General features: G+C 37.3%; 1 protein-coding gene across 3 annotated transcripts; it reads left to right on the top strand.

The window, feature by feature from the left end:
- The first annotated feature begins 4,984 nt into the window (after nt 1-4,984).
- ATF2 (activating transcription factor 2) lies at nt 4,985-98,517 on the top strand. Of its 3 annotated transcripts, XR_002731649.2 has the most exons (15): nt 5,018-5,176; nt 22,053-22,152; nt 36,394-36,468; nt 43,172-43,241; nt 52,510-52,606; nt 55,671-55,789; nt 55,920-56,048; nt 59,426-59,604; nt 60,182-60,296; nt 62,632-62,718; nt 75,284-75,433; nt 79,588-79,794; nt 80,237-80,310; nt 90,552-90,657; nt 95,932-98,517. XR_002731649.2 is itself a non-coding variant. In XM_023212305.2 (14 exons), the coding sequence occupies exons 3-14, from the start codon at nt 36,437-36,439 to the stop codon at nt 96,156-96,158; spliced, it is 1,518 nt and encodes a 505-aa protein (XP_023068073.1). In that variant the 5' UTR covers nt 5,018-5,176; nt 22,053-22,152; nt 36,394-36,436; the 3' UTR covers nt 96,159-98,517. The 3 variants fall into 3 exon arrangements, 2 of the variants coding, with proteins under 2 accessions (XP_023068074.1, XP_023068073.1); XM_023212305.2 differs by lacking the exon at nt 80,237-80,310; XM_023212306.1 differs by lacking the exons at nt 52,510-52,606; nt 80,237-80,310 and having other exon boundaries at nt 4,985-5,176.
- The last annotated feature ends 25,746 nt before the right edge of the window (nt 98,518-124,263 follow it).

Below are 124,263 nucleotides of genomic sequence, written 5' to 3'. Positions count from 1 at the left end.
TATCACACAAAAAAAGTGATCTTTTGCAATTTTTGCCTTTTTTTTTTTTCCTGAGATGAAGTTTCGCTCTTGTCTCCCAGGTTGGAATGCAGTGGCGGCTTACTGCCAACTTCTGCCTCCCGGATTCAAGCAATTCTCCTGCCTCAGCCTCCTGAGTAGCTGGGATTACAGGCACCTGCCACTACACCCAGCTAATTTTTGTATTTTTAGCAGAGATGGGGTTTCACCATGTTGGTCAGGCTGGTCTCGAACTCCTTACCTCAGGTGATCTGCCTGCCGCAGCCTCCCAAAGTGCTGGGATTACAGGCGTGAGCCACCGCACCCAGCCAGTTCTTGCATATTTTTCACTGGGTTAGTGCAATATTATAAATCTTGAATAACACCATGGAACCTATACTGAGTACTACTAGTGACGCTAGAAGCGGTCCCACGACGCGAAGTCATGACATTGCAAGAAGTTGAATGGCTTGATATGCACCATAGATAGAAGAGGTCCGCAGCTGCAACTGTCACCATTTCAGACAATTCATCTTGTAAACAGATGGTGGAAACTTGTAAACTTAATGATATCGATATAGTACTAGAAATGTATTTTCTCTTACGATTTTCTTAACATTTTCTTTTCTCCACCTTTATTGTAAGAATACAGTATGTAATGTATATAAAGTACAAAATTTGTTTATCAACTATGTAATCAGTAAGGCTTCTGGTCAACAGTAGGCTGTAGTTTGGAGGAACTCAAAAGCTATATGCAAATTTTTTATTGCATGGGAGACTGGTGGGGGGAATCAATGCCCCGGACCCCCAACCTTATTCAAGGATCAACTATATTTTAAAAACAATGCAAAGGTAATATCAGTAGGATTTAATGCCTAGATCTCAGGAACCAATTGGGAGAAGAGAGGGTGTGTGCATCTAGTAAGTGCTAGCTATACTGTTATTTAACCCTGATAACAACCTGTAAACTTGGGAATAATTTCCAAGATGCAAAGGAAAATAGGCTCAGAGGTTAAACAGTTCCCAAAATCACACAGCCATTAAGTGGCAAAGTCGGGATCCAAATTCAGATCTTCCTTAAAACCCATGCTCTGATTTTTTTTTTTTTTTTTTTTTATGTGACTGTTAGCAACGACAAGGAAAAAGCTGATTTGGGGAAATGATGAACTTTGTTTTTTATATGCTTTTAAATACAAGAGGTATAATTTTACAGATCTGGGCTTGAAAAGAGAAGAAAGGTATATATGGCACAGACTAGATGTGCATAAAAGAAATGCAGAGCAGCAGTAGGGACCCAGCTCCAGACAGGTAACAAATTGGTAGTGAACATCATTCACCTAGTTTTGTGACACTCCAGCAATTTTGGGAAGCTTGTTAATACAAACTGATGTAAAGAGCAGTGAGGGTTATCAGGGTTGTGCACTGGAAAGAAGAGATGATGGAAGGTCAAAGTGGCTCTAGGCAGACAGCAAACAAGCATACTGTTCAACAAGATGACCTATGCATTTTAGACTGAGTAAGGAACAAGGGAAGACACAATAAAGGTGATAAATTGAAATAACACAGAGGGGTCATTTATGGGAAGCCATGAAAGGTAGGAGTGGTACTATTTTTATTAATAACCTAATATTGTATAAAGAGCAGAATATAATGACAGCAATCCCTCTTTCTGGTGAGTCAGATGAGAGAGAGGGCATTAGCATCAAGAAAAAAAACCAAGGCCCTTAAATTCCATTCTCCCTCTCTCTGGACTGGTTTTGTTGAAGCTAGTATAAGCTAACTGGTATGATGTGAAGATAAACATAGACTTTTTTCCCCATAATGCCACACCCCAATAATTATAAATTATTTTGGGAAACCCAAGATTTGGGTTGGAGGGTAGACATCCCTGCACTTAGAATTTCCATAATGAGGACAAGTGCTGAGAGGTAACTTGAACATAGGCCATTTCAGCAATGTGCAGGAAGACCCTGAACTGGCAGAGAGAGGAAAAGATCTGCCATGAGATAGAAGCTACCAAAATGTCTGTACAATGTCTGGGCCCACATTATCCTATTTCATCTCAGATATCAGTGGGGTAATCATGTCCTGTGTCCCCCACCCCTTTCACATCACACACACACACACACCCCTACCTTGATTCCACTGATAAAATCCCAGCTAATCCACTGTACTAGGCTGTATCCTGAGAATATCGTGAAAATGTACAGGCTCTTTCCCTAAGCCTAGGATTAGTTGTACCAAGCAGACGTAAGGGGTGCCCTGTAGTCTTCTATGTTTTGGTTAGCTGCAGACAAACAGAAACTGTGTTCTGTAAATTAATTATTAGCGAGAGAGAGAAGGAGGAGAAGTTGAAAGGGAAGATGGAGAGAGATGGTTTGGCTGGGTCCCCACCCCAAATCTCATCTTGAATTGTAGTTCCCATAATCCCCACCCACATCATGGGAGGGACCAGGTGGAGATAACTGAATCATGGGGGTGGTTTCCCCATCCTATTCTCATGATAGTGACTTAGTTCTCAGAGATCTGATGGTTTTATAAGGGACTTCTCCGTTTGCTGGGCACTCATTCTTTTTGCTGCCGCCAGGTGAAGAGGGATATGTTTGCTTCCCCTTCCGCCATGATTGTGAGTTTCCTGAAGCCTCCCCAGCCATGCTGAACTGTGAATCAATTAAACCTCCTTCCTTTATAAATTACCCAGTTTCGGGTATATCTTTATTTGCAGCATGAGAATGTGTATATATATATACACACACAGATTAGTTTTAGAATTTTTGTGAGCAGTTTTAACAGATTATGGATTAACAGCCCTATCATACTAAGGTGGAAATACCACATTTATGTGGCATTTGGAAGATTTTGAGGGCGTTTAGAGACCATCATTGATTCTTATGGTATTTATTAACACTTCCATAACAGAAATGCATTTTCTTCAAATAGCCTCATTTTGTATCTAAGGAATATTGGTTTTATTTAGCAGTCATGCTGGGTTCTTAAAGGGGATTCACTAGACCCTCACTAATTCTCTTAGAACTAAGTTTTGGGTAGGTGCATTATTGAACAAGACAGGTAAAGAAGAGGTCTACAAGAAGTTTCCTGCATTTGTAAAGAGAAGACTGTAAAGAATTTTAGGACCCTTGGGGATATTGAGGAATGCAGAAGTGAGAACAAAAATGGAAAAGGATGGCATTTTATGAGGATATGAATAAGTAGTGAGACAAGTTCATGGAATCAGACCTGAATATGGTAACTACATTCATTTTGACAATGCTGAATGTCTTCCCCACTTGTAGAAAAACTATAGTAAACAAACTGCTGTGGAACTAGAAATTTCATGTGGATAAAGTGAGACCCTTTGTTAAACGCCAGGCTGCCAAAATGCATATATAACAGACTGGCATAGTTTCCACCTATTTCCCGCCCCCTATCTTGTTTATTTTTTTTCTCACTTTAGGTATACCTTCTCTTTAGAAAATTAGCTGAAACTGAATTATCAAAACAGATCAGAGTACTGTTCATATCACTAGTTCTTCTCTTGTCTAAAAAGAACTGAAAGACTTTCTTCAAAATGTGTTCCTCGAATGCATCATGTAGATAATTAACTGCTTGACAACAGAGCGGAGAAGTAGAAATAAGAAATTTAAAACCAAAGCTATTGCCCAATTGAATCAACACTGAAAAAAATAATTTCAAATTTTAATACACGTGAATGGAAAAATAATTTTTTAAAAAGTCTATTCTAATTGACCCAAACTTCTTTTGAAACGTTGTAACATTTCTAGTTCTTTTTCTCACATTAGTTGTTTTGAGAGATGGAGAGAGAAGCATCATTTTAATCAATGTTTTCTAGACCTAACAATTGTGATGTCAATCAAACATTTTGTCCACCATTTCCATCATGAGTAATCTGAACTGTGAGGTTTTGCTGACATAGTGTTACACTACAATGACACTACTACATTACTGTTACTATATGGGGACAACACCTTCATTTTAAGTAGGAAAGTGTTAATAATTTGGCTTAATGTTTTTTAACTAAAATTAGTTTTAAAAGAGGACTGAGTTGGCTTATATACATGTATGCAGTCCAGAGACCTACCTGTGAAAATGTCAATGCCATTACAATTTCACTTTTATGCCAGATATCATTCTTGAACTTCAGGCTCATTAACTCTCATAATATCCCCTAAAACCTTTAAACAATTTTGAGAGTGTATTTTATGTTAATATATAAACTAGTTCATAATTTTGTTACAGACTAGAAATCAGTATTTAATAAATGGAAAAATAAAAGACTGAAAAACTTTTATTGAGTAAATTTTCAGATGCCTCTGATCATACTTTTCAACTTGTGCCTATTTATTGAATAACCAACATCCCTACAGTTAATATTAAAATCTTTAAGTTGTGTGGGATTTATTGGAGGGGAGGGATGGGGAATTACCAGCAAACTCTGCCTCCCCCAAACCTCTCCTAACCCGAAGCTCCCCGTCCAGACTCCCGGGGAGCCAGGGGATGGGCTGAGGAACGCAGCCTACCTTTACCCACCTCCCTACCTAGTGCTGGGAAGCGACGGCAACGGAGACACCCGGCTCCTGGGGCTGGGCTCGGAAGACCCATCCTGCTTCCCCCTACCAGCCTTTCTGGAGCTCACCTTCCTCACCTCACACCGCCAACACCCTGCCGAGCCCTCCTCCGCTGCCTGCACCCGCCCCCTCCTCCAGCCGACAGCCAATCACAGCCTTCCACAGCCTTGGGTTTACAGAGGTAACGCTCCTTGGGCCCTCTGGTTCCCACCCTTCGGGCTCCTTGCCCAATCATGAGCGCCCGAGTGCTCTTTGGTGCCCGTCCCCTCTACGCGCCCTGCGGAAGACCCGCCTTCTTCTCCTTAAGCCGGACGGCATCACCTGACTCGGAGGCTCTCCCTCAGAAGGAAGGCAAGAAGGGGCGTGTGCATGGAGGGGAGGGGCGCGAGAAGGAAGGGGGGGATGCCGGGAGCGGGGCGGGTCGGCGGCGGGGAGGGTTGTCAGTCCGATCTCGCGAGAGAGGACGGAAGCCTGTGGGAGTCCGTGGCCTTTAAAGTGCCGTTCAGCCTTTTCGTCCAGGGGTGGTTTGTAAACACGGCTGTGCTCGGGGCTCGCAGGTGACCGAAAGGATCATGAACTATTGACCTGGAAAGGTGAGTAATGATGGGCAGAGGTCAGCAGGGCTGGAGACTGTAGGGATACGGAGAAAGAAGGTGCTAACATGGCGACGTCGCTCAGCACAGTCCCCACCCCCCGTTTCCCATCACCTCGGGTGCTCCTGACGTGCTTCCTAGCCCTTGGGGCGATTGTGGCTCTGCTGCTACCTTAGCCGCCCGCGCGGTGTGGGCTTTGGGAGCCTGACTGGCTGGGCCGGACCGTTAGGTAACCAGCGTTCGTTGTTCCGGCCCCTCCCTCTCGCGCGCTTTCCTAAGGCAGAGGAAAAAGGAATAACGGCTCCTCTTAGACCCCTCCCTCCGAATTATCTTCCCCCTGCTTGGGTCAGTTCAGAGGTCCTCAGGGCGCGCGTCGAGTCAGCCGTGTGCGCAGGCAGACCTCTCCCACCCACAGTCCTTGGGTTGGGCGGGGAGAGGGCCCACTCTAGTCTCCCCACCCAGTGTTCAAGCGATTGAGGACCGTGTATTTGTGATGGTGGCGGGGAGCAGGATCGGGAGGCGCGGCTGAAAATAGAATCAGGGTCCCTGGCTGCGGTGCAGCCTGAAGGAAAGAATGGTGTGGAGAACCTGGGAGCTGGAAGTCTCGGCCTTTTCCGTCCTTTCCGCCACCCTCACGGTCCCGCTACCCCCCACTTTTTCCCGGTGGGGCGGGGCTTAGGTGTGGGTGCAGACTGATTCTGGTATTTTCCCCTATTTTTTTTTAATCTCTTTGGGTGGATAGCAGACCTTATGTAAAGAAATAATTTGCTTTTCATCAGTGCCCTAGGTCCAGGGCCGAAACGGAGTGTGTGTACGTGTTTTCCATGTTCGCTCGTTTAACCGAACCTAGGAGGAAAAAGAGAGGAGGAGCTGGGGACTATTTTTGTGCCCCTAGGTAGTATAAAATTGGCTTTACTTAATGGAGAGTCTTAAAACTGGTGAGGCCAAGAGCAAAACTACTGTGAATATCATGTAGTAAAAGAGATTACTCCTGATGGACCTTAGGCATCAGAAATTTTACTGAAAGAAATGTTTCTCTTAAAATTCAACACCTATTTTAAGTAGTGATGTAAAGCATTTCTTTACATGTACCTTCAGGTTTTCTAATGCTTTCCTGGCTATTACTTAACCTGGTACTAAGGGATTGACTAATCCCTAAATTATAATGTGAAAGTTTAAATTTCTTAGAGGTTTTAAATTATGGAGACGTCACAATGCATGCATTTTACGATATACATTTAAAATCAGAACAAAAACTTCCTCTGAGCACACTTTTTGTCCTATTTGAAGAAACATGACCACTGGCGTTATCATTGTCAGTAACAGCCGTTCTAATCTTTAAATAGCCATATAGCTTTTGTCTCATGAATCAAAATTATGAAGGTAAAGCTTTATAAAAGCTTGTTAAAAAGTAACACCTACAGATTTAAGTGCCTTGAAGTACAAACACAGAAACAGTTTTATCATGTATTAATTTTTTTTTTCTTACTTGAGGAATCCACCGTAAAAACTTTGTTTCAAAATGATAGGAACATCCTTGTAAAATACGTTTTAAAAATACAGATACCCCTCTGCAGATTAAGAAAGTTCATGGATCTTTAAGGCCGTCAATAGTTGCGTAATAGTTAAGAATCCTCGTCTTTGTAAAATAATTTCTAGGAATCTTCCAGATTTACTGTGATGTGTAAAAGAATTTCTGAGAATCTTCCAAATTTGCCGTGATGTGTATGTTGCCTTTCCAAGACGTTTAATCTTGCTTTGAGAGAATGCTACTGCCATTAAGTTTTAAGAAATGATTTAAAATGTAATATCGTGGAAATTTAGAACTTAGATGTTATGTATTTTAATTGTCAGTAAGGAAGGAGCTTTCAGGGACCTTTTGTGTGTGTGTAGGATACATAATACCTTCTGTAGCTCCGGGTGCGTTTCCTGAAAATCCTTTTTAAAATACCTTATCCGAATGTTTATTTCGTATTTGGGGCACTGTATTATTATTAGTTAAATATGTAACCCAGGAATTCCTGCACTTTTTTCTTTGGCGTTTTTTATTTTTAAGCTGAGATAATAGAGGCTGGGCGCGCGCTGTGGCTCATTCCTGTAATCCCAGCACTTTGGGAGGCGGCGTATCATGAGGTGAGGAGACCTTCCTAGCTAACACGGTGAAACCCCGTCTCTACTAAAAGTGCAAAATACTAGCCTGCCGTGGTGGCGCCTGTAGTCCCAGCCACTCAGGAGGCTGAGGCGGGAGAATCCCTTGAACCCGGGAGGCGGAGGCTGCAGTGAGCCAGAGGTTGCAGTGAGCCGAAGGTTGCAGTGAGCCAAGATCGCTCCACTGCACTCCAGCCTGGGCGACAGAGCGAGATTCCGTCTCAAATAAATAAATAAATAAATAAATAGAAATGGTTGTCAGCATTTTAACAAATAATAGGGGTGGAGGTGCTTTTTATTGGTATTCAGGATCTGAAAGCTCTATGAGTATGGTTGAAAAATATTCCATACATCAAACATCTATCTATAAGTAGCATTAACTCTTCAAAGAATAATGTACATTTTTTTCTACCCAACTTTTTGTATTTTGGAAAACTTGGGTTTTAATGATAACATACATTCTTGTCTGGTAAATTGTTAGATCATGTTAGATCAGGTAAACAGTCTCACCAATGTGTGCTGTTTCTACTTATTTTGTCTTCAAGCTCGTCCTTCCAATATGAAATATGTCTATAGGTAGGCATTTCTTTATCGTTTTTATTCTTACTAAAATGTCATTGGAGAAGATAAAGTAGTTGAAGTCTCCCTTATTAAAACCAGATTTTCACCAGAACCTCTTTTTTAAAATTCAGTGAATAACAATAATTAATATTCAACTGATTTTTATAAAAGTCAATGCATATAGCACTTGTTGGTTTATTTTGTATAATTAAAATGTACCCTAAAAAAATCCCACCTTAGGCAGATGTGGTGGCTTACGCCTGTAATCCCAGCACTTTGGGAACGTGAGGCAGGCAGATCAACTGAGGTCAGGAGTTCAAGACCAGCCTAGCCAACACGGTGAAACCACGTTGGTGGGCGCCTCCAGTCCCAGCTACTGGGGAGGCTGAAGCCGGAGAATCTCTTGAATCCAGGAGCAGGAGGTTGCAGTGAGCCGAAATCGTGCCACTGCACTCTAGCCTGGGCAACAGAGTGCGACTGCATCTCAAAACAAAACAAAAACAAAAAACTCACTTGGTATTGTTATAATCTGGATTTTAATTTAGTATTTCTGTGTTTATGTTATACTCACACCAATTCCTCAAGGCTAAGAACTTGTCTAAAATGCTGCATGTTCTCTTTATGTAAGTTTTAATGTTGAAGTAGTAGGATAGTAATCGCCTATTTATGTTTGAAGGAACACCCCATGGAACATTTTATTTTCTTTGTTATGTTTCTCAAGGTTAAAAGGTTATATAGTAAGGTAAAAGATAGTTTCATAGAAAATCAAGGAAATTTGTGGATCTTTAAGGCCATCAGTAAGTGTGTTTTATTTTATTTTATTTTTGAGACAGAGTCTCCCTCTGTTTCTCACGCTGGAGTGCAATGGTGCAATCTTGGCTCACTGCAATCTCCACCTCCCAGGTTCAAGAGGTTCTCCTGTCTGAGCCTCCGGAACAGCTAGGGGTGCTATTCCTAGGGGTGCACCACCATACTCTGCTAATTTTTGTATTTTTAGTAGAGATGGAGTTTCACCATGTTGGCCAGGCTTATCTTGAATTCCTGGCCTCTGGTGATCCACCCACCTTGGCCTCTCAGAGTGTTGGGATTACAGGTGTGAGCCACCACACCAGGCCTGTTTTTACACACTATTTTTATCTTATAAATATATTTAATGTTACATATTATATAATTATAAATAAATATGTATTCCTTATATATGTCTTTTCAATTTGTTGAGACTTTTTGACAACCTTGCTGACAACCTTGAAACTAGTGTATTCATTTTCACTTTTAAGGGATTACAGGCATGAGCCACTGCATCTGGCCTATTTTTATACATTATTTTATGTTACAGGTGTATTTAATGTTACATATTATATGATTATAAATATATATGTATTCATTATATATAGTTTTTCAATTATTGTTGGCAACCTTGAAACTAGTGTATTCATTTTCACTTTTTTTTTTTTTTTGAGATGGAGTCGCTATGTCACCTAGGCTGGAGTGCAGTGCCGCTCTCAGCTCGTTGTAACCTCCGCCTCCTGGGTTCAAGTGATTCTCCTGCCTCAGCCTCCTGAGTAGCTGGGATTACAGGTGCCTGCCACCATGCCTGGCTAATTTTGTATTTTTAGTAGAATTGGGGTTTCACCGTGTTGGCGAGGTTGGTCTCGAACCCGCCTCGGCCTCCCAAAGTGTTGGAATTACTACAGGCACGAGCCACCACACCCATCTTCATTTTCACTTTGAAGTATGTTTACTGATGGTTTTTTTCCTTGGCATTTTGACATTGACAGTAAAGAAGAGATGTAAATAAAATGTTTTGGGGGCTTTGCCTGTTCACCCATATTTGCATTCTGTATCTTAACAAAGATAGTGGTTCTCAACCACTCTTTTGCCTTTCTACCCAAGGAATAGAAAATACTTCCAACAGTAGTAGTGGCTTATTATAGTAGAGATTCTCAACAAGCTTGGTAGGGAAAGACAGGGAGAAATAATTGTAATTGGCAAAATAACCGACTTTGGTTATTTTTGTAATATATAGTATTTTTATCTATAATATTGACCATAAATTTATAAATATATTCCCTAAATATTCTTTAGTTTGCTAGCAGAACTGAAACCTTTGTCATTCCAATTTTTTAGCTTTGTTCCAATTTTATAGTTTTGGTTTTTCTAATTTTACTGTTTGGGCTAGTATGTTTGCTTTTATTTATTAAACATGTGTTGGAACAATTATTTATGTATCAACTTGTTTTGCGATACTAACATAATTGTGTTCATTATTTTTGTTTTCTTCTAGTTTGTGCATATATATTACAGTTTTTACAGAATTATATCAAACAAGTTTTTATTTTACTTTTATTTTTATTTTACTTTTATAGCATTGTATTTTTCCATGTTGTATAACCTTTATGGTATTTGTTACTTGATAGTTAAAAAATAAGTATTAAATTTGTACTAAATGCCTGACAGGAAAATAATAGTTTTCAGTTTATGCCTATTTTGACATTGAATTGAACATCTCTGTGCATTTATCTTTTTCTTTTATGAATTGTTTCTGTAGGATACTAATCTCAAATGAATTACTAGTCAAAAGATATAAATGTTTCTGTGGTTGCCAGATTTTTGCCTCCCCAAAGACTTGAGCAAGTTTACACTGTCAGCAGAGCATGAATGCGTTTGCTTTGCCATAATTTTGTGAACTTTGGAGTTATGATTAATAAAGTGTTATTACCTAATAGGGAATTATTGCTGGGAATAAGTTGTATTTTTTAGCAGTTTTAAAATTATTTAGTAGGCCATATCGTACTATAGTTATTTATCTACCAGTGATCTATGTGATGCGACAAATATTGGGTATTTCATATTTTCTGACATTTTACTGTCTTTGTTTCTCTTAAAGTTTATCAAAACTTTTGACAGCCTAGTAACAATAATTCTTAGTTTTCATGCAGTTTTATGTGGTTTGTATATTGAATATTTTAATGCTAGTTTATAAGAGTTAATTTCTGGGCTGGGCATGGTGGCTCACGCCTATAATCCCAGCATTTTGGGAGGCCGAGACGGGTGGATAACCTGAGATCAGGAGTTCAAGACCAGCCTGGCAAACATGAGAAAACCCCATCTCTACTAAAAATACAAAAATTAGGTGGGAGTGATGGCAGGTGCCTGTAATCTCAGCTACTCAGGAGACTGAGGCAGGAGAATTGCTTGAATCTGGGAGGCAGAGGTTACAGTGAGCCAAGATCGCGCCAATGCACTCTAGCCTAGGCAACAGAGCAAGACTCTGTCTCAAAAAAAAAAGAGTTACTTTCTGAACTATACATTTCATAGGAGTTCTGTCTTATGAATGTGTCATTATGATTAAGATTTATAATGACAAATTCATTACCATGTAGGAAACACTTGGAATAAAAGTACATATGAGTATATGATAGTCAAATTGACTTGAGTTTTGTCTCTGGCACATAGTAAGTATGTACTCAGTATTTTAGGATAGTTATTAAAAGCCAGATTGTCATGGTCTACCACTTACTAACTGTGTTACTGTGGGTGAATTATATAACCGCTCTCTGCCTCAGTTTCCTTCTCTTTAAGGAGAATAATTTAACTCATAGTCTTGCCGTGAGCATTCTTGTAATATATATACAATACTTAATACAGTGTCAAGAACTTAATGAGACTCAGGATATGTTGTGGGAATTATTACTGAAGTTCATTCAGAAATAATCTAGCCTAGCCCTCCCGGCATGCTTGTGCTGTAGCTTGAAAGTAGTACAGCAGCCATCTATTTGGTAGCTTTGGCAACAAAGTTGTTTTTCCCTAGGAATTTATAATTTGTGAAGGAACATACCACCTTAGAATTTTCATAAATTCATTTGAGAGAATGTCTCATATTTTTTTGTTCCATATGTACCCCGTCTCAGACTTTTTCTGTATCAAATTCGTGCAGTATAGCATATTCTTATTTTGAGATGATAAAATTATGATATTATGATTTTCATAAGATCCAATTATCTTTGTATTTTTGAGACAAAGTCTTACTCCGTCATCCAGGTTGGAGTGCAGTGATGCGAATAAGTCTCACTGCGGCCTCCACCTCTTGGGTTCGAGAGATCTTCCTACCTCAGCCTCCCAAATAGCTGGTACCGCACTTGCATGCCACCACACTCAGCTAGTTTTTAAATTTTTGTAGAGATGGGGTCTTGCTGTTGCCCAGGCTGGTCTCAAACTCTCAGGCTCAAGCAATCCTCCCATCTCAGTGTCGCAAAGTGCTGGGATTACAGGCTGCTCCCCGCCCCAGCTATCCTTTTCTTCTACTCCACCAATCCCATTATAAACATTCCAGTGAAACTTTTCATTTCTCCTTCCCCCTAGGGGAATTGAGATTATGATTAATATACTACAGTCCTAAAGTTGTTTTGAAGTCTCTGCTAATTATACAATTATAACTGCACTATCAGTTTTTGGCCACAAAGTTGAGAATCAGTGAAATCTTTTATCATTTGTAAGGTAGGTTTTAATGATTGTTGATATATAGATGTTGGATTGAGGGTTATTTTTTGTAGTAATATCAGTTAACTTATTTGAATTTTGACATACTTTGAAAACAGAAGAAAGAGGTGAACTTGTCATTGTTTTAATGGGTATAGTACATAACCCATAGTCTTATTTTATTTCATTTTTAGAGACAGGGTCTCTGTCACCCAGGCTGGAGTGTGGTGGTGCAGTCATAGCTCACTGCTGCCTCGAACACCTGGGCTTCAGCGATCCTCCCACCTCAACCTCCTGAGTAGTGGGGACTACAGGCGTGTGCTACTATACCCAGCTAAATTTTATTTTTTGTGGAGTTGGAGTCTCACTATGTTATCCAGGTTGGTCTTGAATTCTTGGCCTCAAGTAATCCTCCCATTTCAGCTTCACAAAGCGCTGGGGTTACAGGCATGAGCCACCATACCAAGTCTGTAGTGTATTTTATTTGTGCCCTCTTCATAATGAGAAATTTTTATTGATGTAGTTTTAATAATGGTGATGACTATGAATTACTGTAATTCTTGGAGAGCTGTGAATTTCTATTTCTATTTTCTTTTTGCTTTTACAAAAAATAAGTTTCTCAGGAGAAAAAAAGCAATGAAAGGTATTTTATCACCTACCTTGAGCAAAAATAATGCTATGGACCTTAGACCACATAATTGTGTTACCAAATCTAAAGTGATGTTATTAGTACAACTTGTGCTAGCATTGTTTATATTCATAATTATTACTCTGTAAATTTTTTTGTATTTATGTATTTGTTATTCTATTATAATTTTAAACTGTAAAACAACTTGCTTTCTTTACATTGTCTAGGAGTAATCAAGACTCACTTTTAAAATGTTTAATTTAAAAATTGGACTACTGATTTTTTTTTTTTTTTTTTTTTTTTTTTTTTTGAGAGGGAGTCTCGCTCTGTCGCCCAGGCTGGAGTGCAGTGGCTGGATCTCAGCTCACTGCAAGCTCCGTCTCCCGGGTTTACGCCATTCTCCTGCCTCAGCCTCCCGAGTAGCTGGGACTACAGGCGCCCGCCACCTCGCCCAGCTAGTTTTTTGTATTTTTTAGTAGAGACGGGGTTTCACCGTGTTAGCCAGGATGGTCTCGATCTCCTGACCTCGTGATCCGCCCGTCTCGGCCTCCCAAAGTGCTGGGATTACAGGCTTGAGCCACCGCACCCGGCCGGACTACTGATATTTTTATTGAAGAATATTTTTGAGATATTGAACTGATTTCACTATTCACATACCCATAATACAGTCTGGAGAAGTTTGTGATACGTTTTACATGTACTATCGACTTTGTGAAATTTCATCAAAATTTTAGTATACTCTTGGGAATTGTGTGAAGGACGTCTCTCATGTCTGCTACGAGTGGGGGAAAAATACTGCTGCTTTCCTTGTTAACATTGGGTTTATATTTTTCTCTCAGGTGATGAATTTGATTTCCCTAAATTGATGAACTAAACATTATATATCAAATAAACTTACAGATAACATCAAAATCATGGGTTAAAGATTAATGTAAAATTTTGTTTGTTTTTGAGACAGAGTCTTGCTCTGTGGCTCAGGCTGGTGTGCAGTGGTGGGATCTCAGCTCACTGCAACCTCCACCTCCCAGGCTCAAGCAATTCTCGTGCCTCAGCCTTTCGAGCAGCTGGGACTACAAGCGGTCAGCTGATTTTCTTGTACTTTTAGTAGAGATGAGGTTTCTCCATGTTGACCAGGCTGCTCTTGAACTCCTGACCTCAAGCAGTCTGCCTGTCTTGGCCTCCCAAAGTGCTGGAATTACAGGGTTGAGCTACCATGCCCGGCCAAAACTCTTATGTCTAAAAGTTAAACTGAATATGTAGTTCAGTTTCTGGCCTTAAAAATAAAGAAGATAGTAAGATTAGGTATTTATTAGGCATTAGGAAAATGTACATTTAAAGTCAGTAAGATTAGGTATTTATTAGGCATTAGGAAAATGTACATTTAAAGTCAAAGTAAAATGCAGTAAAATTTATGAACTTAATAAATACTATTTTAGTGTCATGCACTATACTATGTATTTTACATATTTTATTTTTATTTATTTTGACAGCCCTGAAATGTATATTGTTTTTTACTGTAGAGGATCATAGTGTAATCACACAATGTAAAATTGTCCTGGCCAGGGCAGTGGCTCACACCTGTAATCCCAGCACTTTGGGAGGCTAATACAGGAGAATCATTGCCTTGATTAGTGGAGGCTTTAAGGTACTCTTATTTTAAATTACCCACTTAAAATATCCACTTGAGTTCCTGTTGAGATGGCCTCAGTTTCCAATGTTCCCACCAGACGTTTGCTTCTTGCCCTAGGATCTGGAAGCTTTAAGGCACTCTTATTTAAATTATCCATTTAAAATATCCATTTTAAGTTATCCATTTTAAAATTATCCATGGATCATTTAAAATAAGAGTTTGAGCTCCAGGAATTCAAGACCAGCCTGGGCAACATTGTGAGACCTGGTCTTTCCCAAAAAAAAAACTTAGCTGGGCATGGTGGCATGTGCACCTGTGGTCCCACCTACTCGGGAGGTTGAGGTGGGAGGATCACTAGAGCCCAAGAGATCAAGGTTGCAGTGAGCCATGTTTGTGCCACTGCACTTCAGCCTGAGTGACAGCAAAACCCTGTCTCAAAAAAAAAAAAAAAATCCTGAATTCAAAATACTTTAGTCTTGAGAGGCAAATGAAGTCCTACTAGGTCATAGCTACAGGTTTTCAAACTCCTTGATATAAATTTGTTATCATGACCGCATTGCTATTCCCCAGGTGATCTCTAGGATCATTTTAAAAATGTATGAAGATAGTCATGAATGTACCGAGTGTTCGTATCCTGCTTCAGTTCACCTTGGCTTCATCACAAAAAAATTGTGATGACAATTTTTTTTTTTTTTGAGACGGAGTCTCGCTCTGTTGCCCAGGCTGGAGTGCAGTGGTGTGATCTCGGCTCACTGCCACCTCTGCCTCCTGGATTCAAGAAGTTCTCTGCCTCAGCCTTTGAGTAGCTGGGATTACAGGCACTTACCACCACGCTCAGCTAATTTTTCTATTTTTAGTAGAAAAGGGGTTTCACCATCTTGGCCAGGCTGGTCTTAAACTCCTGATCTCGTGATCCACCCACCTTGGCCTCCCAAAGTGCTGGGATTACAGGCGTAAGCCACCGTGCCCGGCCCATGATAACAGATGTTTGACAGGGAATAAAGTCATGTCTACTGTCATTTATGCTAGCATGCCCCTCCCCCTGCAGTGTTGTCCCCAAATCTTCCCTTTATTTTTTTATGTTTGTGGGAAGGGGCCGCATCAGCAGCAATCATCATCCAATAAGTAGGATCTGTTTAGTGGTGAACTCATTGGCTGTTTAATTGGTAAGAGTCACTGGCCTGACCACACCACAGCATGGCCACTTGGGTTCCTGTAGAGATGGCCTCAGTTTCCAGTGTTCCCCCCAGACATTTGCTTCCCAATCGAGAGGGGATCTCAAGACTCCTGACTGGTCGTTGTGAGCTCTCACCCTGCCTGGCTCTGTAGATAGACTGCATAGATACATGAAGTGGGGATGGGGGCCAAGGGCCTATTACTACTGTTTGGAAATACTTGCCTCTTATAGATCCAGCCTTAATGTTTTTCTGACATCCTAGTAATAGCAGATCCGGCACAAAGTGGATATCAGAGTTAATACTCTGAGGAGACAAAATAATGAGAATAGTTTTACCAAAGACAATGAAATATCGCATAATGTCTGCATTTTATCATTGATTTGAGTGCATCTTTAGAAAACTGAATTTAACAGAAACCCAGGACTTCGCTGGAAATTGTATGCCCTTTAGAAACTTTGTGTGAATTTTTATACAAATGCTGTTTTATGAAAATGTTTTATATAAAATGTTGCAAAAGTAGAAAAAAAATACCCTGTGTCTATAAGATGGTGCTGCTCTTGAAGTCGTGGGGCACAAGTCCATCTTCCTGGTACCTTACAACTCTTCTTACTGTATTAATTTTCTGTTCCAGCCTCATACATTACCACCAAAGATTTATTGTCTCACAGTTTTTGTAGGTCAGAAGTCGAGGAGAACTCAACTGAATCCTCAGCTTAGCGTCTTACAAAGCCAAGATCAGTGTGTTGGCAGAACTGCATTCCTTTTTGGAGTCTCTAGGGAAGAATCCACTTCCAAGTTACTTCAGGTGGTTTGCTGAATTCAGTAGGTCTTTCCTTTCTTTTCGTCCCTCTTTCTTTCCTGGCTATGAGCCAAGGCCTGGTCTTTTCTCCCAGGAGCTGAAGTGCTTTCCATGTGGCCTCCTCTCGTAATGGCAGGTCAAATCCTTCTCATGCTTCTAACCTGTCTGACTTCTTTTTCTGGCTGAATCTGTGACTCCAGGTGAAGAAAGTTCTCTGCTCTTGAGGTCTCTTGATTAGATTCCAGATAACCCAGGAATCTATCTTATTTGGATCTGTAATCTTTTTTTTTCTTTTTTTTTTTTTTTGAGACAGAGTCTTACTCTGTCACCCAGGCTGGAGTGCAATGGCGTGATCTCGGCTCACTGCAACCTCTGCCTCCCTGGTTAAAGTGATTTTCCTGCCTCAGCCTCCCGAGTAGCTGGGATTACAGGCACCCGCCACCATGCCCGGCTGATTTTTGTATTTTTAGTAGAGACAGGATTTCACCATGTTGGCCAGGCTGGTCTCAAACTCCTGACCTCAGGTGATCTTCCTGCCTCGGCCTCCCAAAGTGCTGGGATTACAGGTGTGAGCCACCACGCCCAGCAAGAATCTGTGTAGTCTTTTTACATCTGCAGAATTCCTTTTGTGGTGGAAAGTAACCTATTAACAGGTTCCAGGGATTAGGGTATGGATGTCTTTGGAGGGCCATTCTGCCTAATATGCTCATATACTCCTGTAAAGGAACTTGATAAATTCTTTACCCTTGCACATTTCGAAGTTGATTCCTACAATTTTTCATCATAGATTGAAATTGTTGAAAAAATATAATTTCTGTTTTTTCCAGATCCACCACTTTTATAAGTACCTAAATACTATAGTGATTTGATGCTGTCATTGGTTTTAAAAAACCAGCTTGAATTAACTCATCTAACAGAAGTTTTCAGTATCCCTTTTTCTTATTAAATTGTTTATTTTCTTTTGACTTCTCCAATATAATTTTATTTGAATCCAATATATTTTAATGTTTTAAAATACTTTATTAACGACTCTATCATACTTGTTTGTAGCAAATATACATTTAATTTTTCAAAATTTTTTACTGATTTCTTCATTCGGAACTCCCTCTCTGGACAATGCATTTTTGTATGGTATTTCCACAATGGAAGAGGTAATCATTAAATGAAAATTGTTATTCTTTCTGTCATTACATTATACAGTAAAGTATATCTGGATTCCTAAACACAAGGCAGAACACCGATTCTTAAAGCCATGCTTTGCCTTTAATAGAAATATTTGTAAGACAGGGAAAGCCAGAAGCTTGAGGGTTAGTGATGCCTTGATTAATGGAGGTTTTAAGGCACGCTTATTTTAAGTTGTCCGTTTGTTTTGTTCCATGGAAGCTTCTACAACCTAGGGCAACTCATTCTAATAAGATTTGGGTTGGGGATAGGTATGGATTTCTTGTGAAAAGTGGGAGAATGAGGACTCTGGGAAAGCAGACAGATCATCTTTGGGAAAGCAAACAAAGGGAAGATGAAGATACAAAAGTTGAGTTTCTTAAAACTTGTCTTGCTCACATATCCCTTGGAAAGCCTTAGTGTGTACCTTTAGTAAAACATTCCCCACTTTGTCTGTATGCCATAATGCCTCCTTGAAAGACTGTTCCCCTCCTGCCTACCTCCTGTCCTCCCACAAGGACAGAAGCCAACTTCTCTCCACCACCCAGGATTGCCGTTGCATCTGTTACACTCTTTTAAGTCCATGCCCAAGAGAGGATTAATTTTTTTCTCATACTAATGCCTACCTTTTGGGCCCTGTTTCTTGGCGCAATATTTGGCTCTTACCAGGAAATTTGCCATTAGCAGTGTTTGCACCTTTCAGCAGAGATTCTGCCCACAGGTTAGTGATTTCTAAATACAGCCATTTGCTGCATAACAACATTTTGAGTCAGCAGACCACATATAAGATGTGGTAGCCATCATGATATAGTATAACACATTACTCATATTTGTAGTGATGTTGGTGTAAACAAACCTATTGTGCTACCAGTTGTATGAAAGTATAGCATTTGTCTTAAGAAAAAGAAATAGCACAATTACGTACAGTCTATAATATTTGATCAACAATGATGTTACTGGTTTATGTATTTAAATATACTTTTTCATCATGATTTTGGAGTGTACGTTTACTTTTAAATAAAAAAGTTTATTTTAAAACAGCCTCAGGCAGGTCCTTCAGGAGGTATTCCTCAAGAAGGCATTGTTATCATTGGTGATCACAGCTCCATGTTTGTTATTGCCCCTGAAGACCTTCTAGTGGGACAAGATGTGGAGGTGGAAGACAGTGACACTGAAGATCCTCACCCTGTATAGGCCTAGGCCAATGTGTGTGTCTGTGTTTTAGTTCTTAACAAAATAATTTTAAAGTGAAAGTAATTTGTTTTGTTTTGTTTTGTTTTTTGAGATAGAGTTTCGCTCTTGTTGCCTAGGCTGGAGTGTAATGGTGCAGTCTCGGCTCACTGCAACCATCGCCTCCCAGATTCAAGCGGTTCTCCTGCCTCAGCCTGCTGAGTAGCTGGGATTACAGGCATGCGCCACCACGCCTGGCTAATTTTGTATTTTTAGTAGAGATGAGGTTTCTTCATGTTGGTCAGGCTGGTCTCAAACTCCTGACCTCGTGTGATCCTCCCGCCTCGGCTTCCCAAAGTGGTAGGATTACAGATGTGAGTCACCATGCCCAGCCTAAAAATTTTTAAGATAGAAAAAAGCTTATTAGAATAAAAATGAAAATATTTTTGTATAGCTGTACAGTGGTTTGTTTGTTTTTGAAATGGAGTCTTGCTCTGTTGCCCAGGCTGGAGTGCAATGGTGTGATCTCGACTCACTGCAACCTCTGCCTCCTGGGTTCAAGTGATTCTCCTCTGCCTCGGCCTCCTGAGTAGCTGGGACTGCAGGCGTCCACCACCACACCCAGCTAATTTTTTGTGTTTTTAGTAGAGATGGGATTTCACCATATTGGCCAGGCTGGTCTCAAACTCCTGACCTTGTGATCCACCATCCTCGGCCTCCTAAAGTGTTGGGATTACGGGTGTGAGCCACAGCACCCGGCCTAAAATATTTTATACTGTATTTTTACTGTACTGTTTCTGTGTTTAGATACACAAATACCATTTTGTTACAAATGGTAACAGTATTCATTACCGTAACATCCTGTACAGGTTTGTAGCCTAGGAGCAGTAGGCTATATCATCAAGGTTTGTGTGAGTATAGTCTGAAGTTTGCACAATGATGTTTTGGTTTACCTTCACATTTCTCAGAATGTATCCCTGTTCTTAGTGATGCATGATTATATAAGAAATACTTGTACAATAAGTCGGGTAGTGGGGGTAAAGGAGAGGCTCCTTATATCTGTGCCTTTCAAGTTACAAAAAAACGATGTTATTTTTAATGTTGTTCAAAGTCTGGGTGATTATTTTAACATTGCATGTATTAAGACATAAGCTATACAGGCCAGTTACAACTGGCTATCTTACTTCTTTTTGCTTGAAATGACAGTACCAGTTTGTCTTCTAGTTTTTTAGGGTATTATTAATGGCAAAAACCGCAAATACTTTTGCACCTGATCTTTTGTGAGCAACTGCTGAAATAAGAACACAAATATCTCTATACAAATAGGAAAACCTAAAGCCATACTTTAAAAATAAACATTTCTCTGAAAGAAACAATTTGCAGAAACTTATCTCTACCAAGAAGATGTGGTCCTTTGCAGTATCCCACAGAGCCATTTATCCTTTGAATTGCTGCTCCATTTTTGCAGTCCCTATTTTACATTTATATGGCTAAATATCCTATTTGGGTCCTTTTTCCCTTAAGGAACAGCCTGTATATAAAACAATTTTGTTGCCAGCGTTGACATGAGTTTCTAGTTTCTGATACAACAGTGTTTTAAACATATTAAACATTTAAACATGTTTCAAGCAATCTTGAAAGTGTCAGGAAATTCAAAGTTAAGTGCAACCCTTCTTTCCAACATTCTGCACAATAGGGAAATCTCCCAATACCTATATGACCTGGTAATGGAAACTCAGCACTGAGATAACGTAGAGCAAAGTGTCTTTCTCTTTGAATATTGTGCCTTTTCTTAATGCGGTTGGTAACTGAGCTTTCTGCCAGGTTCTTACTCATTCTCACCTTGACCACACCATTACTTACATAATGATTCTGAGCAGTCATTTTTGAGTTTTGTAGACTGAGTATGTGAGTTTACCTTTCCAAACGACAACAATTTAGGTAATTTCTTTGCTCTTACATTGCCATTCTAGTCTTCATATTTTTCCTTTCTTCTTTTGTCACCTATAGATTGGCCTTACATATTAAAGAAGTCTTTATGAATGTTAGTCTTGGCTCCTGACAGGACTTCTGCTTTCGAAAACTCTCTTTAGTAGATTGCCAAGCCATCTCCCTGAGAGATCCGGACATCTTACATTTTAGAATGAAATAAGTATAAGGACAGAAACAACTAATTGTCTACCAATATTCCTTCTCTTCTTTTTTCTTATTGGTAGATGATCCAGTTCTTAAGCATATGGTGAAATAAAAGACATATTTCGTAGCCCCCTGATAGCTATGGTCATATGACTAAGTTCTAAACCATGAAATGTAAATAAAAGTTTCCTGTGAGATTTCTGAAAATTTTCCTTAAAGGGAGGCTATTGCTTATCTCCTTTTTCTCATCTTGCTGTCTGATCAGCAGATGTGATGGCTAGAATTTGAACCGTATTTTTAAAACCATGAAGGAGAAGCCACATGTTGAGGATGTCAGACCAACAAAATATAAGGACCCTTGGTTCCAAATGATCATGGTTCTGGATTGCCTATGTTTTTTTGTGAAAGAAGTAAACTTCTGAATCATTTAAGCCATTGTTATTTTGAGTTTTCTGTCATTAATAGCTGAATCTAATCCTAACTGATACACATATTTTTAAAAGTCAAGCTTTTTCCAAATAAGCACATAGACTGGGTCCCCTGGATTTTATTGTGCAGCAGTGACACAAGAAAAACTGTTAATCTCTACTCTAAAAATTTTGATGCTCAAATGCAGCACTGACATTTCGTCTGTTATCTATGACTCCTCCTCTTTCATTTTTCTACTTTCACCAAGGTTTCATTACCCTACTTCCATCCTCGAAACTTAATACCTCTAATAGGTGGTAATACCTCTAATAGGTGGTAATATGCCAGGAGTTACGGGAGGCTACAGGATAAACATCTTCCTGGAGCATTGACGATTTGGAGGGAGAACCTTAAGTTTTATATTGAAGAACATGTAGTGGGATGCAAAGTTTATATGCATTTTTGAAATATTAAGAAAACATTTTTTAAAATTTTATGGAATTGAAATAAAAGAGGCTATTAATTTAGGTCCCACATGGTAATAAGTTCACTCTTTTCTGCCTCTCTTTTTCCCTAAGGATACTAGATGGAAACTTGAGAAAGGACTGCTTACTTGATTAGACCTAAGGCATTCCTGGAAGCAGAGTAAATAAAACTCATGGCCCACCAGCTAGAAAGGTAAGAGATTTAAGCTTTTAACATAAAAGTATTCCTTTCATTTTGTGATTATCTTTCAAATATTAACAAATTTAGTAGATGTTTCCAGACAGTTGTCTTCAGAATGCTAGTGTCCTACCACATTGATAGTGTTTAGTAAAAAAAGATTCTGAGATTTAGCAAATTTGGAAATGTCTTTTTGGAGATAGAATGAATGTCAGCATATAAAAGCACAATGAAGACTTAGGTTAAATATTTAATTTTGTTTAACATATAGAGATTCCTAAATTTATCTGACCAGGGACCCCTCTTTAGTAAAGGGTTCCAATATGAAGGTCTCAATTCTCCTAAGAATAATAATAGAAATTAATCTGAGGTATTTTCTATCTTTCAAAAATATTTTGGGCAGAAAGTTTACCCACTCTAAGGCTGTATAAGCTAACTAAAATGTCAAATTCATTTGCTTTCTAATTGAATTATATCAACTAAGTTTGTTACCACAGTTGTCTCATGCTGATCAGAAACATTAATTGGAAGTTATACAATCCCTCCCACATACCTTTATTGATTATCTACTATGTGCAAGCTACAGAATGGTGATATTAGAGGGTAAAGTAGAATTTTTTTTTTTTTTAATCTCAAGCCATTTACAGTTTGGGGATGTAGCTTCTACATATGGAAGGAAAATACCAATTTAATAAATGTGGTCTGGTGTACAAAATCTTTCGAAACATGGTAATAGACTTTGTTAGATATATCAGAATACGCAAGCAGATTGGCTTTTTTATCACACCTGTATCTGGAGGTTCACATCAAAAGAAAAACTATGCATAAAAGTATAGTTATTCTAATTTTGACAAAAATTCAGAAAATAATTTAAGTCTATTAATACATTTGTATATTTGAAAAGCAAAAAATTTTAAAGCAAGTATAAAGTGGAATGGGTGATAACACTTGATAATTTTTTCTTACTCTCTGATACCTGCATTAAATAATTTTAAGCTGCTTGACTAACTTAAATGATCAAGTTTACTAGAAGCAGTCATCATAAATATAAGCTCCATGAGGTCAGGAACTGTGTCTGTGTCATCGTACCCTGAAGTCTAGCACATTCCTACCCTATTGCATGTGCTCAATAATGTTTATTGACTGAACGATGGGGTAAATGAGAGATCCAAATTTGAGGGTAGCAGAGTAGTAGATGGAAGGAGCTCAGAAGTTAGTGGTGTTGACTAAGAAAGGGATGAATGAATGGAAAATGGATGATATAAGGGAGGAGACTGATTAGAAGCCTGCATAGCTAGAGCCAGAGATTAAGGGAAAGCCTAAGACTGGTTAGGAGGCAGTGGTCAGTCCATGCAAGGGTCTGGAAACAATGTTAAGCATTTGAGACTATTCTGTGAGCTATTTTTTTTTTCCATAACTGATCCTTTACTCTCATTTTGATAGTACTGCTTTAGTTCAGACCAATATTCTCCCTTGAACTTAGCAGTAGCTTGTGCCAGTTTTCTTTCTGTTTTTTCTTCTTAATTGTTGTTTAGATTTACCTCTTATTTTTTGCCAGTTTTCTTATGCATAGTGTGCTGCTCTCTTTAATCCATCCTCTACACTTTTATTAGTGATCTTGCAAAAATCCTCCTCTTGATTTAGTTCACCTACTTAAAATGTTTCAATTTCTTACAACAGAGTTGGACAAACTTTTTCTTTAACGGGAGAGTGGGAGACTGATTGTACATATTTTAGGCCTTGTGGGAACCACATATGATCTCTGTTGCATAGTCTTCTTTGTCCCCACCCCCACCTTTAACAATTTTAAAGTGTGAAAAACTCAGCAGTTTGACCCAAGGCCATAGTTTATATAACCTTGGGGCAATGGGAAGGGAAAGAAGGATGGTGGAAGGGCAGGTAAGGGTGGAATCCAAACATTTTATCATGATATTAAAGGCCTTTCAAGATTTCGATATCTCTCTGGTCTTACTCTCTTAATCTTCTATCCTGTTGATGAGAAGAGTGAAACTCTATAAAATATTTGAAGAGATTTATTTGGAGCCAAATATGAGTGGCCAGTGGCTGATGACACAGCCCAGGACACCCTGAGAATATATGCCCAGGATGGTTGGGCTACAGTTTGGTTTTATACATTTCAGGGAGACGTAAGACATCAATCAATACATTTAAAATGTACATTGGTTGGGTCCAGAAAGGTAGGACAACTGAAAGTTTGCGGGGTGGGGTGCTGTGCTCCAGTTCATAGGATTCAAAGATTTTCTGATTGGCAGTTGGTTGAAAAAGTTACTGCCTAAAGACCTGGAATCAATAGAAAGGAATGTCTGGGTTAAGATAAGGGGTTGTAGAGAGTAAGGTTTTATCATGCAAGAGAATAGATTGTAAATGCTTCTTATCAGACTTAAAGAGTCCATTCTATCAATCTTAAGGTCTCCGTGTTGATATTAATGTTGGGTGCCTGAATTTCAAAGGGAGGAGGGTATAGTGAGTCATCTAGGACCTCCACTTCCCATGATGGCCTTAACTAGTTTTTTGGGTTAACTTTGGAATGCCCTGGCCCAAGGGTAGGGTCTGTTGGTTGCGGGGCTTAAAATTTTATTTTTGATTTACAATCCCACGCTTCAGCTATCAGAGGGTCTCAGAGACTCCTCAGTGGACTCTGCTTTATTGTGCCTCAACATGCTGTCTCCTCTTTATGAAATATCCCAGAATGACTGATGCCTCTTGCTTTGAGAAAACTCAACTCAGGCATTACTTCCTTTGGTAGCATTTCAGGGCCCTCTCCAGGATAGACTAGGTATTTAGGGAATAGAAACTCAATCAGATAAATTCAAGTAAAAAGAGGGGTGAGACTCATACTAATGGTACTGAAGACTCTCAGATCCAATCACAAAACATAGTTGGGTGTCACAGAAACTATTTTCCTTCTTCTTCGCTACATGATTTCTCACCTCTGTTTTTCTGTGCCTGCTCCATTCTGGCTTTTATTAGTTTTTTTATCAGTAAGAACATGACAGAAAATGTCTACCAGTCCTAAAATACAATCTTGAATCTCTGATGCTTACCTCTGTGTCACTGATTTTTTGCTTTCTGCAGATTTCCTGAAGAGGTAATCTGATTGGCTTAACTTGATCAGTATCTACCCTAGTTTACCTGAGGCAGGTATGTCAGGATCATGGATATATAGGATTACCCGCTACTGCACTGTTGGCAAATCAAGCTCTCTAAGAGGGGAATATGAATGCTTTGGAGAGATGACCAGCTCCAGTTTATTCTTTATGTTCCCATAGCATGTCTTTATTATTATATATATCACTGAATTACTATTTTCACTTTTTTTCTTCCTTACTAGTCTGATTTTAAGGGCAGGGACTATATCTTATTTTTTTTTTTTTTAAGTTATGTATTTTCATAAAAACCATGGTAACATCAAGCAACTTTTATTCTTAATATGATATTAGATACAAAATAGGCAGTGAATTATTTTCCAAATAAATTTTATGAAGTAAATGATTTGTGTTGGAAATGCTCGGAGTGCTATATATTATCTATAACATTTAGTATTACCTGTGTTTTAGAAACTTGTTTGGAAACTTGAGTACATGCTTAACAGGTTAAGAGTTTGCAACATTTATAGTTCTATAACCAACTAAATAGAAGATCAGTCAAATTCACATTTTAGAATCCGGATATTTCTAAAGTCAGTCACCAGAAATGTGCTTGCTCCCTCCTGTTTTTGTAGATTGATTTAATAGCACTATTTTCTATGAAGTGAATTGCTTTCCTCATTTGTTTTTGATAGGGATGTAGGAAAATAAAATATTTTATCGTGTGAATAACTTCAGTGATATAATTTAAAATGATGTGGGAATATTGATACTACAGCCTAAAGCATCTTCCTCTTCCTTAGCAGACTTAACCTACATGTCATATTTTAAAAAGGGAACAAGACGCTAACAGAGTAAATGATTATATAATATCACCCTTTGAGTCTTCAGATTTGTAAATGGTTCTACTATAGTATGATTTTACTTGCTCTTAACCTTGCAGTGCAGAATGTAGTTTTTCTATTCTTTGATATATGTCATAGCATGAAAATTATAAACAAAAAGCAAGCAGAGAGTTCTTAGAGAATAAATATATCTTGTAGTGTTTTTTTCATGACTACTGCTACAAACTACATGATGTTAATTATATAATAGTTATACAGTACTCCCCCCTTATCTGTGGAGGATAAGTTCCAAGAGCCCCAGTGGATGCCTGAGACTGTTGATAGTACTGAGCCCTATACATGCTATATTTTTTCCTATGTAGTAATGAGCAGGTAGCATATATAGCCTGGATGTGCTTGACAAAGCGACGATTCACATCTCGGGTGGGATGGAGCAAGAAGATGCAATTTCATCACTCTATTTAAAACAGCACACAGTTTAAAACCTATGAATTGTTTATTTCTGGAGTTTTCCATTTAATATTTTTGGACTGCTATTGACTGTGGGTAACTGAAACCATGGAAAGGGAAGCTGCAGGTAAGTGGAGGACTGCTGTATAATGAATTATTACAGCGCATATTATTTACATACAACTTAAACTCCTTCTATAAGTTTTTTCCTTTTTCATTTTTTACTTCAAAACTCTTTAAGGGTTCTACAATAAGACATTCTCTTACAAAATCACAATATATCCATGAAAGTCAGGAAGTTAACATTGATATATTGCTACTATCTAATCTGCAGGTCACATTTAAGTTCTTCCAGTTGTTCTGGCCTAATTGTACTTTATAGGAAAAGGATTCAGTCTAGAATCTCAGGTTGCAATTATTTGTTATGTTGCATTGGTCTTTTAAAATCAGAAACAGTTCCTTAATGTTTCCTTGAATTTAATGACTTTGGTGCTTTTGGAGATTAGTATGCCAGTTAATTTATAGAGTTTACCTCAATTTGGGGTTATATAGTACTTCTTCATTATTAGATACAAGTTCTATATCTTTGGCGTGACTATTATAGAAGTGATGCCGTGTCTTACTACATTCTATCAGTGGGTCATAATTTTATTTTCCTTATTTCTAATGGGGTTAAGTCACATCACTTGATTAAGGTGATGTTTGCCAGGCTTTTGTGCTGTAAATTACTTTTGCCCTTAGTAATTAAGCTGTATAGGGAGATATAATACTTTGAGATGATATAAATATCCTGTTTCTTATCAAACATTCAGTTTATTCCTTTATATCAGTATGGGTTCATAGAACCCTCTTTATTCACGATGTGATCCAGTACTATCATTATTTATTTTGATCATCAAATTATCCCAGATTTAAGTCCTTTCTTACTTTCTGGCCAAATCTGGCAGCAGTACAGGATGGCTCTTGAATATCTTGTGCCAGAAAGTAAGGAAGGACCTACTTCTTTATTTCCACTACAAGACCCATCCTGTACTGCTGAATTAGAATCAGGTAATTCTTCAAGGAGCTGAGCTCCCTTTTGGTGGAGAATGGTATTTATACACTGCATTAGGCTATTCTTGCATTGCTGTAAATAAATACCTGAGACTGGGTAATTTATAAAGAAAAGAGGTTTAATTGGCTCCTGGTTCCACAGGCTGTAGCACTGGCATCTGCTCGGCTTCTTGGGAAGCCTCAGGGAGCATTTACTCATGGCAGAAGGCAAAGCAGGAGCAGGTGCGTAACATGGTGAGAGCAGGAGCAAGAAGAGAGTTGCAGGGGGCACACACTTTTAAAAAATCAGATCCCCCGGGTACTCATTCACTATCACGAGGACAGCACTGAGCCATGAGGGATCTGCCCCAACACCTCCCACCAGGCCCTACCTCCAACATTGAAGATTACAATTCAACATGAGATTTGGTGGGGACATATTCAACCTGTATCACACACCAAAGTCTGGATGCTAAGTGTGCTTATTGCTTATTGGGGTTTCAGCGTTCCCAGGCCCTCTCAGTGGACACAGCTAGGGACATACATGAACATATATGCATGCATATACACATTAACATCTACATTTCTGTATCTTTATGTTGAGAACCTTAAGTTACCACCAGTATCTTCAAATGTCATCTAATACCAAGGCTCATTCTATATTTATAATTCCCTTCAACTGTAGTATGAATTCACTCTTACGTAGCACATCCTTGATATATTTACTTATTTGATCAGTATCCATCTATTTATATAATTAATTGCCTGGTGCCATCAGGCACTCTCCTTTCCTCTCCATCAAGTAGATGTCTTCCTGTTTGGGTCCTGACACCCTATGCTGGACTAGTGCCACTGCTATCCTTTACTTCATGTGCACACCTCCTTAGCCCACTTGGGCACTGACAGCTCACATCAGCCTGCCTTCCCTTTTTTTCTTACCCATCTGAGACTCCAACATTAAATGCAGGACTGACCACCTCCTTCCCAGCGCAACCCTCAACTCATCTATCCTCCAGTGGACATCTTTCTCACTCTGCTTAGACTCAGACACTGCAGTAGGCTGCCCTCAGGTAGCCTGTCTGAGCTACCTCCTGTGCAGATGCTCTATATTTGTTTTCTCTGGTGGCTTAACTTTTATGTGAATTTTAAGTTGGAAGATGCGTTTTGCCTGTTAATTTCTCCCATTTTCTTCTATTCATCTTTTCTTAAAATGTTTTTCTTTGTTATTCTCTTTTCTTATTGGCATTTTTTAATACATGATTCCATTTGATAATGAGCCTAATAACTCTAGAAATTCTAAAAGCCTCTCTGTACTATTAAAAGTGATTTACATAAGATTTCTGTATAGTTAGTTGTAAAATAGCAGGAGAAATATTTTTTTCTCATTTTTGACCTTGAATAAGTCATTTTACCCTTTCAGACCTCAGTCTCCTCATTTACAAAATGAATAGTTAGGACTATGTTAGGAAAACGACAAGGTGTATGATCAGAAATTCATGTCATAAGAAAAAGGCTATACCCTATATTCAAGTGAAAGAATTTTAACATTTTATTTTTAAAAAATGGGTAAAGAGTCAGGTGCAGTGCCTCATGCCTGTAATCCTAGCACTTTGGGAGGCTGAGGCAGGAGGATGGCTTGAGCCTAGAAGTTCAAGATCAGCCTGGGAAACATAGGGAGATCCTGTCTCTACAAAAAATATAAAAATTAGCTGGAGATGGTGATGTACACCTGTAGTTCCAGGTATTCACAAGGCTGAGGTGGGAGGATTACTCGAGCCTGAGAAGTGGAGCCTGTAGTGAACCATGATCATGCGACTGCACTCCAGCCTGGGTGACAGAGCAAGACCTCATCTTGGAAAAAAAATGGGGGCTGGGCAGAGGAGGCATTTTACATAGAAGTATAAATGACTGTTATATATATGAAAAAGTTCAACCTCATTAGTGTGTCAAGATATGCAACTTTAAAATTAGTTTTTTTACTAATATGACAAAAATGTTAATGATATCCACTGTTGGTGTTGGTATTGAGAAATGAGGTCTTTTTCTGCTGGTAAAGTAGAAATCAATACTGTATATTTGGAGGGCAGTTTAGCAATATAAATCAAAAGCCTTAAATATGCCTTTACTTTGATATAGCAGTTTCACTTCTAGAAGTTCATCCTCTGGAAATTGTTACAGATATTGCACAAAGATTTGTCCCAAAGATATTCATTGATGATAAAAGCCCATTAATAATTATATGATGGAGTACTATATAGCCATTAAAAATGACATCTACTATTTAATGACATTACTATTTATATGGCAGAATTTAGATAATTGCATTTTAGAGGAAGTTATAATACTATTTATATATTTTTTCTTCTTTGATTTTCATAGTGTCATGTTTTTATAATTTATAAAGTTATGTATCACCATACATTGACAAGACTAGACTTTGTACTCTGGAATGTTAACAGTAGTTATCTCTGAATGGTAGTATTCAAGGTAACTGTTATTTTCTTCTTTTTGCTCTTCTGTGTTATTCTTGGAGCAGATTTAAAGTTCCTTACAATGCCTTAGTTCATTAGGTGTAGTTTAGTTTATATTATCAGGACATAACAAGTGACCTCCTTCTGAACGCCAGTGAAAATTTCAGCTTTTAGCCAGGCATGGTAGCATTGCCTGTAATTCCAGCTACTTACTTAGGAAGCTGAGGCAGGAAAATCACTTGAGCCCAGGATTTCAAGGCTGCAGTAAGCTATGATCATACCACTGCACTCCAGCCTGTGTGACAGAGCAAAACTCTGTCTCTTAAAACACACTCTCTCTCTCTCTGTCTCTCACTCGCGCTCTCTCTCACTCTGGCTCGCTCCCTCTCGCTCTCTTTTTCTGTTTCTCTCTGCAGCTTTAGGGTTTTTTAGAATTATGTAAGATTGATCATTTATACAGGATACCTAATAGTAGAAATTGCTATATGTTGTAACAAACAAAATTGAAAGTAGAATTTAAACAAGTATGGAGTTCTAAAATAACATGCTTTATAGCAATAAAGTAGAGAAAATATGAGGAACATATACGTGTTTGTATGTGGAACTGTCTTAGAAAACTGGAAAGAGGGCCAGGCACAATGGCTCAGGCCCGTAATCCCAGTGCTTTGGGAGGCCAAGGTGTGGATCACTTGAGTTCAGGAGTTCAAGACCAACCTGGCCAACATGGTGCAATCCCATCTCTACTAAAAATACAAAAATTAGCCGGGCGTGGTGGTAAGTGCCTGTAATCCCAACTACTCTGAAGGCTTGAACCTGGCAGGCAGAGGTTGCACTGAGCTGAGACGCACCATTGCACTCCAGCCTGGGTGACAAGAGCAGGAGTCTGTCTCAAAAAAAAAAAAAAAAAAAAAAAAAACTGGAAAGAGGAAGCCTTCATTGTTTGCACTGATCTAAGTTCTGCAGCAGAACATCAAGCAAGTATTCTCAGTTCATAGGATCCTCTTATGTCTATATTAAAATAACTGTCTGTTACCTCAATATATTTTGTAGATTTTTTTCTTTTCTTTTTTAGAATTTTCAGCGATTTACTCTTCCCTATTTTTCTGTTCCATCTCTTCCTCTCATCTTGGCAGCAGTTGTTAGTGCTCTTTACCCCAGAGCTGTTTTTGGTCATATTTGTCTTTTGAAGTTTGAGAAAATAGTTTGTATGGAGGAATATTTATTTTTTTCTGAAGTAACACAAGTAGATAGCATACATGTTAAGATTTTTGTAGAATCACATTTGAAAAACATGTTTATAGGGGGCGGGCGTGGTGGCTCACGCCTGTAATCCCAGCACTTTGGGAGGTGAGGCAGGCGGATCACGAGGTCAGGAGATGGAGACCTTCCTGGCTAACACGGTGAATCCCCTTCTCTACTAAAAATACAAAAAGATTAGCCGGGCGTGGTGGCGGGCTCCTGTAGTCCCAGCTAACTTCATGTTGTATTTAATTTGGATAAAGTGCCGGGGGCACTTTATTAAGCCCCTGCATAGTAGGAGTCAGAAAGTTGCCATTTCAAGCCTGGAAATTATGCTGCGTTTTTATAGGATGTGAAATGAAGAATCCAGCCCAGGGTGGGATAGGAGGAGGGAAAAAAGCTGGAGTGAGTTTCACTGACTTAAATAATTAACAGATACCATTTATGAATGGTCAAATGGGCATTAGCCCTGGTCTTTGACTTCATGCAACTGTGGCATGAAAGTTATTTCACAAGCCTTGAAGTTCATATTTTAAGGTTATTTGTGTGTGTGTGTGTGTGTTTTGTTTTGTTTCTCCTGAGATAGGGCCTTGCTCTATCCCTCAGGCTGGAGTGTAGTGGCAAGAGCATACTTCACTGCAGTCCCAAAATCCTAGGCTCAAGGGATTCTCCTGCCTCAGCCTCATGAGTAGCTAGGACTACAGGCACATACCACCATGCCTGGCTAATTTTCAAGTTGCTTTTTTTCTTTTTTCTTTCTTTTTTTTTTTTTTTTTTTTAATAGAGACAGAGCCTTATGTTCCCCAGGGTGGTCTTGAACTCCTGGTCTCTGATCCTTCTGCCTCAGCACCCCAAAGTGCTATTATTACAGGTGTGAGCCATTGCACCTTGGGGAGGATTTATATATTTTTAAAACAGTTCAAGATATCCTTTTAAAAATAGCTTTTTGAGGTATAATTGACTTATAATAAATTATACATATTCAAAGTACACAACTTGATACGTTTTGACTTATACGTATACAACCAAAAAACCATCACCACAATCAAGATGATAAATTTGTCACCCTCAGAAGTTTTCTCATGCCACTTTGTGATCCTTCCCTCCCACTCCTTCTACTCCTGTCCCTCGGCAACCAGTGATCTGCTTTCTGTCGCTGTGGTTTTCATTTTCTAGAATTTTATATAAATGGAATCGTACAGTATGATTTATTTGACTGTCTCCTTTCACTTGGCATAATTATTTTGAGATTCATCCATTGTTGTAGTATCAGTAGTTTTCAAGAAAATCTCTTTATTCGCTTAAGAATGCCATTGTCACTTTGAACCAAGTTATTAGTAAAAGAAGAGTATGTCTAAGATGCAGTCTGATTTGGGACTTTTAATCTTTGGCATTTTCGCCTAGCTGATTTTTTTTTAACCCACAAGTTATTTTAAACATTCCGGAATGAAGACACTTTTTCTTATGTGTATCTATGCAGTGACTGCTTCATAGTTACCTCTATGAAATTAAAGATTATTTGTTACTTAAATGTATTCCTGATGTATTTTGTTATTTTTTTCTTAAAGAGGGAGTTATATTATTTTGCTTTTTACACACATTGGTATGGCACTTTAATATTAGCTTAACTTTTTGGGCCTTTTGCTTTAACCTTCATTTTTACTTTATGTTCACGAGTGAGTATATTTCAGCAATTTACTTAAGGTGTCTTCACCAGTATTAAAGAATTGGGATGGAATATTTACAATTTGCTGAGAAATAGGAAAGTCATGTTTTAGATTCCTCATCATATTTGAACTTCAGTTTACCCAAATTTACTGGTCTCTTTAATAAAAATCATCTGTTTACACTTTTCCTGATTAAAAGGGTAGTGGTATTTAATGTAATCTATTTCTTTTTTCTTTTTTCTTTTTCTTTTTTTTTTGAGATGGAGTCTCACTCTGTTGCCCAGGCTGCAGTGCAGTGGCATGATCATCTCACTGCAACCTCCGCCTCCCGGGTTCAAGCAGTTCTCCTGTCTTAGCCTCCTGAGTAGCTGGGATTTACAGGCATGAATCACCACACCCGACTAATTTTTGTATTTTTAGTAGAGAAGGGGTTTCACCACGTTAGCCAGGCTGATCTCGAACTCCTGACCTCAGGTGATTCTCCCGCCTTGGCCTCCCAGAGTACTGGCATTACAGGCGTGAGCCACTGCGCCTGACCATGTATTTCTTTAAAACCTTGGAGCATAGAAGTTGGTAGCCTCTCCGAGATGCAGAGTTATTTCCATGTGAAGTAAATGTGGACTTACACATTTTACAAATTACAGTTTCTTTTTTAATTTTTTAGAATGTACCCAGCTGATATAATTTCTTTTAACAATTTAACAATCACTCTGTGCCTGCTTTAGCAAGTAAGATACTGTGCAGATATAATGATGAATAGAGACAGCCTTATAATTTTAATAACAGTAGAAATAATAGAACTGCAACTGCCATTTTATCCAGTACTCATGTGACGAGCATTGTGCTATATACTTTACATATACTATTTTAAAATGCTTACAACAACTGTGAGGTAGGTGATACTACCCTTGTATTATAGTTGGGGAAACTGAAGCACGAAATTGTTTAGAACCTTGCACAATATTTTATAACTTACGAGTGGCAAAACCAGGTTTTGGAGCCAATTCTGACTCAAAAGCTCATATTCCTTTGGCTATGTTATGTTTCTTCAAGAAGTAGTAGGCAGTAGAATGGGGTGGGAGAAGCACAGATTATATAATAGATGACATTACAGAACATAATGTGGATGCTGTAAGCAAAGCATAAACAACATTGTTCATGGGAGAAATTTTCAATCTGGATTATGGGGAAGGTATCACAAAGGAAGTGTTATTTGAAGTGGGCCTTGACAGTATAATATCAAAGAAGGCAAACATTCATTTGGGAGGGTATATTTTAGGGAGAGCTAAAATAATGTGCAAACTGAGGGTGATTTTCAGAGGATGGCAGGCAGTCTGATACTGTTAAATGGGCCATGGTGTATTGGAAGTAGCACTTAGAAGAAGTCAGATTAGATATGAATGATAGCTAAATTTTTATCTCTCAAAGTATACCTAAAAGGTTGAGTCTGTAGGATTTACTAAGTAGATAATCAGATTTGTATTATGGCATTCAGTGATAGTTTTGATTCTTAATTTGAGGTTGTAAGAAAAAGGAGCTCCGAGTTGGGTGCTTGATTAGTTAATGTAAGCCCCATCACTATCTTGGAAACTCCATGAAGACAGGTAACTATCTTGATTTACCAGTACATCCCCAGCATCTAGCAGGAAGTACTCATGCCAAGTACCAAATGGAAACTCAGAAGCAAGGAAGATAAATGTTAGAAGAAGAGTTAAGAGAAATCAAAGAGCCGACTTCTAAAAAATTTTACCTAGAACTTTCCTGGGTGCTTTTCATGACAGTTGATTGTCCTATATAGATTGTATAGATTGTAGATACTTGCCAGAGAGTGATATGATATATTAACAATTCTCTATGTGCAGTCATTGACTTCTCCAACAATCTATAGCTCAACAAAACCTCCCTTCCAGGCTTGTGTTATGAGCATATTTGCAACACTGCAGTAAAAGGGAGATAAGCCTGGATTTATAGGCTTTAGATTCAGTTAGATTAACAAAGAGATAGTATTTAAGCCTCCCAGAATTGTTATCGTTTCTGTCTCAGGGTGCTTGAACTGTTAATATTTATAGCTCTCTTAGCTAGGTATTAGAAAATGGTAATAAGGGAATGGAGTTTTTATTTGTTGGCTAAGAAATAGGCTGCTGTGTAGGTAAGAAACTTGTTTTGTAGAGGAGGGGAATAGTATAGTGGAGAGTAGAAAAGATTAAGGAGAAGGGTACCAAGGGCTAACTCCCTCTGAAAGTTTTTCTATAGCTATCAGATTGATCATTCCACTTCCTCTCTACTGTCATAGTATTTTTAACTCTTATTCCTACCAAGTTAATTGGCATCGTACTTCCATATTCCTTTTTCTTCTAGACTAAAAGTTTATCAAATGCAAGGAGAATTTTCTTCATCTTTGTGTCTGTGTATAGTTGATGCTTAAATATTCCTTATACTAAACTGAGCTAGGCGCTGTTGTAGGTGTTAACCCAGAGATAAGTTCCTTGCCCTCATGAAGCTCATATACTACTTGTAATGACAGAAGCATGGCTACTATAGATTTCCTTGGATTTTTCTAGTGTTCTTTTTCCTCTCCTCGCAGACAGCGTGGTGAAGTTGAATGTGAATGAAGAAATGGAACCCTCTCAGATAAAATTTTTGCATAGGACAAGGGAAGAAACTTTCTCTCTTCTTATTTCCTATACCAGATCGACCTTTACTCCAGGACACTGAACTTTGGCTAGTTACACATTTCCCCACAAGAATTACCAAATTTTTCTGAGCATGACATTTTTGAAACTTCATTTGTGAACAGAATTATGAAAAAATGCAAATTTCCTCTATGCACCATTAGCTTATTTGAATAACCACATAGTTACTCTTATTTACCACTGGATGAGGTTTCAGTGACTATAAGGTGAAGCCATTGGTGGAGTTTTAAAAATGGGTCATTAACCTGAGTAGTTTCAGTATACTGTACTTGTCCTTAAGCTGATACAAATGGGAGCTGTTTATATAGATCAACTACATTGTGGGACAGATACATTTTGATGAATTAGGCTGAGAAGCTGAATACCAATAAGTACATTTTTTAAAATTAAAAGCTTTCTGAAGAGAAATATGGAATTACTAGGTTGCATCATTCTCATCAGTGTTCAAAGTAAGGATTTTTTTACTCTTTTAATGGCTGCCCTTCAACCACATCCCAAAGGACTGAATTAAATGTTTCTTCCTCTTTTACTCCCTTTGGTGGAGTTGGATATATTAATACCTATGTTTAGGATATTTGTGTAGGTGTGTTGATATTTCAAGAGCAGTACTCTATTATAAAAATTCTTAATAGTGACTAGTTTTGGGGTGACAGTAGTGTTACAGAGAGTAATTTGAGCACTTTATTTTCTACTGTGTTTCAAGAAGTGTTTCAGAACTATTTTTAACAGTGTGAAACCACTTTGTTTTTCAGTATTCTTGCCATGAGAAAAAGAATGTGATAAGTTATTCAACTTATGAAATTCAAGTTACATGTGAATTCTGCCAGGTATGTGTGCAATATTTGGTATTTTTAGCCATTTTTTACATTTTGGGTTATAAAAATCTTTATAGGTTGTTTCTGTTAGATAAGTATTTGTGGTGGGTTTTTTTTTCCATAGAAAACAAGTCACTTATTTAGTATGTAGTTTAGCTGATATTCCTATTGTGTTTTTAAATAATCAGATTAAAAGCATATAAATACACTTAGCTGTGACAGACATAAACATATTTTAAGGTTTTGATTTCCTCTAAAATGAGTTCTATCAGTCCCATGGGATGTTCTGTGAAAAAGTGTTCAAATAGCAAATAGCTATGGCAAAAATGCCATACTCTGGGTGCTCCCCTAGTCATTTTACATTAGCATATTAAAGACTCTGAAGAGTCCTCCAAAAAAAAAAAAAAAGAAAGAAAGAAAAAGTATATTTCAGCATTTCCCAGATTTGTTTGGCCACACCTTTTTTTCTGTGGTGTTTATTGACATCCCCATTGAAATGTTTTGGGGAGCACTGCTGTGAAGGGTTAACTATTATTTGAAAAAGCTACTATTTGAAAAAGAAACAGTGATACAGAATTATTAGTTGAGTCAAATATGTTTTCTATATATAATTTCTAGAAAGAAAACAAGTTGATGGAAGGGATAATTAATTGAGAACTTTTAAATTGAAATTTAAAAGTAGGAAAGTAATCCTGACTCAGAGATGTCTTTTTGCAGTTGTTTTGTTCAAATCAGGATCCTTAATTTGGTTGTATGTTTATTAAATTTCTTCTAATGGAAAACAGTAACCCTCTTCCTTTGCTCTTCTTTTTATCTCCATGACATTTACTTGTTGAAGAGAGCAGGTCATTTGTTCTAACTTACAGTGATTTATCTTAGGGTTTTTTGACCTTACAATGGTGGGAAAGTAATATAGTCGCTATACTGCTTAATTCGTGATGGGGTTATGTCCCAATAAACCCATCGTAAATTGAAAATATCTGTATTGGATTTGGATGATTACCTCCTGGTGGTGGTGTTTAACTTCTTTTCCTGTCTCCTGAATTTCCTTGTAATTGGAGCTAGGGAGGCTTGATTAGATTCACTTTTGACTTTTGACATTCCCTGCCCCTACCCTTAACAACTTTTGGTGTTAATTTAAGACTAGTCTGAATTCAGATGCTGTCAGCCTGGTCCAACCATTGGGTGAAGTTCCTATCACCTTTTCTCCTAATGGTTTTAAAAATCAGACATTGATGATAGTTGCTCAGGTCCATTATTTCATTAGGGATTAAAGTGGTGGTGTTCTTCCTCTTCTACTTCCTCCTACTCCTCCCCCTTCTCCCTCCTTCCTTTCTTCTTTCCTCCCTCTTCTCCCTCCCTCCCTCTTCTTTCCTCCCTCTCTCCTCTCTCCCACCTCCTTCCTTCCTCTCTTCTCTCTCCCTTCCTCCCTCTTTCTTCCTTCCCCCTCCCTCCTCCTAGCCTCCTCCTCTTCCTGTTGCTTCTCTTCCTCCTCTCTCTCCTTATTTATTTGTTCTTTCTTCTTTCTTTTTTCTTCTTTCGTTTTTTTTTTTTTTTTTTTTTGGAGACAGTATCTCTCTCTTGCCACTGATTACTGCAATCTTGACCTCTTGGGTTCAAGGGATCCTCCTTCCTCAGTAACTGGGACCACAGGCAGGTGCCACCATGCCCTGCTTTTTGTTGTTGTTGTTGTTGTTGAGAAGGGGGTCACAGGGATTTGGACTGAGATTTGATTATGAGAACTTGACAGCTCTGCCTTTGCGACCAAATGGGCAGTGCTTTTGTTTTCGTTTTGACTGGAGTGCAGTGACGCGCTCTCGGCTCACTGCAAGCTCCACCTTCCAGGTTCACGCCATTCTGCCTCAGCCTCCCTAGTAGCTGGGACTACAGGTGCCTGCCACCATGCCTGGCTAATTTTTTTATATTTTTAGTAGAGACGGGGTTTTGAAAGTGTTAGCCAGGATGGTCTCTTTTTTTAAAAAAAAAAAGAGACGGGGTCTTGTTCTGTCACCCAGGCTGGACTGCAGTGGCACAATCACAGGTTACTGCAGCCTGGACCTCCTGGGCTTAAGAGATCCTCCTGCCTCAGCCTCCAGAGTAGCTGGGACTACAGACATGTAGTCATGATGCTGCCATGGTGCTACCATGGTGATGCTACCATGAGTGACTGTTTTAAATTGTTTGTAGAGATGGGATCACACCATCTTTCCCAAGCTAGTCTTGAACTCCTGAGCTCAAGCCATCCTCCCACCTCAGCCTCCCAAAGTGCTGGAATTACAGTCATGAGCCACTGCACCCAGCTAAAGTGGCAATTTTCTAATTATTTTATTCTTCTGCACTTGTTGAAATTCTATAAAGGACTTTTCCTTCATCAACTCTTTGGTTACTGGAAATACATTTTATGCACAAAAGGCAGATTAAACACACTGATCTTTTTTTTTTTTTTTTTTTTTCTTAGTTGTTGAGTTGCGTGACTTGTCTGTCAAGTCCTTACTGGTTTGCTGTGTGCCAGGCTTTCTTTCAATCTCTTATTCCACCTCTACTTAGAGTCCTGTGACAATCATTTTTTTAGGTATACAGTTGTTCCTCAATATCTGTGGGTGATTGAATCCAGGACCTCCTGAAGATACCAAAATCTGAGGATGCTCCAGTTTCTTATATAAAATGGTGTAGTATTTGCGTATCACCTATGCACCTCCTCTCGTATACTTTAAATCATCTCTAGGTTACTTTATACCTAATACAATGCATATGCTATGTGAATAGTTGTTATACTATATTGTTTAGGTAATAACGACAAGAAAAATGTCTGTACGTGTTTAGTACAGATGCAGTTTTTTCCCACATATTTTTGGTCCAAGATTGATTGAATCCATGGATGCAAAACTCATGGATACAGAGGGATGACTGTACATATTCTTTTATTTTTAATTGTTTTTTATAGTATGTGTCCTTCTCAAAGTTTCTGTAACGTTTCCTGGAACACACTGTATCTGAATGTAGTTACCTGTATAATTTTTGTCTTTTTCCTAGTATTAGGTTAGATACACTATTTGCTTCTTTTTTGCCTTTTATTGAGGTATAATTTATATAGAATGAAATGCACTATGTACAGTAACATCTGTTTGATCAATCTTTTCTTTTGTGGACCTTTTGTATCCTGTTTAACCTTTGCCTACTCCAAAGATTCTTTCCTATTTTTCTTCTAGAAACTTATGCTTTGCCTTTCACTTTTAGGCCTATGATCTGCTGTGACTTAATTTTTGGTATAATGTGAGATAGAATTCATGGGGCATTTTTTAAAGTTTTGAATCCTTAATTGACATAACATTAAGACTCTGAAAAGTCCTGTAAAATGAAGCCTACACATTCAACATTTCCCAAATTTATTTGGCTAAATATCTTTTTTCTGTAATAGCTACCACGCTTTGGGAAACATTGATCTAAAGCACTGATAAACTGCTGTTGTCAGGGGAATATTACATAATTATTATTGGTTGAGTCAAGTACTCTTGCTATATAAAATTTCTAGAACCAATTATTGAAAAGACTATCCTTTTCCCACTTAACTGCAGTTAAGCATTTGTACAAATCAGGTAACCTTATGTGTGGTTCTATTTCTGTACTCCTTTCTTTTCTATTTCTTTATATGTTTATCATTGGACTGATACCACAGTGTCTTAATTATTGTAATTTTATAATGGATCATGATGTCTGATAATAAAAGTCCTCTAGCTTAGTTACGATTCTTCATGACTGCCTTGTTTATTCATTGTCTTTTGCATTTTGTTAAATTTTTCAGTTTCCACACATACACAAAAGCTACCGGAAATTTTTGTTTTTTTGTTTGTTTTTGTTTAAGACAGAGAGTCTCACTCTGTTGCCCAAGCTGGAGTGCAGTGGTGCAGTCTCAGCTCACTGCAACGTCCACCTCCCCAGGTTCAAGTGATTCTCACACCTCAACCTCTCCCAAGTAGCTGGGACTACAGTGCGTGCCACCACACCCAGCTACTTTTTGAATTTTTGGTAGAGACAGGGTTTTCCATGTTGGCTAGGCTTATCTCAAACTTCTGACCTTAAGTGATCCACCTGCCTCAGCCTGTCGGAGTGCTGGGATTACAGGCATGAGCCACTGCACCTGGCTGACGAACAAAACTGATAAAATAATTTTGGTTTATATTTATTTAAAGATACTGAATTCATTATTTAAAACCACCCAGAAGAGAAAGCTCCAGGCTCAGATAGCTTCACTGGTGAATTATTCCAACATTTAAGGAAGAATTAGTACCTATCTTACACAGATTTTTCTAGAGAGTGGAAAAGAATTAACATGACCCAACTCTTCTTATAAAGCCACTGCAACCTAGATGCCTGGCAAAGTTATTTTTCACGACATAGATGTAAACATCTTAAAATACTAGCAAAAGGGAGGATTTATTTAAGAAATTCTGGTTGGTTTGTCAATTAAACATTCAGTGTGATATACCACATTAAAACAATAAGAGAAAAAAATAGCATCTGAATAGATGCAGAAAAAGCATTTGATAAAACTCAATGTCTACTCATCATTAAAACTCTCAGGAAACTAGAAATTGGAGGAAGCTTTCTTAATCTGATAAGGAATATCTGAAAAAATCTGCAGCATCTGCTTTCTCCCTGAGATTTAAGTGTATTTTTAAGACTAGCATCTGCACAGTGCAGTAAAGCTAAGCACAATAAAATGAGGTATGCCTGTACCAGGAATTCTCATAATGTGAGAGGGGTCTGTGAAGTTAAAAACATTTTTATAATAATACTAAAATATTTACGTTTTTAAAATTCTCATCTCACAAGGATTTGATGCCATTTTCTAGAGGATACATGATGATATCACAACAGGTTGAATACCAGAAGCACATAAGAGAATTCAGCTGTATTACTGTGTTGAACCAGATGTTACAGATTTGCAAAAAATGGGAAAGAATGCCTTTCTCACTGAATTTTTTGTTTTGAAAATATATGGTTTTTTAAAATATATTAACATACAATGAGTTCATTGTTATTTTTAAATAGATTCATAAATTAATATTTTTAGAATTTCTTGGTTTTAATTTCTGATGTGGTCAGTATTGATAGTACATAAACAAAAATGTTCTTTGGGAACCTAAATTTTTAAGAGTGTAGACTATCCTGTTTGAGAACTTCAGGGCCATACTGTGCTTACTTATTATTTAGTAAGTTTTACTAGTGGTCAGTTACAACCAATCTTGTTAGAATACTTTGCTCTTACTTAAAAATTTATATACCAGTACTCCTTAGTTTGTGAACATTTAAGAAGCATTAGAAGGATAATATGTTATTTATATATATCACAGATATGAGGAGATGTTCCAAATTTAGTTGTAAAATAGCTTATAATGCTCACAGATTGTGTAGGTCAAAAATTTTACAGGGTACAAGAAAATGGCTTGTCTCTACTTTTTGTCTCTGCCTGGTACTGGCATCAGCAGCAGGCATTTGCTACTAGTAAACTGTGATTCTCAGTATCTGCCTCAGTCTCAACTTTTCAGGGCAGCAGTTTGCCCTTTGACCTCATTTCTCTGATGGATGTAAGAAGAGTTGATGATTTTCTGTTGGTTTAGCTTATTTCTCGTTATGAGGATAGGAATGATGACTTTCAAGTTCTTTTTGTGTTAGACTAGAAGCCAGAAGTCTAGACAGTGTTTCCCCAAGTGTCATCCTTGCACCCACCAATGTGATATCAAGTTGTCCATAGGCTATTTGACAATTATAGCAATAAACATTTTGGATAAAGCAATAAAAATTTTGTTCACACATTTCACAAATTTTGTGTATGAGATTAATAATGGTGACTTCCTGGAAACCATTTCTGTTCTCAGTGATCATTGCATACATGCTTTAAACATGAAGCAGCGACTACTGTGAACCAGCATAGGTTTCCTAAAAATGAGGTATATCAAATCTTTGACAAAATTTTTGATATATTACAAGGAAACAGCATAAAATATTGACAAGACTTTTGAACTTGGACTCAGTATACCACTAACAAAAGGTTGGAAATCTAGGATTTAGAAAGAGATCAGAGTTAGAGATACAGATTTTGTTATATTAATTACTACCTTATCTCCTTTACTGGGAGGAGAGATTCCCTGAGGCTGGAATCCATTTCTCTTTTATTTTTGAATTTCTGTGAGTCTTCTATAGTGCTTCCAATATAGGAAAAGGTGTAAATTTAAGAAGGGATTTAAGAGTTTGGTTTTAGACATATTGATGTTTTGGTGGCATATTTAGGTAGAAATGTTTAGCTAATAGATAAAAATATCCACTAGAATTTAGGACTGGATATAGAAATTTTGCCACATTATTTTCATAACAGTACAGTATGATCCTTGGAAGAATGCATAGTATTTGCTCATTTAATTTTCTTGAATAAATGAAATTTGTTTGTTTCACCGTTAAGTACTTTTACATTGCTGAGCAGAAAAGAGCCTGGCAGAGCAGTGTTCCTACCCTTTTTCCTATAGTGCAAAATCTACATGTTACATGTATTTTATCTACTCTCATAATAAGAAAGTGAAATAGAATTAAAATGTCAGAAGTGTTTTATTTTGCATTAAAATAGAAAATACGCTTAATGAAAAATCTTGAGATTTGTATTTTAAATTATGTTTTATTTTAAAATATGTACTCTAAAGTGTTCTCTGATTGATTATAGGCAATACAAGGACCTGTGGAATATGAGTGATGACAAACCCTTTCTATGCACTGCGCCTGGATGTGGCCAGGTAATATATAAGTTACTTTAAATTATTTTGTATATTTCCACTTACTAAAACATGGATGATATGTTACCACTAAAAGCATTTTCTTACAGTATTCTGTAAAATTTTGGAGTTAGGATGAAAAAAACCCAGAAAACTTTTGGGAAGAAATTCTTCTTTTTCTTCAATAGTGCAACTGAGTTTTAGGAAGTATAATCTAATATGGAGTGGGGAGGGGGGGGGAACATTATATCTTGTAATGGAAAGGTGGAAACCCTACCCAAAAGTCCAAGATATGAAAGTATAATTTGACTGTTATTGGTTGAAAATTATTGATAAACTGCCTAATTAGAAATCAGATCTATATTATATGAGAATTATTTTACTTACTAAACTTTTATGAAATTAACTGGTATTTACTTCTTAGAGTATCACTAATGTATTAATGTTGTTAAGCCTACCATCTTTAATATTGGGCATATGGCAGCAGTTTCAGAAAGTAATATTTTTTTAACAAGCCACTAAATTATTAATCTATTCCTATTATACTTACCTTAAAATAACCATAGACACTAAGGAAGAATTAAAGAATAAATGTAATGTGTAGCGAAGTTACAAAGTACTTAAATATACGGACCATAAATTGTAAGTAAGCATTATTTCTTCTCATTTGTTTTCTTAGTTGATATTTTAAATTGAAATATAATGACCTACAATAAACTGTATATACTTAAAAATGTACCATTTGATAAATTTTAACACATACTACTCATAAAACCATCAGCACAGTCAGGATAGTGAACATATACATCACCCCAAAAGTTTCCTCATGCCTATTTATAATTCCTCTTATCCCACCTACCTTTATCAATTACTGGTCTACCTTCTGGTACTGTACATTTGTTTGCATTTTCCAGAATTTTATATAAATGGAATCATACAGTACATTTTTTCACTCCACATAGTTTAATATTTCTCCATGTTATGTTACCAGTAGTTAATTCCTTTTCATTGAGATATAATATTTTATTATCTCACAATTTATCTGTTCATCTACTGATAGATATTGGTTTTTTTAGTATTAATAAAGCTGATGTGAATACTTGTGTACAAGTCTTTTTATGGACACATGCTTTCATTTCTCTTGGAAGAATACATGGGAGTATAATGATGGGATTATCTGATAGATATATGTTTGACTTTTTAGGAAATTGCCAGGCTGCTTTTTTCATGTGTTTGTTGACCATTTGTATCCCTTACATTTTGTGAAGTATCTTTGTAAATCTTTTGCTCATTTTAAAAAATTGGGTTGTCTTTTTATTATTGAGTTGTGGGAGTTCTTTATATATCCTGGATACCAGTCCTGTGTCAGAGATTGCTTTTTCTGTGGTTTGTATCTTAATTTTCATAATATCTTTTGATGAACAGATGTTTCTAATTTTAATGAATCCTAATGTGTTAATATTTTTCCTCTTATGGTTGTTGCTTTCTGTGACTTGTCTGATAAATTTTTGCTTGCCTTTAGGTTATGAAGGTATTCTCCTTTGTTTTCCTCTAAAAGCTTTCTGTTTCATTTAGATTTCTCTTTAATCTTGAATTAATTTTTGTGTATGGTGTGAGATAGGGGTTGAAGCTAACTTTTTTTTTTTTCCTTGAGATGGAATTTCGCTCTTGTTACCCATTGCTAGAGTGCAATGGCACAATCTCAGCTCACCACAACCTCCGCCTCCTGGGTTCAAGCGATTCTTCTGCCTCAGCCTCCCAAGTAGCTTGGTTTACAGGCATGTGCCACCACGCCTGGCTAATTTTGTATTTTTAGTAGAGATGGAGTTTCTTCATGTTGGTCAGGCTGGTCTCGAACTCCTGATCTCAGGTGATGCCCCTGCCTCGGCCTCCCAAAGTGCTAGGATTACAGGCGTGAGCCACCGTGCCCAGCCAGTTAAAGCTAACTTTTTAAAAATATGAGTTTAGATATCCCAGCATAATTTCCTGAAAAGATTTTTCTTTCCTCATTAAACTGCTTTGACTCCTTTAATGAAAATCAAATGATTGTGTAAGTATGGGTCTGTTTCTGGGATTTATATTCTGTTCCATTCATCATTCTGTCAACTTTTATGCCAGTACCACACCATTTTGATTACTCTAGCTTTACAGTTAGTGTTCCAGTCAGTTAAGGTAAATTCTCTAATTTAGTCTTTGTTTTTCAAGATTGTTTTGGTTAGTCTCTTAAGTTTTAGTCGTTCTGGTGAGGGTGTTGTGGTATCTCACTGTAATTTTGATTTACATGATATTTAATGATGTATAGCCAGGTATACATAGGAGTTAATCAGAGTTAATGCTATTTTAGATTGGTTAACCAGGGAATGTGCCTCTGCTAAGGTGACATTTGAACAAAGACCCGAAGAAAATGCAGGAGCACACACTTTGTATGTTTCTAGACTAAAGGAGCAGCAAATGTAAAGGCCCTAGGGAGGGAATGTGTATGGTGTGTTTAAGAACAAAAACATAACTACTGTGGCTGGAGCATATAATGATCAACAGAGAGAAGGTTAAGAGATGAGGTCAGAGGAGATAGAAAAAAAGACATATCCTATGATAAGGTGTTTGGGTTTTATTCACTGAGCAGTGAAAAGCCACTGCTGAGTGGTCACAGGGGAGACAAGAGGCTGACAGCAATCCAGGTGAGAGATGATGGTGGTTTGGATTAGGTGGTAACAGTGGACACAGAGAGAGATAGACTAATTTGACATTTATTTTGGAGATCTATTTGATATATATTTTTTTCTGTAAAGTTAAGAGAGCTGAAAACTACAATTCTCTTTGCACCTAGAACTCTGCATATGATTTTAGGTTTCACCAACGAAATTTACTCTTTCTGGCAAATCAGATTTACTTTAATTATTTTTTTTTTCCCCCTCGAGACAGGGTCTCACTCTGTTACCTGAGCTGGAGTGCAGTAGCATGATCATAACACACTGAAGCCTCAACCTCTCGGGCTCAGGTGATCCTCCCACCTCAGCCTCCAGAGTAGCCAGGACCACAGGTGCTCACCACCACACCTGACTAATTTTTTGCTTGTTTTTTTTTTTTTTTTTTTTTTTTTTTTTGATACAGGGTCTCCCAGTGTTGTCCAGGCTGTTCTCAAACTCCTGGGCTCAAGCCACCTGCCCACCTTGGCCTCCCAATATGCTGGGATTATAGGCGTGAGCCACTGCGCCTGACCCACTTTACTTTTTGGATTTGGTACCAAATTAAATGGAATGAGAGATGGTATTACTCAAATCAACCGTTTTGCTGGCTTAGAGTGAACAGACAGCTTGATTCTGTAATCCCTGAATTACAGCTAATGCAGTGTGTTTCTAGGGCCAGCCTTTGAACAAAGACTAGTTTTGACATGTTCTAGGTATCATTCTTGGAGACCCAAAAAAGGCCTTTCCTGATTCTCTTCTGCTTAAAATAGTTAGAATGGTTTTTGTGATTGACTTCTTACTAATACATATGCCATTTTAAATAAAAGCATTACAGTTAACTTAAACAGAAGAAAAACTGATTGCTGAACATTAGAATTTGTGTGTGTATGTGTATCATAAGAAATTGTTGTTGAAAGACCTCTCTAACATTAACTATGTATGTGAAAAACAGTAAGAAGTTAGGTAATTATTTTTTTAGGTTTCCTACTATTAAAGGAGTTAACATTTCATACTTACTTTTTTTTTTTTTTGAGGCGGAGTCTTGCTCTGTCGCCCGGACTGGAGTGCAGTGGCCGGATCTCAGCTCACTGCAAGCTCCGCCTCCCGGGTTTACGCCATTCTCCTGCCTCAGCCTCCCAAGTAGCTGAGACTACAGGCGCCCGCCACCTCGCCCAGCTAGTTTTTGTATTTTTAGTAGAGATGGGGTTTCACCGTGTTAGCCAGGATGGTCTCGATCTCCTGACCTCGTGATCCGCCCGTCTCGGCCTCCCAAAGTGCTGGGATTACAGGCTTGAGCCACCATGCCCGGCCACATTTCATACTTTCTACCTCCACTTTCCCATCTCCTGATGTCTGATAATTACTATTTTTTCCATTGTCAAGGTTTGTAATTCATTTTGTCTTATCCATAATTCCCATATTTGCTTAGTTTTACTTCTATATCAAAATAGTTTAGATAGAAGGGTGAGAGCTAAGCTTTAGGGCACCTCCAGTGTTTAATCAGGAAAAGGAGGAGAATGTAGCACAGAAGATTAAGAAGCAGCAACCAGTGAGGAAAATTGAATCCTGAAAGTTAGAAAAAATATTTCAAAGTAAGAGAAACAATGTAGTCATATCTTAAGTAGGATAAGATGAGAATTCAGTATTTACTATTGAATTTAGAGACTATGATAAGAGTAGCTTTCAATGAAGGGGCAGTAACAACAGTGTAATTGGAGTAGGTTGAAGAGAGAATGGGAAGAACCAGAAATGTAGACATTATAGGACAGCTCTTTCTTGGAGGTGTAGCTAAAGGGAAAGTGAGATATATAGCTTCAATGTAGGATTGAAGATGGTGGATCTTCTTTGTTTTGCATTTTAGGGTGGGAATATCACAGCATATTTGGCAATGCAGAAAATGGGACCATTGCAGGAGTGGGGTCCTTAAGTAGCTAGGAGAGGATGGGATCTAGTTATATTTTTAAAACAAAATTGGGACCATACTGCACAGTTTTGTATTCTGTTAGTATTTGGATGACATTACACATACCATGAGCATTTTGTCTGTTAATTGAAAGCATGGCTTTAAGTCACTGTTGCTAGAGCAGGTCCCATGATTTACTGATTCCACTATTATGAACTTTTAATTTTGGTATTACAAGCAACATTGTGATGAATATCCTTCTACATAACCCTTTGTATATGTCTCCACTTAGTTTCTTTTTTTTTTTTTTTTTTGAGACGGAGTCTGGCTCTGTCGCCCAGGGTGGAGTGCAGTGGCCGGATCTCAGCTCACTGCAAGCTCCGCCTCCCTGGTTCACGCCATTTTCCTGCCTCAGCCTCCCGGGTAGCTGGGACTACAGCCGCCCGCCACCTCGCCCAGCTAGTTTTTTGTATTTTTTTTTTAGTAGAGACGGGGTTTCACCGTGTTCGCCAGGATGGTCTCGATCTCCTGACCTCGTGATCCGCCCGCCTCGGCCTTCCAAAGTGCTGGGATTACAGGCTTGAGCCACCGCGCCCAGCCTTAGTTTCTTAAAATACATTTTGGAACTAGTGTTACTGGATTTAAATGTATACACACATTTCTAAGTTTCTTCATATGTTTTGCCAAATTGTTTTTTAAAAGCTAAATCAATTTTTTATTCTCACTAATAATTGAATTCTTGCTAATAGTGATTCTTTTAAACATTAGCCATTTGATCCTGAGTATTATTTTGGGGGGGCTGTATTTGTACCCTAAGATACTTAAAATAGTCTCTTTGTAAGTATTACTGATCAAAATATAACCTGCCTACTCATCCATTCGTTAAATCTTGCTGAGAACAGAAATGGTGTGGTCTCTCTTTAGATTGAAATAGTATTTCCTAGAAACTACTTAATAAGAGTTGGTTTTAGAAGCATCATTTTGATAGTGCCTGCCTTTTCACAAGATTGCCTTTTCACACTGTCTTTTTAAGTTTCTTGTTATTTTTTGTCACCAGTAAGCAATGACATTATTCTGAATTTGAGTTTCAGCTTTAACACAATGGTCCTAGTTAAATTTAAGGTTTCAAATAGATTTTTACACATTAAAATCTATTTTGGTGATAATACAACATCAGAGAGAGACCTCTAGAAATGATTACAAAGAGTTTTTAACTGTAGACTCTTGCTATTAAATCTTCTTGTATGCCTAAGTTACTCTTAGGTATTCCACATGCCTGTTAATTTCACTTATTTTAAAGTGATGCTCCATGGAATTTAGTAAAAGAGACAGTGAGATAATTTAGTGAAAGATTCATTTGTCTTTGTTAGTCTTCCATATAATTGGTAGTATCTTTGCTTTTGGTGTCCCTGTCATTGAAAAGTGTTTCTTTGGTAGAATGTTTACACATTATAAGCTGTTTTATAAAGGAGATAAAGATTCATTTTATATTTAGTCTAAAGCATCAATGGAGATGTATGCGTGAGTGTGTGTGTGTGTGTGTGTGTGTGCATGAGAGACAGTGAATATATCAGTGTGACTTCCTGCTGTTGTTGAATAGTCCTTAAACTAGTGAAAAAAGTAGTGAAACGAGCTATTGGCCCAATGGCTTGAAAACTTATTTGTGTCTATCTAATATGTTTAAAAGGAATAATAATATATTATGGATATGAGTGTATGTATTAACTATAGAATGACTGATTTTTTAGGAAGTTAATTCTGGTGAGAGTGGTCAAGCCTTAGTAACAGATTTCTCAGATATCAAAACTTAAATTATTGTAGAAGCAACTGATTTACCTTCCTCCCATCTGACAGGTTACCCTTTCTTTTTAACCTTTTAAGAGAGATTGCTATCTGCTAGGGACCTATCAAAGAAATAAAAATTTTTTTTCACTTTCTACATTGTTTATTGAGCTATATACTCAAGGTCTTAGTCTTGTTTAACAGAATACTTGTGTTTTTGTGTATATCTACAGCGTTTTGCATGGGGGTTGTGCTTTGAAATGCCTGGGGGAATACAATTTATGAATTCAGTATGTTGGTGTTGTTAGTAATATATATATTTTTACACAGCTTATTTTTAGAATAAACTTTAATTTGACTGGGAAGGCAATTCATATAGATTCTGTAAAAAAAAATTTTTATCTTAGCTTGTAGCTACTTTATAAATGAAGAATGCATTTCTTTCATATTAAACTTCTGGTGAGTGCCTTTTCAAAAGATTGCTTTTTCACACTGTCTTTTTAAGTTTCTTGTTAAAAATAATAAATTTTCTCAGATAACCAAGGTCAAATTCATCTGTATCAAGTACCAGTGTATTTTGTCCTTTGCAGTGTTTTTGTATTTTGACAGATACCTTTGCGGTGTTGCTGTCACTGTATATAATTATTACTGTTATAGGATCAGTAATCCCTTTGTAAATTGCATTTAGACAAATTTGATCTGTGGATCTTATATGAGAGTTTATAAATACATATTGGTTGCATTCTCCCTTTTAATATTCATATGATCCTAAATATTTGTTAGGTTCCTTCTGGCCACTTCCTTTCACTTAGGATTGAACTTGGTGCCATTTCATATGTTTTGTACGAACACAAATGTTATTTATTCTACATGTAGTTCTTTGATTTGAATATTTGTGGTCAAACTAATCCAAGCAAAGAAAATTGGTAGAATAAAATTCCTTGGCAACAACATTCCAACTTCTTATCTATTAATTTGTTGACTTTGCAGTTTTAAAATCTGGGACCTGCACCAAAATGCATTCATTCGCAAATGTTTAATGATTGCCTTTAGTGGAAAAGCCACATTATGAGGTTCTTTGGAATATAAAGTAAATCTTACTTTCAGATGCTTTTAATGTAGGATGTAAGACACATACATATAAAACAGCAATACAAAGAAAAAGTGTAAAATATTAATGTCAATACGCTCTGCAGATATGTTCATTCTCTGAGAACTGTGTTATTCAGCAGTCTGTCAAAAGTACCACTGTTTCTTATTTCCCCAAAATTGGGAGAGATTCTTATAATGATAAAGTAATAGGAAGATAGTACCTGGGTGGGGAAAAGTTCGATTGTGGTCCTAGTGCCTATAGTTGGTGCCCAGTAAATGTCTGAAGAGTGAATGAGTAAGTCAAGTAATGGAAGTGTTGTTGCATCTGAACACTATCCTTCAGTGGTAATACAAGCAGGTTCTGAAGAGAGGTTATAAAATAATAGTTTTCTGTTGGTGTGTGAAGTAATCCAAAGACTAAGCGATAAAATGTAGCCAGATTAAACTGAAGTTGAATTCACCTTAATGAACAGTGGTTTAGGGTCTTTTTTAACCCCCTCAGACTGATCTTTAAGATTCACCTGTTTTATTGTAATGAATTCATTCTTTCAGTTAGCATTTATTGAGTACTTACTTTATGTTAAGTTTGGGGGACCACAGTAGGAGCTCAGCCTACTTAAATGGACAGACATATGAAAATATGATAGGTGCTATAACCAAGGCATTGTACAACACATAACTGGGGCACATATGAGATGGTTTTCACCTCTACAGGCAGAGGGATAGTGGGCTGGACCAAAGATGTTAAAATGTTAAAAATGTTTCATTCTTTTACATTGTGTTTAAGGTAACCCTAAAGCTACTATTATTAGTTGCATGAAAGGATGTAGTGAATTGGGTAGAGGAAGGAGACCACAAGAAATGGAATTCATTTTGATGGTTTGGGCAAACCAAGTTCAAGTATATATATTTTAACATCCTCACTTGTAAGGTTATAAAGAATGAATTGAGATCTGTTAACTTAGCATTTTAAAATTACTGCTTTGAAATAACAAAAAGCTCCCTATTTTCAGTTATAAATGTTGCTTAATGAGCATCTTCAAAAAGGTTGATGTTCAGACATCAGAGATAAACAATGTATTTATTGTGTTGTAATCATAAATGTTACCTTTGGTATGCAAAACTTATCCAAGTTAGAGGTAGGAAAAAATACGATGGATAACTTTAAAAATAAAATGTTTTAAAAATAATTTTGCTCCATTTTTATGTAAGAACTCTCATGAAAAAATTATTTTGGCTACTTTAGAAATTCTTATTTTAAAATGAGCTGCTTTGTTATTGTACCGGTTGCTATTTCTTTGCTGGATTAAAACAAAGGCATTCTTCTTTATGTGGTAACATGAAAATCAGATTTATTTCTTAATTTTGTCCAGGCGTAATATTTTATAAGAAAATTCTCTTTTAAAAAGTGGTAAGTAACCTTAAGTCTAGATAAATATTAATACTGCAGTACTTGCTTGAAAAGTCATTGTACCATGGAGTATAGTTTCTACTATGATAGGACAGATTAATGGTGGTCTATTTTTAGTATCCAAATGAAATTTATGTAAAGTTTCTTTGCCTCCGATTTTATTTTTAAATGCTCTCAAATGAGTTATGTGACCTAGCAGTGTGTCAGTATTGCTTATTCTTGTGTAATGGGTTTCTCTGTGATTGTTTGCAATCTAGTATGCTTATCTACTAACAACGGATTCTTTTATGGTTTAAAAACTGCTATTTCACTGTTAATGGTGGTTTTACATGTTGTGGAAATGAATTTCCTAATCATTTTACTTATTTGATCAAATTGAAAATCTTAACTATATTTTAAAACTTTTTGCCACAGCGTTTTACCAACGAGGATCATTTGGCTGTCCATAAACATAAACATGAGATGACACTGAAATTTGGTCCAGCACGTAATGACAGTGTCATTGTGGCTGGTTAGTATATGCTTTTATTAATAGCTTATATACATATTTCACCTGGAATGTGCACAATTTTTGTGTATTCTCTGTAAATAATATAGTCTGGTGATATTCCAATGACTTCATTATAGTAAATGTTGGCAACATGTATTTTACCCATTACATTTTCATGTTTTCTTCTGACCATTCATTTCACTTTTTCATGTGGTTTTCAAACTTAGATTCCAATGTCGATTTTGTGGAAGTTCATTAGAATTCTGGGAACATTCATACCATCTACAAATTTTACATTTAACTAATAATTGAACTAACATGGTATTTAGTCAGCATTTCTTTTAGCTATCTTGTACAACTGACTTACAAGGCTGTGTGAAGATAGAAAATGACCAAGCTTCTCCTGTTGGAGAAAGAACAGTGAGCAGGCTTGTTCATTAGAGTTGTTTATATTTCTTTTCAGACTAAACATTTGTATTAGTAAAATATTCTCAGTAAAGAGGCTGTAAATTCAGTCAATGCAGTTTTTGTGTGTTGATACTATGAAACGTACAGTATCACCTAAGCAGATGATTATTTTTCACTGTATGTGAAAAGAGAAATCCAGTTCATACATTGGTTGATTGTCATTCCATGCTGTATTAGCTGCTCTTTTTTGGTATTTAAATATATACACACGCACATCTATATATATATGCATACATGTCATGTATAATTTTGCTAATTTTTTGGTATATTTTATAAGTATTGTGATAAAACAAAACTATATAAATTTCAGATCTTTTATGTTATCACAGATTTACATATAAATATTCGAATTAACTCTAGATTTTTCTTTTCTCTTGTAATGCTTGTTATATATCATGTAAGTCTGGAATTATACCCAAATACTATAATACTTTTAAATTATTAATCATTATAGAGCCCAAATTGTTCTATGCAATGTTTTGTATAGATAATAAAACAAATATTTGGTGGTTTTCCCTCTACTTTCAGTATTGAAATTTTTGTAATGAAGAAATTAAAGGTAACAGAAAGTTAATTTATCAAAAACAATATATGTAGGAAAAATGTAGGGGAACTTCCAACATATCCTAAGTTCCATAAGTAAAAACCAGAGGAGAGTGAGATATGCTCTTTTTTTTTTTTTTTTTTTTTTTTGGAGTATTTTACATTAAATACTAAGATCTAGAACCAAACGAACCAAACAAGCAAAATAGTAACAAACCTGGAAAGTTCACTGTCCTAGGCATGAAGCTCTTTGTTTCTCTGAAACTTTCTGCCTTAGCACAATCTCTCTCTGTGTGTAACTTTTTAGCTCAAATATGTTTTGAAATTGGTTTCTAGAAATTACTTTCCTGTCTGATCACATTTAATGGAGTAGAAAAGTAGAGCACATTCAAACACAGTACTTGACCTTTTTTGTTTTCACTAACATGTGTTGAGATAAATAGGTTAACATTACCATGTAAATAAAATGCATGATATGTGTGGTATAGTTTTGGTGATCGGTAGCCATATGCAATGTGCATGTTCAATGATTGTGCCTATGTTGACTTTTCTCAAGTCTGATAGTTCCAGTGATCATTGATAAAAGTGACTTATGCTTATGTATTTTATTTTTTTAAGATTTTTTTCCCTCCCTTTAATGTAATTTCAGAGCCTTCTAATGAACTTAGATAGACAGACCCTTTGGGTATGAACAGGAGTCAAATTTAGATTTGACCTACTAATTTAGTCATGATGGACTTAAGCTAATACATGTACTTTACTTACTATAATGTGATTTTTGAGATCTTTTGGGAGGTGGGAATTAAAGGATAGGCTAGAAACTAGTAAAATTATGATATAATAGAGTCCTTCTAGTAATTCTGATATTACTAACAGTGCCTGAGACAGGCCTGCATTTTGTCTAGTTATGTATTACAAGTGGGTCATTTTAGTGTTAAATATATTTGTACATAGTAAAAATACTAGTACTCTAGGTATACATGTGGGGGGCAAAGATAAAATAGTAAGTAATGCCCTCTGTGGGGATATAATGGTTAACAAATATGTGAATTTTAACCTTACAAAATAAATTATGAGTATTTTCTCTTAAACTAAGAGTCTTCCTCAGAAGAGTACTTTTATTTCACTTAGGCTAGATCCCTGCTATAGCCTGTAAAATTGGTGCTCTAAAATATATTAAATGTGAATAGAATTTGAATGTGCTACCAACTCTAATCAATATGAATAGACACCCTTGAAAATAATAACACTAAATAGGCAGAATTTATAAGTTTCTTTTCATTCAGTGTAAATCTTATCTGGCATTTTTTGTAGCCTATACATGAACACTGAGTACATATGTTAATGTACATAGTAGGAGTACATATTCGAGTAAAGTTGAAATGTTTCATGTTGTAAGAAAATAGAGTGAACTCTTTCTTTACTCCCTAGGAATTAAGCTAGAACATTCTGGAGGCATGTGACTCACACATACCCCTTGTACCTAGCTTGTAAAATGCATTTAATTAGAAAATTAGTTCCAGTAGATAGTGGCAAAAAGAGGGTTTGTTGTTTTAGGGCTGTTTTAACTTTTTTTTTTCTTTCTTACAATATGTTTATCTGCCTACTAAAGATTCTCTTTTATCTTAGTTTGCTTTCATATAGAGTATGAACAACTAGTGGAAGAACCAAGTTAAAGCAGATATATATGCTCTTATCCTGGTTTTCCCCAAATTTCATTTATTTAAATAATTGTAGTTTTTAATAATGTAAATTTTGTAAAATTCTTTATACTGTGTTAGATAATAGTTTATCTCTTGAGTAGAGGATGTTTATGCCATTCTACTCAAAGAGAAGCAGTGGACTAAGGAGCAAAAAGGACTTCTTTCCTACTTTCATAGTTCTTAAAATTGGAGGAAATATGAAGTACAGCAAAAATTTAACCAAATTTTGTTTGCTTTAAAGGAAGAGGTCTTTCCAAAGAGAGAATTAACAACTGACTGAACCAGTCCTGCTAATTTGTTAACTTAGTAGCTATATTTTAGAGTCTTCACATATTTAAATATGCATGATTACTTCTTGACATTTATTTCAGATCAGACCCCAACACCAACCAGATTCTTGAAAAACTGTGAAGAAGTGGGTTTGTTTAATGAGTTGGCAAGTCCATTTGAGAATGAATTCAAGAAAGCTTCAGAAGACGACATTAAAAAAGTATGTTGTAACGATGAAATTTAAAGAGTACTTCTGACAGAAAAGTAATCATAGTTTATACTTCCTGCTTTTTAAATTTAGGCATACTGTTTTTGAACTTGTAACCTTTTCCTTATTATTTGAATTATAGATGCCTCTAGATTTATCCCCTCTTGCAACACCTATCATAAGAAGCAAAATTGAGGAACCTTCTGTTGTAGAAACAACTCACCAGGATAGTCCTTTACCTCACCCAGAGTCTACTACCAGTGATGAGAAGGTTAGAAATTTTTAGAAATACAAACTAAGGGGGAAGAACAGTACCCAAATAAAGTTTACTATTTAATCTCTATAAAATGTTAATGTATTAAATTCTGTGTCAGCTTGCAATAGTTTTATATGTGAAAGCCTGTCAATACTCAGATATTTCAGGGTAAGAAGACTGCAGTTTTATTGTACACAGAAAAATTATAGGGGAGAACAGTCATGTTAGATAAAACTTATTTTTAAAAGATACATGAATGTATAAATTTAACTTAATTTTTCTGGGTTTTGCTATTTTATATTTAGCTACTTTTATACAGTAACAGCTTAATTAAGAATCTATTCAAAAAATTATTTGAACAATGGTCTTTTAGACTTTTACAGGATTAAGGGACTAGTTACTCAATCTCAGCAGTGGATCTTTGTAAGTGCAATTAGGAGGATGATGATACTAGCTTGAATACCAAGATAATCTGGGACCACCTGGGCTACAGTTGTGTTTTGAGTAACATTATTATGGGAACTTCTTGATCACTCTTTTGTTCACAAGCACATAGAATAAGCACATATTTATTTGGGAGTAGTACCATGCAGGACACAACGAAGAGGCAATATTCTTTTTTAGATTGTTATTCTAAAACCATACTTATTAATGGACTTCTGTCATGGCGGAGGAGCTAGAAATAAGGAAATACAGAAAAAATAACTTGTTGGCTAAGAATAAATGCTTTTTTTTTTTTTTTTTGCAATTTCTTTTTCTGATTTTTAAAGTACATTCTCATTCTTCTTCTCTAGGAATAGAGAAAAATGAAAAGAAAACCAAAATCACCTATTAGCACGTAATTGAATAAGATTACTATCTTGAAACGTTTTTCCTAGATATATACATTTATAGGTACAAATATATAAGTGAATAAATAGAAGGATAGATGGATACAAAGATCCTAGCTTTATTTTATATTGTGCTTTAGACGCTCAGTATTGATGAATATTTTCCCATGTCATTAGAGATTTCCCCAAAATGGTTGTACTTTATTTAATTATATGATATGTATTATGTTATCCTGTTCTTTTTGGACATAAAGGTTGTTTTCACATTATCGCAGTTATTAGAAATGCTTTTTAAATCTCTGATATAAATCTTTTTTCCTAAAGAGCATTTCATTCTTTACACACTTAACAGTTTTTCGTTGTTCATGGCTGCTCCAGCATCTTTTAGGAGTATTCCTTCTTTCTGCATTCCCCAATCATTAGGCCCTCCTTGAGCAAGGTATACCATATGAAATTGATTTAAAAAAAAAAATCTGGAGCTCTTCTTCTTTCTTGATTTTCTTCCTAGGTGATCTCATCCAGACCCATAACTTTAATAAACATCTACATACTGATGACTCCCAAATTTCTATGGGCATAGGTATCTCACCAGATTGCCATATTTATATCCAACTCCATCTTGACATCACCTTTTCTATGTCTAATAGACATCTTAAACTTAATAGGTCAAAATCAGAGTCCTTGATTCTTCCCCCAGTTTTCCCCATCTCAGTAAATTTTCTCCACCCGTTTAGTTGTTCTAGCTGAGAATTTAGAGGTCATCCTTTATTTATTCTTTTCTTTTACACTGAAACTAACAGCATATTTTATCAGACCTGAATCTCGTCCTCTATGTCTGTGTTCAGTGACACCACTTAAGCCCAAAACATCATCATCATTTGTTTGGATTATTAACAGTTACCTTCTAACTGATCTTCCTGCTTCTACCTCCAATCCATTTTCTATAAGATGACTTTTAATACATTAAACATGTCACCTGCTTAAAATCTTTCAGTGGTCTACCATTGTATTTAAAATACTTCACACTCCTTGGCATAAGTCCTCTTTTATCTGGGCCTGTCTACGCATCTATCCTCACCTCATGCCTCTCTCTTGTGTTCATCAAATATTTGAAGCTTTTTCCTACCTCAGGACATGACATGTGGTATTGCTTCCTTGTCCCTATAATGAAATGCTCTCCTCCTTACCCTTTCATCATCAGTTCAAATGCTGTTTTTGCATAGAAGCTCACCTATTCTTACTATGCTATCTAAATTAACTGACTCTTCCTTACCCTCAGCTAATCTTTCACCCTTTGTTAGGTTGCACGTATTATTCTGTAACACTTAAGATTTACTACAATCTGAAATTTTGTTGTTTGTTGTACTTTTTATTGTGTCTTCCCACTAGTCTTTGAGAGCTTCAGTTCTCAACTTACTGAATAAATAAAGTTATAAGAATACTAGTTTATCCTTCCTATGTAGCTTAATAAGATTTTGGGCCGGGCACGGTGGCTCAAGCCTGTAATCCCAGCACTTTGGGAGGCCGAGACGGGCGGATCACGAGGTCAGGAGATCGAGACCATCCTGGCTAACACGGTGAAACCCCGTCTCTACTAAAAATACAAAAAAACTAGCCGGGCGAGGTGGCGGGCGCCTGTAGTCCCAGCTACTCAGGAGGCTGAGGCAGGAGAATGGCGTAAACCCGGGAGGCGGAGCTTGCAGTGAGCTGAGATCCGGCCACTGCACTCCAGTCTGGGCGACAGAGCAAGACTCCGCCTCAAAAAAAAAAAAAAAAAAAAAAAGATTTTGATGATAAGTGGCACCATACAGGCCAATTCATAAAACACAGTAGACCTAATGTATACACTGGCTTATTTAAGGAATTCTGGGTAAAATCTTTTAAAACTTTTTGTTCTGTAATCTGTAAAGCCAGAGGAAATGCCATCTTTAAGGTCTTGGCTGACAAATTCTGTTTTCCTAACTTGAAAGAGTTCACTCCAGTAATTATTTATTTTATATTCAAGATATCAGTATTACATGGCCTTTTGATATTGAGAAATTATTGATATAGATGAGGTAGCTAACTGAAATTAATAATTCTTTGTATTGCTCTACAAATTCTTATTTCTGTTACTTAATTTGTATCAGCCATAACACAGCCTCACTGGACCTGTTTCCTCTTTATACAATATAATGAGGGAGGGGAAACTAAACAATCCCTTCTGGATTTTAAGTTCTGCGATTCTCTGGGAATGGATAATATTTTTATTTTTTATTAAAATTCTCTTGGTATCATAGCCAAGTTGCCTAGTCTAACTTATTTCTGGATTGACAGGAAAACAAGTTGTACTGAAAAAAAAAAAAAAAACGTCTTTTTAAAAGTAAAATATTAATTGAACATTGCATTTGAATCTTTACAGCTCTTCTAAAATGTTCTTTTAATTAATTTAAATATTAATTTGCTTTGAGCAGTTGTTATTCTGTAGATGCTTTTAGAAGTGCGTTACATTCTGTTCACTAAGGTATGTGAATTGATTTGTATTTTTAAATGTTACCCTTTCTTGATCTCATTGTTAAATAGGAAGTACCATTGGCACAAACTGCACAGCCCACATCAGCTATTGTTCGTCCAGCATCATTACAGGTTCCCAATGTGCTGCTTACAAGTTCTGACTCAAGTGTAATTATTCAGCAGGCAGTACCTTCACCAACCTCAAGTACCGTAATCACCCAGGCACCATCCTCTAACAGGCCAATTGTGTAAGTGATTCAGGCCAGTCATTGAGCATGTACATGAACTAAGTTTGTTTTGTTATGATTTTTCCTAAGACATTTGATTATTCAAACCAAGATCTTAGTTTTGTATGTGTGTGCATGCTTTGAATTTTGGAAAAAGTACTTACGTAGTCTTCTTTAATATAAGTGTTAACTAATAGAGTGGAAGATAAATACAACTAAAAATAAATATAGAATGCGAATTTAAGATAGTCTTGTTTTCATGCTATTTCACTCAAAATATAAAATTACTCCATCACCAGATTCCATTTCTTTCAGTTCTTACTGGTAGCTCCCAAGAACTATCTGATGAGAGTTTTTCTCATTTTACAAATTAGAGATTGTCCCAAGTAAATCCTTAACTTTCCTCTTCTTTTTAATACTGCTGCACAGGTTATGCATTTAAGATGCAATCAAAAATAAATTTTGCCATTTGCTTTGCTGTGGTTAGAAATTGTATTTTTAAATGATATGATTGTAGGAGTAAAAATACTGTTGTATTTTTAAGAGACAGTTGGTATGAATCTCTTTTTTTAAATTTCTCTTCTTTTGTTTCTCTTAGCCCTGTACCAGGCCCATTTCCTCTTCTGTTACATCTTCCTAATGGACAAACCATGCCTGTTGCTATTCCTGCATCAATTACAAGTTCTAATGTGCATGTTCCAGCTGCAGTCCCAGTAAGAAAGTTAGACTATTTAAATCTCTATCGCAAAACTGATCTTTGTAGTCAGAAAATAAAGTTGACTGCTTGACTGGCTTATGAAATTGAATTTAACATAATATTGATTGGCAGTTGATAGTATTTATTTGTTATCATTGTAATAGCATATACCATTCAAAGTATAGCTATATTTTCTTCCACCCAAAATCTTATTTTTTTTTTATACTGAGATCTTCTTCAACCCATTTCCATTTGACAGGGCTTGTAGCATTCAAATATTAACACAGATTTCAAATTTTAGAAAGACATTTATTCTAGAATACTTGTCAGATAACTCTGTGGTATTTCTATTAGTATGGAAATTGTTTATAAAGACACACTCTGAATTTTTGTGGTCAAGTAGGGTTTGCAGAATCTTTGATAGCCCAATCATGTTAAAATCTAAATGTTCTAGAAAAATAATCTTTCACTTTCCCTGTGAAAAGATCCCCCAAAAAAAGTTTTTGTGGGGTGTGTTAAATACATAAATTTTGAAAGACATAGACAAAATAGTTAACTGTCTACTTATAATATGTAATAGTTTGGCCAGGCATAGCGACTCATGCCTGTTGTAATCCTAGCATATTGGGCGGCCGAGGTAGGAGGATTGCGTGACTCCAGGCGTTTGAGACTACAGTGAGCTATGGATCCTGCCTGGATGACAGGGCAAGACCCCAAGTCAAAAAAAAAAAAAAGTAATAGTTTAATGAACATTTAAAAACACATTGTTTGGAATGTGTGTTAGAAAATTGCTTTTTTCTTAATTATATTTCATAAAACAGTTTTATTCAAACTCTTCATTTATGTCTTTGACATTCAAGTTTTCATCCTGAGAACTACTTTTTGAGACATCTAGCACAGTTTCCAGAACACATTATTTTCATTTTCATCTAAAAATGAAAGTCCCATGGCGAAACCCCATCTCTACAAAAAATAAACACAAATTAGCCAGTTGTGGTGGAAGCAACTGTAGAAGGCTGAGGTGGGAGGATCACTTGAGCCTGGAGGTTGAGACTGTAGTTAGCCGAGATTGCACTGCTGCATTCCAGGCGCGGCAACAAAGTAAGACCCTGTCTGAAAAACAATAAAAATAAATTTTTTTTTTTTTTTGAGACGTAGTCTCACTCTGTCGCCCAGGCTGGGGTGCAGTGGCTGGATCTCAGCTCACTGCAAGCTCCGCCTCCCGGGTTTTACACCATTCTCCTGCCTCAGCCTCCCGAGTAGCTGGGACTACAGGCGCCCGCCACCTTGCCCGGCTAGTTTTTTGTATTTTTAGTAGAGACGGGGTTTCACCGTGTTCACCAGGATGGTCTCGATCTCCTGACCTCGTGATCCACCCGTCTCGGCCTCCCAAAGTGCTGGGATTACAGGCTTGAGCCACCGCGCCCGGCAAAAATTATTTTTAAAAGCTTATAGTAAACATTCCAACACTCTTGGTGAGATTACCCCTAAGAATATTACTAGGATTAATGTTTGATATTTATATCTTTTTTAATTAACTAATTCTTACAGGTGATCTTTTGAGCTATCCAAAATTGCATTGATTGAGGTAATTTCAAGATAATATGCCTTTAAAAAAGAACTTTGTTGTTCAAAATGCATTGAGAGACTTTGTAAGGACTCAGATATAAGGTGTCTGCTTCCTCTTTACTGAGGATATTTTTTTGAGGAGGGAAACATTCTTGCCTTGTATTTGAGATTCTGATTATCCTGTTAAGTGTACTTAGTGATGAAAGCAACCTGAAATGAAAGAAAAGATAAGCTTTATTTATACAGTAACTGTGTTCACTCAGTGTTAGGTTTAAGAAAAAAAAAAAAAGGAAAAAACCAAAACGGTAAAACCTGCTACCTATTATTTGAGAAATTATTACAGTGTGTTATTTGTTATTACGTGGTATGTATAAGAAAATTCATTTTTTAGAAAATCTAAGTTCTTTGTTGAAATTATTTTTTATGCCTAAGTGTCACAAGTTTTGACATTCTTCCTTTCAGATTCAAAACGGAAATTTGACATATCTTTGAGAATTTTTGCATTAATCACTTTGAATATTATGAATTTCTAACGGGGACCATTAAGAAAGAAATTGTAAAAACTGAAGATTAGGAAAGCGCATGTCTCAGAAATTGACAACTTTTGAAGGATAAGTCAGGATATAAGGCCAAATAAGGATTTGGTATAGAGATAAAATCAACTAGTGATAAATTTACAATGTTCTGATTTTTAAAGTCTCAAATTATTGTAACAGCAGTAAAGTACAAATCTCATTTTGAATATATTCTCTAGCAATTATTTTTCCTTATCTTATGCTTAGCTTGTTCGACCAGTCACCATGGTGCCTAGTGTTCCAGGAATCCCGGGTCCTTCCTCTCCCCAACCAGTACAGTCGGAAGCAAAAATGGTAAGCCAGATTTTATACATTGCTTGAAGCTGTTTTGAATTCATGTTTTCACTAAAGCCTGCTTCAAATGTACAATTTAGATCACATTTTTATTAAGTTATGGACTGTTTTATACTATAGACGAACCACAACATTTGAAAAAAGAAATCTTCCTTTAGCATAGTGAGTAGTTAGTGATACTTTAAAAAATAAGTGGGTAGATTAGAAGCTCTTGTTTCTCGTCACTGTGGTTTGTCTGGCTTTTGCCTGTGGCTTTTTCTCCTCCTAGTGGAAAATAGGAGTATTACATCTGAAACTAGATGTGATCATCTGAAGACAGTGCTGCTAATAATGATGAGTGGTTTTAACAGTATTAAAAAGAATTCTGAAATAGTGTACAAGTGAGCAAACATGATACATATAAAGAAAACCATTTTCTTCTGTTGTACTGTTTAGATGCTATTAATGTTTAGATGTGTATTTTCATTTTAATCCTAATTCCACTATTCACTACCTTTAATTAAGCAACTTTAACTTTCCTGACATTGCATTTCCTCATCTGTAAAATAAAAGGATTAAGCTTTGGTTTCTGGGGTACTTCTTAACCCTAAATCCTATAAACTTTCTAATTTTCTTAGTAGAAGATTTGATGCTTCTATTTTTTAAAATTAGGCCCGGGTGCAGTGGCTCACACCTGTAATCCCAAGCACTTTGGGAGGCTGAGGTGGGCAGATCATCTAAGATAAGGAGTTCAAGACCAGCCTGGCCAACATGGTGAAACCTCGTCTCTACTAAAAATACAGAAATTAGCCGAGCGTGTGGCACACACCCTGTAATCTCAGCTACTCGGGTGACTGAGGCACAAGAATTTGCTTGAACACCGGAGGCTAAAGTTGCAGTGGGCCAGGATCGCACTATTGCACTCCAGCCTAGGTGACAGAGTGAAACTCTGTCTCAAAAATAAAATAAAAAAACTCAGCATAATTCTCCTTGCTGTGTTATAATACAATAATGTCAGTTAATTAATAACATCAATTGGGTAGATGTTAATGTTCTATATCATAATAGGGCTAATAACAGCAATTAATGTATCCTTAGGTAATCAGTAGATTAGTAGTTATTAGACACCTTCTGTTTGCTTCAGTTATTTGCTAGGCCGTATACTAAATACAAATTTTTACATGCTAAAACATATTGCAAAGCTGAAGTTATTTTTGTTTTTTGTTTTTTTTTTTTTTTCTTTTTTGAGATGGAGTCACTCTGTCGCCCAGTCTGGAGTACAGTGGTGCAATCTCAGCTCACTGCAACCTCCACCTCCCGGGTTCAAGCATTTCTCCTGCCTCAGCCTCTTGAGTAGCTGGGATTACAGGTGTGCACCATCATGCCTGACTGATTTTTGTATTTTTAGTAGAGACGGGGTTTCACCATGTTGGTCAGACTGGTCTCTAAATCCTGACCTCATGATCCCGCCGCCTCAGCCTCCCAAAGTTTGGGATTACAGGTGTGATGCCACCGCACCCGGCCTGAAAAATTTTTACTGCTATTCTCCATTAGTGCAGACAATCAGTCAGAAATTTGCACAGGATACCCTGTTTTAGCAATAAAACTTACATATTATCTGAATGAACAACAGTTGGTTCATTCAAGAGTATAAAAATTAGATGGTTATTGATTGTCAGAGAAGACCCTGAAAACCCAAGGAGGAAATTTTTCACATCATAGTATGTTCAGGTCAGAGTTTTGGAAATACTAAGATGAATCTTCTTCACTTGATAGTAGAAGAGCTTCACCAGGGGCATTTTTTGCACTTCCCATTTTAGTATACTGTATTGATGAAAAATTCAATTTAATTTACCCTGCAGTGGGAACTGAGTAGAGCAGATATAGATGTTAAAAGGAGATCTTGTTATTGTACTGTATCTAAAAATATTTTTACATATTAATTGGACTTTTTTCTATAAATTAATTCAAAACGAGCAAATCCAATTTTAAGAAATACCTTTGCCTACAAGAGTAGGCCATATTTTTAGAAACTCTTGAACTTTATACTTAACCTGAATAACTGTTTCTTTTAGGTCATCAGGAAATTAAATTAAGAAGAATAAAAGTTTCTCTCTTTCCCATCAGTCCACTCCGTCTATTCTGATGTTTGTAACCATAGATTAATTATAGAATTTCATATAAATAGTCACTTTATACTCTTATGTCCAGCTCAGCATGTCTCAGATTTATCCATGTTGTTGAGTGATCATAGTTTGCTTCTTTTTATTGCTGGTGGTATTCCATTGTGTGAATATACCACAATTTCTTTGTCCATTCTCCTGTTCATGGACACTTTAATGGTTTCTAGTGTTTAGCTATTGTGAGTAAAGCTACTATACACATTCTTATATAACTCTTTTCATGGCCATATATTTTCATTTTATTGATTAAACAGCTAAAAGTAGAATTGCTGAGTCAGAGGGTAGGTATACATTTAACTTTACAAGAAATTGCTAAACCTTTACCCAAAGGTTTACATTCCTACCAGCAGTGTATGGGAATTCCAGTTGTTCCCACATTCTTGCCAACATTTAGTTTTCCCTGTCTTTTTAATCATAGACATTCTAGAGCTGTTTAGCAGTATCTCATAGTTTTAATTTCCGTTTCCTTTTTGGCCAGACATTAGTTATGGGTCTTTTGCCCGTTTAAAAAATTGTGTTGCTTTTCTTTGATTGATTGATTGATTGATTGAGACGGAGTTTGGCTCTGTTACTCAGGCTGGAGTGTTGTGGCATGATCTTGGCACACTGCAGCCTGGATCTCTCGGCCTCAAGCGATCCTCCTGCCTTAGCCCCTCAAGTAGCTGGGACTACTTGTATTTTTTTGTAAAGATTGCTGTGTTGCCCAGGCTGGTCTTGAACTCCTGAGCTCAGGCAATCCGCCCTCCTTGGCCTCCCAAAGTACTGGGATTACAGGCACGAGAGCCACCGTGCCCAGCCAATTGCTTTTATTATTGCATTGTTATTTTTATTTATTTATTTATTTTTGAGACAGAGTCTCGCTCTGTCTCCCAGGCTGGAGTGCAGTGGCACAATCTCAGCTCACTGCAACCTCTGCCTCCAGGGTTCACATAATTTTCCTGCCTCAGCCTCCCGAGTAGCTAGGATCACAGGCTCCCGCCACCACATGCAGCTAATTTTTGTATTTTTAGTAGAGATGATGTTTCACCATGTTGGCCAGGCTGATCTCGAACTCCTGACCTTAAGTAATCTGCCTACCCCAGCTTCCCAAAGTGTTGGGATTATAGGCGTGAGCCACTGCACCTGGCTGGAATTCCTTTTTTTTTTTTCTTTTTTGGACAGAGTCACTCTCTGTTACTCAGGCTGGAGTGCAGTAGCACGATCTTGGCTCACTGTAGCCTCCCTGTCCCATATGTAAGTGATTCTCCCGCCTCAGCCTCCTAGTACCTGGTGTTACAGTCCACCCACCACCACACCCAGCGAATTTTTGTATTTGTAGAGATGGGTTTCACCATGTTGGCCAAGCTGGTCTCAAACTCCTGACCTAAGGTGATCCACCCGCCTCAGCTTCCCAAAGTGCTGGGATCACAGGCGTGAGCCTCTGTACTCGCCTGGAATTCTTTATTTATACTGGACATAAGGTTTTTTTTGAGAGAGAGAGATACATACATTTCTGCTGTCTGTTTTCTGTTAGTCTGTAGCTTGCCTTTATTTTTCTTAATGGCATGTTTATACTCCCATTGACTATTACTTTTGTCTTTAATATTTGTTTTCTCCTGCTTAATTAAACTTAATTTGCTTATCTTTTTTGGGTTTCTTAAAGTAGAAGCTTAGATTATCAATTTAAATCTTTTTTTCTAATATAGACATTTAAAGCTATAAAATTTCCTCTGTGTACAAATTTTGATATGCTATACTTTTATTGTCATTACTTCTTCAATTTCCCCTGTGATTTCTTCTTTGACCTGTGAGTTATTTAGAGGTACACTGTATAATTTCCAAGTATTTCAAGGCTTTTCTATTTATCTTTTTCATATTGGTTTATATTTTAATTACATTGTGGTTTGGGAACTTACCATCTTTGGTATATTTGATTTTCCTTTATTTCCATTTTCTAATAAATCATAGCTATTTATTTCAGCTCATTTGTGAAACAGTAGATATTGTTATGCTGGTATAGTAACATGAACCGGTAACTTAAAATGTGAGTGTACTGGATAAGGGAATTCTGGTTACTTGAGGGTTTTTTGTTGCATAGAAATTATTTCACACTTCAATATTCTTTATATTAACAACATCATTTAACAACTATTTCTATCAGTTGTTACATGGCAAACATTTCTTGGGTTTTAAGAAATTCGATAGACATGATCTTAAATTTTGAGATTTTTTCTTGCAAATGTGTTCAGTGACCATCAGGAGAGTCAAAAAAGAATGTTCTCCTAAGAAGACCGTTATGGTTTTTTCTTTTTTTCTCCAGCATGTGTAGCAATTAGGATTATATTTTATCAATGAGATACTTTGTTTTGGGTTTTGATTTTATATATTTTTTTTGGGGGGGGGGGGAGGATTTTAATGCCCTTGATGGTGACTGGTACACCTAATGACTATTCAGGTACTACTTTTAAAAAATAATATAAGATTTATTAAGATTACAAGTTTGGTAACCTAGTTCTTTCCTAAGTTCTCAAGGCAATTTATATGTACAGTTATGTCATGATTGCTTTTAAAGAGCTTAAAATATAATCTTAAACACACTAAGCTATATACATGTAAAGCTATGTACTCAATAATTCTCAATTGTCTGACTTTCTCAAGTACTTTAATAATTCTTAAATTTAAGTAAATTTACAGTGTTTTGATACATAGTTTTTGATACATAGTTTTCTTAAGTATTCATTATTTAGAAGCTTACTTAAGATTATCTCAGCACTTACAACTAAAATCACAAGCCCAAGGTCAATCTCTTAATTAAACATTTTCACTTAAAGTCCAAGGGAAATACATTACTCTGCTTGGCAAATTACTTTTAGAACGTAAAATACCAAATAGTTATAGTTTATTTGAAATTAAAGTTTGAAATTAAAATGTCAGTGGTTTTTTTTTTAAGCTTCAGTGGGCTTAAGAAGACTCACCAAATAAACAATTCTGTCATCCCAACTGAAGAACATTGAAGATGGGTTCATATCCCAGTGCACAGAGCTTTCTTAATGACCAAATAAATGGTCACAGAACTTGATTCTTTCATGCCTTAAATATAGAACTCCAAGTCCACGTTCTCCAAATAAGTGGTTCCCAGCTCACATTCCCTAGATTCATGTTACACCTTAAATGATTTTTCTGACCCTACACCTGTTTGCATACCGCCCCCCTAACCCACCACCACCTTAAAACTTGTAATTTCTTCTAGCTTTTGTTGGATTGTACTTTGTTGTTTTCAGGTCTTTGAAAGTATTTTAAACATCAATCCTTTTGGGGTTCTGCATGGACCTTTGTAATCACAATCTGTTAATAACATGCTGTATATTGTAGCAGTAGTGATTCTGCTAAAATGACCTGTGGTTAAAATAACTTAAGAGAATAATGGGATTGGAACACGGAAGAATGAGTAGCACACTACAGCTAAAGAGAAATTTACTTTGTATGCTAACATAGCCAAGGATGCTTTTGTAATTCCCTGATTTTCAGATGTTCAGTGCCTTTCCAGGAAGATATTATGTATGCATTGTGTTTGTGTGTGCTGTGAATACTGAAATAAGATCTTTCTTTTCTGCTAACAAAAAAAAAAAAAATTCACAGTAAGCTTGTGTTTTTTAATTTTTAAGAACTTTAAGCCTTTGGAAAAGTAAGAATGTGTTAAAGAAATGTCAATAGGGCCCAAAAAATGAAAGACTATCTAGTACTTTTTAATACAACAGAAAAATTCCCAGGATATAATTTTCTACAGAATTAGACTAGTTGTCACCAAATTTTGGTTTAAGGGTTTTGTTTGTCACTAAGCACGTAAATCGTATTACTCTTCTAATAAAACAGTTTTCTTTTGTAATATTTGTAATCAAAAAGCAACTGTTCTGAATAAGAAAATGTTAGTCATCTGGGGATTTTAAGATTTAGCAAAGTATTTAAATAGTATCCTCCAGAATCTTTTTTTTTTTTTTTAAGACGTGTGACAAACTGAAAAATATCTTTGCACACAGTGGGTAGCCAGTAGGTTTTCTGCAGGGGGTTTCTACTGAGAGCTGACAGAGGGCATCTTGGCAAATGTTCAGAAACCTACATTAACTTGGTTGGGCCCTGCGTGGAACCTCATGTTCAGCAGAATTCTTCTGACCTGCCTCTGCATGCCGAGCTAATCAGCAAACACCTAATGAGCCCACTCCAAGGAAACAGACCCTCTCTCAACCTACTTGATTTTCATATGTTCTCTGAGGGTGGGGAGACAAGATTTCCTGAGGACTGATGATGCTGCATAGACCACAATAATGATAATTAACTTGCTGAATTTAGAAGATTATGCTGTTAATTAGTTGCAAAATAAAGATAAGTAATAGAGCAGCAGATGGTAGGATAACACCCAGGAGAAGGAGGGTTATTACTCTGATGAGCTTTTGTGGCACATATGAAATATGGATCTGACTTTTTCAAAAATTGTTTCTAGAGAACATTATCTTTTTTCTTTGAACTATGATGGAGTACTTTGTTCCTACCAAGTTCTGACAGATGTGATAAAATTTATTTTCAAGGGTGCAACATAGAACTTGAATGACAAATTATTTCTAGGAGATCACCTCTTAAAGCGAATGTATCAGATTGGTCAGCACAGCAAATTATTCATCCTTTAATTAATTGAAACAATCTATATCTCTCTAAGAAAAAAAATTTTCAATATAGTAGTTGAACTTTACATCACTGAAAATTAAACATTAAAATATTGATCTGTTTCATAGAAATATAATAAAGACATTTTTGTTTATCAAACAAAGTCTACCTTTAAATTAAAATTATGCCTAAGTTTTCTTCTACATGTTGGATAATATAGACCTTGTAAAGTCCTCCTTTTGTTTTTTTGGGGTTTTGTTTGTTTGTTTGTTTGTTTGTTTGTTTGTTTGTTTGTTTTGAGTCAGGGTATTACTCTGTTGCCCAGGCCAGAGCTCACTGCAGCATCAAACTCCTGGGCTCAAGCAAACCTCCTGCCTCAGCCTACTGAGTAGTTGGGACTACAGGCATGCACCACCACACCTGGCTAATTTTTAAGTTTTTTGTAGAAATGGAGTTTTACCATATTGCCCAGGCTAGTGTGGAACTCCTGGGCTCAAGCAGTCCTCTTGGCTTCCCAAAGTGCTGAGATTACAGGCATAAGCCATCACACCCCACCTTAAATCTTCAATTTTTGTGAGTACTCAATCTTTATTTCTCAGAGTACTTAATCCTTATTTACATATATTAAATTTGTCCATTGAGAGAGATTTTGATCTTAGTAATGGACTGACCAATATCAGATGCTTGACTTAATTGATCACTAATAGATTTAGAAAATTTAACATTAGACTAGAGCTCCAGTTTGGCAAAGTTTTTGTTTAAAATATGTTCAGTTAACTGGGAGTCAAGAAGTAGAATTTCTGGTTTTATCTCTGCTAACTATGATTCTGGGAAGTAACTTCAGTTTTTTGGAGTTTCTATATCTCAAGTGATTGGACTACTTGACTTTCATTATCTCTGCTAGCTTCAAAATTCTATTGTAAAATAGATACTCATTACATTTATATGTGTTATCATTTATTTTTCTTTAAACCAAAGTATTTGGCCTTCTTCAAATGCTCCTAACAAATATGTATGGCTGGATTGTAGATATCCTTACATTAATTGTAAAATTTATATGAATAATATTTAGTGACTGCTTTTTTGACCTAATTCTAATTTTTTTAGCATATGTGCATTTTTGTTGTAGTTTTAGAAAAATTAATGGACAGTTTAGAACAGTGTTAATTAACCCTTTAAATCTTTTTCTTCTGTTGTATACCCACTGGCATACTTTTCAACTCAGACCCATTGTAATCAATGTAACAGCATGGAGCAAACATTAGAGCTTCCTCACTGGATGAGTACTGTATACCCTAGGGCAGTCAAGGAAGGATAATGAATGAATACTGATGCTGCTTTTAAGTGCTCTATAAGGTAGTAACTTGCCCTACTAAAGATTATTCAAGAGAGTGATGTTTATGTACTTCAGGCTCCCCTATGTGCAGTTACTGTATTTCATTAATTCTGAGAGTTAAGCTCTTCACTGTAAAACTTTAAATGCTCCTCAATTCTATGATGATTTCTACCTAAGGACTTAAAAATGTTTTCCCAACACATAATTTACTAAGCCTCACATTTCTACCTCTGGTTATGTTTGTGCACATTTTAAAACTAGAAATGAAAGCCCCAATTTATCACTATAGACTGGATACTAGTCATTGTATTTTGATGTCTAACATTCTATTTATAAAATATGTAAATATGCAGACTTACGACCTCCCAAGACTGTCTCCCTTTGTTCTGACCCACACTTTTCCAACTCAGGTCTTTCTACTTTAAATACTTCTTCATCATTTTCCTAAGTATTCCTATCTGATTCTAGCCAGCTACTACTTTCGTCCCTCATTTAATTTCAGTTTTAATCCATCCACTTCCACATCATCCCATCAATTATTAGGGTCCTAATTGCCTATGTTTTAGCTACTAATATAGTTGTTTCTGATTGTTTATAAAAGGAACTAGGAATCTTGTCTTGATTCTGAAAAATTCAGTTTTTGGTATGGTCTTGAGCATGTCTCTGTCAGGAATGCTTGCTTGTTCCCCGGTGCCGTAAAGAAATAGCACGTGAACATAAATTTAATTTCCTCGGCAAGGCCAGTTTTTTTACTTTCTGCAGAAAGGGTACACTCGCCAGCAGTTTTCCCACAAGAGTACACCAAACAAAGGAGACAGGGTCATTTATAACCTGATGTGTCCACTCTACAGCTGTGTCTGGTTTCTGTTGACTGGAACGGGACCTCACATTCTGTATTTGTCCCGATTGGCTAGCAACTTAGAACTTTTTAAAGAAACAAAGGCAGAGGAGAATAAAGGAAGGAGAAAGTAACTTGTGGAATGCTGAGAAAGGTAAAAATACCTTCAAATAAGGAAGCCGAACAGGCTATGACCTAATGCTTGGACCAGTATAAGCATGCCAGGGCAAATATTTAGGCTAAATTGTGGGAGCTAAGAACATAAAGTACATTGCTTTCTTTATTACGGCTAGCAGATATTTAAGAATATTAGTACAGGAGCCGGGCGCGGTGGCTCAAGCCTGTAATCCCAGCACTTTGGGAGGCCGAGACGGGCGGATCACGAGGTCAGGAGATCGAGACCATCCTGGCTAACACGGTGAAACCCCGTCTCTACTAAAAATACAAAAAACTAGCCGGGCGAAGTGGCGGGCGCCTGTAGTCCCAGCTACTCCGGAGGCTGAGGCAGGAGAATGGCGTAAACCCGGGAGGCGGAGCTTGCAGTGAGCTGAGATCTGGCCACTGCACTCCAGTCCGGGCGACAGAGCAAGACTCCGTCTCTCAAAAAAAAAAAAAAAAAAAAAAGAATATTAGTACAGGTCTTTGAATAAATTTTGCTTCTAAGAGAAGTTACTATTTATTCCTAATTAGATGGGGAGGAAATTATTTGAAGAAAAACCTCTACTTTTTACATCTCATATAAAATATGTCTGGGATCAAAGTAATGCTTAAGATGACCCTTAAGGATATTTTGAAAATTCAGAAACATAGAAACTCTCCTGATTCTTTGGACCTCCGTACTAAGAAAATGGAGGCCTCAATAGTATTCTTAAAGAAGTAAGGAAACATCTGAAAAATTCTTTTACGAGTCAGATAGTTTTACATGTTACTTTTGTTTTTCAACTCAACTCTGCAAGGAAGTTATTATTCCAAGTTTTATAGGTAAGAAAATTGAAACTCAAAGATCAATGTTTTGTTCAAAGTCACAGATAGTTTGAGGTAGAGTTAGGTGCTGAGCCTAAAGTGTATTCTCAGCTGTATAAGACCATAGTACATTGCATGTTCTAATCAGTGAAAGCACCAGGATATTACGTAAGTGGTAATTGTTACAATTCATGAAGAAGTAGTCTGTCAGAAAAGTGGGAGAAAACACGCCTGATCCTGGCTTAGCAGTTGCAGTAACAGGTTTGGCACTCTCAATCCTTATGATTGGCTTTTGAATCATTAAGCCACAAAGCTTCAGACTCTCTTTCTTGTTCTTTCCCTGTGTTTTCTGGTAGCACCAAGGATAAAATATGCAGCATGGTGCCATGGAAATACTTTGCACTTGAAGTTGAAGAGATCTAGGTTTATATCCAGGATTTGAAGTAGCTTAACAGCTCTGCATCCTTGAGCAAATGATATCTGGTTTCCTAAAGTGTAAAATGGGGATACTATACAATTAAAAACTCATTAAAAAACTACAGATAATATAGATAATACAGATAATAGATAACACAGATAATACACAGGTGAATCTCAGCTGCATTGTGCTAAGGGAAAGAAGCCAGATTCAAAAGGCCATACAATGTATGTTTCCATTTATATGATCTTCTGGAAGAGACAAAACTCTTGGGATCAGAAAATAGATCAGTGGTTTCCAGGGCCAGGGAATAGAAGGAGAGTATGACAGGGAAGAGCATGAGGATTTTGTTATGGTAAAACTGTTATGTATTCTGATTGTAGGGTAGGTTACATGAGTGTATTTGTTCGTTAAAATTCAATAGAGGTCGGGTGCGGTGGCTCACTCCTGTAATCCCAGAACTTTAGAAGGCCGAGGAGGGTGGATCACCTGAGGTCAGGAGTTTCAGACCAGCCTGGCCAACATGAAAACCCCGTCTCTACTAAAAATACAAAAATCAGCCGGGCGTGGTAGCATGCGCCTGTAATCCCAGCTCCTCAGGAGACTGAGGCAGGAGAATTGCTTGAACCGTGGAGGTGGAGGTTGCAGTTAGCTGAGATCATGCCACTGCCCTCCAGCCTGGGTGACAGGAAGAGACTCCCTCTCAAAAAAAAAAAATTGGATTGTAAAGTAAACAGAGTTAACTTGCTATGTGTAACTTATATCTCAAGAAAACTTTTCTTTTTACAAATTGACTTTATTTTAAAAATCACACCCAGAATATACAGTGATTCGCAAGAGAGAGAAAAAATGTCCACTAACATTTGTTCATGCATAATTACTGCCTCAGTTAAAATTCTGGTGATCTTTTCATATATGCTTCATATTTTATGGGATCTGGATCACATAGTAAGAAGATAGGCCCAGATGAAAAGAAAGAAATTACAAGTCTTGAAATAGTTATAAAAATTTCTCAATTTTTCTTAGTTGAGGTGAATGGAAATACTTGTACTAGTATTATTTGGGGGTCTTTTTCAAAAGCTCTTCTCTCACTCACCCCTTTCTGCTATACTCAGGGAAGGAAGAAAGGAAAAGATTGCCAAGAATATGTGTTCTTAACACTTAACACCCCAGACAGTTATTTACTTCTGAGAAGTTTGGGAAACACTGGGTAGGCTGCAACATGGTTCTCACGTCTCTGTCTCTCTCTTTTGTCTCTAATTCGCACTCGCTCTCACTCTCTTATTAGCCTCCATCCCCTCAAAGATGCACCTTTATAAGAATCATAGGAAAGTGTAGTATATATAACTCTGACTCCAATTTCTGTAATAATATATATTTGGGGCCCAAGAACTACATCTTAGTTATTAAGAACAATATCAGCAATAACAGTCTCAGGTCTGTGGGATCCCTGAAGTCCCTTTCATTGCTAAGATACTGTGGTATGATTATCTTTGCAAATTATTTCATATTTACAGATCATAACAATAAAATCACCTTAAAGATCACATATGACCATTTTCACTAAAGAAATCAATTTCTATCAGTTAACAGGTGTTTCTTTTATACGTATGTAGCAAATAATTATACCAGTTGCTAAAAGGAATACCCAAAAGTGTAAGATAATCTCTGCTCTTAAAGAGCTTACTAACTGGTTGGGAGATAAAATAGTCATATATGACAAATTTTTATTGATAGCATAATAAGCTTCTTTGAAATTGTATCTTGAGAAAGTGGTAGACATAAATATCCAAGGCCTCATTCTAATACTAGATCTATCATGCTCTGAATGTGAGTCCAATACAATCCAATAATTAACTGGCAAACTGCAACATCAGAAGAGAATTAGGTCTGCTTACTGGGGACAGGAAAAACCTAAGAGAGATAAACTCAGCTGTACGTTCTAGGAGGAGGCTTAGTTTGGCCCCATTTCGTCTCTGTTTGCAGGTTTGGTGCCAGTGCTTACTTGGCCAATGACATAATGTCACATTTTTAAGGCCTTTATTATTATTTTCTCAAAATTCACTAGGAACAGCAAAATACAGAATCCTCTAGTAGTATTAGGCAAAAAGACTCAAGGAAACTACCTAAGATCTCACTGTTTGTCTTATCGATATTCATGATGATCTTTAAGGACTTAAAAAAAATTTTTAATGGTGTTTGCATTTCAGAGATTAAAAGCTGCTTTGACCCAGCAACATCCTCCAGTTACCAATGGTGATACTGTCAAAGGTCATGGTAGTGGATTGGTTAGGACTCAGTCAGAGGAATCTCGACCACAGTCATTACAACAGCCAGCCACATCCACTACAGAGACTCCGGTATGTGTGTTGTTTTTATTATTCAGCACTCTGTCATCTTTAAACAGACAAGTACAATATAACTTATGACTTATTTAAAAAATATTATTCTGGTCATGTTGTTATTCCAAAGGGATATCAAAAGTCTTAAGAAAAAGTAGCTCACTGTACAAGAATTGATACAAAAATAAACATAATAGAGCAGTTGTTCTGTTCAGGACACCTATAAATATTTCTGTGGGTGTCCATATATGTTGGTCTGACGTGGCACAATTCTTTTTAAAGAAAATACCTCTTTCTGTTGATTTTAGGACAGTGAAACTAAATACTGCTTTGAGAAATTTCCTTTATTCTCTGTTTCCTGATTGAGGAAGTTTATAGAGTTATGACTTTGGAAAATAGTTACATAACTAGAAAAATAATATTAGAACCTTATAGTGAGAAAAATGAAATGTATCTTGTTTTCTTAGTTATTGTCCAAAACTACAAATTTGACATAAACCACAACTATTAACACTAGATATTTTTTCTTGCTGTGGCATAAACAGGTTTGATTTGACCTATTCTCCTGTATAACCAAGGTATTGAGGTTATAGGAAAATTTAATAGGTTAAGTTCTGTAAATTTTATAGACAGTAACTTCTTTGTTAAGGGATGCTGTGTTCTTCAGAAATGTATATAACTAAATCTTATGTTCTTTTTCAAGTAGCAAACTAAGATTTCTGAAGAATCTTTTTGGATCTCCTCTTGTTATTGATTTTGCCTTTTCCTAAAATGCCATATGTTTGTGATTACAATGCATATCATATTTTAGTATTGTGTTGCCATCTACAGCCATTAAAGTGTGTATGTCCCAAAGAGGCAGATTTTTTTTCTGTTTCCGATACTAGCAGAACAAATAATTCTTGTTTCTGCTTTTAGTATTTGCTCACTCATTGTAAAACATTACTCTTCGTTATTTATTTGTATAAGTAACCTTATGTCACTTGTAGATAATCAGAAGTCTTTTAGAGAAATATGTAGATAAATATTCACACACACACACATATGTAGGTATTACATTACTAACATAAATCAAATGGTTGCTGAATTAAAACTTGTGAAACATCACCAAAGGAGCAAATACGCTTTATGGCAGCTGTTTATACTGGAGACCCCTTTCACTTACCTCTAGTTTGTGACTGCCTGTGAGATGATTGTTATATGCCTGCAGTGCCTTTCTAATTCTTTCTAGTAAAGGATTATTGTACTCCTGTTAAGTGTTTCAGAATTCTATTTAGACCTTTTATCTTTATTTGAAGACTATTAGCATTGGCATTAAAAAGCAAAAGTTTTCAATCAAAGAAACACACATAAATAAGTTTTAGATTGCCACCTAAGCATAGGTATTTACATAACTGCATCTTGTCTTTTAAAAACTTAACATAATGAAATGTAGTTGTGGTTGTCATCCACTAAACAGCTTAGGGACCAAAAGGGAAAATGAGGGGCTGAGTGATTGTGTATGTGTGTTAATGTTATACCTCGGGGTTTAACAATGTTTCACAGGCCATATGCAACCCATGGGTGTTTTTGTGTGGTCTGCAAGTTAAGTATGATTTTTTACATTTGTAAAGGGTTATTTTTATTTTTATTGTCCTTACTTTCTTGTACTAACTATAGTTTTCCTGGATCTAATTTTTATTTGTGTATTTATATGTTGTTGTATTGGATGGAAGCCCCATGAGGGCAGGACTTTATCTGTTTGTTCACTGCTATACTTAGTTTCTAGAATAGTTCCTGTAAGTATTTTCTGAATGAAATGGAATGAATTAATCAATAGACATGGGGAGAGAAGGAACAGTATATACTTCTAAGAAGCCTCCAATCCTTGATAGGCATAAAGATATACAAATGTAACTCTGAGTAGCAGAAATTAAGCTTCTGCTATTCTTCTAGTACTTATGATTAGTCTTTGCTGTAATGAGTTAAATCAATTAAAAACAAAAATAAACTGTTCTCTCTTATTCAGCCAGATGAGTAAAAGAAAAAACTTGCTATTCTCAATAAGAAAAATAGGAGGATGTGGCTCACGCCTACAATCCCCAGCACTTTGGGAGCCCTAGGTGGGTGGATCACCTGAGGTCAGGAGTTCGAGACCAGCCTGGCCAACCTGGTGAAACACCATCTCTACTAAAAATACAAAAGTTCAGCTGGGTGTGATGGCGGGCGCCTGTAATCTGAGCTACTTGGGAGGCTGAGACAGGAGAATCACTTGAACCCGGGAGACAGAAGTTGCAGTGAGCCAGGATCACGTCATTGCACTCCAGCCTCGGCCACAGAGCGAGACTCTATCTCAAAAAAAAAAAAAAAAAGAAAAATAGGAGAATGAAGAAAAAATTTCAAGATTGCAAATCTTGAAGCCAACCATAGAAATATTTTTCTAAAACATTAAGTTACAATTACATAGGTAAAAGAAACACTCTAATTTAAATGCTTAATCTTTATTACAATTAAAATACTTCTTTTTTGAGACGGGATCTTCCTCTGTTGCCCATGCTGGAGTGCAGTGGCACAGTCATGGCTCACTGCAGCCTCGACTTCCCAGGCTCAAGCAGTCCTCTTCCACCTCAGCCTCCTGAGTAACTAGGACCACAAGCACATGCCGCCACACTTGGCTAATTTTTTAAATTATTTGTAGAGATGAGGTTTTGCTATGTTGCCCACGTGTGAAATACTTTATAAATGAAATAACTCTCTTTGTAATGCTAGTTATTTGGACAAAGAAATGATAACTTTATTTTTTGGAATTTTTTAGAGTGAAAAATAGTTTGGTAATTTACCTAATTTACCTGCAGAATTTAACTTGAGCCTTATGTAAGATTTGTATTACATAGATTAGGAGAAAACAAATTTTCTTTGTGCATACCATTTTTAAATATAATAAATTATAGGTAAAAGATTGTTTTCAGGCTTCTCCTTTGGATTATGTGCCTATAGCCACAAAGTGTTCTTTTCCCTGCACCATTTCCAAGAGCTCATTTCCTTCTTTCTTTTTCTTTGTATTTTTTGATACTGAGTCTCGCTGTATTGCCCAGGCTGGCATGCAGTGGTGTTATCTTGGCTCACTGCAACCTCTGCCTAAAGCGATTCTTGTGCCTCAGCCTCCCGAGTAGCTGGGATTACAGGCATGCACCACCACGCCCAGCTAAATTTTTTGTATTTGTAGTAGAGACAGGTTTTCACCATGTTGTCCTGGCTGGTCTTGAACTCCTGACCTCAAGTGATCCGCCCTCCTTGGCCTCCCAAAGTTCTGGAATTACAGGCATGAGCTACCACACCCGGCCAAGAGTTCATTTTTTGACACCCATATTCATTTGTTCTGTGGCACAGTTTTGGGGTTCGTGAAAGGCTTGAAGGTACCTATTGTTTTATAGTCTTAAACACTAGACATTATTACTAGTGACTGAAGATTTCTTTTTTTCTCTGGCTAATCTGAGATAACCAAGCTGATTCACTGGGGAGCAGAGGGAATAATTAAAATGAAAATTAAGGTTCCTGTAGGATTCTCCCTACCAGAAAAATGAGCATTAAGAAATACAAGAACTTGACCCTTAGAAAAAGACTGACCATAAATTTCACGAACTGAAGAAAAGCTGAATATACCAAAGAATATACATATTTTCACTTCATAGCTTTAGAGAAACCAATTTTCTTTAAGAAAATTGACATTTAATATGAGATATTTTAATTTAAAAATAGCATAGAAATCATGGTTTTCTGTCATGAATTTAAATAGGAAGTTATTAAATGTTTTGAGAAATTTATAATCAGTAGTTTTCCAGGAATTGAATAATACAATAAAATCTGTTAAAATACGCTTGGAAAAATATTTCTATGTATCATTTGTATCATATTTTAAATTTTTTCATACTTGTATGTAAATGAAAATATTATACATAAAGAATACATTTGCTGTGACATTGCATTAGTGAGAATTGTGTTATAGTATAGCTCCTAACATAAGTATATTCAAGAAAGAAGTTAAACCACATTTTCATATTGCCCCAACATACTGATGTATTCAACAAAAGTTAGAAAATAAAATTGCTGTCCCCCTTTGACACCCTTTACTGCCTATGTTAATTCACTCACTAGATACAAATATAACAAGCTTTCATCTCTGTTTATAATAGGCTTCTCCAGCTCACACAACTCCACAGACCCAAAGTACAAGTGGTCGTCGGAGAAGAGCAGCTAACGAAGATCCTGATGAAAAAAGGAGAAAGTTTTTAGAGCGAAATAGAGCAGCCGCTTCAAGATGCCGACAAAAAAGGAAAGTCTGGGTTCAGTCTTTAGAGAAGAAAGCAGAAGACTTGAGTTCATTAAATGGTCAGCTGCAGGTAAGGTGCATATATGTGAATTTTGTTTTATTTCTTTTTTAATAATTGTGAACATAGCTTTTTTTTTTTTTTTTTTTTTTTTTTTTTTCCTAGTTGGGCCTCCAAACATTTTAGGACATAATATTGGTCTATAGCATAGTTTTGTAAACCTGTTTGTTTGGATGCTGAGATTAAATAATATAAAGCTTTCAACACTGATACAATGAAGAAATTTAAAATATGTTTACCTGCGTACAGAAGTAGCTAAACTATGTGGTTTGAACTTTATAAAGTTGTGATATAAAGTGCAGAGAATTTTAAAATTTAAAAATATCACTGTTATTTCACTTTTCTTGTCTATTTTTTTGGTTTATAGCACAACTATAAAGTTGCTTCAGTAGCAGTTTTTAAATTCTTTCATTATTTGAGTTATAAATTTTGTTCTGTTTTGTTTTATTTAAAGTGAATATATTGCTCGTGAAAGGTGCCAGATTGACAGCTTTGGAAACTGAAGGACTCTAATTATCCACAGACCAGGTACAATATGGCCAGTGGCAGTACAGATCATTTCATACTGCCCTGCCAATGTGCCTCAGATACATTTCTTAAAACCTCATGGAGTATAAAGTTTTAAGGCAGCACCAAATCTGTTTCCTTTGTTTTTCTTCCTTCCTTTTGTTTTTGTTGTGTTTTTTCAACATAAATATTCTCCCATATAATCTTAAACTACCAATTGATAAGTATCAACTAGAAAACTGATGTTAATGAATTACACTTGTCATTAATCTAGCTAAATCTTCTGAATTATCCATACCCAGTTAAAAATGAATCTTTCTGTATAATCATAATTGATGGTAAGAGACCTGCTGTCTTCTTAAATCTGTCTCTAAGATATCACCAATATAATTGTCTGTTTAAATGGTTAGGAAACAGTTTTTAGCTAAATCAGACATAGCATTTAACCAAATGTAAGTTTTATAATTTAAATTTTTTTAATGCAAAGCAGAGATCTTTCAAGTCTTTATTGTGCTTTGAATATTGACATGATAGAACAAATAGATTGTCTTACAGAACTTATTTTTAATGATTTTAATGATTTAGAAGAAATTTTTAATACAATGTACCATATCACATAGACTTAAAATATGTACTTATCTTCTAGGGTTTATTAAGACATGTATTTTATCATTTATCATCTGATAAATTGTTTTTTTGTTTTTGAAACGGAGTCTCTCTCTGTCACTTGGGCTAAAGTGCAGTGGCGCAATCTTGGCTCACTGCAACCTCCAGCTCCCAGGTGCAAGTGATTCTCCTGCCTCAGCCTCCCAAGTAGCTGGGATTACAAGTGCACACCACCACGCCCGGCTAATTTTTCGTAGCGATGGGGTTTCACCATGTTGGCTAGGCTGGTCTTGAACTCCTGACCTCAGGTGATCCACCCGCCTTCAGCCTCTCAAATTGCTGGGATTACAGGCTTGAGCCTCTGTTCCTGGCCTGTCATCTGATAAATTTTTAATCAAGAACAAGTTTCAGAAATTTTTAGAAAGCATTTCTAAATTTTCTTTTTTTTTTAAATAATATAGACTATAGGTGCTAATTTATGCTGCAGAAATGGCTATTTTATATCAAGTCTGTTATTTATTATTAAATTTTCAGATATTATTACATTAATGAAGTGATATAGGTGTATTTTTTTTCCGTTCTTAACTAACAAAATCTTCTGAATGACCTGTTCTCTTTTAGTTGTCTGACATAAAACACAATCACTGTTATCTTCAGTTGTCTTACCTATAGAATAGATGTGGTAATACCTGATGGTCTTACTTCTCTGTATTGTTACATAAATCAGTCAATTCAAGGGTTTCTTCCTACAGAAAAATTTAACTAGTAAGACAAATTTACCGTTATTTTCCTTTGTAATTTGGCTTATTGTGCCTTATTTAAGAAGTAAAAGTACCTGAAAACTATGAAGTAGTACATACATATATGTCATTATTTACAGGGATTTTAAGCTAGGCAAGTTTTCTGCTTTGAACCATTTTAGAGCAATCTTAATAGTTTTTAATGAGATATTGCTGTTCCTTAGTTATACTGCAGCACTGATTACCACTATTAGCCCTTTATTATTGCAGAAAACCATGGAAAATTCAGTATTCAAAAGAAATATAATATTGACCCCATTTATTTCATGTTTTTTCTATCTCACAATCTATGATTAAAATGTCATTATTTTAGCAGTGCTTTGTATATACTTCCTAATTTGGGTAGAAGTTTTTTGATAGGAGAAATAAAGATAAGATTTATCATTAGGTAGAAGTTTGCTGACATCATTTTTTGAAGCATGAGACTATTAAATGGAAGCTAAATTTAGGAAATTACTAAATTAAGCTCTACATTTGAACTTGAGTTTAGTTAATACCTCAAATTATGTACAGAACAAGTAAAACCAGTATTTTTAATCATTAAAAACTGGGTGATGATGGCATCATCTTAAATTTAGAAATGCATTTTAAAATAGGAGCCAAAATGATACATTATCAAGGATTTTATTTAAAATGCTTCTCCAAAAAAGAAAAAGTATTATATCCATCTATTTATATTAACCTGGGAAAATATCTGTTATATATATATTTGTATGGGCAAAAAGAGAGTTGTTGGAAACAGCCCAAATGTCCATTCAAGCTGAATGGATAAACAAGTTGTGGTTTATATGTACAATGAAATATTATTCCTCCATAAAAAGAAATGAGGTATATACTATGGTGTAGATGAACCTCAAAACATTATGTTAAGTGAAAGAATGCAGAACAAAACATCAGATGTTGTATGATTCCATTTATGTGAAATACCCAGAATAAATAAATCCATAGAGAGAGAGGGCATATTAATGGGGGAGGGAGAATAGGGAGAAACTGCTTAGTGAGTAAGGGGTTTTACTTTGGAGCGATGGAAATGTTTTGTTACTAGACAGAGGGTGGTAGTTGCACAACATTGTGAATGTACTAAATTTCAGTTTAAACTGATTACCTTTATGTTATATGAATTTCACCTCAGTAAATTACCAAAAAAGAACAGTTACATCTTAATTAAGCATTATTATTATGCTTAATAAAGCATAATCCTTTCTTATTAATAAAAAGGTTTACAGTTAGATGGGTAAATGCATAGGTATAGGAACTGGTATAAAAATGACTCCCTTAATATAGTTAGCATTTTAGGAATGACATATACTAACGTGCAAACAATGGTGAGGAGGGAATTGAGAGCGTGGATGGTTTGGAAAGAAAGGGTACTTCAACTATGACTTTCTATTATTGTTTCAAGTCAATATATTATTTTGACTTTTTGTTGTTTTCTACTTAATTGTCAAGTAAAATAAGTTTTTTTTAAAGTGACAGATTTTAGCTTTCAGAGTGTGAAGAGTTAACATGCCTATAATAGATTCAGGGAGAAAAATTGCCTTCAGTCTGCCAACAGCAAAACCGTTAACTATGAAGAACAGAATGACTTGTAAGGAAAATTGAATGTCAAAGAAATAATTATACCCTACTTTATGTGAAAACTTTAATCAATTCTGTATTTCCTTGCTGATCCTTCATGTGACATGCAGGCTTAGCTGATCAATGTAGTGGGCAGTAATGCCCATAGTTTACTTATAAGTTTTATATGTGATACAAGGTTTAGCAAGTGTTGAGGTATGATTGTTCATATTTTTACCAAATACATATTAGGTCTTAAAGAAAATATATTCAGCCTTATTAGAAACATTTATGGTAATCTAGACCAAAAACTGAATACTGTTGGTTATAAATTATTGGGGTTTTTGTTTGTTTGTTTGTTTTTGAGACAGAGTTTTGCTCTTGTTCCCCAGGCTAGAGTGCAGTGGCGCAATCTCAGCTCACCGCAACCTCCCCCTCCTGGGTTTAAGCGATTCTCCTGCCTCAGCCTTCTGAGTAGCTGGGATTTACAGGCGTGCGCCACCACGCCCAGCTAATTTTGTATTTTTAGTAGAGACGGGTTTCTCCACATTGGTCAGGCTAGTCTCAAACTCCCGACCTCAGGTGATCTGCCTGCCTCGGCCTTCCAAAGTGCTGGGATCACAGGCATGAGCCACTGCACCCAGCCAATTACTGTATTTTTAAAGTAATACCTGTTTTGTTAATTTTGTTATCTTTTACTTGAAATGGTTTTTACTGTTTATAAGCTTTGTCTTTCAGTTATACTCATTGTGGGGGTTAATTTTCAGTTTATAAATGTAGCATGTTTCCTTATGAACAAAAAGCAGATTCCTTTTCTTTACTAACAGTAGCTGCTTAACATTTACTCTGTGGGTACAACTTGATAATTATTTTTGTGTGGATTTGGCTGTTGTATTAGGTTGATGCAAATGGAATCACGGCTTTTGCCATTAAAAGTAACAGCAAAACATACTTTTAATGGCGAAAACTGTGATTCCATTTGCACCAACCTAATAACTTAGATACTGCAAAATGTGTGTGGAGTGGAAGCACAATAAATTAATAAAAGCACACTTTTATAGCTAGAATTTACTCATAAGTTAATGATGTGGAAAAGGTTTTGTTTATTGGTTCATTGACTTGTAGAAAATGAGATTAAATCTTTTATTTCTGGTACCAGACAATATCTTATTTCAGTATTTATCACTTGAAATAGGAAAAAATAGCAATAATTGGAAGATACTTTATAATACCTGTTTGTTTTAATTTCTGAATTCTATGATCTAACTGTCTTCCGCTTTTTTCCACTGAGTTCTTAACTATATTCTAGATGAAAGAAAGGGATATTAGTGTAGCTGCGGTCATCTCATGCATCTTATTCTGAGTTTGAGATCTAATACTTATATTTGAAGCCTTTACTAAGAACCTTGCTAAGCCTTTGTGTCTCCGTCAGACTGATAGAGTGAGTACTGTTATGAAAAGCAACTGAAATAAGATATAGAAAAGTGTTGTAACTATACTGTGCAAATGCTAGTTATTTTTCATTCTGTCATTATTCATCTGTTGTGTGCAAGGCATATTATTAGATCTGGGTAACAGCGAAAAAGACATTGTCTTTGCACTTACAGACTTTGTGGTCTAGCAGAGGAGACAGACATGAAACAAGTAATTAAAGTGTGAGAATAGGAAAGGAGTCATTCCAATTCATTTTGCAAAGTGTTTCCAAAATATTTTATGGCTCTAGTGAGAACTCTGTCATCCTTTTTTCTGTTAAAAATATAAATTTTTTAAAAACTAGTTTGTTTTCATGTGTAAGGTTTAACATTCCACGATAACCCTTGGAACTGTGTGGAGGGAATCTTGATATTTAACTGCCTTTTGTGAGGACTAAACATTTTAAAAATTCATAGCAGTGAGAAATTTCTCAAAATAAGAAACTATTTAATACTGTTTCTTTAATTTTGGGGGTAATGGCTGAAGTAGAAAGTCAAAGATCATGAATTTAGGGAATACCTGATATTAATGGCCAAATATCAATAAAAGTTTTGATTAGTCAGTTGGCTATCATGTGATGATTTCAGCAGGCTGATTTACATTACAAAGACAATGTAAGAAAAATTTGTTTGCTGCTATGTAAATAACCTTTGAGTAGCCGCATTATTAGAGTGGAGCTGTGGTACAGATAATGACAAAATAATTTACATTAGATTTTAGACCAGAATAATAATTTCTTTTAGCATCTGCTCCATCTTCCCAAATACGTTTTACTTTGACAAAGTGATGATTTCTCACATTTGAATAGGACTTTTACATTTTCAAAATGCTTTTATATCCCTTATTTTACTTCATCTTCAGAATGACCCAGGAAGATAACTAACATATCCTGCAAGTATAGTAACTCAAAAATAGTAGCTAGCTAGTACAACCAGAAGGACTTTGGAGGCTGAATCCAATTAAAATCTAATCTAAAGTAATCCACAAAATAGATAGTAAGAGGTGTACATTTTTTTTCATTTAATATTGTCTTTTTGTGGCTGAACATCCCCTTGATATTTATTTTGGCTTGAGCAAACTGGTTTTGTCTGTGTATGTAACCTCTCTTTTTTTACATTCTGAGGTCTCTGTGTATAGGAACTTAAGGAGTCTTCCCATTATATTTGTGTAGCAGCCCCTTCTCTGTCTTCTGATCTTTCTTAGTAGAAAGATTTCAGAATTAAAATCATGACTTATGCAGCCATCTTATCTGAATAGTAATAAATCCTGCCTGTATTTTTAAGAATACAGTATTTTCTTTATGTGTGTGTACATGAGACTAAAATTCTTAAATGCTTGGAGTAGTTTGTTGAATGTACTATGTTTATCATAAATGAGGCCAAGAGCAGTGGCTCACTCCTGTAATTCCAGCACTTTGGGAGGCCGAGGCAGGTAGATCACTTGAGGCCGGGAGTTCAAGACCAGCCTGGCCAACATGGTGAAACCCCATCTCTACTAAAATAAATAAATGTGTGTATGTATATGTGTGTGTGTGCGTGTGTGTGTGTGTGTGTGTGTGTGTGTATGACTTAGGAACCACTTAGCTTTTGCCTCTTCTAACTAATTCAGTTATAAAACCTTTACCTGCGTGAGCATCCTATTTCCAACCCCTGCTTGACCTGGTCTTTACCACTAGCATATGCTTATACTTACTAGGGCTGTGCAGCTCAACTAATCTACTTCTTCAAAGTTTGGCCCACCCTCATGCCTAACCTGCACCCCAGCTATGTTTGCTTTGTAGTATTTCTCTCAGTCCCAATTCCTAGCCAGTAATTGTGTCTCATTTACTGGTTTTAGTCTAGTGGTGATACCATCTTTTAATGAAATCGACTATTAGAGTACAGTAATAATACAATATTTAATTTGTAACTTGTCATCCAAAAGTCACTTTTGAGCTTCAGAATCATCATTAGGAAAATGTTACTGTAAAACATTTTAGATCAGGACAATGTAAAAAATTGGACTGAATTTCTGTTGTGCACACCTTGAATTTGTTGGTTTATTTCTTAACCATTTCTGCCATTTAAAAGGTGTAATGGAAAAATTGGTTATTTGAATTTTGGATAAATATAATTTACAGCATGCTTGTATGTTATACCTTTTAGATACATGCAAATTTATATATAAGAATATGCAGAGTTTTTTAAAAGAAAAAAGAGTAACAGAAATTAAAAAATAAAAGAATGTGCAAAAGCTTTAATTTTTAATTTCTTCTTCTTGGCCTTTTCCATTGTTTCCCCAAGTTAATGCCAATTAAAATTCAGTTAGCACAAATGTACATTGTAACAGGAATCAAGTACTGTACCTCTTCAGTCCTGGATGTTCATTAACCTTTCCTAGCTAGTGGCATCTTTACATCTACATGTTAGTAAACCAGGTAGTCTAATTACATCAACAGCCAGAACACCACCAACAGTTAAGTTTGAAATATAGAAACTGATGTCTTGTTCATCAGTTTCAGACCTGCCTATTTAAAGAGATAGTGTGTGTGTGTGTGTGTGTGTGTGTGTGTGTGTATTTATTTATTTTTTTGAGACTGAGTCTCACTCTGTAGCCCAGGCTGGAATGCAGTGGTGCAACCTCCACCTCTTGGTTCAAGCAGTTCTCCTGCCTCAGCCTTCCAAGTAGCTGGGATTACAAGCATGCGCCATCACACCCAGCTAATTCTTATATTTTTAGTAGAGACAAGGTTTCACCACGTTGGCCAGGCTGGTCTTAAACTCCTGACCTCAAGTTATCTGCCCACCTCAGTCTTCCAAAGTGCTGGGATTACAGGCATGAGCCACCACACCCAGTCTATATTTAAATCAATTATTTTATATCAATTAGCCAACGCATAACACTTTCAATACTTTTATCACATACAGCATTTTGTTTCATAATATGGTTTATTGTGAGTGTATAGACTGTTTAAGAGAGAAGGCATTTGTGATTTTTAAAGTTCTGTAATTGAGGTGATACTATATAATATGCCGATATTCATAACTGAGAAAATTAACAATGTAACTGTATCAGTGAGATTGTTGGTATAAATGATGAAGTTAGGACCTCTGACCAGATTCATATTATTCAAGCTTTTTTTTTTTTTTTTTTTTTGAGACGGAGTCTCGCTCTGTCGCCCAGGCTGGAGTGCAGTGGCCGGATCTCAGCTCACTGCAAGCTCTGCCTCCCGGGTTTATGCCATTCTCCTGCCTCAGCCTCCCGAGTAGCTGGGACTACAGGCGCCCACCACCTCGCCCAGCTAGTTTTTTGTATTTTTTAGTAGAGACGGGGTTTCACCATGTTAGCCAGGATGGTCTCGATCTCCTGACCTCGTGATCCGCCCGTCTCAGCCTCCCAAAGTGCTGGGATTACAGGCTTGAGCCACCGCGCCCAGCTATTCAAGCTTTTTTATTTCACCTTCTTTGATATTTTTTACCTCCTAGACATAGAATTACATGGTCCTCTCTAAAATATGTCTCTTTACTCAGTCCATATCAGGCAATATGCTATGCTCTGGGGATACCAAGAAAAAGATATGTTCTGCCTTCAAGAAATTCCCAGTCTGGGAGAGGTAGCAAACAAGTACACCAAAAGTTACAATCCAGTGTGTCCAGTGTGATAAGTACTAGGGAAGAGATCTGTATATATACACACAAAAGTATATGGCTGTGGGAACACAGAAATAGGCATCTAACTTATTTTCCTATGCAGTCTAAACTGTACTGAGTTGGCACTTAAAATATTTAGCAAGACAAAGAAGAGAAGATAAAGACAACAGTATGTATTTAGCTAGCAATTTCAAACTGTTATTTTTGTAAGTTAAGACAAATACTGGTTTTTTCATATTGTTCAGGCTAATGTGAAGGCAGCAAGTGTATGAGAGGCTTGAAGCATTACTAGTGTTTGGTGTTAAAGGATAGAGTATATCGGAAGAGCAGTAAGAGTTGAAAATCATGGTCACCATCACCAGATTGTTAAAGATTGTATATTCTTGACTAAAAATAAATATCCAGCCCATTTCCTGTTACAGGATTTAATGAGAGAAACTTGTAGACGTCAGTCTTAAAATCAAGCTGACAGGATGGGTGATATACATTGGGGAATATACATTGGATTATTCATAACATGGTTTCATCAATAGTGTCATTAATACTGAGCTATAATTAGCAGTATTGACACCAGTTGCAGAAGGTGTTTTCTGAATGACAGCTTATCTTTTCAAGCAGAACTGTTTTAAATGTTACGTTTTGTACTTTGGTTACCGTCTACCCATTCTTGCCTCAAATATAGTATTCTAAATAATTTAATCTTTTAATTAATGGTTTAGAGTTATTATGAGCATCAATTTTTGTTCTGTACTTAAATACAGTGATGTAGTTCATTGTTATTGGGGTGTGAGAAACTGACCCAATAGACTTGCCTTTAGATTGCTTAACTTCTATTCTTTTGATTTTTATGTTTCTGTCATTTATCGCTTATGGAGGCCCAGGTCTGCTAAATTCTTATTTATTTTTTTTGAGACAGAGTCTCATTCTGTCACCAAGGCTGGAGTGCAGTGGCGCAACCTCACCTCACTGCAGCCTCTGCTTCCTGGATTCAAGCAATTCCCCTGCCTCAGCCTCCCAAGGTAGCTGGGATTACAGGTACCCGCCACCACACCCAACTAATTTTTGTATTTTTTGTAGAGACAGGGTTTCAGCATGTTGGCCAGGCTGTTCTCAAACTCCTGACCTCAAGTGATCCAACTGCCTCAGCCTCCCAAAGTGCTGGGATCACAGGCGTGAGCCACCGGGCCGGCCCGCTAAATTATTTTATATTCAGCTTTCTGGTTAAGAAATAAGGTAGAAAATGTCATGCCTGAGCTTTTATGTACACCTGTTTGCTATATATTCTAATTTACTTTTTGGTTCATGGATGAAGTCCGAATGGTTTTAGTTATTGTAAGTCCAAGTAAGTAGAGGTATTTGTAAGTTAAGAATTTTTTATGTTACCAGTTTATTAAATTCATATTATTTCTAACTCTTGAGTATTGGTAATGATCACTGACTTATGTGTTTTTAATATTTGGGGTAACTCAAAGGAATTAGTCGAACTTGCTCAATTTGGAACTTTTTACCAGATTAATGTATCCCAAACAATGGCTGAAGTACTCATTCGGAAGATCAGGACAAATCTCCATTGATTTAGCAGATTTAAATTTAGATGTGTACAAATTGCCTGGGTCAAAGGCAACTAAGCCATTTAAATATTATATCTAGTTTCATTGGTTTCAGTGTCCAGCAAGAGTGCCTTGCAGTGAATTTTAGGTATCCATGATTCTTTGGTTATTTTGGTTTCCCCTGTGGAGCTTCTCTTGGTTTCTAGGAAACTAGAAACCTGCTTAATTGAATTTCTAGGATGAATTTTTCATTTTTAAGTGATTGGAATCAGTGAAAATTCATCCTGACTCCCTTGATGTTTCTTTTTAAGTAATCAGAAGAGCATGTAACATATATAAAATAAAAATACTTTCAACAGGTTACCTATAATATATAGGAAGTCCCAAGGAAATGGAAACAATTTCAAAATATGCTATCCAGTTGTGGCATTATCGTACTTAAATTTTTATTCAAGTTACAGCTTTTTAATAAATGCTAAAATATAAAAGCTGCCATGTACTGATTAGACATATTTAATCAGCATATTTTCTTTGTTTTTAATGTTCTGCCAGTGATGTCCAATTTTCATACTTTAATCCTCGCTTGTTTTAAACAGTAAAATATATGTTTAGTTTGTGGTAAGGTACATAAGTTGTTTCTTCTCCAGAGTGAAGTCACCCTGCTGAGAAATGAAGTGGCACAGCTGAAACAGCTTCTTCTGGCTCATAAAGATTGCCCTGTAACCGCCATGCAGAAGAAATCTGGCTATCATAGTGAGTAATGTTCCATTACCTATAGCCTTAGGCTACGTCAGTGAAACACCGCCAGAGTGAACTGAGTTGCTACTTTAAAAATGGATCTTAAAAATATTTAAGATTAAAAATCAGAATTTCTGTAAGGTTATTATAGAATGCAGTAAAGAGGTATACTTTTTTAGAATCTAAAGAGTTTGAGTTTTCCTGTTTCTAGCTTTTTTCCTAAGCATTACTATAGATCAACAAAATGGATTAGCTGATAATTTAAAATATACTGTAAGTACTTGATGATATATTGTTCATCTTCTCAGGATAACACTTTGTCTTAGATTGACAGGGTGAAACACTACTTTTTTCCCAGCCTCCATTCAGTAATGATGGTATTTTTCTTTTTAAAATCAGCTGACTGCCTTTAACAATATTTGATATCCCTTTATGGTATCAGATCATATTATTCTTTCTTAGATAATGTCAGCATTGCGTAATGTTTTTATTGTGGTAGACCTTTATATTGAGATTATCTAAGTAGTTATAAAAATGCTAAAACGGGAACAGTACTTAAATTATCTGCTTATAAGTTTCCTCCTAAATGTTTTCCCAAAGAATGAGATTCTTTTGTTTTCAGCATTTTAGAGGTTAATTGTGCCTTTTCCCTTTTGTAATGTCCTTCTTTTTTGATAAGATGCACAGTGTTGGAACCAGCTGTTACTCTTGAATAAATGGCCAATTTTGTCCATAGTATACAAATTTGTAACAAATAACAGAGTTGGGAATGCATTAAGCAACATTTATAATACATAACCCACAGCTTACGTCTTTATGATTTAGTGATATATCAGGATATTTGTAAATGTGAAGATTGTTTCAACCATATGTATCCACTTTATTTCAATTTTCCAGTGTCAGTAATTCAGAAGAAAGAAACATTTTGTATTGGATGCAAACAGTTCCTCAGGTGCTCACGATAAAACTTAATGGCCACCATCTTTACTTGTAGTCGTTGTAAGCAGTTTCATCAGAATGGGCAATATTTTTTAATTTAAAAGATTCCATAGATTTAGCAACTCCCAATTGCCATATATATTTAGAACGCTGATTTTTGTCAGTTTTGAGCATATAAATCTTGGTTATTTGATATCTAGTAATTTTGACAGGATGGTGAAACACATTGTGGAGTAAATTGGAACCATATAGAAATATGTTTGGGATTTATATTAACAGTGATTGCTTCAGGGATGAGGCCATTATGGTTCCCATCTGACTTAACAACATAATTTCCTATAGAAGCTACTGAGTTCAGCATTTATGCATACGTGATTTTCTTAACAAGAAATCTCTCTTGAATTTTGATAGGTTAAAAGGAAATAAACAAATGATTTTATAAAATTAAAAGGAAGTTAACTGGCCTCTTAAATTGTATCCAATTCAAAATTACCTGTAATTTTTAAATCTTTGATAATTTATTAGATAATCCCAACAGTTTTGACTGTATTATCCAGGCAGTGTATGCTCAGCAGATGCAAACCAGTATTCATTTTGACAGTCGATTTACAGAGATATCTTAAGTGTATAGATGCATGAGTTTATATGCTGTATACTTACATAAAATGACTGAAAATCTAGATTAATACATTTTTAGTACATAGAGTACTAAGTTATGAGAATATAAGAAATGAATAGGATATTTTTGTTGTTTGGAAACACTCCTATCTTTATTCCTGTCTAGTCATGTAGATAATCATATTAACTGAAATATAGTTCTCATAAAATTAATTCTCTTCAGCTCTTGGGAGATAATTGGATTTTGTAGAAATTTTCAAGTAATTTATATTTTCAAATTTGAAATGTTTGAAATAAGTCTGACTTCTCTGTTGTGTAGTAGTAAAAACAGACACAGATTGACTAAGTGAATACCTTTGAAAAATTGACACTCTTCATTATGTTGTAGTGCACAGCTCTTGCTAACAGTGGTGAGTTGTAATACTAGCTAAATCTTTAAAGACATTTGTGAATCAAAACTAAGATTTAGTAGAAATTAAGGAATGTTACAAAATCTTGCAAGTAAAGGTGAAAGTACTAAGTCACAGCCATAGGGTCTGTCCCACCCAGTTTTAGCACTGAAAGTCCTACTTCCTAAGAAGACGCCTCCATCATGGGAAAACCATGACAGTCACCCCAACAGTTAAGTAATATAAAACCTGAATGAAAATAATAAAGAGTACATTTTAAATATTTGGGTTCCATGAAAATAAAAATAAAGCACAAAAGTGATATTATTGCCATGAATTCACATTCTTTAGACCTGGGCATAATTAAAGTTGTATTATAATTGTCTCTATATTTATAAATTGGAAGAAAAGCTTCTTAGGGACTAATCAACCACAAATACTTTTATTACTGAAAAAATGTATGGGCCAGGCACTGTGGCTCATGCCTTGTAGTCCCAACACTTTGGGACCCCAAGGCGGGAAGGTTGTTTGAGCCCATGAGTTCAAGACCAGTCTGGGTGAAATAGCGGGACCCCATCTCTACAGAAAATAAAGTTTAAAAAAGCCAGACATTGTGGCACACACCTATAGTCCCAGCTACTTGGGAGGCTGAGGCAAGAGGATCACTTGAGCCCAAGAGTTCAAGGCTGCAGTGAGCTGTGATTGTGCCGTAACACTCCAGCCTGGGCGACAGGGAGACCCTATCTCAATAAGAAAAAGAAACTTGTGGACATAGGTAGAGAACTTTCAAGATTACTGAATTGCCAAACAACTGGTTTCTTTTAGCTTAGGTAGAGCTGGAAGTGGCTCTTTGAGTACACCATGGCTTTCTGTATCTCTCTGGTGTTTGTGATTACACCAGTCATTTTCTCCCCTCACCTAGAACTGGACATAGGTGCAAATATATCACATTGCTTTTACTAATTCTGAAAGTCTATAGGTAAGCATTCATCCTTTATAATTTACTGTTTTCATTTTGAGTTGTTGCCTCCAGTATGTATTTACATTTCCTTATACCACTCATCACAGATCAGCCTCTTTATTTTTAAAAGCTGGTGTATCCCTTGAACTCAACATTCAGGGAAACATCAGCCTGTTGTTCTTTTAAAGAATAGTGGTGAAATAAACAAATAGAGCTTTTTAGTATTCCCTCCAGTTAAACTGTCATTGCCAGTGTTTTGTTTTCTTTGTACATGTAATGATTGGCTATTTTAATATCTGAATTATAAATACTTTGTAACATTCATTATTGCTTGATCAGAAAAGTAGAGGGGAAGGGGGGGCACTAGTTAAGAAACTACCTATTGGGTGCTGTGTTCACTATTTCAGTGATAGGTTCAGTAGAAGCCCAAACTTCTATTGCACAATATACCTGTGTAACACACCTGCATATGTACCATCTGAATCTATAATTTTTTTAAGTATTCATTCCATTTTGTATAATTTTTAAAGGAATACTACTTCTGGTGGTTGGTTTTGTTGTTGTTGTTGTTGTTGTTGTTGTTGTTTTATTGTACCTTGAGGTCAAGTATCCAGGGGTATGGTTTTGATTTATAGCACGTTATAGAGAAGATAGGGTTCCATCTCATTAATGTATTTTAAAACCTGCTTTTCAAAAATGCATGGATTTGAGGCAGATGTTGAAAAATTCTGTAAAAACTATATTTCAGAAAATGCACAAGATTAATAATTTTTTTTTAGCTAAAGTTGACACTACCAGGTATCCCCCTCTGCATCTTCTACATTGCAAATCATAGGCTAAGTCCTGCTTCATAAGATATCCACAATTTTTTTTACTAATTGACTTTCAGAATGGGCATCTGGTCATCAGTACACATTCTCAGATTTGATTTTAAAAGCCTACTTATTGTCACTTCTGAACACTGAATAAAGTTTTAATGCCAAGTGAAAAAAGCAAGGTGCCAAAGAGTACATCCAGTGTGATACTGCTTTTAAAATGTTTCAGAATAAACAGCTGAACTATGTTGCTTAGGGATACATACCTATGTAGTAAAACTACAAAGGAAAAACAAGAGAATGGTTAAAGAAATGTCAGAGTGGTGATTACCTTTGGTGAGGACAGGAACCTCCAGGAAGCAGAAGTGTTAATGGCAGTGTTCTCTCTTAGGTTGGCGGCACAGTTCCCAGGTGTTCATGTTATCATTGTTCCTCATAACTTACATATACTATAAATATTTGTGTGTTATCTATATCAAATTTTTACTAAATGAAATTACTGGATTCTGTTCTATTAAAATAAGGGTGTAAGACTTGTTCAGGTCCGGCCGGGCACGGTGGCTCAAGCCTGTAATCCCAGCACTTTGGGAGGCCGAGGCGGGCGGATCACGAGGTCAGGAGATCGAGACCATCCTGGCTAACACAGTGAAACCCCGTCTCTACTAAAAAATACAAAAAATTAGCCGGGTGTGGTGGCGGGCGCCTGTAGTCCCAGCTACTTGGGAGGCTGAGGCAGGAGAATGGCGTAAACCTGGGAGGTGGAGCTTGCAGTGAGCCGAGATCCGGCCACTGCACTCCAGCCTGGGTGACAGAGCGAGACTCCGTCTCCAAAAAAAAAAAAAAAGACTTGTTCAGGTCTAAATATTTGCAGATTTATTTTTGTAAATATTTAGAATGCCTTTTCCTGAATATCTTTTCAGTTGCAATGTTTAGAGTTTTGTATGGATTTTTACTTCAATCCCAATTTATTCATGCAACTATAACAGCTGGTGGCATTTAGATTCTAAATATTGCTTATTCTCATATGTATGCATCATTAGAATCAGGTGTTATAATCATTCATGGCTGCAATAGATGGAAAATCAGCCAGAATAAATACAGTTCTGGAGAATGCAGAGGGAATAATTTGAAGATGTAATTTGTATGTAAGAATTCATTTTGTTTATGCATGTGGTTATAAATTTTTATCTTATAATAAGAATGACATGTAGGCCAACCAGACTGAGTTTGTTAAATGTGATACTTATGTTTGATTGTATCTGTAAGAGCCTGTCTTCCAAACTCTACCTCATTTTCTTTCTTTAACACTATTTAGCAAATATTTCTTCAACTCTATTCCATAAGGCAGTGGGCACCCAGATGTTTCCATATGCATGGTTGTGCCTTCTTTTGACCTATTGCAGGTAAAATTGCCTACTTCATGACCTATATCAATTCCTGTAATACCAACTTGTCTAATCAGTTTTGTAAGATGCTTTCTAACTTTTTATTCCGTATATTGCCTCAGCATAATGGTGCATTCTTACAGATTTTAGGAAAATGAATAATTTTTCTTTTTTTCACCCAGCTGCTGATAAAGATGATAGTTCAGAAGACATTTCAGTGCCGAGTAGTCCACATACAGAAGCTATACAGCATAGTTCGGTCAGCACATCCAACGGAGTCAGTTCAACCTCCAAGGCAGAAGCTGTAGCCACTTCAGTCCTCACCCAGATGGCGGACCAGAGTACAGAGCCTGCTCTTTCACAGATCGTTATGGCTCCTTCCTCCCAGTCACAGCCCTCAGGAAGTTGATTAAAAACCTGCAGTACGACAGTTTTAGATACTCATTAGTGACTTCAAAGGGAAATCAAGGAAAGACCAGTTTCCATTTATGCGAAATCTGTGGTTGTAAATTTTTTTTTATTTACTTGAAATTAAATTTGGCTCTAAAGTTGGTGTAGCAGCAGTTGATCAGACTGAAAAACAGTTTTTAGTCTCTGGAAAAAGACTGATTTTGCTTTTTTTATAAATATTAGTAGATTTATTAATTTTTCTGTGCTCAATGTGTAAATTGTATTATAATTCATTGTGGTTTATTTCACTTTTAATTTGTTGGTGTTTTAATAAATGGGGGTGTTACTGAATCTTTCTTCCCACTTCCATTTCTTTTGACCACCCCTTAACCCTCAACTGTGATGGTAGTAGTATTATCATTTATACCAAAGTTTTGCATAGTCCCTGTTGACTTTGTAATGTTAACGGAGTCATAAAAGCACTAGGCAAGAGAAAGATAGAAATTTGCTTTTAATCTTTTTGCCTTTTATTTTGCACATTATGCAAAAGGAAAAACATTAAAGAACACTTTTTTTTAAGTGAGTGAAAACATGGTAAAGACATACGGTGCTTTTATGCACATTGTTAAGCTAAATCAAGGTCATTTATAATCATTTTCCTTTTTTATTTAAGGTTTTAAGTAAACAAATTTTAGAATTTTCAGCATTTCAAAAATGATTTTATTTTTCAAGTCTTAAATTCAATATTTTACACGTATGTTTTGAGGCTAAAAAATATGAAATTATATAATGTATGATACAGGGTTATCAAATATCTAATAATTTTTGAAATTAGCTCTTGTTTTTGGTTTTTTTGTTGTTGTTTTTACAGATTTCAGGTTACAAACTGCAAAGTTTATGCATAATTAAGTATGGTATGGTTGCCAGAAAAGCCTAAAATTACTACTTAGAAAATTTAAAACTGTTTACCCCCATTGTCTTGTACTTGCGAGCTAACTTGTACTTATTCTTGTGAAAGCACTGTCATCTTTTAGTAGCAAATTTTGATAATGTTTCTCGTGGAAAAAAAGTCAGTATCTATCTTTAGAACAATGTAATTATAATGTGGGAAGCGTGCATGAATGAGAGAGAGTGTGTGTATCTGTGTGTGCGAGCGTGCGTGTGTGTGTGTGTGTCTTTCAGTAGTTTATGCCAGCAATCTTTGCTTGAATGTTTAACGATGCCTTCAGTGTGATGCTGGCCAATAGATGATTGCAGTTTAAAATGTCATTGTGCAGGCTTGGATAACTAACATTCCATGATGTAGCTTGTTTCTGATGAGATGATTGTAGGTACACTTTTCTCATTATCCAATCATCTGTGGGATACTTAGTTTTCTAATGTGCCATTATCTATTTTTATTCTGCAGTTATGTTCAAAATACAGTACATATTTTAAAATAGAATAAATTGTTAAACATAAAATTTTAAAAGTAGTAGATGTGCGTAAGAAAACTTTGTAAAATAGTTATGAGTCCTACCCAGTAGCAACTTCTGGCATTCAAGCAGGATTCCACTATGTAAATATCTGTAATGCATTTATAATAAGTTGTGTAGTTTGTCCTGCATCCATACTACACTATTTGCTAAAGTCTCAGTGCCATCTCTTAATGAGACTGACATTTTAAAAGTCTGTATGGAATATCCTTGATAATTCAAGGAAATATCCCACCTGCCTAAGTTCCAAACTGGGAAACATTCAGATTATATATAAATGACATTTCAGGACTTTAAGTATGAAGATAATGGGAATTTTATTGTTTAGCTTATTATAATGAGAGCATTTTTATTTGATAATTCTTAAATTTTCAATTTTCAACAAATTTCATTATTTTAAAGTAATCAGTTTCAAATCATGATTTTGATATCATTATTCTAAGGAGTTATCTCAAAGGCACAAAATACGAATTCTGCAAGAAGGGTATTTTTTATTGTAGTTTGAATAGGTTAGGAAAAGCCTCAATTTTTCACTCTAAGTCCGTCAGTACATTTTTCTTTCATCTTATTACTTATGCAAGTTAAGGTTCTTTGGTAACAGAATTCTTGCAACTGTAAAATAAAACTACATAGATGTAAGAAGTCATGTAAACGGTTAACAAGCTTACCAAGGTTAGCAAAACTTTCATTGTAAATCAGTCTGTACTGAGCAAATATAAAAATCATTATTAGTGTATAAACACAAATTCCATTTTGACTTTCAGGATGTCATACTACTTCTGTACCTAGCATTTTCAGTCCTTATATTTGCAATGTTACACAAACTGTACTATTTTCTTTTATGTGCAGTTTGCATGAGTAAACCATCAGAGAATAAATTCTATCTTTAAATTATGTTCATAATTTGCTTGTTCTCTTACCTTTCCTTCATAAAGTAACATCAACTGATAATGATATTTTTTTTCCCTTCAGGACATTTATTACCTGAGAAGAACCTGAGATTCTTTCTAGTTCTGTGATAAAATTCATTCATTCCTTTTAACTGCAGGGTACTTGGCCCTAGTTCCTCTCTGCACTCACTTTGCATCCCATTGTTATTTGTATATATATTATATATATAATTATATAATTATTCAATTGAATTATATAATTATATAATTCATATGTAATTCCCCACACCCCTGACCTTTAATCACAGATCCATCTGCCTTTGGCATCCCTTGGTGATGGTCTGACAAAACATCTGAAACATGGTATGTCCAACACTGAACTTCCAAACAGCTCACCCTACCCTCAAACATATTCCTCCCACAAACTTCCACAAGTCAATTGATGACAACACAATTCTTCCAGTTGCTTAAGCTAGAACAACCTTGTTGTCACCTTGCTTTTCTTTCTCTCAGCCCACATCCGGTCCGTCAGGAAATACTATTTGCTTTCCCCTCAAAACAATCCAGAATTCAACCACATATCACCATTTATACCACTTTCATCCTAATCTGTGACTTTACGATTCCTCATCCAATTACTATACTTGCTTCATAAATGTCTTTTTACTTTCACCCCTGCCCACCACAGCCCATCCTTAAAACAGTAGCCAGAGCAATGCTTTTAAAACCTTTGTCAGGTTACAGCACTGCTCTGCCTAGAATCCTGGAGTGCCTTCCCTGTTTCACTCAGAGCTTGAAGATGGCCCACAAAGCCCAAAAATTATCTATTCCCCATCCCATCCCATTGTGTCTCTGACCTCATCTGCCACATTGTTTTGTCAGTGAATGTTTGAGTGCTACTAGGTGCCAGAGGTTGCTCTAAGCACTTGAAGTAACACAATGGCCAAAAGCAAAAATCTCTGCCTTTGTGGAGGCTACATTCTAAAGATAGTGGGAGGATGTTGGGAAATGTAATCAACAAATAAGTCAATTATGTGTTATATTAGAAGTGGTGCATGCTAAGTGAAGATGCAGACTTAATACCAGTTTTGCTGGAGAGTGTGTGGAGTGACCATTTTAGTCATATCTGTTAAATATGACCAATCTGAGGAGATGCATGGCTACTTTTTAACAGACATTCTACAAGTGTGCTTAAGGTAGATTATGTGATACAGTTAAAAAGTTTCATGAAGACAAGCTAATGTGTTTCTATAACGGTAACAAATGAGTGGTGTTTTAAAAGGTCAAACTCATGTTAGTCTTGACTTATGTCAGAGGACAGGAAAGATAATTTCATCTATGGTGTGTGCTTACTATTAAATGTAGTTTTGCTAATTCTACATCTATGAGACTATATGATGGATGACCATATTTGAGATTATAGTCATGAGAGAATCCTATTTACTCCAAGGCCCACATCTTAGATAAATAGACATGAACAAACACACACACTCAAAATAACCTAGAGAACACAGTTATCAAAGCAATTTGTTCTAAATAGATATTTACAAGAACTAATTTTAAATCTGGCATTTCTAGATTGGCCACAGAATAGTTACTTTTGAAGCAAAGTTATGCCATTTTATTTCTATCCTGTGTAGTTATGAAAAATCATTTCTCAAAACTTAATACAAATAAACTTTGCCTGTAATTTTCTCACATGGCTTAAAACAACAGTACAGGTCTTTCCAGATTATCAGTAACTATATATTGAAATATGGGTATTCATAGAGTTAATACTTTAGTATTAAGATCCTAGAGAGCTAGCATCCTGTGTGGAAAAAAAAAAATCTCAAAGTTTAGAATATTTCTAAAGTCCTTTCTGAAGAAATAAATGGTTCTACCATTTAAATATAAATGATGAGTTGCAAGTTACATACATTGCCATAGAATAGGTGCCATCAGTGAAAATGTTTCCAAAATTAAAAGACTTAATCTGAAATAGCAAAGGCCATGTGGCATTGGAACCTACAATGGAAGAAAAAGCATGCATAGTTTTCTATTGTAGTCCCAAGCATCAAATCAAAGGTTAATAGTAAAAATATCAAATATGTCACAGCAGTCAAACTGGAAGGGCTCTGTCAATAATGGGCAAGTGGCTTGCATCATTTTTCTTCAAATGTACATGCAAGTTCTTCCAGTGGCTCTCCAAGAAGAGAAGAATACCTCATTTTCATTAGTGTTGCTTAGTACACCCTTGTCATGGTCACAGTGCCTTCCCTTGTCTCTATGTTGCATTAGATTTTACATGTGAGACAAAATTTTCCAACAAAACAATTGTATTGGTTTTATCATGCTTTATCTCAGTTATTTGTGAAAGTATTTCTTATTCTGAATCTCAAATTATAACTATGGCAGTTATGTCAAGAATGGGCTTCAGTCATTTTGTAGTAAATTTTGCTTTCTAGGAAAGCATTAATAGAAAAAACAGGAGAATATTCCCCCCAAAACAGCTTCTTTTAAAGTTATTTTTGCTTAATAATTTTTAAAAGCATGTAAATTAAGAAGACATGCTATTTTTCATAGCCTGGTCCCAAAATTAGGCAAATTTTTATAAATGTTTCATTTTTTGTGCATTTATACTAGGCATATATAATGGGGCACATAGGATGTTTTGATACAGGCATTCAATGTATAATCACATCATGGAAAAATGGGATGTTCATCCCCTCAAGTATTTACCTTTTGTGTGTCAAACCAATTATTTTAGTTATTTTTAAATGTACAATTATTGACTATAGTTGCCCTGTTGTATTATCAAATACTGGGTCTTCATTCGTTATTTTTTTTGTACCCATTAACCATCCCCACTTCCTACTCACCCTCCCACTGCCCTTCCCAGCCTCTGATAACCATTCTTCTGTTCTCTGCCCGTGAGTTCAATTGTTTTGATTTTTGGAACCCACAAATAAGTGAGGGGATGTGATATTTATCTTTCTGTGCCTGGCTTATTTCACTTAGCATAATGACCCCCTAGTTCCATCCGTGTTGTTGGAAATAACAGGATCTCATTCTTATGTTTATGACTCCATTATGTAGTTAGCACATTTTCTTTTTCCATTGATCTGTTGGTGGACACATTGGTTGCTTCTAAATTTTGGCTATTGTGAACAGACCTGCAACAAACATGGGAGTGCAGATAGCTGTTCAGTATACTGACTTCCTTTCTTTTAGGTATATACCTAGCAGTGAGATTACTGGATCATATGGTAGCTTTATTTTTAGGTTTTTGAGGAACCTCCAAACTGTTCTCCACAGTGGCTATACTTTTACACTCCCACAAACACTGTATGAGGATTCCCTTTTCTCTATGTCCTTGCCAGCATTTGTTACTGCAGTCTTTTGAATAAAAGCCATTTTGCCTGGGGTGAGATATCTCATTGTTGTTTTGATGTGCATTTCTCTGTTGATCAGTGATGTTGAACACCTTTTCATATATGCCTGTTTGCCATTCGTATGTCTTCTTTTGAGAAATGTCTATTCAAATCTTTGGCCCATTTTAAAATCAGATTGTTAGATTTTTTTTCCTGTAGATCTAGTTGAGCTTTTTATATATTCAGGTTATTAATCCCTTTCCGACTGGTAGTTTGCAAATATTTTATCCCATTCTGTGAGTTGTCTCTTCACTGTGTTGTTTTTTTGTTTGTTTTTTGGTTTTGGGGTTTTTCGTTTTTGCTTTTTGCTGTGCAAGCTTTTTAAGTCAATGTGATCCCATCTGTCCATTTTTGCATTAGTTACCTGTACTTGCGGGGACTGAAGACATTTTTGCCCAGACCAATGTCCTAGAGAATTCCCCCAATTTTTTTTGTAGTAGTTTCATAGTTAGAGGTCTTAGATTTCAGTCTTTAATTCATTTTTATTTGATCTTTTTATATGACAAGAGATAGGGGTGTAGTTTCATACTTCTGCATATGGATATCCATTCCTCCCAGCACCATTTGTTGAAGAGACTGTGTCATGCACGTCCATGTGAAGAGACCACCAAACAGGCTTTGTGTGAGCAATAAAGCTTTTTAATCACCTGGGTGCAGGCGGGAGTCCGAAAAGAGAGTCAGCGAAGGGAGATAGGGGTGGGGCTGTTTTATAGGATTTGGGTAAGTAAAGGAAAATTACAGTCAAAGGGGGTTGTTCTCTGCCGGGCAGGGGTTGGGGGGTCACAAGGTGCTCAGTGGGGGAGCTTTTGAGCCAGCATGAGCCAGGAAAAGGAATTTCACAAGGTAATGTCATCAGTTAAGGCAGGAACAGGCCATTTTCACTTCTTTTGTGGTGGGATGTCATCAGTTAAGGCAGGAACCGACCATCTGGATGTGTACATGCAGGTCACAGGGGATTTGATGGCTTAGCTTTGGCTCAGAGGCCTGACATTCCTGTCTTCTTATATTAATAAGAAAAACAAAATAGTGTTGAAGTGTTGAGGCAGCGAATATTTTTGGGGGGTGGAAGGGAGAGATAATGGGCCCTGAGATGTTTCTCAGGGCTGCTTCAAGCAGGATTAGGGGCAGCATGGAAACTTAGAATGGGAGAGATTAAGCTGAAGGAAGACTTTGTGGTAAGAGGCGATATTGTGGGGTTGTTAGAAGGAGCATTTGTCATATAGAATGATTGGTGATGGCCTGTATGTGGTTTTGTATGAACTGAAAAACTAAACGGAAGACACAAGGTCTGAATAAGAGAAGGAGAAAAAACAGGTATTAAAGGACTAAGAATTGATAGGACCTAGGACATCTAAATAGAGCCTATGGGGGTTCAACATAATTACTTGCTTGGTTGGTGAGTTTTTAGGCTCTGTCCAAGTTTTTGGGGTGCAGTTCAATTTGGTCTGGTGTCTGGAATGAGACTGGGACCTAATAAAAAGGAGTGTCCACACAGGAGCTCAAATGGGCTGGAACCTGTAGCATTCCGAGGACAGGCCTGAATTCTGAGAAGGGAAAGTGGTAAAAGTATTGTCTAGTCCTTTTTAAGTTGGTGACTGAGCTCAGTGAGGTATATTTTTAGAAGACCTTTAGTCTTTCTACTTTTCCTGAAGATTGAGGATGGTAAAGGATATAAAGGTTTCACTGAATACCAAGAACCTAAAAAATGGCTTGAGTGATTTGACTAATAAAGGCCGGTCTGCTATCGGACTGTATAGAGGTGGGAAGGCCAAACTGAGGAATTAGGTCTGACAGAAGGGAAGAAATGACTGCGGTGGCCTTCTCAGACCCTGTAGGAAAGGCCTCTACCCGTTCAGTGAAAGTGTCTACCCAGACCAAGAGGTATTTTAGTTTCCTGACTCGAGGCATGTGAGTAAAGTCAATTTGCCTGTCCTGGGTGGGGGCAAATCCCTGAGCCTGATGTGTAGGGAAGGGAGGGGCCTGAGAAATTCCTGAGGAGTAGTAGAATGGCAGATGGAACACTGAGAAGTGATTTCCTTGAGGACAGATTTCTAGGATGGAAAGGAAATGAGAGGTTCTAAGAGACAGGTTATGAAGAGGTTATGAAATGACGACAGAATAGAATGGGCCTGTGAGGCTGGAAGGAGATATTTTCCTTGGTCTAAGAACCATTTGCCTTGTGTGGGAAGAGATTGATAGGTGGAAGTTTCCGCGGGGGAGTAGGTGGGAGTGACCAATGTGAAGGAGGAAAACTGCTGTGAGGGATAGAAGTTGGAAGCCAGCTGCTTTTTAAACTAACTTATCAGCATAAGCATTGTCCTGAGCAATGGGATCTGAGGCCTTTTGATGGCTGCTTTTTTAACTACCTTATCAGCATAAGCGTTGTCTTGAGTGATGGTGGGGGTAGAAAATAGATTTTGGAAGTTATGAGAACTGTAGAGAGTGAGTCGAGCATAGTTGGTGATTTTTAGGGCCTCTAACAGTATTAAAGCAGTGGCAGCCGCTGCACGCAGACATGAGGGCTAGGCTAAAACAGTAATGTCAAGTTGTTTGGACAGAAAGGCTACAGGACGCGGTCCTGGCTCTTGTTTAAGAATTCTGACCACACAAACCATGCCTAGGAAGGAAAGGAGTTGTTGTTTTGTAGAAGGGATTGGGGTTTGGGAGATTAGCCGGACATGATCAGCAGGGAGAGCACCTGTGTTGTTATGAGAATTATGCTGAAATAGGTAACAGATGAGGAAGAAATTTGGGCTTGACTGAAGTAATGGGGGCTGTCTGTGAAGCCTTGCGGCAGTACAGCCCAGGTAATTTACTGAGCCTGATGGGTGTCAGGGTCAGTCTAAGTGAAAGTGAAGAGAGGCTGGGATGAAGGGTGCAAAGGAATAGTAAAGAAAGCATGTTTGAGATCCAGAACAGAGTAATGAGTTGTGCAGGGAGGTATTGAGGATAGGAGAGTATATGGGTTTGGCACCACGGGGTAGATAGGCAAAACAATTTGGTTGATAAGGCACAGATCCTGAACTAACCTGTAAGTCTTGTCTGGTTTTAGGACAGGTAAAATGGGGGAATTGTAAGGGGAGTTTACAGGCTTTAAAAGGCCATGCTGTAACAGGCGAGTGATAACAGGCTTTATTCCTTTTAAAGCGTGCTGTGGGATGGGATATTGGCATTGAGCGGGGTAAGGGTGATTAAGTTTTAATGAGATGGTAAGGGGTGCGTGATCAGTCGCCAAGGAGGGAGTAGAGGTATCCTATACTTGTGGATTAAGGTGGGGAGATACAAGGGGAGGATGCGAAGGAGGCTTTGAACTGAGGGAAAAGGTAGCAATGAGGTGTGGCTGTAGCCTAGGAATAATCAGGGGAGCAGATAATTTAGTTAAAATGTCTTGGCCTAATAAGGGACCTGGGCAGGTGGGGATAACTAAAAAGGAGTGCATTAAAGAATGTTATCCAAGTTGGCAGCACACCTGGGGAGTTTTAAGAGGTTTAGAAGCCTGGCCGTCAATACTCACAACAGTTATGGAGGCAAGGGAAACAAGCCTTTGAAAAGAAGGTAATGTGGAGTGGGTAGCCTCTGTATTGATTAAGAAGGGGACGGACTTACCTTCCACTGTGAGAGTTACCTAGAGCCTCTGTGATGGTCCTGTAGGCTTCCGAGGCGATCAGGCAGTGTCAGTCTTCAGCTGCTAAGCCGAGAAGATCTGGGAAGGAGTCAGTCAGAGAGCCTTGGGCCAGAGCTCCAGGGGCTCTGGAAGTGGCTGCCAGATGAGTTGAACAGTCTGATTTCCAGTGGGGTCCCGCACAGATGGGACACGGCTTAGGAATCCTGGGCTGCGGACATTCCTTGGCCTAGTGGCCAAATTTCCAGCACTTGTAGCAAACTCCTGGGGGAGGCGGTCCTGGAGAAACGCCTGGCTGCTGCAGTTCAGGCATTTGGAAGTTCTTGTGCGCTGGAGATGTGGCTGGGGTTTCTCTCACAGTGGAGGCAAGGAATTGCAACTCAGAAATACATTGCTACTTGGCTGTCTCTACTTTATTATTGTACACCTTGAAGGCAGGGTTAATTAAGTCCTGTTGTGGGGTTTGAGGGCTGGAATTTAATTTTGGGGGTTTTATTTAATGTGGGGAGTGGACTGGGTAATCAAATATATATTGAGAATAAGACAACCTTTTGACCTTTTAGGGTCTAGAGCTGTAAAGCGTCTCAGGGTTGCTGCCAAACGAGCCATGAACTGGGCTGGGTTTTTCATATTTGATGAAAAAGAGCCTAAACACTAACTGATTTGGGAGAGGTCAGATAAAGAAAAAGGAGCATTAACCTTGACTATGTCTTTAGCTCCAGTCACCTTTTTAAGAGGAAATTGCTGGGCTGGTTGGGGAGGGCTAGTCACGGAACGAAGCTGTAAGCCAGACCGGGTGTGAGGAGGGGAGTTCATAAAAGGATTATAGGGTTGGGGAGCGGAGGCTGAGGAAAAATTGGGACCTAGCTTGGCCTGACGAGGAGGGGAGAGGTCAGATGGGTCTGTAGAAAAGGAAGATTAGAAAGACTCAGCTATGCTTGGGGTTGGGACTGAGGGGGCAGGCGAGAGGGAAAGAAGGAAGATTTGGGACGAGTTTCATTGGGAACAGAGATTAGGGAGGGACCAATGTGTAAAAGAATGCCTGGACGTCAGGCACCTCAGACCATTTGCCCATTTTACGACAAGAATTATTTAGATCTTGTAGGACGGAAAAATCGAAAGTATCGTTTTCTGGCTATTTGGAACTACTGTCAAGTTTGTATTGGGGTCAAGCGGCATTGTAGAAGAAAATAAGGCATTTAGGTTTTAGGTCAGGTGTGAGTTGAAGAGGTTTTAAGTTCTTGAGAACACAGGCTAAGGGAGAAGAAGGAGGAATGTGCCTTTTTATGCCAGTACCATATGCCAGGAGGAAGAAGGTGGAAGGTTGCCCATAGTGAAGGAGGCAAGCCTAGAGAAGAGAGGAGAGACACGGAGAGAAGGGGTTGGGGGGTTCTTGCCCTCCAGAAAAGTGGGAAAGGGGTTGAGACGTGGAGATAAGGGGTCAGGGGGTTCTTGCCCTCTAAAAGCGGGAAAGGGGTCAGGATGCAGAGATAAGGGGTCGGGTAGTTCTTGCCCTCCAGAAAAGTAGAAAAGGGGTCGGGACGTGGAGATAAGGAGTCAGGGGGTTCTTGCCCTCCAGAAAAGTGGGAAAAGCATAGAGACATGGAGATAAAGGGTCAGGGGGTTCTTGCCCCCAGAAAAGTGGAGAGAAGGGGTCGGGGGATTCTTGCCCCCAGAAAAGCGGAAAAGGGGTCAGGGGGTTCTTGTCCCCCAAAAAGCAGAGAAGGGGTAGAAACAGGGAGAGAAGGGGTTGGGGGTGCTTGCCCCCCCACCAAGAAAAGCGGTACTTGCCGCTAAGGGTGAAGGACCAAGGCAGGCATCCCTGCATGGTCAGACACCTCTGAAATGTGGGTGAATAATCAGGCAGGCGTCCCCGCGTGATTAAACACCAAGGGAAGACTGTCTTCCCAAGTCCGTGACTATCACCGGAGTTTTAGGTCCATGGATAAAACACGTCTCCTTTGTCTCTACCAGAAAAGGAAAGGAACTGACATTAAGAGAAGGGAAAGATTGAAGTGTGGTGCCAAGATTGAAAGGAGAAAGAGGGGCCGGGCACGGTGGCTCAAGCCTGTAATCCTAGCACTTTGGGAGGCCAAGACGGGCAGATCACGAGGTCAGGAGATCGAGACCATCCTGGCTAACACGATGAAACCCCGTCTCTACTAAAAAATACAAAAAACTAGCCAGGCGAGGTGGCGGGTGCCTGTAGTCCCAGCTACTCGGGAGGCTGAGGCAGGAGAATGGCATAAACCCGGGAGGCGGAGCTTGCAGTGAGCTGAGATCCGGCCACTGCACTCCCACCTGGGAGGCAGAGCGAGACTCCGTCTCAAAAAAAAAAAAAAAAGAAAGGAGAAAGAGGTTGAGGGATAGTGAGAGAGGTTGGAGAAGAGAGTAAAAAGAGGCGGCTTACCGGATTTAAAATTGGTGAGATGTTCCTTGGGCTGGTCGGTCTGAGGACCTGAGGTCGTAGGTGGATCTTTCTCATGGAGCAAAGAGCAGGAGGACAGGGGATTAATCTCCCAAGGGAGGTCCCCTGATCCGAGTCATGGCACCAAAATGTCATGTGCGTCTGTGTGAAGGGACCACCAAACAGGCTTTGTGTGAGCAATAAAGCTTTTTAATCACCTGAGTGCAGGCGGGCTGAGTCCAAAAAGAGAGTCAGCAAAGGGAGATAGGGGTGGGGCTGTTTTATAGGATTTGCGTAGGTAAAGGAAAATTACAGTCAAAGGGGGTTGTTCTCTGCTGGGCAGGGGTGGAGGGTCACAAGGTGCTCAGTGGGGGAGCTTTTGAGCCAGGATGAGCCAGGAAAAGGAATTTCACAAGGTAATGTCATCAGTTAAGGCAGGAACAGGCCATTTTCACTTCTTTTGTGGTGGGATGTCATCAGTTAAGGCAGGAACCAACCATCCAGATGTGTACATGCAGGTCACGGGATATGATGGCTTAGCTTTGGCTCAGAGGCCTGACAGACTGTCTTTTCCCCAGTGTGTTTTTGTCACCTTTGTTGAAAATGAGTTCACTATAGGTGTCTGGATTTATTTCTGGGTTCACTATTCTATTCCATTGATCTATGTGCCTTTTTATGCCAGTACCATACTGTTTGGGCTACTATAGCTCTACAGTGTAATTTGAAGTCAGGTAATGTGATTCCTCAAGTTTTGTTCTTTTTGCTTAGGAAAGCTTTGGCTACTTTGGGTCTTTTGTGCTTCCATGTATGTTTAAGGATTGTTTTTCTATTTCTGTGAAGAATGTGATTGGTATTCTGATAGGGATTGTGTTGAATCTGTAGATTGCTTTGGGTAGTATGAACATTTTAACAATATTGGTTCTTTCAATCCATGAATATGGAATATCTTTCCATTTGTTGGTATCCTTTTCAATTTCTTGCATCAGCATGTGATAATTTTCAATATCGCAATCTTTCACTTAAATTAATTCCTAGATACTTATTTGTGGCTCTTGTAAGTGATATTACATTTTTTTATTTCTTTTTCAGATTGTTCGTCACTGTTGGCGTATGGAAATGCTACTGATTTTTATATGTTGATGTTATATCCTGCAATTTTACTAAATTTATCAGTTCTAATAATTTTCTGATGTAGTCTTTACATTTTGCTAAATATAAGATCATAGCATCTACAAACAAAGATAATTTGACTTCTTCCTTTCCAATTTGGATACTCTTTATTTCTTTCACTTGTCTGATTACTCTAGTTAGGACTTCCAGTGCTGTGTTGAGTAACAAAGTGTTGACAGTGGGCATCCTTGTCATGTTGCAGATCTCAGAGAAAAGGCTTTCAGCTTTCCCCTGTTCTGTGTGATACTGGCTGTGGGTCTTTCATATATGGCTTTTATTATGTTGAAGTATGTTCCTTATGTACCCAGTTGTTTGAGGGTTATTATCATGAAGGGATGTTGAATTTTATCAAATGCTTTTTCAGCATCAATTGAAATGATCAGATGGTTTTTATCCTTCATTCTGTTGACATGATGCATCACATTGATTTGCATATGTTGAATCATCCTTGCACCCCAGGAATAAATCCCACTTGGTCATGTTGAATGATCTTTTAATACATTACTGAATTTGATTTGCTGTTATTTTGTTGAGGATTTTTGCCCCAGTGTTCATCAGAGATATTGGCTGGTAGTTTTCTTTTTATGTTGTATGTGTGTCTGGTTTTGGTATCAGGGTAATACTGGCCTCATAGAATGAGTTTAGAAGTGTTTCCTTCTCTATTTTTTGGAATAGTTTGAATAGGATTGGTATTAGTTCTTCTTTAAACATTTGGTAGAATTCAACAGTGAAGCCATCAGGCCCTGAGCATTTCTTTACTGGGAGACTTTATTACAGCTTCAATCTTAATACTTGTATATTGATATCTTTATTCAGGTTTAGGAAATTCTCTGTTATCCCACTGAACAAACTTTCTACCCCTACCTCTTTCTCTACCTCCTCTATAACGACAATAACTTTTAGATTCGCCCTTTTGAGGCTGTTTTCTAGATCCTGTAGGCATTCTTCATTGGTTTTTTATCTTTCTTCTTTTTTCTCCTCTCTGTATTTTCAAATTAAGCTCATTAATTCTTTCTTCTGCTTGATCATTTCTGCTATTAAAAGACTCATGTGTTCTTCAGTATGCCAATTGCATTTTTCAGCTCCAGCATTTCTGCTTGTTTCTGTTTAATCATTTTAATCTCTTTGTTAAATGTATCTGATAGAATTCTGAATTCCTTTTCTGTGTTATCTTGAATTTCTTTGCATTTCCTCAAGCATGGCTATTTTGAATTCTGTCTGAAAGGTCAGAGAATATCTTTGTTTCTCTAGGATTGGTCTCCAGTGCCTTTTTTAGTTCATTTGGTGAGGTCTTGTTTTCCTGGATGGCGTTGATGCTTGTAGATGTTCTTCAGTGTCTGGGCATCTTAGAGATAGGTATTTATTGTAGACACTCAGTCTGGGCTTGTTTGTCCTTTTTGGGAACACTTTCAAGATATTTGAAAGGACTTGAGTGTTGTGATCTAAACTGTACCTGTTTTAGGGAGCACCCCAAGCTCAGTAATGCTGTGGTTCTTGCAGACTTGTAGAGGTACTGCCTTAATGCTCTTGGATGAGATCCAGAAGAACTCTCTGGATTACCAGGTGGAGACTGTTGTTTTCTTAATTTTTCCTAAGCAAACGGAGTCTTTCTCTCTGTTCTGCGCCAGATGGAACTGAGGGTGGTATGGCACAAGCACTCCTGTGGCCACCACCACTAGGACTGCACTGGGTCAGATCTGAATTTAGCACAGCACCAGGTCTCACCCAAGCTTTCTATAACCTCCGATTGGCTATGACCTATGTTCGCTCAAGGCCCTGGAGCTCTAAAATCAGCAGGTGGCAAAGCTATTCAGGCCTCTGTCCTTCTCTTCAGGGTAGCAAGTTAGTTCACCCAGTCCCTGGGCTTGTCCAGAGGTGCCATCCAGGAGCCAAGGACTGGAGTCAAAACTGTTGGAAGTCTACCTGCCAAGACTGGTGTTCTATTGTACTGTGGCTCAGCTGGCACTCAAACCACAAGACACAGTTCTTCCCACTCTTCCCTACCCTTTCCAATGGCAAAGAAGCCTCACCAAGAGGCCATTGTCACCACAGGCCCACAGGGAGTACCTCAAGACTACCACCAATGTTACCTTAAGGGCCAAGGGCTCTTAGGTGAGATTGTGATGAATGCTGCCTGCCCTGGGACTCACCCTTCAGGGCAGTGGGCTCCCCTCTGGCCAAGGCAGGTCCAGAAATGCCATCCAAGAGCCACGTCCTGGAATTGGGAACCCCAAGACCCTACTTGGTACTCTACCCTGCTATGGCTGAGCTGGTACCTAAGGTGGAAGACAAGCCCCGCCTTTGCTTTTCCGTGCACTTTCTCAAGTGGAGGGAATCTCACTCATAGCCACCACAGCTGGGAATGTGCTGTACTTGCCTGAAGCCACCAAGTTTCAAGAGTCTCACTCAAGGCCCTCAACGTAGTACCTGAGTATTGCTGCTGGTTATTCAGGGCCCAAAGGCTCTTCAGTTAGTAGGTGATTAATTCTGCCAGGACTGGGTCCTTCCTTTCATGGAAGCAGTTTCCCTTCTGGCCCAGAGTATGTCTAGACATGTGTCTGGGGGCTATGGCCGGGAAAGGGGGCCTCATGATTCTGACCAATGCCCTATCCAGCTGTGGCTGAACTAGGATCCAAGATGCAAGGCAAAGTCTTACCTACTCTTCCTTCTCCTCTCCTTAAGTGGAGGAAATGGGTCTATTATGGAACTTTGAGCTTTGCAACCTGGAGTTAGGGGAAGGATGATGCCAGCCCTCACGTAGTCACTCTGGCTGTGTCTCAGTAGGTTGTATGCCCTGCTGTTCTTTGTCTCTGGGCCCAGTTCAACACTAAGATTTGCCTAGGAATTGCATTCCTAGTGGCCTAGACTGCCTTTCAAGTGTATCTGGAGCCCAGAGCACTTTAGTCCGCAGTGGTGAGGCTTGTGGGAACTTAAGTTTGGACCACTGGGATTGGCGATTCCCCTCTGGCTAGGGCTGCTTTCAATGCTCTCTTCGTGGGCAGGCGTCAGCTGAGTTTGGGCCAGTTTTGTTTCTAATTTTTGGTTTTTATGAAGGTGTTTTATTTTGTGTGTGTAGATAGTTGTTAAACTGGTGCCCTTGCTGTGGGAATAATTGGTGGAGATTTCTAGTCTGCCATCTTGCCCTGCCCCTACTCCCCAAATTTTAAATGCTATCTATTTAGCAGAATGTAAGATGGTAGCATTGTCTATTATGAGTTTCTCATGAAGCAAATACATTATGTGATGTTTATGAGGAAATGAGAAAATTTGTCAATGCCATTATCTTTTTTCTTGTGTGACAGAGTCTCACTCCTTTACCCAGGCTGGAGTACAGTGGCACGATCTCAACTCACTGCAACCTCCACCTCCCGGGTTCAAGCAATTCTCTTGCCTTAGCCTCCTGAGTAGCTGGGATTACAGGTGTGTGCCACTACACCCAGCTAATTTTTATATTTTTAGTAGAGATGGTGTTTCACTATGTTGGCCAGGCTGGTCTCGAACTCCTGACCTCAAGTGATAAAATGCTGGGATTACAGGCTTGAACCACCATTCCTGGCCAATGCCATTATCTTAAACCAATTTTGCATTATCATTAATAGTGCATTATCTATTTTACTGAATTATTTTTTCTACTAGTTTTTTATCTCTATGTAGTTTAAATATGTGGCTAGTTCCTCAGTCCATTTTTAGGAGGTGTGCTTATTAAAATTCATTTTCATAGGGTCTAATTAAATAACATCAATTTGAATAAAGTGAGTTAGGTAATATAACTATTCTAGTGTAATTAATTTGGACATTTAAAAAATAATTCAACAGATAAACATCGATTTCCTCCAATGGCTAAATTATTAGGAAAATACCTTCTACATTACATCTTAAATTATTCAGCTCAGGTGGTGAGAATCTGAGAACACTTTCAACGCCATGAGGTAATAGGCTGAATCATAAACAACCACATCAGCCACTTACATTAACATACTACAAACAAGACTCTTCAGATCTTTTTCGTGGCATTGAAGTCCAATTCAAATAAAACTTCCATTCTTTGTGGACTAGAGTATATCTGTGACAAGGAAACATTGGGTAAGATTTTAAAAAGAATGTATGCCACCATTGTGATTGTTATTACTATCTGTAGAAACTTTATAAAGTACCCCAAAAGTAGTGAGCTATCTTTGAAAATGAGATTGATCAATAATTTAAACACTTGCACAAAATATATTGGTATGCCTGTTACAAGTGCATAGGCATGTATAATTTAAAATCGCTTATAATTTAAAAGTTTTAGCCTCTTTTTTAAGATTTTCCTCTTGCCAGGTGTGGTGACTCACATATGTAATCCTAGCACTATGGTAGGCTAAGGTGGGAGGATGGCTTGAGCCTAGGAGTTCAAGACTAGCCTGGGCAACATAGAACCTCTCTCTATAAAAAATTAAAAATTAAAAAATTAGCTGGGTATAGTAGCACATGCCTATGGTCCCAGCAACTCAGGAGGCTGAGGCAGGAGTATTGCTTGATCCTGGGAGTTCAAGGCTGCAGTAAGCTATGATCATACCACTAGACTCCAGTCTGGGTGACAGAGTGAGACCCTGTATAAGCTAATGGATGTGCTTTGGTCAAGGACAGGCTGAGGTAAACATCCTGTATGACTCAGCAGGATTGGAACGCAGGCACACAATTCCATATATAATTCCATATATAATGTCAACACAACTGTGTACATAACATGGGAGGGCCATCACTGGGCTCTACGCCACTATTGTCTGCAAAAGGTATCATTGCCCTGCTGACACTGTTCAGGCGCTCGCATCCAGAGAAAGAGAGAGAAAGCCACGGATGTCTTGCAAACTGGCAAGGGGGAGCCAGGACACAGCTCAGCTTGCTTATACCCAGAAGGAAAGAGTTAAGCTGGTGACCCTGAAGGCGGAGGGAGCGTGAGAGTGCAGCTGTGTGTGGGAGCAAGAACTGCAGAGTTAGAGCAAGCAACAGAGACAGAGACAGAGAGTGTAAGAGAACTGCTGAATAAAGCTGTATTTCACCTACCTGTGGCTCCCCCGCCCCCCTGCCACTGAATGTTCTCTCAGGTATCTCCCATTCATCCACCCACTCCCTCTGGACCTCAGCATGGGCTGGAACCTGGACTTGAACCTAACACGCTTTCTCTACAAAAAACTAAAATATAAAATTATAAGCAAAACAGGTTTAAAAAAAGGTTAGGTATAAAAAGGGGATTAATTCAGCACAGACTTAAAAGACAGTAGAATAACAACTCTATAGCAATAATTTAATATTTGATAAAAGATGATTTCTTAGTAAATATAATTTATCCAAGATGACTCTGTAAAAGTTAGAAAACCAAATAGATCTGTAAACAATCAAGAAATGTAATTGTGCTTATATATCAAAAAACAAAATGAGAGAGAGAGAGACAAAGAAGAATCTACTTCTAGAGGCTTTACAGGGAAGTTACTACAAAATCACTTAAAAATAACATAACTTTACAGAGGACAGAAAAAAATCTCACCAACTCATTTTATGAGCTTAACACCTAAATCAGACTAAAACATTAACACCCAAACCAGACTATGACAGTTTGGTTCTTTTTATTGTTCAGTGGTATTCCACTGTATGGTTAAATCACAACGTGTATATCTATTCACCCTTGATGAGTATTTAGATAGTAATCAGGTTTTTGATAGCTATGAATAAAGCTCCTATGAACATTTGGGTAAAAGTTATTGTATGACCATGTGTTTTTCTATCTTTTGGATAAATACCTAGGATTGGGAATCTTAGATCCTATGGCAACTGTATATTCATAAGAAACTGCCATACTGTTTTCCAAAGCGTGTGTACCATTTTACATGCCCACCAGCGGTGTGTGAAAATTCTAGTTAAAATTTGACTAAAGGTTTTTGCATACATGAGCTCATGAGGGTTATTGCTATGTAGTTTTCTTATAAGGTTTGGGTATCAGGGTAATTCTGGCTTCATCAAATCAGTCAGGAAGTGTTTCCTCCTCTTCTGTTTTTGGGAAAGTTTGTGAAGATTTTGCATTATTTCCTCCTTAAATGAGATTCAGGAAGTGTTTCTTCCTTAAATGAGATCTCAGAAAATTATTCTGTCTGATTCTTCCTCCAGCCTTGGGTAGAGTGCTATAGTATCTCTAATTTACTTTCTAATTGACTTACATGCACAAATCAGTACTCAGCCAAAGAGTCAAGGAGTCTCTCCTGCAGATCTGTGGAGATCTCTCATCTCTAATGCTAATGTACATCACTTTCTGTTTCAGTTTTCTATTTCTGCTGTAGCAAATCACCACAATTTAGTGGATTAAAACAACACAAATTTATTATCTTACAGCCCTGGGGGTCAGATCCAAAATGGGCCTCACTGGACTAAAATCAAGGTGGCAGCAAGTCTGTGTTCCTTCTGCAGGCCCTGGGGAAGAATCCACTTCCTTGGTTTCTCCAGTTTCTAGAGGCTGCCCACCCCCTTTGTTCATGGCACCATTTCTCCTTCTTCAAAGCCAGCAGTGTAGCATCTGCAAATCTCCCTGCCGCTCTGCCTGTCTCTTCCATGTATAAAGACTGTGGTGGCTACCTTGGGCCCACCTGGATAATCCAGGATACTCTTCCCTGTCCAGTAGCAAATTTAGGACAGCCGATAAGCAGACTTCATTCTACTTTCAACCTTATTTTTCACGTTGCCAGGTAATATCATATTTACAGATATGGGGGATAAGTATATGAACATCTTTAAGGGCCATTATTCTATCTACTTCCCCAAGCTCTGCTGTGTTTCCCTAGCTCAGGAAACGTGGCTCTGTGTTTCCCAGCCCAGTTGCTGCACCCTGGGAACACTGACCTTGAGGCTTGCTTTATGTGTTTCCCTTCTGTCAGGAACCACAGCCCAGCACTGCCTGTTGTCCAACATCTAAAAGACCTGATTTTATATGTTTTGTCCAGTTTGCTAGTTGTTTCAGGTGAGAGTATCAATCATGTCCCTGTTACTCCATATTTTCCCAAAGTGGAAGTCAACATACCATATATTGGGTGGTACAAAAGAATCTCCTTATTCTTAGGATATGCATGCTGAAGTGTTTGGGTTACAGTGTTATTATGTCTCTAAATTACTTTCAAATATTTGAGAAAAAATAAAATAAATATTAGAAAATATTAATAATTATTGAATTTTGAAGGAATGTATATATGTCCGTGGTGCTATTTTCTCAGCTTTTCTGTATGTTTGAAATTTTTCAAGATAAAAAGTTTAAGAAAAAAGACTAGGGATAAGTAAAATGTTACAGCTAAACATGGAGAGTTGAATTATGAGTATATAATTTATTGTTTTTCCTGTTTTAATTTCTAAAAATGAATTCTAATTTAAAATACAATATTTATAATAGAATCTAAAACTATAAGGGATCCAAAAATAAAACTCACAGAATTTGTATGAGAAAGTTATAAAATACCTTAAAATAAAGAGATATAACATGTCTATGGATTAGAAGAGTTAAGTATTGTGCAGATACCGGTTTTTCCCAAATTAATCTATAAATTCTTTATATTAATAATTTCTACCAAAATATTAATAGAATTTTATGTGGAACTTGGCATGCTCATCCTAAAATTGACATGGAAAAGAAATGACTAAAACTGGCCGTGCGTGGTGGCTCACACCTATAATCCCAGCACTTTGGGAGGCCGAGGCGGGCAGATCACCTAAGGTCAGGAGTTTGAGACCAGCCTGGCCAACATAGCAAAACCCTGTCTCTACTAAAAATACAAAAATTAGCCAGGCGTGGTGGTGTGCATGTGTAGTCCCAGCTTCTTGGGAGGCTGAGGCGGGAGAACAGCTTGAACCCGGGAGGCGGAGCTTGCAGTGAGCTGAGATTGTGCCACTGCACTCCAGCCTGGGCGACAGAGCGAGACTCCGTCTCAGAAAAAAAAAGAAAAGAAAAGAAATTATGAAAAACATCCAAGACGATTTAGAAGAACGGCAAGGTCAAAGCAACTTACCCCACCATACATCCAGACAGTTAAAGTTAGAGCATTGGAAGGGCAAACAAAACAGAGAATAGAGATCCCAGAAATAAGACACACACACACACACACACACACACACACACACACACACACACACACGATAACTGGAAGCTCGATATAAGAGAAGATTGGCATTAAAAATCACTGAGGAAAATATGTATTAGTGTTCTATCTGTGTTTATCAGTTATCTGTATATATGTATTAGTTTTCTATTTGTATAGCAAGTCACCACAAACTTAGCTTAAAACAACACTCATTCATTATGTTACAGGCTGGGCATGGCATAGCTGGCTTGTCTGTTCCGTGTCTCACAAGGCCAAAATCAAGGTGTTGGCTGGGCCTGTAGTCTCACTTCAGGCTCCAGATTCTCTTCCAAGTTCACTGGGTGTTGGCAGAATTCTGTTCCTTACAGTCGTAGAACAAAGATCACTGCTGTCCTGCTGGCTGTCAACTGGAGATTGTTTTCAGCTCCTAGTGGCCACCCATCAATATCCCACCATGTGCTCCTCTTCACAACATGGCGGTTTGATCCCACAAAGCCAGTAAGAGAATCTCATTGACTTTGAATCTGACGTCATTTAACGGCTCATCTGGTTAGGTCAAGCTCTCGATTTTGAGAAACTACAAGAAAGCTAATTAGGAACCATAATTATGTATGCAAAAATCCCCTCTGCCAATTAGGTAACATAATCACAAGGTAATATCCCATCATATTCTCCAATCTCCCACTCAAGAAGAGGAGATTGCAGTGTCTAGACACCAGAGGACAGAACTCTTGGGGGCCATCTTAGCATTTTGTTCATCACAGAACCTGGTTGCCTAGCTATACTGAAAAAGGTAAAATTAACTCCCATCTTCACATCAACCACAAAAATTAATTCTTTCAACATTTACTTTTAGAAAAATATTTAAGAGAGAGTATACATTGGGGTAGGAACCCATTAAAAAAATAAGATGCAAAAAGTAAAAACAGTAAAGTTTTATTAATTTCACTGTATTAAAAATGTAAACTTCTGACCAATTAAAGATACTGTAAACACAGAGAAAATGGAAAATCACAGACTAACAGACACTTTCAACTCATGTAATTAAAAATGCACTAATATCCAGAATACAGGGCCTTCAGGTAGGGTGGCAAAAGCTAGAAAGTGTGTTACCTTCACCCTAAGAAGAAAAAGCCAGATAATCTACAAAGTCAAAAATTTCCCTGAACCATCAGAGAGCTGCAATTGCAAAGCAAATAAGTGGCATGAAATCTAAGGAAGACAGGTAAACCAGCAGCACTGGCCTACCAAGAGGAGGGTATGGGAGCTGTGGGGTGGGGGGTGATGGGGTAGCCACACAAATGGGTAGAAAGAGCTCAGCTAACTTTTTAAGCAAATTGCTAAGGCCAAGGATGGGATCCTGCAACCCCTGGAAGCCACTGACATGAAGAGTTTTATACCCACTTGCAGGCTGTTCTCCACAGGCCTCCATCAGCCCCTCACAAGGAAGACTGGGGGCAGGTGGGAGACTTGAGGAAACCACTGTCAGTGGTGCAGGCCCTGAGAGGAAAACTGTAGGGAAAGCTCAAAGCTCCACCCAGACCCTCTCCCCTGTAGGAGAAAAAAAAAAAGTCTTAAGCTCCTCTGGAAAAGGGCGACAAGCCATGTTGTCCCAGGGCACAGGGGAAGGGCAAGGAAACAGGAAAAATCCTCTATGCCTAGAGGAGTAGCAAGAAATGATCCTGAGTCCAGATCATCCACACTTTCTTTCTACTGGAAAAGGGGCAGGAGATTTGAGAAAGCCCCACCCCAACACAGCGCCTGCCCAAAACTGAGGCTAAACTGGGACAAGAATCAAAACCACCCAACCTCCACCGCCAGGTTAGCAATCACCCAGGAACGAAAACTGGTCTACGTGTGGCTGAAGGCATGAGCCTGGAAAGACACCCTTTCAGAGGCACAAAAGCACAGCAGCTTGAAGTTGAAGGTAGATTGGGAACATTGACAAAAACCCCTGTCCACTTAGCCCACAGCAGATTTGTACCTGGTAGTACACTGAAGGCTAACCACAGCAGCAAAACCAGCGGAACTCCTGGCTGGATTAACTCAAACCCGCACACTGATGGTCTAGCAGAATAAGAGGTATGCCCATTTCTAGGCATAAACATTTACCTGTCTGTACTATTGTTTTGTATTCTTTTATACTATGGCCAATCAAGTGTAGCCACAAGAGACACACAGAAAGGATGAGGGTGGGCAGGACAAGACCAAAGTGAATTATATTCACAGGATCTGGAGACAGGAGGCACATCATTCCGTGCCGGGTCACGGTAAAGACACCAGGTAGTCAGGAGGCAAAAGACAGGAACAAGAGGAACAACTAGGCCAGAGCCTTTATTGGGGTTTCCATGGGAAAGGCAAGGCAGGGCAGGGTGAACAGCTTAGAACTGGCTCGTTTAAATACATTCAGAGAGACTTAAACTATAGGAGCGGCCCCTAGTTACCTGGTACCTGGCATTGGGATGACGAAGGCAGAGGAATATTGCCTCCTGTGATGTACAGGCCTGCTAGAGGCAGCATGGAGTCTCTGGATTGGTTAGTTTGCAGATCAAAGGCATGCTGCTGGCTGAGCCCTTGCTATGCGTAAGACTTGGCTCACCCCAGGAGGGGCAGTCATTCCCCAGCTAGAAATGTTCTTTTCCATTTAGTTTTGTTTTTAAGATGTCAAAGCATCATAATATATTGAACATTAAAAAGAACATTCACAGCTGGGTACAGTGACTCACATCTATAATTCCAGCACTTTGGGAAGCCAGGGCAGGCTGATCCCTTGAGGCCAGGAGTTCAACTCCATCTCTACAAAAATTAGCCAGGCACGGTAGTGTGTGCCTATAGTGCCAGCTATTTGGAAGGCTGAAGTGGGAGGACTGCTTGAGCTTGGGAGGTGGAAGTTGCAGTGAGCTGAGATCACGCCATTGCACTCCATCCTGGGCAACAAACTCAGACCCTGTCTCAAAAAAAAAAAAAAAAAAAAAATAGTAGGCCGGGTACAGTGGCTCATGCCTGTAATCCCAGCACTTTGGGAGCCCGAGGTAGGTGGATCACAAGGTCAGGAGATCGAAACCAGCCTGGCCAACATGGTGAAACCCCATCTCTACTAAAAATACAAAAATTAGCCAGGCGTGGTGGTGCATGCCTATAATCCCAGCTACTTGGGAGACTGAGGCAGGAGAATCACTTGAACCTGGGAGGCAGAGGTTACAGTGAGCCGAGATCATGCCACTGCACTCCAGTCTGGACGACAGAGTGAGATTCCTTCTCAAAGAAAAAAAAAAGTATTCACAATACAGTTGTCCTACATATGTCTGGCATAGCTGGGTTATCTGCTCATGGAATCACAATTTCAATGAAAAGTATGTAATATATACCCAAAAAAATCCACCATCGCAATACGAAGCTAACAACAATCAGACTCAAAGATGATCCAAACAGACAGAGAATTTAAAATAGCTACAATTAACATGTTAAAGGCTCTGGTGGAAAAATTGGGCAGTATATAGGAACTGACGGAATTTTAGCAGAAAAGTGAAAGGATAAGAACAAGTCCATGGGAAATCCTAGAAATAACACAGTAACATAAATCAAGAATGCCTTCAACGTGCTTATCAGTAGACTCCATACAGCCAAAGAAAGAATCAATGAACTTGAAGATAAGCACATGGAAATTATCCAAACTGAAATATGAAGTGAAAAAAGAATGAGAAAAAAAATGGAACATAGCATCCAAGAGCTACGGAACAATATCACATGAGAACTTGATAAACGTATTATTTGAAGAGATAATGGCTAAGAATTTTTCAAAAATGTGAACAACATTGAATGACAAAATCTAAGAAGCTTAGGGAAATCCAAGAAGATGAATTTTAAAAAGCCACACCTAGACACATCATATATAAACTGTTGAAAATTAAATATAAATCTTGAAAACAACCAGAAAAAAATTACATACAGAGGAAAATTATGATAATTACAGCAGACTTCTTGTCCAAAACTAAGCAAGCCAGAAGACAATGGAGGCCAGGCATGGTGGCTCACGCCTGTAATCCTAGCACTTTGGGAGGCCAAGGCAGGTGGATCACTTGAGGTCAAGAGTTTGAGACCAGTCTGGCCAACATGGCGAGACCCCATCTCTACTAAAAATACAAAACTTAGCCAGGCTTGGTGGCAGGCACCTGTAATCCTAGCTACTCAGGAGGCTGAGGCAGGAGAATGGCTTGAACCTAGGAGGCAGAGGTTGCAGTGAGCCAAGATCACACCACTGCACTCCAGCCTGTTGACAGAGCGAGACTCTGTCTCTAAATAAATAAATAAATAAATAAAGTACTGCAGGGAAATGATCAACCCAGATTTCTATATCAAAAGAAAAAACTTTCAAAATGAAAGGAAAATAAATACTCTATTAGACAAGGTAATACTGAAAGAATTTGTTACCAGCAGAACTGTACTACAAGAATGTCAAGGAAGTTTTTCAAGAAGAAGAAATATGATAGCAGAAATGAACTTGGATTGACAAAAAGAAATAAAAATTTCCAGAAATGGTTAAAAATAAAGGTCAATATAAAAGACATTTTTAAAATTTAAAGAAATATAAATAATGTCCTTAAAGAGCTCCTATAAATTAACATGAAATGGCAAATACTCCAATAAAACAAGATAGATAAAGGACCAAAAAGACAAATGGAAAAGGAAACCCAAACAACTGATAGAGTGTTTTCAAATGTTCAACCTCACTAATAACTGGAGAAATGTACATTAAAGCAAAATGAGTTCAAAATGACTCACCACATTAGAAAAATAAATAAATCAGATGTGACCAAGTAGGATGTGAGGAGGATGTGAGAAAACTGGAACTCCCACGCATTGCTGGAGGCAGCATAAGCTTGTGCAGTGACTTTGAAGAGTGATTTTGCAACACCTTGTGAAGCTGAATACACACACATCCTCCCACTCAGGACTTTCACTTCACCTAATTTTCTCTATATATGTTTCATAATTTAAAATAAAATTTTCCATCCTGGCTAACACAGTGAAACCCTGCCTCTACTAAAAATACATTAAAAAAAAAAATTAGCCAGGCGTGGTGGCACGTGCCTGTAGTCCCAGCTACTCAGGAGGCTGAGACAGGAGAATCACTTGAACCTGGGAGGCGGAGGCTGCAGTGAGCCGAGATCGTGTGACTGCACTCCAGCCTGGGTGACAGAGTGAGACTCCATCTCAAAAATAAAAATAAAAATAAAAATAAAATAGAATTTTAAAAACAAACTATTCAGCAATGCTAGCTTTAAAAAACAAATAATTTTTACTAAAACTACACTGAATGTACCTCATTGCTGGTTTTTCTCATAGCAGCCTTCTTTAAAAAAATACCATGACCAAATTTCTGTGTGTTACTTCTCTTGAGGCTATTCGTAAACTTGAAGATCAGCAAATCTTTATAACAAGAGCAGATGTCATTGACTAATGTTTGAAACAAGTGGCCAGTGCTTTTGTATCCTAAAATGATATTGCTGACCAGTTTTTCTCATACTCAATAAGCCTCTGAGATTCTTCATTTGAGTGAAATATAAACACTCCTTTGAACAAAGAAAAGCTTATCAATCTGACACCACATCATACTCCTGCAGATCAAACCAAAATAACCAAAATGGACCCAATTTAAGCATCTCACCTTCAAAATATAGCAGAGCTTCTTTCTAAAAGTGGAAGAATAAATGTTGTATCTTCTAAATGGAAAACCTATTAGAGAAATTATATTTAGAAGAAAAGAAATAAGCTTAAAAAACATTTTTTAAGAACTTAAGGTCAGAGCTATATAATGGTAAATTAGTAGATTATATTTATGTTCTAGTTGATGAATAATAAGCATTATATGATCCTAGCCACTAAAAAATTAACTACAAAAATACTGCATGGGAACTCAATGAATATTATGCAAGCATTAACATGATTTATGTTCTAATTACAACTATGGCAAAAGGTACATAGGATAAGATGAAATAAATATAATTTGAAAGAAAAATAAATAAAACTAATGTCTCTGCTTTCCCAATAATTTAATCCAACATTTATTTTTTGGAATTTTGGAATTCTCATTTTGCAACTTTGCTATTGTTTAGAGCTTCAGGATGACAGACAGGGCAAATGTGGAATACAACTCTACCTCCTCAAAATGTGAAAATGGTATATAGAATATTTAAAATATTTCATACGCATCTGTGTTATAAAGCAAGAAGGGTGTTATAAATAAAGAGGATGCCACAGCAGAATGTTGGATTTGCTCACCTGACCTTATATACCAGACCTTTATATACCTTAAAGTCAGGTGAGGAGAGAAGTCAAGGCTGCATGTGAGAGGCTGATACTGGGCTTTCATTATAAAGCCAGAGCCAGGAAAGAATGATCCCAGTAAGACTCTACTCACCGGCGTGGGGACTGCAGGGCTCCCCAGCAATATCTCCACACTATGGAGACAGAGCGGTCTTGAATGGACATGTTTTCTTCCCTGGGATCCCTCAGCACTCCCCACTATATCACTGCATATCAAGGTCAAGATAACTACAACAGAAACTTTCCTTCGGAAAAAGGACAGGTGGAGGACACACAGCAATCATTGGTCAGTAGCAATTATGAAATCTGATAGGACAGGCATTGTGAGGCAGGTGGAGAATTTCCTTCATTAGACCTGATTCCACTCGTAAGTGAAATTCCTTTTCCTTTGTGGCCCCTGGGTCACCTCTCTGGTGATTCTTCCATGTTCATTATCCTCCTTGGTCACATCTGTGGTGGGCATTGGAGATTATGCCCTACTTGGGAGCCTCAAGATTTCACAGCCTACTTCCTGCCTCTGCAAATCTGAGAGGCAGGGATTGTTTCAATCTGCTAAAGGCTTTTTAGCACCGGCTCATGGTTTCTTCTGTAAGATAACTTTCTCAAAAGCTCAATTGACTTATAATTTATTTGCTTCAGGTCAGTTTCATGAGTCAGTAGGCACACCCACCATTTGTTCCTAGATATATCTTTCCAAACACATCAAGTATGGTTCACATTAGCCTCT

Source organism: Piliocolobus tephrosceles, chromosome 11, assembly GCF_002776525.5.
Source record: "Piliocolobus tephrosceles isolate RC106 chromosome 11, ASM277652v3, whole genome shotgun sequence".
Taxonomy (NCBI): domain Eukaryota; kingdom Metazoa; phylum Chordata; class Mammalia; order Primates; family Cercopithecidae; genus Piliocolobus; species Piliocolobus tephrosceles.
Note: the sequence above shows the minus strand (reverse complement) of the source record. Positions and strands in the feature narration are given on the sequence as shown.

What these genes read in the sequence shown, in the direction of transcription:
- ATF2 (XM_023212305.2), top strand. Translation starts at nt 36,437, where the DNA reads ATGAAATTCAAGTTACATGTGAATTCTGCCAG. An exon ending in CTACTACCAGTGATGAGAAG is followed by an intron (nt 56,049 to 59,425) that starts GTTAGAAATTTT and finishes ATTGTTAAATAG; the next exon opens with GAAGTACCATTGGCACAAAC. An exon ending in CATTAAATGGTCAGCTGCAG is followed by an intron (nt 79,795 to 90,551) that starts GTAAGGTGCATA and finishes TTTCTTCTCCAG; the next exon opens with AGTGAAGTCACCCTGCTGAG.